Here is a 144,179-nt window from a genome sequence, read left to right as displayed (position 1 = left end):
CTATGAAATTTTGACACAAGGTTTATGACCACAAAAGAAAGGTTGGGACTGATTTTGGGAGTTTTGGTTTCAACAGTATAGGAATTAGGGGCCAAAAAAGGGCCCAAATAAGCATTATTCTTGGTTTTCGCACAATAACTTTAGTTTAAGTTAATAGAAATCAATGAAATTTATACACAATGTTTATGACCACAAAAGGAAGGTTGGTATTGATTTTGGGAGTTGAGGTCCCAACAGTTTAGGAATTAGGGGCCAAAAAGGGACCCAAATAAGCATTTTTCTTGGTTTTCGCACCATAACTTTATTATAAGTAAATAGAAATCTATGAAATTTAAACACAAGGTTTATGACCATAAAAGGAAGGTTGGTATTGATTTTGGGAGTTTTGGTCCTAACAGTTTAGGAAAAAGGGGCCGAAAGGGTCCAAAATTAAACTTTGTTTGATTTCATCAACAATTGAATAATTGGGGGTTCTTTGATATGCAGAATCTAACTGTGTATGTAGATTCTTAATTTTTGGTCCCATTTTCAAATTGGTCTACATTAAGGTCCAAAGGGTCCAAAATTAAACTTAGTTTGATTTTGACAAAAAATTAATCAGTTGGGTTCTTTGATATGCTGAATCTAAAAATGTATTTAGATTCTTGATTATTGGCCCAGTTTTCAAGTTGGTCCAAATCGGGGTCCAAAATTAAACTTTGTTTGATTTCATTAAAAATTGAATAAATGGGGTTCTTTGATATGCCAAATCTAACTGTGTATGTAGATTCTTCATTTTTTGGTCCTGTTTTCAAATTGGTCTACATTAAAGTCCAAAGGGTCCAAAATTAAACTAAGTTTGATTTTAACAAAAATTGAAATCTTGGGGTTCTTTGATATGCTGAATCCAAACATGTACTTAGATTTTTGATTATGGGCCCAGTTTTCAAGTTGGTCCAAATCAAGATCTAAAATATTATATAAAGTATTGTGCAATAGCAAGTCTTTTCAATTGCACAGTATTGCACAATGGCAAGAAATATCTAATTGCACAGTATTGTGAAATAGCAATATTTTTTTTAATTAGAGTTATCTTTCTTTGTCCAGAATAGTAAGCAAGAAATATCTAATTGCACGCACAATATTGTGAAATAGCAATATTTGTTTTTAATTGGAGTTATCTTTCTTTGTCCAGAATCAACTCAAATCTTTGTTATATACATTGTATATTCACTTTTTACTACCAACTGATAAATTAAAATAACCTTTACCATTCAGAGATAACAAGCAGTTTTTTTACAAATTTAATTGTGATTAATTTGGAATAAGGGAAAGGGGGATGTGATTAAAAAAATTGGGTTCAATTTTCTCATTTGAAATAAAATTTCATAAATAAAATGAAATTTCTTCAAACATTTTTTAGAGAGGATTACTGTTCAACAGCATAGTGAATTGCTCTAAGAGAAAACAGAAATTTTAAGTTCATTAGAACACATTCATTCTGTGTCAGAAACCTATGCTGTGTCAACTATTTAATCACAATCCAAATTTAGAGCTGAATCCAGCTTGAATGTTGTGTCCATACTTGCCCCAACCGTTCAGGGTTCAACCTCTGCGGTCGTATAAAGCTACGCCCTGCGGAGCATCTGGTTTCAATTGTGATTTGTCCAGTTTATCAGATCTGTGATAGTTTTTTAAGAGGAAGCAGATTTCAAATCAGAGTCGGATGATATTTAAAAGATAGAGAAACACTGCTCACACTATATATATAGCTATATTTTATCTTTAGTGAACGTTGAAACCAGAACCATTATTTAGCATTTGATTCAAAATTTTACATTATATAATAATGAATATGTGTGAGTTACATGTTAATTTTACAACAAGTTAACAGTTAACTACAAGAGATTGAAAATCAGTAAAAAAAATAAACATACATACAAATTAGAAAACATAAGTAGGCCCTTCACCTCCAGAAGGATACAGATGGGAAAACCTGAAAAGTGAATTGTAGAAAACAGAGACATTATATTTCAGTTTTCAGATCAATAAAGATTTTACATCTGTGAATATGATCATGTTTTTTTGGTGATTATTTTTCACAGTTTGGTCTTTGATTAAAAATGTGTGATGCTTTCATTGACTTTAAACATAATTAATTTTTCATTTGTTTATTCTTTTTAGTTTTTGTTATTGTTCATTGTGAAATATGTTATGTTTGATTTTATTTAGAGATTTTCATAATGTTTATATATTTAATTTCTGTTGCTTCAAAAGCATCTGTATAAATGTTTTTGTATTAAAAATGAACCGAAGTGTTTTGTATTTGTTTGAAGGTTAAGAATACTACAATGTTGTGTAACAAGAATAAGTAATCTGACTGGTTAACATACATAGCAGGAGGTACTACACATAGCAGGAGTACCTACACATAGCAGGAGTACCTACACATAGCAGGAGTACCTACACATAGCAGGAGTACCTACACATAGCAGGAGTACCTACATATAACAGGAGGTACTACATATGTTGCCATGAAGTGGAGGGGAAATCACATTTATCTTTATAACTCGAAAAATCAAAAAGCATATAAAAAAAGCTACAGAAAGGATCCTTATACATTTAATTGTATAGATATCTCATTTTCAGGACATTAACTTTAGTTTCAGTGAATGAAACTTTCACTGAAACTATGAAACTTTACAATCAGGTTCAATACTCAAAAGGAAGGTTGGGATTGATTTTGAGGGTAATATTGGGTTACATTACTATAGTTAACGGTTTAGGAATTATGGCCAAAAACAAGCATTTTTGTCGAGCCTGCGACTTAAGTTGCAGAAAGCTCAACATAGGGATAGTGATCCGGCGGCGGCGGTGTTAACTCACTTCTTAAAAGCATTATATTTTAGAAGGTAGAAGACCTAGATGCTTCATACTTTGTATATGGAGGCCTCATGTTACGAAGTTTCCGTCAGTCACATGTCCAATGTCCTTGACCTCATTTTTATGGTTCAGTGACTACTTGAAAAAAAAGTTAAAATTTTTTGTAATGTTAAGGTTCCTCTTATTATAAGTAGTAGGATAACTATATTTGGTATGTGAGTACCTTGCAAGGTTCTCATGCCCGTCAGACAGTTTTCACTTGACCTCGACCTCATTTCATGGATCAGTGAACAAGGTTAAGTTTTGGTGGTCAAGTCCATATCTCAGATACTATAAGCAATAGGTCTAGTATATTCGATGGACGTTAAGCAACCAACAATCAATCAATCAATCTAGTATATTCGGTGTATGGAAGGACTGTAAGGTGTACATGTCCAACTGGCAGGTGTCATCTGACCTTGACCTCATTTTCATGGTTCAGTGGTTATAGTTAAGTTTATGTGTTTTGGTCTGTTTTGCTCATCCTGTATGCAATTGGTCTACTATATTTGGTGTATGGAAGGATTGTAAGGTGTACATGTCTAGCAGGCAGATGTGATCTGACCTTGACCTCATTTTCATGGTTGAGTGGTCAAAGTTAAGTTTTTTTAAGTTTTGGTCTTTTTATCTAATATTATATGCCAAAGGTCAACTATATTTGGTGTATAGAAATATTTTATGATCTATATGTCAGTTGGGCAGATTTTATTTGACCTTGACCTCACACTCATAGTTCATTGCTCAGTGTTAAATTTTCGTGTTTTGGTCTGTTTCCTTAAACTATAAGCTATAGGTCAACTATATTTGTTGTATGGCAGAATTGTTAGCTGTACATGTCTGCTTGGCATGGTTTATCATGTTTATCTGACCTTGACATCATTTTCATGGTTCATTGATCAATGTTTGGTTTTCTTGGTTAATGTTAAGTTTATGTGACAGTTGTAATAAAGCTTTACATTTAGGACTATCAACATACAAATCAATGATAAGAAAAGAAGGCCAGACATTTCAGTGTGTGCACTCTTGTTGTAGTTTACTGACAATAATTTTTGTGTTAATGTATGAATCTTTCTTATATTGTACCACAAGGTTCCATATCACAAAGGGAAGACTGGGGTTGAGTTTGGGGGCAATTGCCTCAAATATGCTGGAAAAAGGGGTCAGAAACAAGCATTTTAGTTTCCATACAATAATAAAAATTATATTGATCTCTTTAAAAGTGTACAAGGTTCCAAACTACAATAGGAAAGCTAGGATTGAGTTCCGGGTAATGGTTCCAAAGGGGGAGGGGTAATTTGTTTCAAAAACAGTGGGGGGGGGGGGGGGTTCCAATATTTTTAAGGGTTTCATATATTTTTTTTCAAAATTTTTCAATATTTTCAAAGTTTCAAGAAGAAATCTTCAATTGCACTGTAATGTGCAATATATTTTTAAGATCTTTGACCACATTTATTTTGTGTCAGAAACCTACATTATGTCAAAAATTAGATCGCAATAGTATCAAGCTTGAATATTGTGTCTAAATTTGCCCCAACTATCAAGGGTTTGACCTCTGCAGTTGTAACAGATGGCACACTCAGCAAATCATTTTATTTGTTTTTATCTTGAATATAATACCACGGCAAAGAATTTTGCCGTTATAAATTGGTATCATTGTTTTTATACGACGGCAAATTTTGAAAAAATTTTCGTCGTATATTGCTATCACGTTGGCGTCGTCGTTGTCGTTGTCGTCGTCGTCGTTGTCGTTGTCGTCGTCGTCGTCGTCGTCGTTGTCCGAATACTTTTAGTTTTCGCACTCTAACTTTAGTAAAAGTGAATAGAAATCTATGAAATTTTAACACAAGGTTTATGACCATAAAAGGAAGGTTGGTATTGATTTTGGGAGTTTTGGTCCCAACATTTTAGGAATTAGGGGCCAAAAAGGGCCCAAATAAGCATTTTCTTGGTTTTCGCACTATAACTTTAGTTTAAGTTAATAGAAATCTATGAAATTTTGACACAAGGTTGATGACCACAAAAGAAAGGTTGGGATTGATTTTGGGAGTTTTTGTTTTAACAGTTTAGGAATTAGGGGCCAAAAAAGGGCCCAAATAAGCATTATTCTGGGTTTTCGCACAATAACTTTAGTTTAAGTAAATTGAAATCAATGAAATTTAAACATAATGTTTATGACCACAAAAGGAAGATTGGTATTGATTTTGGGAGTTTAGGTCCCAACAGTCAAGGAATTAGGTGCCAAAAAGAGACCCAAATAAGCATTTTTTTTTGGTTTTCGCACCATAACGTTAGTATAAGTAAATAGAAATCTATGAAATTTAAACACAAGGTTAATGACCATAAAAGGAAAGTTGGTATTGATTTTGGGAGTTTTGGTCCCAACAGTTTAGGAAAAAGGGGCCCAAAGGGTCCAAAATTAAAGTTTGTTTGATTTCATCAAAATTGAATAATTGGGGTTCTTTGATATGCCGAATCTAACTGTGTATGTAGATTCTTAACTTTTGGTCATGTTTTCTAATTGGTCTACATTAAGGCCCAAAGGGTCCAAAATTAAACTTAGTTTGATTTTGACAAAAAATGAATCGGTTGGGTTCTTTGATATGTTGAATCTAAAAATGTACTTAGATTCTTGATTATTGGCCCAGTTTTCAAGTTGGCCCAAATCTGGGTCCAAAATTAAACTTTTTTGATTTCATCAAAAATTGAATAAATGGGGTTCTTTGATATGCCAAATCTAACTGTGTATGTAGATTCTTCATTTTTGGTCCCATTTTCAAATTGGCCTACATTAAGGTCCAAAGAGTCCAAAATTAAACTAAGTTTGATTTTAACAAAAATTAAATTCTTGGGCCTCTTTGATATGCTGAATCTAAACATGTACTTAGATTTTTGATTATGGGCCCAGTTTTCAAGTTGGTCCAAATCAGGATCTAAAATTATTATATTAAGTATTGTGGAATAGCAAGTCTTTTCAATTGCACAGTATTGTGCAATGGCAAGAAATATCTAATTTCACAATATTGTGAAATAGCAATTTTTTTTTTAATTAGAGTTATCTTTCTTTGTCCAGAATAGTAAGCAAGAAATATCTTATTGCAAGATTTTTTTTAAATTGGAGTTATCTTTCTTTGTCCAGAATCAACTTAATTCTTTGTTATATACAATATACAATGTATATTCACTTTTTATTTTAATTGAGATTAGTTTTGGAATAAGGGAAAGGGGGATGTGATTAAAAAATTGGGTTCAATTTTTCTCATTTGAAATTTCATAAATAAAAAGAAAATTTCTTCAAACATTTTTTTGAGAGGATTAATATTCAACAGCATAGTGAATTGCTCTAAGAGAAAACAAAAAATTATAAGTTCATTAGAACACATTCGTTCTGTGTCAGAAACCTATGCTGTGTCAACTATTAAATCACAATCCAAATTAAGAGCTGAATCCAGCTTGAATGTTGTGTCCATACTTGCCCCAACCGTTCAGGGTTCAACCTCTGCGGTCGTATAAAGCTACGCCCTGCGGAGAATCTGGTTTTGGTTAATGTTAAGTTTATGTGAAAGTTGTAATAGGGGTATATATTTAGGACTTCCAACATAATATCAATGATAAGTAAAGTTTCAGCATATGGCGAAGCAATTAATGATAGATAAAGATAAACTGTAAATAGCAAAAATGTTCAGCTGAGTAAGATCTACAGATAAGTTTTGATATGACCAACAATGTTAACTGACCCCTGAAGAAGTTATTGCCCTACTGTAGCAGAGGGGGCAAAACTTTTTACCCTTGTTCGTCTGTATGTCCCATCATTGGTTTCCGTTCTCAAACTTGAGTTTGCCTCAACCAAATGCTATGAAACGAATAGCCAATGCTAATAACCACAGTACACAGATCAAGTTTGAATGTTGGTGGTGTCACGTTTCAGTTATAGAGTTTTGCCTCTTTTCAAATAGAATAAAATGCTCTACATGACGCAGCTTTATACAACCAGAGTTCAAACCCTGAACAGTTGGGGCAAGTATGGACACAACATTCAAGCTTGATACAGATCTGAATTTGGATTGTGCTTAAATATTTGACACAGCATAGGTTTCTGACACAGAATAAATGTGGGTTAAGAACTTTAAATTTTAAACTTGACATTTACCTATTATGGACCAATATCCAAAATCCAAATACATGGTTAGATTCAGCATATCAAAGAACCTTTAGAATTAAATTTTTGTTGAAATCACACAAAGTTTAATTTTGGATTCTTTGGACCTTATTGTAGACCAATTTGAAAAAGGGACCAAAAATTTTGTGGTCGTATACAAATTGCTGACTATTTGGATCCGTTCTTTAACTTAAGTAAGCCTCAACCAAATTTTATGAAACATAATCACAATGCTTATCACTGAAAAATACATATAAAATTTTAATTAAATTTTGGGGGTGTCACTTTTTATAATGGAAAAATTGCTGCTTTTTCGTTTCCTTTCTCCGTAATCAAATGTTACGAAACATGTGTTATAACTAAACTCAGATAAAGTACAAATTTTGGAAGCGTCACTTTTACCGTTTTTCAGTTATGCCCCTTTATAACTTTATATAATAGATAAGTTGGGAAACAGTTTAATTTATATTCATTTATTATACAGAAATGTATATATTATGATGGTAAATTCGTCAGGCCCAAACGGCCCCAAGTGAGTCCGTCGTCTGGTGTCGTTTGTTAACTTTAACAAAAATATTCTCTAAAACTACTAGGCCAAATTTAACTAAACTTGGCCATAATCATCATTAGGGTATCTAGTTCAAAAAATGTGTCCGATGAAACCTAGAGCAAATCTGACATGGGGTCATATTATTAGCTCAAACTGGCCCAAAGAGCCAAGTGAGCTTTTCCCATCACTTGGCGTCCGTCGTCGTCGTCGTCCGTTGTCGTCCGTCGTCGTTTGCTTTTACAAAAATCTTCTCCTCTGAAACTACTGGGCCAAATTAAACCAAACTTGGCCACAATCATCATTGGGGTATCTAGTTTAAAAATGTGTGGCGTGACCCGGTCAACCAACCAAAATGGCCGCCACGGCTAAAAATAGAACATAGGGGTAAAATGCAGTTTTTGGCTTATAACTCAAAAACCAAAGCATTTAGAGCAAATCTGACATGGGGTATAATTGTTAATCAGGTCAAGATCTATCTGCCCTGAAATTTTCAGATGAATCCGACAACCCGTTGTTGGGTTGCTGCCCCTGAATTGGTAATTTGAAGGAAATTTTGCTGTTTTTGGTTATTATCTTGAATATTATTATAGATAAAGATAAACTGTAAACTGCAATAATGTTGAGCAAAGTAAGATTTACAAATAAGTCAACATGACCGAAATGGTCAATTGACCCCCTAAGGAGTTAATGTCCTTTATAGTAAATTTTTAACAATTTTCATAAAATTTGTAAATTTTTATTAACATTTCCACTGATACTACTGGGCCAAGTTCATTATAGATAGAGATAATTGTAAGCAGCAAGACTGTTTAGTAAAGTAAGATTTAAAAACACATCACCATCAACAAAACACAATTTTGTCATGAATCCATCTGCTTCCTTTGTTTAATATTCACATATACCAAGGTGAGCGACACAGGCTCTTTAGAGCCTCTAGTTTATCAAGTCAAGATCTATCTGCTCTTAATTTTCAGATGAATCGGACAACCGGTTGATGGATATTTTAAGGAAATTTAGACGTTTTTGGTTATTATCTTGAATATTATTATAGATATAGATAAACTTTGAGCTGCAATAATGTTCAGCAAAGTAAGATCTACAAATAAAACAACGTGACCAAAATGGTCAGTTGACCCCTTAAGGAGTTATTGCCCTTGATAGTCAATTTTACCATTTTTTTCTTAAATTTTTGTAATGTTTTACAAAAATCTTCTCCTCTGAAACTACTTGCAAAATTTAACAAAACTCGGCGAACATCATCATTGGGATATCTAGTTTACAAAATGTGTCAACATGATGAACCGGCCAACCAACCAAGATGGCTGCCATAGATAAAAATAGAACATAGGTGTAAAATGTAGATTTTGGCTTATAACTCTGAAACCAAAGCATTTAGAGCAAATCTGACATGTGTTAAAGTGTTTATCAAGTCAAGATCTATCTGCCCTGAAATTATTTTCAGATGAATACGACAACCGGTTGTTGAGTTGCCGACCGTGAATTGGTAATTTTAAGGAAATTTTGCCGATTTTGGTTATACTTGAATATTATTATAGATACTGTTCAGCAAAGTAAGATCTACAAATAAGTCAACATGAGCAAAATGGTCAATTGACCCCTGAAGGAGTTTATTTTAGTCAATTTTAACAATTTTCATAATTTTGTAAATATTGTTTAAAAAATAACTACTGAGCAAAGTGCATTATAGATAGATATATTGTTAACAGCAAGAGTGTTCAGTAAAGTAATATCTACAAACACATCGCCATCATCAAAACACAATTTTGTCATGAATCCATCTGTGTTCTTTGTTTAATATGCACATAGACCAAGGTGAGCGACACCTGCTCTTTAGAACCTCTAGTTTTAATGTTACAGAAATATTTTGTGGTATTTTCACCATTAACTAAAGCCTAGTATAGATATTCGGAATCAGTTGAGTTTAGTTAATAATGCAGTGATTTTTTTTTATCAATATACAACTCGTCTAAACATCAACCCAACAATGTTAGATCTGTAAATTTGCTGAAAAAATATATATATAATAGTATATACTGCAACTTTATATATTTAAAAAATGACACCTTTGTTTTGTTTGTTAAACCAAGAATTTAATTACCTCAGTACATGTGTGGATACAGGTAAAAAGAATGTCATATTTTCTTAAACTCGTGTATTACTTATCAAGTGAATTCGAAAGGCCTTGTTATTTAAGTTAAACAAGATATTGAGATATTTAATAAATGTTGTTTAGAATTAATACCTCTGAACAGCTGTGATCTTATTAATGAGTTTATCCCGAATCCAAAGTAATAGTTTATACTTCACCAGTAATCAGAATAATAATAATATTATAATATCTTTAATTTTGATTCCTTTTTGATATAAATTATATATAATATTATATTCCCAATTATAATAACAGATATATTTCGAATGAAAGGTGAAATAATTTAGTGATTTTGTTATCTCATTAAAAAAGATAATTATATAAGTATTGTATTTAACCATGACACCTATTTATTTTTTATTTAGGTGTTTAGGAAAATTTAGTTTAAAAAAAACACATTCCAAACAAGGTTTAATTACCCTCAGTATAAGTATTGTTTCTAACTAAAAGAATATCAAAACTTTAAAAATACTAGAATCAAATTATTATATAAGATAATTTGATTTATTTATGAACTCCCCCAAAACTATCTCTATTGGATAAATCTGAGGAGAATGTTAACGGAAGTACAAATCTGTTTTTATGAATATCTTTATTTTATGGTGGCTGTTATCATGTCAGTTAAATAGAAGTTTATTTAAAAGTAAAATTAAAAAAAAAGGTAGAGGTTATTTGGTCAAGTATGGTGCAGACCTTTGGTTAAGTATGGTTAAGACTGAAAAAATAGGTCGAGTTCAGGTCGAGAATGGATTAAGACTGTTTCAGACTGGTCGAGTAATAGTTCAGACTATTTTTAATGGCAAAGATAAGGTTCAATTACGATTCAGTACAGTCGAATATTGTTCGGACTGGGGTCGAGTAATGTCAAGTTAATGTCAGACCAATTCAGACTGCTCGTATAAAAATCAGTATAGTCGAGTACAGATATAGGCCATTTCACACTTTTACTGGTTTGTAGTGTTAGTTAAAAGACGTGGTTAAGTAGCTTGTTACAACACTTTCGACAATTCGCTACATTTCATTCCATCTGCATTGCATTATAACCATAGATGGTAGTTTTAAAATTTCTTAAGCGAGCACAGAAATTGTACAAGTGGTATTCTCTTTCGGACAAGTTATATATCATGGTCACTTGCCCTTAACAAAAAAGTTAATGTTGATCAACTAGAAGATTTCCTGTGAGATTACTCTAGGGAATGACCATTTGACTTCAAATGAGGGTATGGGTTGTCTCAATAAATATTATAATATCATCAATTTGAAGAAAACAAATATTGTGGTCAATCAGATGAAAATATAATCTGAATCCAGATTTCCCCTATTACCTTTTATAGTGATAAATTTTGAAAAAAATAATTTGATTGATATCATCGAAAAACTATTAAAAAAACCATAAAAAAGCGTTCGCGCTTTACGCAGGATTTTTTGGACTCCGACAGAAAACCTTAACCACCCTTTGAAGTTAACTGGTATTCTGTTACAAAACTCCACTTTAGCCTCCGACAGGTATCGTCATGTGTAAAGACCTCCATCGTTAGGGAACAATTGATTTTTAGTCATTGATATTATTATAATCATTATGAATCATCACCATCTGCATCATTTCTGAATACTTATATACTGACCGACTTTAGAAACGCAACACTAGATTATTTTTGTGTTATTTTTTAATGAATGTGTCAACGTCAAAAGCGATGACTGCCAGTTACAAACGCCAAAATGATTGTCAGAAAGGTCAACAAATTCTGTCCGACATTTTTTGGGTTCTGTTTTACACCTTCTGATTTTGCATTTGTTCTACCCATAAATTGGTTTTGGCAATTATGCGGTTGGAACATGAGGGTTTTACCGGTTTTCCTTCAGTCAATTCTTTGGCAATGCAGTTCATGGGAAACATTTATGGCATGAATATGTACTGAATGGCACTCGGCAATTTGGTTAGCAGTTGACGTTGCGGCCGTAAACATGATTGGCAAATGACGTTGCATAATCAAATTCTGTTTATGTTTCATTGTCACTACACGTTGATCTGTTCATTGATGGCCAGCAACAAATCTTGTCTACTTGTATCGTTGTCGGAATGACAGTGGGACGAGTTTCTGAAGTCATACGGTATGGTTGCAGCACATTTATGTTTTCATGTTTGCAGTATTCTTAAGGCCTAATTCAGTTATTTGTTTTTTTATTTCTCAGACTTGGCAAAATGCAGATGCAACATTAAAAAAAGATAAGTAAGACAAAGGATTGAAAGAACTGTTTCACAAAGCAAAAAACTAAAACAATCTTTCATTGGACGAAAATTTCGCTTTAAGAAATTCGTGCGACTTTAAAAATTCGGTATGTTCAATAACCACAGGTAAGTCAGATTTTGATTTTTTGTAAGGAGAAAGAAGGATGATAAGCATGAAAAGTAGTTGTAAGAGAATCATAAAAGATTTGGTAAAAAAAATCAACAAAATGAGTGTTGCGTTTCTAAAGTCGTTCAGTATATTTTAATTTTGACTGTACAATTCGACAGAAATACTAGTATATATACTTTTATATATCTCTGTATACTAGTAGATAAAAACTAAGAATTTGACTTATTGACTGAGATCAATGGTACTTAACTAGGCATGCCTTCGGGTAGAGAAGTTTTTCAATATTTAAACAGTAATACTGCAGCTATTCATCTTTGTCATAATAAATAACCATCAAACATTTTCTACTCAGTTAACTAAGGTCTTAAACAAACAAGCAACGCAGAATTAACCCAACATCATTAAAACTACATTACCTTTGAGAATAAAAAGAGTTCAACGGGATGCCACCTTTTGTATGAAATATTTATAAAACTGCGCTTACTTACTGAATGAAGCAGAATCAGCTATTAATTGCTATATAATAAACCTGGCGGGCTTTTACTGTCGTCCGTTTATATTTTGTTTGTGAAATTCTGCGTTTTATTTATCAACAAATGGACCATTGAGAAACAATGACGTCTTAACGCTAAGCAATTCTAATCGGATAACATAAGTCACTTATATTCGTTTATCATAAGGACAACCATTTGAAATCTTATTTGCGTTATGTTAGAATATATAAGAATGGTATTTTCAATGATTTACGTGTGTTGTGTGCTTGTTTTTTCACAAAGTGCACAGCAATTTGTTCAAGAAGAAAAAATGGGTTCACCTATTATCAAAGTTTTTGATAAAATAGGGCCGTTGCAGTGTTTGAAAAAGTGTTTACACCATAAAAACTGCAAAGGAACAAACTACCACAAACAAACTTTACAGTGCGAGTTATATACAAAATCAAATCCGGCTAAATCGAAAGACAAATCAGGATTTATAGCTTTTTCGCCATTGTCAAAACCAAGCTTATTAGTAAGTTATCTATTTTATTAATCATTCTTTAGAAGGAATTTATTCTGATCATTGCATTTTATTTGTTTTTATAAGAAATATAGAATAACTATACATCTACTGAATATCCCTTTGAAATATTTCGCCTCTCTGTTTCCTCATCAACAACACAAAACAAATAAAAAGTTTAAAAGTCTGAAAATGATGCTTTGACGAGCATTAATTACTATCCGGTAACGAGCATTTAGTGTAAGTTATATTGAGACCAAGCATTATGTTATATTTAAACAACAACACTTGAAACTGTTCGGAAAAAGAATTTGGAACGGTCACGTAAACATATCTGTTTTAACGAATTCAATCAGAATTCACTGTTTTAAAATAAATCTGTGACTACCAAATCAACAAATTCATTATCACGAAATATATAATTTATCCCATGGACCCTCAATGCTCTTCAACTTTGAAACTTGTTTGTCTTTATAAATATTTTGATTCGAGCGTTACTGATGAGTCCTATGTAAACGAAACGCTCGTCTGGCGTACTAAATTATAATCATGGTACCTTTGACTATTATCAAAACTATTTTTAAAAACGTTATCACGAATTACAAAAACCAGTGAAAACGAATTTAACCAGTAATCATGTAATAACAAGTTACACACATCGTGATAACAAGTTAAATCCGTGACAAAATTTATACACTTTGTTTTGTTATAACGATTTTATTTTGGATCCCCAATGCTCTTCAACTTTGTACTTGTTTGGCTTTATAAGATTTTGATATGAGCGTCACTGATGAGTCTTATGTAGACGAAACGCGCGTCTGGCGTACTAAATTATAATCCTGGTACCTTTGATAACTAATTATAATAAACATTTTCAAATGGCATTTGCCGTTATATTCGTATTTTATCTGGAGCATTAACTGTTGTTTACAAAGTGAAAGCAGCATGTCAAATTAGAATTATCACTTATTTCTTTCCAGAAAAAAGACAATTGTTGGCCGAATCCTTGTCATGACAAACAGTACTGCATTAGTCTTCATGCTCATTCTCATTTATGTCTTTTGGTTGGTAAGTTTTTTTACGGGACTATCATAGTCAATCAAAATTACATAAAGAAAGTCTTCAACTGTCTTATTATCCCTTACTTATAGAATGGTGATTCTTTTCTCTCCGTCATTTTGTAATTTCATGAAATAATTTCATAGTATGATCTTTTTTTAGGTAAAAACTCATATTCTCTATTCTATAAGATTTGAATTGCGAATAATGGCTATTAGGACCAACATTTACTCTCCCTGATATTTTTATATGACACAATTTATTCATTTATTTCAAGTCATTTTATTCAAAGTCAAATTAAAAAAAAAGTTATATCTTAAATCTGTCTGATAGCCTGACTTTCATCTAGAAATTGACTATGAGGGTCGATGGAAAACAAAACTTCATGACAGAGATGATTTCTACTTCGACCCCTACCTTTTCAATGATGTAAATATAAGCAATATCAAACGAGAGGAAATTTTTGGTGTTACAGAGGCCTGCCCCCTAAAGGGGCACTAGGTACAAGATATATGAAAAAGCTAACATATTATTTTTTATGGCTCAATCAGTAATGGAATACAAATAGTGAAACAATAATTCCCTTTTAGTAGCCAATAAGATTCAATTTTGTCAAAATAAGCAAATCAACAATGATTATGAATTATTCACTTGCAAGTGAATGATTCGACCTCATCGAATTCGTAATCCAGTGAAATTTAATGTAACCCCTTAGCTTGAGATGGATAACACGTGAATTGTATGTGTCAAGTTATTTAAAGGAAGAGAATGTCAACATCGAAAGTGAAACAAAGGTAAATCATTTGATTGACTGATCCGATACACAAATACACATTCTAATAAGGTTAAAACGATGATAAACATTTATTTTTCATCTGTTATATAAAATTAAATAGACCTAGAATAATTAAACAGCTCGTGTTTGCTCAATCTTTTTATTTCTATATTTATGTTTACATTGCTTATATGGTCATCGGATGACTATAGAGGTCAACTCGATAAATAATTAGATGGCGTCTAGACTCAAATACACACGAAATGAAGTATTTTCATGCCTGTGCCTTGTTTATTGTTTCATTTAGACTTTTAATAGTTGAAATAAATGATTTACATTGATATAAATAAAAAAATGTGAATTTGATTGGAATCGGTGAACAAAAATTTGACAGCTTTAATAAACAAAAAACAAAACAAAAACTTTAATAAAAATTGATTTTGAATCTGCCTTTCAGATGCTCCTTGTACGTACAATCCATGTTCAAATGAAGGAAAATGTGACGTGACTGGTTTGAAAAGTTTCTCCTGCACTTGTTCCCTGGGATCTTCAGGGAAACATTGCCAAAGTAAGTATAGAACATAGTTCATGTTATTTGTGGAAAATTTCATTTTTGCCATTGAAAAAAAGTAAATCAGAAAAACACAGAACTCCAAGAAAAATTCAAAACGGAAAGTCTCATATCAAATTGAAAATTTCGAAAGCTCAATTTAACGAGTTTCTTGTAATTTTTATGTTAAGGAAATTATTAAACCAATGCATGCCTATATAATAAGCTAAATTAAGTCCTCTTGGCAGTATTTTTACATTTATTACGAACCCACAATGTACAATCGACAAAAACTTCTTCGTCTATCTCCAAGCTTGTTGTCGAAGTTTACTAGATTGTGATATTGATTAACAATCAAATCCTGGAGTACGTAAAACATAATTGAGTTGATTTTCATGTGTTTCCATTTGTTGACTAAAATATGCCATAACGATTTGATATACTGAATTGTTCTCTTTAAGAACCAAATTACACTAAAACCTTCCAGTGCAAGTTTGTTTGCATACGTGGAGCACGATGTTGGTACACATTTTATTTTTTACTATAAAATGTTATCATAAAAACGAATGCGTAGACTGGTTAGCCCAATAAAAATAAGAATTTTTGGTTGAATTTAGTTTAATAGACTTGACAATAATGCAAAACATTAACCGAATTTAAAATTCAAAACAAAATGTAACACTTGTATCCAACTTTTTTAGAAAACGTTACATTTTGTATGCTTCAAGTTAGATCAGAGTTTCGTGCCTTATGATTCGTACTTTTCTCCGATCATTGTAAACGTTTGTAAGCATATTGCTTTTGTTATATATTGGTTCTGTAAACCAGAAAATTACAAATATAAGAATGCATTAACTGATATTCTGATTTCAAGTTAATTCGATACAAATAAAGTTATACCAGGATTAAATTTTGCATTTACGCCAGACGCACGTTTCGTCTACAACAGACTCATAAGTGACGCTTGAATCCAAAATATTCCATAGTCTTCTATAACATCAAAGAAACAGATGACATGTTTAACAGCTTTTGTAAAAATAATTTGAAAACAACATTACGTGGCTACGAAAGTGATAATTTCTAATGCTTATCAATAAGACAAAAAAGTGCAAATAAAGCCATGTTTAATCATAGTAAAAATTCCACTCTTGGAGAGAAATACATAGTATAAGATGGGTTAAAAATTTCATGTCTCTGAGAAATTGCCTGAAAAAAATCCAAAAACGGAGGAATGAAAACTTGCATATCACCAAGTTGCTGCTCAAGCAAGAGGTAAAGTCGTTTTCCCGTTAGATACAATACATTAGTGTAAGTGGCATTACCATGCGAAATTGCACCGTTCCTCACAAAAATCTTTGAATAGTCCTATGTCAGTGGAGAAGTTCCTGAAGATGGGTGACAAACAAACATTACAGCCATCTACAAAAAGGGAGACAGAAGTCAAGCAGTAAACTACCGCCCTGTATTGTGACCCAAAATATGTTGTAAAAGTCATGGAACACATAATCTACAAGCACATCATGGAACATCTTGAAGAACATCAAATCCTATCTGACTTCCAACACGGATTCAGACGTAATATATCATGTGAAAACCAACTCATTTACACCATTGAAACAGTTGCAAGAGAACTTAACCATCGAGGACAAATAGACAGAGACACTAGAGAGTATATCTAGATGGAGAAGCCAGTGAGAACAAACCAGTATGCCCAGGAGTTTCCACAGGGTACAGTATAAGGACCACTTTGTTTCTTAATATACATCAACGATATGGGAGAAACAATCTCACCAAAATCAACCCTACGTCTATTTGCTGACGACTCGCTACTGTATCAATCCATCAAGGGTGATGAGGACAGCTTACAACTACAAGTTCTGATCTAACTGACTAAATGGACGGAGAGGTGGCAAATGACATTCCACCCAGCTAAATACTGCACACTGAGGGTAACAAGAAGGACAAATTCAACAATAGAGAGTATGAAATGATGGGACAACAACTTACCACAGTGCACCAATATCCATACCTCGGAATCGAAATATCTGAAGATTTCCGTTGAGATCCACACATTTAGAAAGTCATCACAAAATGTAACCGAGTAATATCTGGAAGTGTCCACAAAACATCCAAACGCAGGCTTATACATCACTTATGCGCCCACATCTTGAGTATGGGATCCGTATCGAAAACATCACATCAACTCCCTAGAAATGGCCAAAAGAAGAGCTGCCAGATTTGCAACATCAAAATACAGTCGTGAATCATGGACAGTTATAAACATCGGGAAAACCCTAGAATGGCGAAAGTTGGAATCTAAACGGAAATCCAGTATATTGAGCATGTTTTACAGAGCAACACATGGAAAGGCGGTTGTCAACATACCATCATACGTGAGAAAACCATCTACCTCAACAAGACAATGCTATCCACAAACAATAGGCTGTCAGAGCGACAGCAAGCTGGATTTATTAATATTTATTCATGTCCTGGCATTTTTCAATATCACAAGAACCATAACTGATGAACGGTGAAAGTGAAAATCATCAATATCAGACTCCATATTGACATCAGTAAACATATTACAATTTGAAAAGCTTTGGTTGAATGGTTTATGAGTAAATGCAGCTACATGACTGGTATCACACTTTTCAATCTTTTAAGAACCAGAACTCCTGAACAGAAAAAGTGAAACTTGAACTTGACCTCAATTTTGTCATCAGTAACAACATATTTGAATTTAAAAAGCTTTTGTTGAACGGTTCATGAGTAAATGCAAGGACAACATTTGGCTGCCGCCTGCCCGTCGTACATCCCCAAATCAATAACGGACATTTTTTTAACAAAACTCCGGTTAAAAATCACTTAGATTAGTACCTCCACAGATGACTACAAATACAGCTACGTACCACGCACCATCACCGACTGGAACAGCCTGCATCTCTGGAATGCTTCAAGGAGCAACTGCGGAGACTGCAGCTGTAAACTGAAACCACCTGTTTTTATCCAATTTTAATTGCACTTGTTAATACTGAGCACCCAGTTTGACGTTTGTACAGCAGTATTTGCGATATGGATTTCCACTGCAGATCAATAGTATAGAAGTAGATGTAGATGTGGCCAAGAAATGTTACCGTAGGGAACAATTTGAGATATAGCATTGTTTTTGTGGCATAACGGAGGTCTCATCTGTTAATAATGATAATATACGTACCTTTTGATTTGTCATGATTAATATGGTAATCAGATGCTGTAAATGAAATATAATTATCATATTGGTCCATTATTTTGCCATTTCCGAATTAATACATTCGGCTCTTTTGGTATTATATGCTAAAGACTACTCGATTCTACAGTATATATAGAAAAAAAATTCAGATACAACAGACATCTAGCATTGAGACTAACAATATTTAATTTCCTAATTTGCAGACACTCCATGCACGTCCACTCCGTGTAAGAATGATTCTACATGTGAACCATTTGTTGAAGATTACATTTGTAGATGTCATCAAGGCTTTTATGGCAAAAATTGTGAATGTAAGTAGAGTTAATCTGTTTGTCAATCTAAAATTTTCAAAGAATAGTTATAAGTATATTTTATCAATGCCCAAGACAAAAGACAAAACCGTTTCAGCTTCTTTTACATTCAATTATCGTGATCCTATTGTGTCTAACAGTTTGCCATGTGAGGAATTTAATCTTTACTGTCAATGAAATGTAAAAAGATGGCCAAACTTATCAACGTCGGTTTAAAAATTATGAAGTCGCTGATATGTTCAAAGTTATTAAGAGCTGAGCAGGTGATATAGACAGTGGGACGACCAATAAATATACTAACCATGTGCCTGTTAATAATTAGAAGCGACATCGATACTAGTTCAACTTTTTTTTAAATGCATTTGTGCTCAAGAAACATGCATAAAATGATGTTTTTATTTACATACCTGTATTTTAAAATGTTTTTGTGTTTGCTGGGCATGCACGTGTACACAATTTCCAATGAACACGTTCTATCATATAAAAATTAACAAATCACTAAATTCCAAACCTCAAGAAATAGGTAAATTCATAATGTCAAACATTTTTTTAATCAAAAAAGAGGGATGAAAGATACCAAAGGGACAGTTAAACTCATAAACCTAACATAAAATGACAACGCCATGGCTAGTAACATATGATCAAATTGTGGTCGCCAGTGTCTACAAAAGACTCAACAGTTACACCAATATATACTGTTTTAGTGTACAAGTTTCTGGTTAAATTCGAAAAAATAATAAAATACAAGTAGAAAAGCATTGATGACTCCAAATTATGTGATGGTTGTCGCATCTACATACTAGTATCCAATTGGTGGTATAAAATACCAGAAGACCTGAATACTGTAGAACAACAAGAATGTGTCCACAGTACACGGTCGCCCCACTCGCACTATCATTTTCTATGTTTAGTGGACCGTGAAATTGAACTAAATTCTCTAAATTAGAATGATCTTATCAAAGGGAACATGTATACTAAGTTTCAAGTTGATTGGACTTCAATTTTATCAACAACTACCTTGACCAAAAACTTTAACCTGAAGCGGGACAGACGGACGAACGGACGCACAGACCAGAAAACATAATCCCCCTCTACTATCGTAGGTGGGGCATAAAAATATCTTTTTAACCTGATAAAAATGACATGTCTTTTAAAATGATACTATACACCATTTCAACAGCTACTGCTTATATCGTTTGTTTGCCTTGCATTTACTTTTCTTTTCCTTTTTAGTTTCAAATTCATGTTCACCACCACGTCAGTGCATATATAATGAAACCTTCAACTGCCAGTGTGATAAAGACTGTAACGAGTATGAAGATTGCTGTTCTGACCACTTACAGTACTGTATTTCGCCATAAAACAGTTGCGACATGCAATTATATCAGAATGTAGATTGATGGACATACAAGTTCGAATATTTTAAGTGTTTATAAATCTGGTTGCTATGCAGTTTAAAAAGAACAAAATACATAATCTAATTCTCTTTAATAAAATGCAAATTTTTATGCAACAGGTGCACAATTAATGATTCTTCTCGAAATCAAATTATTTGACTATCAAAAAACATGTTGGAGCGCATCAAATCAAAGAGAATTGAAAATATAAAAGGGTCTTAATTTGACTAAATTTTAATCCTGGTACCTTTGATAACTATTTGATCGTTTACGTTTTCGAAAATTTGTTGCAGTCTTAAAATTGCAAGCACTCAATCACTAAACTAATCCATTACAATGTTATATACAACCGGTATATGCCAATAATACCTTACACACATACAATCTTTCAGCAGTTATCAAACCAAACAAACCCCCCTCAAATTTGAAGTGACTGTCATACAAGTGAGAGGTTCAGCAAGCTATATAAAACCAGGTTTCCTTCCCTTAATTCTACATATGAAAATGCCTGTACCAAGTCATGAATATGACAGTTTATTGTTATTAAACCATTTGATGTGTTTGAACTTTGATTTTGCCATTCAACAAGAACTTTCCGTTTTGAATTTTCCTGGGAGAAGTTAAGTAAATCCTATAATCTTGATTACAATTTTCAATGCATATGAGTACAGCAAAAATATGAGAAAATTATAATCTTTAATAACAAAAAAGATAACACAATCGTGTAAACATTCATGTTGATTGGTGTTGACATTCATGTCGATTCGTGTACACATTTATATCCTTTTGGCTCCATGTTCCTATCCTTTGATTCCTGGTTTGAAATGATTAAACAATTTAGTTCCTTTCAAACTCAAACTAAACTCCACCATAAAATTGTTCACATACGAATCTTTTTCCGACTTTTTGCTTTCAAATATTACTACCAGAGTCACTTTTGTGTCTACTTGTGACAGAAAATAAGTACTTTGTGCTTTCTGAAAATAAATTAATAAAAGAATTACATACATTTATTTTACTACATGTATGTTAAATATGGACTAACTAATAAAGAACTGACATCTGCTGGAGGAAATAAGGTGTTTGTGATTGGGGTTGCACTTTCCAATTCGTGAGGATGTGGTGGATGTAATATTCTCTGTGGCCGTATGGCGATAAAAAGAGACAGCGTGTTCATTTGTATTCCACACGAATAATGCTACACAAGTATATATATATTTTGTTTTTACAGTTTGTACCGTTTTCTCTGCCAACCCATTATACTGTAACTAAGGGTAATGGAGACTGGATGTAACATGTTTAAAATCCCATTTTTTGGCAAACTCACTAAACTCTTGGGATGAATAATGATGACCATTGTCAGAAACAACAGTCTCAGGGATACCAAGTCTAGAAAATGTACCCTTCAACTAATCAATAACAGGTGTACGTGTAGTACCATGTAAAAGTGGGACGAAAGTTACCAGAGGGACAGTCAAACTCATAAGTCATAATCATGTAATCTATGCCAGACTATGTATGGACTTCTAAATAGAGACTATCATAATCAACTATTATACAATGCAATCAGCATTATTCCAATAAAACAGATCAGTAGCTACAACTTGCCAATAATATTCAGGAATTTTGTGCAGTTCTAATGGTTCTTTAGCATTAGAGTGTCTGCTTTCCAAACAAACTGAACACCGTGTCCGAGATATACTATGACATTTTAGGCCAAAAGAGAGCATCACGAGCTCTGCAAATACGTTTTTCGACTCCCATGTACCCAGTGTGAATTTTGTATAACATGAGGGCACTCAAACTAGTTGGAATAAAAGTTTTGTGTCCCTTAAAACAATACCAGTATAAAGTTCATCCCTATAGGTGTAAAATTTAAAAATTTGTGTTGGGCATTCACTACGAGATTGTGGCCAACCTTCAAGAGTTACAGATTTGAATTTTCAAAATATCAAAATGGGGGTCTGACAACGTGGCCTTTTCGATTTCCACTAAGTTTCTGTCGCTATTTGGTAGACTAGAGAAAAAAAAATGAGAACTTGAGCCTCAAAACTATCAGAAAGACCAGGGTAAGTGTCCGATAGAAATTTGTGGGACAGGGTATCAGCCACGGGGATACATTTTTCGGGCAAATGTACAACATCGACATCGAGTTCATAACGTTGTAACCGTAAAATCATGCGTTGCAATCTTGCGGGGTTGTCTAACAAGGATTTCTTCATAATTGAAACTAGCGGTTTATGATCCAATTCGAACCCGATACTACGACCATACATGTTTTGGTGAAATCTGGTACACCTAAAAACAATTGCGTACATTTCTTTTTCTATCTGGGCGTAATTTATTGGCAGTGTCTGCGCGTACCCGCATGCGGGTAGGAATAGTCAAATTGCCGTTCTAGGCTGCGCGTACCCACATCCGGTTTTCTATTAAAAGGCCATCGAATCAGGAATGAAACGTGAAATCTATAATACTAAAATTACGAGGTCCAATTTGTCAGCCGTCATCACGTAAAAACGACGAATCAAAGAATTCAACTTTATATATAACTAATATAGTACAAAGGTGTAGATTAAAAATTACACCACTCCAGGCCCTTTTGTTTTCCACGTAATTAATATTGCCAATAATTAAGAAGTTCCGGGTCGAATCCGATACCGATACCAATAGTATATTCATCTGTTACCTATTACATTATCTTTACGTTCCGCATTTGACAGGCACACCACCAAACGGTGTATTCAGGATATGCTATATACACGGGTCATAATCACAGGGTTGACACTACTAAATAGTCAAATTGTTACCTATTGTAGTATTTTAATCAGTAAGACTTTATAAGATAACAATACGAATACTAAAAATAAGGCGTATAGGTACAGTTTTCAATTTGTTAGCGGGCATGACGTAAAACAGCGAATCAAAGAATTCAACTTTATTTATAACTAATATAGGACAATGCTGTTGATTAAAAAAAAATACTCCATCCCAGGACGTTTTGTTTTCCAAATAATTAATATTACCAATAATTGATCAGTTCCAGTTAGACGGGTCAAACAGAAAGATTTGAAAGCAGAGAAAACTGTGATAACTATCTTATAATTGGCATGACTTTATCAGATGACAATACTAATACAAAAATAAGTCTTGCGCATAGTAAGATACTTAAATTCAGTCACGGACCCGCGATATCACGGGTGTGTTCTAGTATGTAAGAAAATTATCGATAGTATAGGAATTTCGTGTAGAACTGAGACTACTATGTGTTATAGTAGTCTCAGTGTAGAACGAGTGAAGAATATGAAAAAATAATATTTTCAAATTGTATTTATTAATTAAAATTAAATGCACAATGATGGAAAATGAAACTGTACAGTCCCTGCAAAAAAAAAAGTAAAATAAAACTACTAAAATTAAAGCTGGAGTTTGTAAAAATTAAAGAAGCAAGTTATAGTATCAATTTAAACCAATTACAAAAGATTCATGTAACTAATTAAGATTTGGAACACATTGTACATATCAAATATGATTGTTTTGGCACGGATTTCAACCCGGCTGCACATTTCAAATATTGCCAGCCTCCGTTCACGTTTCATTAATCATTATTACTTGCTTCTTTGAATTTTAATTTTTATAAACTCATGCTTTAATTTTAGTAGCTTTATATATTTTAAAATTTTAGTTTCTGTTTTACATTTTACTTAAAGATTATTTTAAAATATCATATGGGTATATTTTTAATTTATAAAAAAAGTTATTCTTTAAATTTGCATTAAAATTTTATAATAGTATTAATTTCTATCATGTTTTTCTTTTACAGGGACTGTACAGGTTCATTTTCCATCATTGTGCATTTAATTTTGCAATGATTATTATGTATCATTATTTAATAAATACAATTTGAAAATATTATTTTTCATACTTTTCACTCGTTCTATACGATATCCCCATTTTATCGATAATTTCCGTAGATATTTCACGTTTTATACCCGATCCAATGGCATTTTATTAGAAAACCGGATGTGGGTACGCGCAGCCTAGAACGGCAATTTGACTATTCGTACCCGCATGTGGGTACGCGCAGACACTGCCTAATTTATTTCTGATGTTGTTAAGGATTTCGAATCGTAAGCTACGGGTTTGTCGTCTTGTAGTAAGAATGCGCCTAGACCGTATGTGGATGCATCAACTTGTAAAGTTAAGTCTTTGGGTGGGTCATAATAAGAAAGAACCTGAACGGATGACCTTGTCAAAACCTCCTTGACCTTTTTAAATGCCGCGATTTGAGATTCATCCCATGCACATTCTTCGTCTTTATTCAATATTGTTCACAAGCTGGGCGCAAATTTAATATAGTCTGCACTAAAGCTTTGCTAGAAGGGGGTGGCATATCCGAGATAGCCTAGAACTTGTGAGGATCTGCCCTCAGACCAGATGAGGTTATAACATGACCAAAATAAGTTAACTCAGTAACCCAACCTCTATTTTATCATTGTTAAGTTTTATGTCTTTTTCGCGAGAGAGATGCAATACTCGCTGCAGGTTTGAATCATGTTTTCCCAGGTTGATCCGTAAACCTGTATGTCGTTGACGATCTCGACCACACTGTCGAGTTGTGCGTAGCACTTGTCATTCTTCGATTGAAAAAGGTCTTGTGAGCAATTGAGACCAAATGGCAAACGCTTGAAACAATAACAATCGTAGGGTGTATTAAAGGTAGTAAAATATGAAGACAGCTCGTCAAGACTAATGGTCCAATAACCTGATCGGACATCAAGTTTAGTAAATTAATGCGCATTCAACAATTGAGGCAGAATATCCTCTAATTTTCACATCGGATAGTGCGTACGCTGAATCTCAGAGTTCAGATCTTTCTGGTCTAGGCATACCATTAGGTTGTTCGACAACAACGAAGGATTTACCCCAACCTAGACAGTAGAATTCTAATTTACTATTAACAGAACCATGTTCACAAGGGAGGGCATGGCACTACCATTGCTATAATAAGCAGTCAAGATAAGAGAGGACCTTTTGAGAGTGCCATTGAATATGAAAACTTTCAAATATACATTTAGGCATCACCTTTATACATTAATTGTAGCAAAAGCTTGATCTCTCTTAACATTATGCTTATCATTAATGAAGGCATTAGGCTCTTTTAAATAATCAATAAAAAAAAATCTTGGACCTGTCACTATGTTTGTCTAGCACTACTTCATCGACCCTTTTACGGATCTGCATATTTGCGCAAAATGATTCCACTTTTGACAACATTCTGCCTTTTTGGAGTGTCTTCTCCCACAAAATCCAAATCCTTGCTGTGAATAATAATGATGGGGTTCGACATTAACTCGATCTTGGTTGACTGGACCCGTCTTAGATCGGTCAGACGTCTGGTGGTTCTTCCTAGATGAGGCACTGTTATACTGTGAGTGCCTCGGAATTAAGATTTACTTTGTGTACAACTGTAGACAGTTGAATGTTTTTCATCTCCTTCAGTTGTCCTTGACTATCTCAAATGCCTGCGCAATCTGAATAGATTTTTCCAATGTTAATATGTGACCTTCATTTAAGAGTGTCTTCTTCACTTTGGACGAACTTGTCCCAAAAATAAGTCAGTGTCCTTAAAATCAACTATCTCACCTTAACGTGTACACAAATCATTTTACTATCTCACCTTGTCATGTACACAAATCATTTTACTATCTTACCTTGTCATTTACACAAATCATTTTACTATCTCACCTTTACGTATAAAAAAGAAGATGTGGTATGATTGCCAATGAGACAACTTTCCACAAAAGACCAAAATGACACAAACATTAACAATTATAGGTCACCGTAAGGCCTTGTGTACACAAATCATTTTATTATCTTACCTTGTCATGTTCACAAATCATTTTACTATCTTACCTTGTAATGTACACAAATCATTTTACTATCTCACCTTGTCATGTACACAAATCATTTTACTATCTTACCTTGTCATGTGTACACAAATTATTTTACTATCTCACCTTGTCATGTACACAAATCATTTTACTATCTTACCTTGTCATGTGTACACAAATCATTTTACTATCTCATCTTGTCATGTGTACACAAATCATTTTATTATCTTACCTTGTAATGTACACAAATCATTTTACTATCTCACCTTGTAATGTACACAAATCATTCTACTGTCTCACCTTGTAATGTACACAAAACATTCTACTGTCTTACCTTAACATGTACACAAATCATTTTACTATCTCACCTTGAAATGTACACAAATCATTTTACTATCTCACCTTGAAATGTACACAAATCATTTTACTATCTTACCTTTTCATGTACACAAATCATTTTACTATCTCACCTTGAAATGTACACAAATGATTTTATTATCTCACCTTGAAATATACACAAATCATTTTACTATCTCACCTTGAAATGTACACAAATCATTTTACTATCTTACCTTGTCATGTACACAAATCATTTTATTATCTTACCTTGTCATGTACACAAATCATTTTACTATCTCACCTTGAAATGTACACAAATCATTTTACTATCTTACCTTTTCATGTACACAAATCATTTTACTATCTCACCTTGAAATGTACACAAATGATTTTATTATCTTACCTTGTCATGTACACAAATTATTTTACTATCTTACCTTGTCATGTACACAAATCATTTTACTGTCTCACCTTGAAATGTACACACATTATTTTACTATCTCACCTTGAAATGTACACAAATCATTTTACTATCTCACCTTGAAATGTACACAAATCATTTTACTATCTTACCTTTTCATGTACACAAATCATTTTACTATCTCACCTTGAAATGTACACAAATTATTTTACTATCTTACCTTGTCATGTACACAAATCATTTTACTGTCTTGAGGGCGATTAGTAATCAGTGAAACCACATTTGGCCAATGTTGAGCTGGTCGTTCCTACAGTAAACACAATAAAAATATGAACAAATTAGTTAGAAGTTGTATAAATACAAATTACAATAATACTGGTATCTAATGTGTACAGCTTTTAAATTGATTATTTGATTGATGAAGAAAGTGCTATAGCTTTTTGTTATAGTCACTTATTCGATAAAACTTATTCAGGTTAATGAAATTGCAAACAATTTGATGATTTTTCTAAAAAAGAAGCTTAACTCTTTACCATTCGGCAAAACTTGCACTATTTTTGCCGCAGAGGAACGATCAAATTTCAATCATTCATAACTTTCTTGTTACTGTTAGTAGACTTATCAACAAAGACTTTTTATAGAAAACAGTTTTTCAGTATTATTAATGAAAGGTTTGTAATTTTTTTTTGTCATGTTTGATCACGTGATAATCAGTCCAATGTCACGTGACAACAACAAAAAAATCGGAAAATTGTAAAATTTCGATTCAAAATGTATTTTTTTGTAGTTTATTTATGGAAATAGTATCAACAGAGCATTCAAATACAATGTTAGGAATAACATCTCCACGAAAAAGAACCCTCAATGGTCTATTTATGTGAGAAACAGCAATTTTTATAGCCAAACATGCTATGTGGTGATTTGGGTCAAAATTGCTATTTACGAGCTTTTGGGGTAAAAAACGTAGCTCAACTGTGCAACTGAAGTGCATCCACACTTTTATCCCCACAATCATTTAAAGGGCAGAAAACCAAAAATCTGGCAGCCTCAGCATCCCTTAGTTACCGATTTGTAATAGATTATCTTAATATGTATGTCTCTATTATTCTATAAACGACTGTAGCTAAAAAAAAACAGACAATTTACTTTGTCACAAGGAAAAAAGCATTTTTAATTTGAAATTAGAATTAAATTAAAGTCAAGTCAAGATATTTAATATTTGTGTTGGTTTTTTTTAACCGTACATTCGCTTGATTACTAGCCTTAGATGCATCCCCTCAGCTACGGAGGCAGACAGTTAAATTTGATTAAATTCATACTTATTTTCAATGTTATTTATAATATTTATTTATAAGTTGACCATTAACATACAAATATTAGATTATAATAAGATACTAAGAAAGACGTCAAAACTGTATTTTTTTACATTTTTAAAACAACACACAATGTGGAATGGTGTGTGAACCCGGGGAGAATAGGGAAGAGGGTGGAAAAGGGGGGGGGGGGGGGGGGGGGGTACATATGATTTAATGTCAAAACCAAGTAACACAAGTAGTAAGAAATGCATTTTATTTATACTATTTGGCCTCTGGAACAACAATATGCACGTTTTAAGTGGTATTGGCAGAAATTCTAAGAAATAGTTGCTGAAAGTTACTGACATATTGACAATGTTAACTGTTTGTATCCGTTTTTCGTAGAAACTAATCATAAGAAAACTTATTGAACCTTCATTTTATAAAGCTCAAAACATAACTGAAAGAAAACAATCCATTAAGAACCGATTTTTGCAGTTTATAGAAACCAAATACAATGTTTCGATAATTCAAGATTTACACAATCCTAAAGTTTTTTCTACAAAATTTTAGCAGATTTTTTAAAAAACGACGATAGTTTAATTGCTTTATTTTACCATAAAGATCAACCCCAAAATACACAACTGGCGTTTTAATGTGTAGCTGAAACTCACAGGTTTCATTTAAGCCCTTGGTGAAATCTGTTGATAGTCAAATGACAGAGAACTTAAGGTTTTAATCTAAATTTTACGCAAAAAAGTGCTTATGACCCGAATTCGGGTCATAGGAACGGTAAAGAGTTAACCTTAAAACTTAGATCCCATATGATCACAATGACGCAGTTCAATATTTTCTAATCAATTAGAAACAATGACTGCATTAAGAACAATAAAAGCACTGTTTGTCACATAAGGTATTTAAGGTACCACTCTTTGCGACATAAGGTATTCAAGGTAGCACTCTTTGCGAAATAAGGTATTCAAGGTATTGAAATCAAACAGATGTTTAACAGGTACAAAAAACATAAGGGTCATTTTTTAAATATTTATATAAGAAAGTAAAAGACCATACATACTATGACCTGTATTTGTTATTATCAGGATGGGAACAACCCTTCCACAGACAAGAGGTCATTTAACTGTTGTGGAAAATAAAATAAAAATACCAAGGATTTGTATAAGTGTGCAGACTTAGAGTTTTTTACTTAAAAAGAAGAGAAATACATCATATTTTTATAGACAATTTTTCTGAAAGAGGGGTCCACTTACTTTGAATAATATAAAAGTAAATGTGTTAACAAGGTTAAAGTCCAGGAATATTACTAATTTTTTGGACATGTTTTGACCATTTAATACCCGATAAATAGAATTTTGGGTAAATATGTGCCCTTTTGTACTAAAAACTGTTCTTTACAAAAATATATAATATAACTTATATTGACCCCCCATAAAAGGGATATTTAACATAATGAGGGGTTGTGTCCAACCTGATAATAACTTGGATGGAGAATTGTCTCATCGGCACACATACACATATCACATCTAATTATTCAATTATTTCTTGGTGAACAGGGAAAAAACACTGTATAAATTAAAGAAATGTAAGAGTACAAGTGCTAGATCCAGTTTTAATATTGTCAAAACCTAATATTTCATGTTTGCAAAAAAAAGTTACAATCGCTCGCTTTTACTTTTCATGCTTTGCCTCAAAAATTTGCAAATTAGATATTTTTTTTATAAAAAATTTCAAATCACATGCATGTCCCAATTTTTTGAACCAACAAGAATGTGTCCTCAGTACACAAATGCCCCACTCACACTATCATTTTCTATGTTGTGTCATCCGTGAAATTGGCGTTAAAACTCTAATTTGGCATTAAAATTAGAAAGATCACATCATAGGGAACATGTGTACTAAGTTTGAAGTTGATTGGACTTCCAACTTAAAAAAAAACTACCTTGACCAAAAACTTTAACCTGAAGGGGGACAGACGGACGTACAGACCAATGGACGAACGGACGCACAGACCAGGAAACATAATGCCCCTCTACTATCGTAGGTGGGGCATAAAAATCTGTAGAACAAGAAATTAAATTGGTGTGGCCTTAACATATTTGTATAAGATGTCTTCAAAATATCTTCATGGGTAAGGCAAGTATCTAAAAAAAAATTTGTTAGCAGTCTAACATTAAAGTAATTTTAGGAACCCTAAATTAGATATGAACCACAATATTAAAAATAAAAAATACTGATAGCCAACAGACTAATGTCTGCAGAAAATAAAAGCATATATTTAAAAGATACATGCTTTTTGATTTTTTAATTCAATTTAAAATTGGTAAAATCAATCATACCTTTGTCCTTAAGAGCATTGCTTTTAATACTCATCTTTATATATGAAAACAAACACAAATGTTGTGAATCCACAATATATACTTACAGAATGCGGATATGAATCCACAGTATATGAGTAGTAAACTTACAGAATGAGGATATGAATCCACAGTATATAAGGAATGAAGATATGAGAAGTATACTTACAGAATGAGGATATGAGTAGTATTCTTACAGAATGAGGATATGAGAAGTATACTTACAGAATGAAGATATGAGTAGTATACTTACAGAATGAGGATATGAGAAGTATACTTACAGAATGAATATATGAGAAGTATACTTAGGTAATGAGGATATGAGAAGTATACTAACAGAATGAGGATATGAGAAGTATACTTACAGAATGAAGATATGAGTAGTATACTTACAGAATGAGGATATAAGAAGTATACTTACAGAATGAATATATGAGAAGTATACTTACGTAAAGTGGATATGAGAAGTATACTTACAGAATGAGGATATGAGAAGTATACCTACAGAATGAATATATGAGAAGTATACTTACGTAATGAGGATATGAGAAGTATACTTACAGAATGAGGATATGAGAAGTATACTTACAGCATGAGGATATGAGAAGTATACTTACAGCATGAGGATATGAGAAGTATACTTACAGAATGAAGATATGAGTAGTATACTTACAGAATGAGGATATGAGAAGTATACTTACGTAATGAGGATATATGAAGTATACTTACAGCATGAGGATATGAGAAGTATAATTACAGAATGAGGATATGAGAAGTATACTTACAGAATGAATATATGAGAAGTATACTTACGTAATGAGGATATGTGAAGTATACTTACAGAATGAGGATATGAGAAGTATACTTACAGAATGAAGATATGAGTAGTATACTTACAGAATGAGGATATGAGAAGTATACTTACAGAATGAATATATGAGAAGTATACTTACGTAATGAGGATATGAGAAGTATACTTACAGAATGAGGATATGAGAAGTATACTTACAGAATGAATATATGAGAAGTATACTTACGTAATGAGGATATGAGAAGTATACTTACAGAATGAGGATATGAGAAGTATACTTACAGCATAAGGATATGAGAAGTATACTTACAGCATGAGGATATGAGAAGTATACTTACAGCATGAGGATATGAGAAGTATACTTACAGAATGAGGATATGAGAAGTATACTTACAGAATGAATATATGAGAAGTATACTTACGTAATGAGGATATGAGAAGTATACTTACAGAATGAGGATATGAGAAGTATACTTACAGAATGAATATATGAGAAGTATACTTACGTAATAAGAAGTATACTTACAGCATGAGGATATGAGAAGTATACTTACAGAATGAATATATGAGAAGTATACTTACAGCATGAGGATATGAGAAGTATACTTACAGCATGAGGATATGAGAAGTATACTTACAGAATGAATATATGAGAAGTATACTTACGTAATGAGGATATGAGAAGTATACTTACAGAATGAGGATATGAGAAGTATACTTACAGAATGAATATATGAGAAGTATACTTACGTAATGAGGATATGAGAAGTATACTTACAGAATGAGGATATGAGAAGTATACTTACAGCATGAGGATATGAGAAGTATACTTACAGAATGAGGATATGAGAAGTATACTTACAGCATGAGGATATGAGAAGTTTACTTACAGAATGAGGATATGAGAAGTATACTTACAGAATGAATATATGAGAAGTATACTTACGTAATGAGGATATGAGAAGTATACTTACAGAATGAGGATATGAGAAGTATACTTACAGAATGAATATATGAGAAGTATACTTACGTAATGAGGATATGAGAAGTATACTTACAGAATGAGGATATGAGAAGTATACTTACAGCATAAGGATATGAGAAGTATACTTACAGCATGAGGATATGAGAAGTATACTTACAGCATGAGGATATGAGAAGTTTACTTACAGAATGAGGATATGAGAAGTATACTTACAGAATGAATATATGAGAAGTATACTTACGTAATGAGGATATGAGAAGTATACTTACAGAATGAGGATATGAGAAGTATACTTACAGAATGAATATATGAGAAGTATACTTACGTAATGAGAAGTATACTTACAGAATGAGGATATGAGTAGTATACTTACAGCATGAGGATATGAGAAGTATACTTACAGCATGAGGATATGAGAAGTATACTTACAGCATGAGGATATGAGAAGTATACTTACAGAATGAATATATGAGAAGTATACTTACGTAATGAGGATATGAGAAGTATACTTACAGAATGAGGATATGAGAAGTATACTTACAGAATGAATATATGAGAAGTATACTTACGTAATGAGGATATGAGAAGTATACTTACAGAATGAGGATATGAGTAGTATACTTACAGCATGAGGATATGAGAAGTATACTTACAGCATGAGGATATGAGAAGTATACTTACAGAATGAAGATATGAGTAGTATACTTACAGAATGATGATATGAGAAGTATACTTACAGAATGAATATATGAGAAGTATACTTACGTAATGAGGATATGAGAAGTATACTTACAGAATGAGGATATGAGAAGTATACTTACAGAATGAAGATATGAGTAGTATACTTACAGAATGAGGATATGAGAAGTATACTTACAGAATGAGGATATGAGAAGTATACTTACAGCATAAGGATATGAGAAGTATACTTACAGCATGAGGATATGAGAAGTATACTTACAGCATGAGGATATGAGAAGTATACTTACAGAATGAGGATATGAGAAGTATACTTACAGAATGAATATATGAGAAGTATACTTACGTAATGAGGATATGAGAAGTATACTTACAGAATGAGGATATGAGAAGTATACTTACAGAATGAATATATGAGAAGTATACTTACGTAATGAGAAGTATACTTACGTAATGAGAAGTATACTTACAGAATGAGGATATGAGAAGTATACTTACAGAATGAATATATGAGAAGTATACTTACGTAATGAGAAGTATACTTACGTAATGAGGATATGAGAAGTATACTTACAGAATGAGGATATGAGAAGTATACTTACGGAATGAGGATATGAGAAGTATACTTACAGAATGAGGATATGAGAAGTATACTTACAGAATGAGAATATGAAAAGTATACTTACAGAATCAGGATATGAGAAGTATACTTACAGAATGAGGATATGAGAAGTTTAATTACAGAATGAGGATATGAGAAGTATACTTACAGAATGAGGATATGAATTATTAGTAAATGAGTAGTAAACTTACGGAATGAGGATATGAGAATATAGATGGAAAGCTGTCTAATCCCTGAGGTGTTGTGTGGTGTTTTTCAGGGTGATTATAACCTGGACCAATGTAAGAACTTCCAAGACTTTGAACATCAAGCACTAATGAAACATAATGAGCATCACTTCTTCTTTGAAAAGTCATCAACCTAAATAAAACACATTATTGGTACATTCATCAACCAGAGTATATACTAAGGCACATATACGAAAGGTTCTGAAGAGCCTGTGTCACTCATCTGCATCTTCAACAATAGCCATTTTTTAGGGTAAAAATCATCATGAAAAAAGCAATAACTCTACAAATATCCGTAATTTTTTCTGTCTTTTTAGTTCCATTATTTATATACTATCAAACTTAAATGTATGAAATGTCAAGAGAGAAGTACGTCCTGCCAACTTTTTGATGGCTTATATCTCAAAAACTAGCACACAGAACATCAATTTTGTTCTGCCTTTTTAGATTTATTATCTATATACTATCGTTTTATAAGTCTTAAAAAAAGCTTGTAATTCAAAAACAGATCATGTAGCAAATACACCAATGTTGCAGGTCAGGGAGAGGGTTGTGATCCTGCTAACATGTTTAACCCACCACATTCTGTATGTATGTGCCTGTCTAAAGTCAGGAGCCTGTGATTCAGTGGTTTACATTTGGTTATGTGTTACATATTTGTTTTTCATTTATTTTTTGGTACATGAATTAGGCCATTAGTTTTCATGTTTGAATTGTTTAACATTGTCATTTCCAGGCCTTTTCAAGACAACTATGTGGTATGGGCTTTGCTCATTATTGAAGGCCGTATGGTGACCTATAGTTGTTTATTTCTGTGTCATTTGGTTTCCTGTGGAGAGTTGTCTCATTGGCAATAATACCACATCTTCTATTTTATATGATAATTTTTTGGGATATGTTGATCATTTTGGCTTTGAAAGTTTCTATCAATCGACTACAGTTTTTGAGATACAGTGAAAAAAAATTGGAAGACAGTGTTATTAAAGGCCATGCAAATTGAATTACTTGTATGACGACCCTGTCTGCACTTTAAGTCATCCTCAGATAGCGAGACTTTTAAACTGTTTTGAGCATTAAGACAGATTTCTCATCAAAAGACAAGGACTGTTGCTGATTTTCCTTTTTAGAATTAAGAATGCAGAAGGAGGAGAAGTGTTGCCTTCAACTGCAATATTGTTTGTTGGTGGAACAAAACTATCCGTACCTGCTGCATGCATCTGTCCTAAATTAAGACCCCCTTGATCAGTAGTTGTTGTTGGTTTGTGTGGTTCATACATTGTAGCGTTTTCTTGTTTTGTGTATAGATTATACTGCTAGTTTTCCTGCTTGAATCATTTTACACCAGTCATTTCCAGGCAAATTGATAAAAAACTCAATGCAAAGACTGTAACTGCTTGAAAAAATGAGTTGATATAAGAATCCTACAAAACAGAGCCGTACTTATCTTTATTTTGTATTTGAGTGTTCCAAAATCATTCAACGTCTTATAACTGATGTAAACATGCACTTACATAATGTCAATTTCTATTTGACACTACTCATTTTACAGGTTAGCAATGTTATAATTTCCCCTGAAAAATCAAAAGACAAATATGACAGACAGCAATCAGTGTAAACACTGCAGTACAGACTCCAGACTAAGAACAGGCATATGCAAACCCATTTCTAATCATGTTTTTCTCCATTGCATTAGTAAACAGTTTCTTCTGATAAAAATGTAACACAAACCTAGCCACAAAGTCTTCTGTTGCCTTAGTTATTAATCCTTTCATTTCATTATTAGTTGTATGTTTCTGTAGCACATCATAGAAATACAAGCTGAACTGTAAAATAAAAACCAATTTGATTGTTATTGATGAACTTCAGTCTATACTAACATTGAACAAGGTTTACATGCCAAAAAAATCTATAAAGTAAACAAGATTTTCCTATGTTCTAACAATAAGTTTTTAATCCTGAGTAAAATAAGAATGCTTACTATTACTGTACATGAATCTTGACATGTTTGGTAGCTTGGTTGTCTAGTGACAAGTTTCATGCAATTTCAGGTTAAAGGTGTTTTGCCACATAAAAAATGTAGTTACAAAGATGTTTTCAAAGTTGTTAAAAAACCATTTTCAAAATACCAATTTTTGGTTAAATACATTTGAACCTTGGTATATGAAATTATAGGTTGCAATCTGATCACCACTATCAATATGTTTTCTATAATTTCAAAATAGCCCTTTTATTGTCAAAGCCAAAGACATGTTTCAATTTCCAAACTTTCTGCGTAGATATTACATGTAGTATTTACAAATAGGTATTTTAAGATAAGATTATAAATAGGAGACAGAAGTAACACCATCTGATTTGATGTTACAATGATAAATCAGTATTATTTAGGAAGAAGTTGCTATCAAAACAAATTGTTATAGATGCATAAGTTCATCTATCTCTTTATTCCAAGGTCGAGTCTCCATCTTCTTTAAATAGATCAAATCAGATTGATCTTTATTAATTTTTCTCAGCATGAGCCTTTCATTCATATGCTTATAATCTAAGAAAACACTGTAACAAAAATATTTTTCAAGAAACCAATAACGTACATATAGCACAGTAGCTCTTAGCATGCCTCCTATGAATAAACCATTATAGAGTTGCCAGTATGACTTATCTTATATAGAGTTGCCAGTATGAATTAACTTATATAGACTTGCCAGTATGACTTTATCTTATATAGAGTTGCCAGTATGACTTATCTTATAAAGAGTTGCCAATATGACTTACCTTAGACAACAGAAAACCTTTGTACTTTGTTAACCATAAATACAATGCAGGCCATCCAGAATGTTTACTGCTACTTCCAAACGTAGATTTCTTTGTCTGAAAGTGAAAGTATAGATATATTGCTGGCCATCAAGAATGTTTACTGCTACTTCCAAACGTAGATTTCTTTGTCTGAAAGTTAAAGTATAGATATATTGCTGGCCATCAAGAATGTTTACTGCTACTTCCAAACGTAGATTTCTTTGTCTGAAAGTTAAAGTATAGATATATTGCTGGCCATCAAGAATGTTTACTGCTACTTCCAAACGTAGATTTCTTTGTCTGAAAGTTAAAGTATAGATATATTGCTGGCCATCAAGAATGTTTACTGCTACTTCCAAACGTAGATTTCTTTGTCTGAAAGTTAAAGTATAGATATATTGCTCAGGCCATCAAGAATGTTTACTGCTACTTCCAAACATAGATTTCTTTGTCAGAAAATTTAAAATGGCCTTACTTGTGTTCAGTCTGAATAATTAAATATATGTTGTATTGAATGATAATACATATCATATCTATAAAAGTTGAGAATAAACCTGAATGCATCCACTTCAAAATAGGTGTAGAATTACTAATTACTACATTTCTATTATTACAATATATTTGCGGTCTACTTTCTTATTAACATTAAATTCTAGTGCCAAAATCTTTGCTCAGCTGCTCCTTAAAGAAGGAGGGGTTTTTAATTAACAAAATGGAAATAAATTATCTATTCAGGCTAGGATGAATAAAAAAATACCTACACATTGCTTTGTAACATATTAAATGAAACATAACAAATTATGAGCTTTAAAAAAGTAGGAGGGGTCTACTTCCCATATGTTAAGTCTCATTTTCACGCAAAGTATTGGTTTTAATCTTTTTGCCAGGTAACTATATGTTTTTTGCTAAGTCAGGAATCTGTTGTTCAGTTGTTGTCGATTGATGATGTGGTGCATAATTGTGTCTCTTCATTTATCTCAGTTTTCTCGTTTGAATAGTTTTACACTAGTAATTTTTTTTTGGGTCCTTTATGGCTTGCTGTTCGGTTTGAGACAAAGCTCTGTGTTAAAGACCATACTTTAACCTATAATGGTTTACTTTTATAAATTATGACTTGGATGGAAAGTTGTCTCATTTGCACTTATACCATATCTTCTTATATCTCTATACATTTTGGTATAAGTTGAGAAACAAGAAATTCCAAATTATTTGTGGTCATCTTGTTCCTCAAGTCTTTATCGTTAGGACTGGTCCATTTGATATATTAGGGTTAAACATCTTTCCATAAATGTATAGAGCTGTTAACAAATTAAAGCTTTCATTCTGAAAATTATTTGCAAAAATCTGATTGAATTAATATGTAAATATTGAGTTTTTTTAGAACACAAATACAATAGATAGAGTGTTATCATTTCTGTTTATGTTTAAAACTGATTAAATAATGCACCTTAATTTTTTGTTTATATTTCAAGGAGAGATACCTTAAAGTGGTCCAATCCACCAAAATGTATCTACTGCAATTCTTCAGCAATATATTAATTGATCCATTGAATCTCATTTAACATTTCTGTGTATAAGTCTTCTCCTTTACATCAGCCAATAGTATCTTTACACCAGCATCAGAAAACCAATTAGCACTAACTTTTGATACATAATAATTTCAAGATGACATGTATATTGTATGAAACAAATAGCTTCACATCATAATAAAAGCATTAAGTTTTTACTAATATAAATACCTCTTTAAGTTGTGCTGTGGCTCCCCATGTAGTCAGTTTTGTATGTGCCTCATATAATTGCATCAAAGATGCTAAAAATTTCCAATCAGACATCAATATTTGTGCTTGTAGCAAATGGAGTATAGCATCACATTCCAATCTGTAATTCAAATTGACTTAATATAAAAAAGATGCACTGAAATTTATCAAAATTAGGTGCACTCCCAAAGATGCATCCATACAAAATAAAGTTTTACCAGACTTAAGTGCTTTATTTGGACATCAAAGTTAATGTAAGTAATAAAGCTTTTACTGAAACAATCCATCAAAATACAAAAACAAGAAGAAAATCATGCAAAATCATGCAATAATTTCAATATTAAATGTACATCATTTATAACTCTCTTACATTTAAGTATGAGTTTAAAAGGTAGTAATCATACAATATACAAGAAGATGTGGTAATGACACAACTCTCCATCCATAAGTCACAATTTGTAAAAGTAAACCATTATAAGTCAAACGACAGCCTTCAGCACAGAGCCTTGGCTCACACCAATGTATTTATAAGTTCTATAAATTTATTAACTTACCCAAAAGTTGCCTTCAGGGGGCTCAGCAAAGGATGATGAAAACTTTTACTACAACTTTGTACTATATCTGTTATTACAATCACCAAGTCAGAATAATTGATTACTTTCATGGTGCCCATTGCACTGATTTGTTCATAGCTGAGAACAGTTAAGTATTTTAACAACATTGTGCGTATTGTTATGCGTTTGGTTTTCTACATTGGCAAGAGGTATAGGGGGAGGGTTGAGATCTCACAAACATTTTTGCGCCTGTCCCAAGTCAGGAGCCTCTGTTAGTCTTGTATTATTTTAATTTTTGGTTTCTTGGTGTACAATTTGGAAATTAGTATGGCGTTCATTATCACTGAACTAGTATATATTTGTTTAGGGGCCAGCTGAAAGACGTCTTTGGGTGCGGGAATTTCTTGCTACATGGAAGACCTGTTGGTGACCTTCTGCTGTTGTTTTTTCTTTGGTCGGGTTGTTGTCTCTTTGACACATTCCCCATTTCCATTCTCAATTTTATTTCCTTCAAAACCTCTCATACATAATGGGCCTTTCCAGCTAATATCTGCTAAAGGGTGATGGATGGTTCATTCTGAAGGGTGTAAAATTTATACATCTTAGGGGTGAAATTTTGTTTTTTTTCTGAATTTCATCTGACACGTAAACTTAAACACAAAAAACTTCTGAGGGTCTTGCAGCAATAAATTGATTAAAAATTATTACATCCTAGGGGTTACAAAAATGCCTATGTCAGATCTTAGCAGTGCTTTTAACAGTTTCGTATCATGCATTATCTGATATTGTATTTAAAATTCTGATGGGTATAATATTCTTGCAGTAAAAAATTCTGATAGGTCATATTTTCCAATGAAATCACAGAGTTTTTTTTTTAATTAATAAGGCCGTTAGTTTTCTCGTCTGAATTGTTTTACATTTTCATTTCAGAGCCTTTTATAGCTGACTATGCAGTATGGGCTTCATTATTGAAGGCCGTATGGGACATATAGTTGTTAATGTCTGTGTCATTTTGGTCTTTTGTGGATAGTTGTCTCATTGGCAATCATACCACATCTTCTTTTTTATATTACAGTACTTAAAATATCTAACAAACCCTGTTGATCAAAGAATTTCAATAATACCTAAGAAAATTGTGACAGAAATATTCCCTGGACAAATATACAGATGAATACAATATACATAGAATGAGATAATAGGCAAAAAGATGAAAATATTCATTTAACATGTTTAAACTTTAACAGCAATTACTCACTTTAAATTAATACCTGATAATTTTGGTACAACATTCAGAGCAAGTTTGACTGATTTTCTAATATTGTTTTTAACAGGTATTGTACTTTTATGTTCTATTTTTAGTTGTGGCCATCATTTGTTGACTAACTGAAATAAAAAATAAATAAAACTAAATTATTACGTAAGCAAGAAACAACTTTGATGACAATTTACAAACAAGATAACTCGGGTGCAGGAATTTCTCGTTACATTGAAGACCTGTTTGGTGACCTTCCGCTGTTGTTTTTTCTATGGTTGGGTTGTTGTCTCTTTGATACATTCCCCATTTCCATTCTCAATTTTACAAAACTATTGTTAGTCCCATAACTCATAAAACTTCATGAAACATATGATCTTGGGCCTTCTTGGCATCAAACATGTTGAACACTCACAGATATATATTTGTTTAGTTAATAATAATAATAATAAGTTCTTGCTATTATCTGTATTTTTCCTTTGATGTTTTTTTGTGATAATTTTCATATCACTCGTGTAGAGTGAGAATGAAAATTATCGCTAGTTTCCAAGGTCCTTAGCAACAGCGTATTAACCTAATTCATGCACTAGAGTGTTGGCCAATCAGAAAAGATAAGCCAGAACTATACAAAAAAATGTTATCTGATGACTGTGCTGAAATGTGATTTCTCGTTTTAATATTTTGCCGTGAATTTCGCCGTTAAATAATTTATTGGAAGTTAATAAAAGTAATCAAATCAGGTTTTAACAAATGAAAAATGTACTTTTACACATAAGTCTACTTCAAATCATCGTAGGTCTGTCTGCATGTACATTTCTTCATACATGTATATTTCATCGTCTGCTTAGAAAATACATTAAATATTCAACCGTTTACTTCATTTTGATACGTAGAAACACCAAATTACAGCTTATCAACAGTGAAAATGGTCTTCGTCATATTTGAAAATGCCGGATGGTCAGATGAGACATCTTTTTTCAAATGAATGAACTACCTGAGCGACTACATATTTATATCAAATAAGCCTACGCCAAAAAAAAATATAGTACCACAATTTTTTTTTTACTGAAATTTAAATAAAATGATATTCGAAATACTAATAATAGCGATAAATAGATTATTCATGTTTTTTTAAACTCGATGCATTTTCAATCCTCCCTTCGATGAGATGAGAATGAGAAAAAGCATCTCCTTTAAAAAAACATAAATAATCTATAATTACCACATACGTAAATGTTGATTAACTTTCTAAAACCATTTCTAATATATATATACAATTAAAAGATACAACTCCATTGTTTTGAGTTAGGTGTGAGATAATGACAAAGGATACAACTCCATTGTTTTGAGTTTAGCTGTGAGATAATGACAAAAGATACAACTCCATTGTTTTGAGTTAGGTGTGAGATAATGACAAAGGATACAACTCCATTGTTTTGAGTTTAGCTGTGAGATAATGACAAAAGATACAACTCCATTGTTTTGAGTTAGGTGTGAGATAATGACAAAGGATACAACTCCATTGTTTTGAGTTTAGCTGTGAGATAATGACAAAGGATACAACTCCATTGTTTTGAGTTAGGTGTGAGATAATGACAAAGGATACAACTCCATTGTTTTGAGTTTAGCTGTGAGATAATGACAAAGGATACAACTCCATTGTTTTGAGTTAGGTGTGAGATAATGACAAAGGATACAACTCCATTGTTTTGAGTTTAGCTGTGAGATAATGACAAAGGATACAACTCCATTGTTTTGAGTTTAGCTGTGAGATAATGACAAAGGATACAACTCCATTGTTTTGAGTTTAACTGTGAGATAATGACAAAGGATACAACTCCATTGTTTTGAGTTTAGCTGTAAGATAATGACAAAGATGTCCTGACAAATGAGCCAGCAACTGTTCAAATTCTCCTTGTCTTGACTGGTCAGAACTGTCTTCAACTTTCTTTATTTCAGTAATCAAATTTTGGTATAATGATTTCAGCTGAAAAAATAATGTTAAAATCAATGAATTGAAAGGGCATTTTTTTTAGAGGATATTTTTTCTGTAAAATGTGTGTGCCTTTACCCAGTGCTTGTCTAAATAGACGGTAAAGGCTGTTAGAAATGTTTGAACGGTTGATAATTCCTCTTTACTCCATATCCATGGTTATTCTCACATGTAAAGAAATATGCAGGTGTTTTTACACACTTGTTGGCTGTTATGTAAGATTTTATGGCAATCATGCACAGTCTTAATGTAAATATTTGTGAGAAAAATCATATAGAAATGATCTCTCAAGCTTATTCATGTAATTACAAACATTTGTTTTTATAATATACCAGGATAATGGTTGTATCATACATTGGGGCAAAAATGTGTCCCCGATTGTACAAGAACAATTTGCGTTCATTTTTAGAATAATTCACCAATGTTTTGAAGATCATTCCTGTATCAAAATTGTTTTCAAATAGTTAAATTTCTGAAACCTACATAAAAAGTTCAAAATATTAGAATGTAAGTCGGGTGTAAGTGGAAACAAACAAATTATGCTGTGAATATGGGTCACTCACTCTACCCAATTACAGATTTTTCAGATTGATGAGTAGAAACCTTTGAAAACTGTCCTCCTTTGATTCAAGGGCAATATCTGGTGTATTGACCTTTTTACAGATTTTGTGTTGTTACCCTCTAACATGATTATGCCAGTTGTCAATCATGCTGTTATTGTTTAAGTACTCTTATTTAAAATGAAAATGACCAAATGAGTAATAAAGAAAATTGATAAAATCAATGACATACTTCAAAAACCTACTCCAATCCACAGGAATTGGAAGTTCTATCAATAAAATTCTGTAAATAATAAAGTCGACTATCAATAGAGCTTCTCGTAGAGTCATTATTTGTGACTTTTTGTCCTACCAAATTTGTGACTTTATGCCCTGTGACTTTCTGTCCGTTTACCTATTTGTCCATTTGTTATGATGAACCTCAATCAGTCTGTTTGTTTTCTAATTTGAATTGGGTTTTAATTCTTCAAATTTGTCATGTTATTATATACCTTTTCATTTAAATTACTATACAGTCTGGGTCTTTTCATATAAATTACTATACAGTCTGGGTTAAGCTCATAGTTGAAGGATGTATAGAGATCAAAAGCTGCTTACATCTACATATTTTTTTTTTGGGATGGAAGCTTGTCACAAATTAGTCATACCACATCTTCCTACTTTTATATATGTAGTAGGACAAAGTTATTTTTTGTTAATGCTATTGACTGTGACATATAAGGACACAGTCAATATCATATAACTGATCATATGACCCTACTTTTCTACTTTGAAATTCTTTATAGACTAGATGGTAGCCATAATACCCTGAAAAGAATACCATATGGTGACTTTCCTATACATCTTTTATATATATATATATATATATAAACGAGTCTAAATTGAAAACTACGTTCAAACCTATGACTGCGTTGGATAAAAACCGCAGTTTTTATACGTGTGCATGTCAAACAAATTTCGTTGTAGAAGGGTCTAAAAACAGCACAAACAACATTTTCCAAAAGACCAAAAGAGTGAAAAAGTATATTTAAACAAAACGCATTTGACTAACAGGTCGAACAACTGATGTTCTTTAACCCTGCTGACTGCCATTGACGATTGCCAAATAAAATTGATCACAAGATGTAACAAAATGGATCCTAATATAAATTTAATACGTCACAGAAAAAAAAAATTGTTAACTTGTGGACAGGATGTTGTGCCACAAACATTCGGTGTCAATATTTCTTTAGTACACCATATCCGGATTTCGACAATAAATGTCTCTTCAGTGATGTTAGGGATCGAAACGGTATTTGGAAGGCCATATAAAAAGTACCCTCATTTTTAGAGAAAGTACCCTCATGTTTTTATTAACTCTTGAATTTTAAGAGTCAATATATAGGATGAACGGATCATATAAACCGGAGGGAAAATATGATACATGCCCAAACAAAAAATATAAACGAGTCTAAATTGAAAACTACGTTCAAACCTATGACTGCGTTGGATAAAAACCGCAGTTTTTATACGTGTGCATGTCAAACAAATTTCGTTGTAGAAGGGTCTAAAAACAGCACAAACAACATTTTCCAAAAGACCAAAAGAGTGAAAAAGTATATTTAAACAAAACGCATTTGACTAACAGGTCGAACAACTGATGTTCTTTAACCCTGCTGACTGCCATTGACGATTGCCAAATAAAATTGATCACAAGATGTAACAAAATGGATCCTAATATAAATTTAATACGTCACAGAAAAAAAAAATTGTTAACTTGTGGACAGGATGTTGTGCCACAAACATTCGGTGTCAATATTTCTTTAGTACACCATATCCGGATTTCGACAATAAATGTCTCTTCAGTGATGTTAGGGATTGAAACGGTATTTGGAAGGCCATATAAAAAGTACCCTCATTTTTAGAGAAAGTACCCTCATGTTTTTATTAACTCTTGAATTTTAAGAGTCAATATATAGGATGAACGGATCATATAAACCGGAGGGAATATAATATATATACCTACATCTTTAGACCTGTGAAAAAATCCTTTCTGTTCCAGAAAACTAAGTGACATATATGCCTTCTCTGCTGTGACAAACTGTGCAAGACAGTGGACCAAAAGTCCCCATGTTGATCCAAACAAACTAGATGATGATCCAAAAACACTAGAAGATGATCCAAATACTGCACCAGCAGGTTTAACTGTCTCTTTTTCCTTTTCCTAAAATATCATAAGGATTTTTAAAGAAAAGGGCTCATATTTGTCAGTCAAATGGTATGAAATGATGCTATATTATCAGGTTTTCTGCTAATTATTTTAATAAAAATTTCACCTATGACTCATTATGATCCATTATGTGAATCTGTTTAGCAATTGCTGCCCTCATTTGCCAAAATCTATTCACAATATTCTCCAGCGGCTTCTAATGTATGATATACACAGGAAACAAAATTTTTGTAAGTCTGTCCAGTTTTGGAAGAATTTTGGAAGACTAGTTTTTAAGATAATTGCCAAAATAAATCAGAGAAAATTGTATTTAAAGGGTATTAACTTTAATATGGAGTCAACTGAAGTTTGACTACGTTGATTTATTTAAAGATTCTACCTGTAAAAGTTAATAAAAACAATAGACAAGGGATGCCCAGTGATGAAACTAGAGGCTCTAAAGAGCCTGTGTGTGTGTCGCTCACCTTGGTCTATAAGAATATTAAACAAAGGAAGCAGATGGATTCATGACAAAATTGCGTTTTGGTGATGGTGATGTGTTTGTACATCTTACTTTATTGAACATTCTTGCTGCTTACAATTATCTCTATCTATAATGAACTTGGCCCAGAAGTTTCAGTGGACAATGTTAGTAAAAATTTACAAATTTTATGAAAATTGTTAAAAATTGACTTAAAAGGACAATAACTCCTTAGGGGTCGGGTCAGTTGACCATTTCGGTCATGTTGATTCATTTGTAGATCTTACTTTGCTGAACATTATTGCTGTTTACAGTTTATCTCTATCTCTAATAATATTCAAGATAAGAACCAAAAACAGCAAAATTTCCTTAAAATTACCAATTCAGGGGCAGCAACCCAACAACGGGTTTTCCGATTCATCTGAAAATTTCAGGGCAGATAGATCTTCACCTGATAAACAATTTTACCCCATGTCAGATTTGCTTTAAATGCTTTAGTTTTTGAGTTATAAGCCAAAAACTGCGTTTTACCCCCTATGTTTTATTTTTAGCCATGGCGGCCATCTTAGTTGGTTTGGCGGGTCATGCCACACATTTTTTAAACTAGATACCCCAATGATGATTGTGGCCAAGTTTGGTTTAATTTGGCCCAGTAGTTTCAGAGGAGAAGATTTTTGTAAAAGTTAACGACAACAGACGACGACAACGATGGACGACGAAGGCCAAGTGATGAGAAAAGCTCACTTGGCCCTTTGGGCCAGGTGAGCTAAAAAGTTCATTTGTCCTTTTGTCCAAGTGAGCTAAAAAACTTACTGTTAAGTCTTTGGCTTTATCAAAAGCAAACTGACTTATCAATGGAAAAAAGGTTTCCAAGAACTTTTCTTCACGGCTACCAGATGATGCCATAACTAATATAACTCTGTAAAATAAAAGGAATAGATCAAAAGTTTATTGGAAGAAGTTGTTTTTTAAATTGTTTGTATTATCTATACATGTATGTACATTAGATTCAAAGATGTTGAGAAGACTGGAGGATCTCAAATTACCTTTGTTAACAAGATCAAACACCGTCATGACCGTCACATTGGCAATGTCACTCAAGCTTTAGTTATAGTACTGTAAATTCAGCAATTATTTTGAGCATTTATTATTACAATTTTCCAAGAATGAACAACTACATGCTCTAAAAAGCCTGTGTCACTCACCTTGGTCTATGTGCATATTATACAAAGGACACAGATGGATTCATGACAAAATTGTGTTTTTGTGATGGTGATGCGTTTCCAGATCTAACTAAACATTCTTGCTGCTTACAATTATCTCTATCTTCAATGAACTTGGCACAGAAGTTACAGTGGAAAATATTTCATAAAAAATTACAGTTTATCTTTAGCTATGATAATATTGAAGATAATAACCAAAAACTGCAAAACTTCCTTAAAATTACCAATTCAGGGGCAGCAACCCAACAATGGGTTGTCTGATTCATCTGAAAATTTCAGGGCAGATAGATCTTGAACTGATAAACAATTTAACCCCATGTCAGATTTGCTTTAAATGCTTTAGTGTCAGAGATATAAGACTCTACATTTAACCTTTAACCACTATGTTTTAGCCATGGCAGCCATCTTTACTATTTTGTATCATATATTTATAAATCTTTGAAATTTTGTACCACTGTGCATATGCTGTGAAAGTACTTTTATTTGTCACAATGTTGGTAACAATTTTCATGGTTTTCATTGTTTATAGCAAAAATTATGTGTTTTTGGGTTTACGTGTTTTAGTGTTTTGTAAAAAAATCAAGTGAAGATGAGTATGAACATGATGTAGCCATCAGCAAGGTTAATGCTTGAAAAATAATCATATTGGTTTTTTTATGAGTTTTGGGACACTGCAAAATATTAGTGTTCATTTTCACTGACATGTTTGCCTTTCTTATTTGACAGCATTCATCATATTTTTAGTGAAATAATTGCTTTCAAAATAAGCTGATTCACCTTTGCTTACAAATTGTCTCCAATGAAGGAAATTGTCAAGTAAAACATTCTAAAGGGGCACTAGCCATGAGATATATATAAAAAATCAAAAGTACGAAATTTTTTGTGTTAAATCTTTAATGTGGGTCTCATGGGGATAGGCGTGACGTGGGATTGCCGTTTTTTTGTAAGCGTGACATGTGAAAGTCATTGTGCTGTGAAAACAGCAAATGAAGTCTAGCGGGACACGAGAAATTACAAAAAAATGAAAATTGCTTACGAACAAAGTGTAAGCAGAGGCGTATTTAGGGGGGCCCTGGTCCCCCTTTTTTGGAAAAAAATTGGTTGTTTATATAGGGAATCACTGAAGCGTGACTGGAGCAGGCCCCCTCTTATGCAGTCAGTAGGCCCCAACTTATGAAAATTTCTAGATCCGCCAGTGGTAAGTGGGATACAGGAATCTGAAAAAACAGTAAGCCAAATCTGGGATCAGAATTCCCCAATGAGACCCCCTTTAATGAAAGTGTAAGTATGTGAAATAATAGCTTTAAAAGACAATATGGTTCTTGACCAATCATATCAACATATTCACATATATATGCACAATTTCCCATGCAGAGTTCTCGGTCCTTGCTCTCTCTCGAGAGAGCAAGGACCGAGAACTCTGCATGGGAGATTGATATATATATGTATGCAAACAGGGGCGGATCGCACCATTTTAAAAAGAGGGAGGTTTAATAGTCTGACAGTCTGAAAATATACAACCAGATATGATATATAGACTTATCACAAGCACAAGACGTTCTACGTACCTGGCTTTAGAGACGAGACAGATCTAACTTTTCCAAAACTGAATCCTTGTTATTATGAAATTCAATACAGTTGCAGACAAGTTAGCCATGATTATCCTACACAGGAAGTGTAATATCAATTTTGTTTTAAAATTGACATCTTTGTGTAAGTTGAAAGTTCCCATGAAAAGATGGTATATAAACAATCTCATTAAAATCCGATGTTCTGATACCCTAGCCTCCATGCAGTATCAGAGCATAGGATTTTAATGAGATTGGTATATAAAGGACTCTGCTGCCCTTTTATTGTGTTTATAATATCTGGGGTTATTTCGGTGTTTCCCTTCGGTATCATGTATGTTTCAGCTGACATTCCGAGTTGAAGGTGCAATTGTCTTTTTTGGTATTCCGGTCCGAGTTGTCTTCGGGCCGAGATGTCTTGTACCCGTCAGTTTTGTCTTCGCCTTCATACCTTTTTAGTTTTGGTATCTTTCGCATATATTTCACACCAAATATGTAATATGAACAGTTTCGTTGTAGTATTCTATGCAATTTTATGTTTAATATGTGATATTTCCTACCAAAAAGGTCTAGTGAGATCAACTGACCATTCTGTGCCATCAGCAAATGTTGCATCTTTACACCAGAGTTGTCGTTCTTACTGCAAACAATAATGAATCAAAACACTGACGTACTGTTAACTGGGATGACTGAAGATCTGAGCATGTTTTAATTTTTTGAAAGTATCATATAATTAAAATGAAGATATGTCCTAACATAATTTATGGACACAATCCCGTGTGTTAATTTTGAAAGAGTAATTGTTTTAGTATTCAAAAGGATAAAAAAAACCCCGGATACCTTCATAAATAAGGCCGCGGGTTAGTTTTCGCGTTTGAATTGTTTTACATTGTCATTTCGAGGTCTTTTATAGCTGACTATGCGGAAAGGGCTTTGTTCATTGTTGTAGATCGTACGGCGACATAAAGTTGTTAATTTCTGTGTCAATTTGGTCTCTAATGGAGACTGAGTTGTGTCATAAATTGGCAATTCCAGTCATACCACATCTTCTTTTTTACATATATTATTCAACGGCAAAACTATGAAGTTTATATTTCAAGATCTTTCAACAATCCCATCTGTGAATGGATGTGAAATACATGAACCATAAGATGTCTGCATGTTTAATTATTGACTGCTCGAACTTTTCATTTATTACTGATCGAGTCAACTCAACATGAACACATCGAGAAAGTTAGTGCTGGACTGCTTTATCTTGCCAAAAACGTGCATCAATCATTATGATACTGAAGTGAAATAACTATGATACGGACAAGAAATATATGACATATATGTGAATTGACATTTAAGTTACAGTTAGTCAGAAATGACAACTGTAACTTTGTAGATATATTGTTGGTGGTCATATGTACAGTGTAGAGTAGTGGTTCAATATTTTTTATCTAATTTATTTTATTAGTGCACCGTTATTATCACGGTACCCCTGATGTTACCGAGGATATTTATAAAATGACAGTTTATATGATTCAACAAGTTTAATCTACACTGACAATAGCTGACAACAGTGCCAGTGGTTCATCTGACAGGGGCGGATGCAGGAATTTTCGAAAGGGGGGGGTGCTAACCCAGGGCAAAGGGGGGGGTGCAAAACATATGTCCCGATACAAATGCATTGATCGGCAAAAATAAAGGGGGGGTGCGCACCCCCGGAACCCCCCTTCTGGATCCGCCACTGTCTGACAATAGCTGACAACAGTGCCAGTGGTTCATCTGACAGAGGTTAATCTACACTGACAATAGCTGACAACAGTGCCAGTGGTTCACTGACAGAGGTTAATCTACACTGACAATAGCTGACAACAGTGCCAGTGGTTCATCTGACAGAGGTTAATCTACACTGACAATAGCTGACAACAGTGCCAGTGGTTCATCTGACAGAGGTTAATCTACACTGACAATAGCTGACAACAGTGCCAGTGGTTCATCTGACAGAGGTTAATCTACACTGACAATAGCTGACAACAGTGCCAGTGGTTCATCTGACAGAGGTGGTAAATACGCAGGATAGGTTGAAAAAAAGTTGATTACTGTATGACGAATGATAATGATATCCTAGTACCGGTGATAAAATTTAGTAAATGATTTGACTAACAGGTCGAACAACGGATGTTCTTAATCACTGCATGCTGACTGCCGTTGTCGATTGCAAACCGTAAACAGATCACCAGATGTAACTTAATTAATAATTTAATATCAAATATAAAACAAAAAACTTGTGACAAAAATGGTATACAGCAAACAAAAGCTGCAAAAAAATAGTACACCTTAGATTTCGACAATTAATGTCTTTTCAGTGATGTTAGGTATTGGAAGGTCATAAAATTTAACGCAATGAAGGATAGACTCTTGAATTTTGAAGAATTGAGATAAGACGAACGGATCATATAAACCCAAAGGAAAATATATAAATTGAAAACAACGTTTAAACCTATGATTACGTTATTAAAATTTGCGCAAGCAAGTTTACAGATCTAACATTGTTGGACTGATGTTTAAACAAATTATATGTTACAAAATGTATTGTCAGCCTTGTATCACCATCACTCCTGGTGATCTGATGTATGAAATCTGTTGAAGAGTCATCACGTCTTGTTCAGACGTACTTTAATATAACTATTTATGTGACTGCATCTTGCATTAATTTGTGGGATCCTTGACAATAGACAATTCAGGTGATCTGTAACAATTCCATCTTGAAAGTTCATGCCTAATATATCATGTACTGTATTAAGACGCTAGATTAAAACTGATGAGGACACGTAACACCCGGCCACCGAAAGATATATTTTTGTAGCGCCTAGGTGGTCCAGTGGTGTATCGAGTTGGGTATAGTGCAAGGCTATTTGGTGCCACGATATCTCAGTAGCAGTTCGAATCCCGGCGAGGGAAGAACACTGGCAAGAAATTTGCCAATTTTTTTTACAGATGTTACATTGTTAGGCTAATGTTTAGACGAATTACATAGATATACTTTTTCACTTTTTTGGTCTTTTGGAAAATGTTGTTTGTGCTGTATTTGGACCCCTCTACAACGAAATTTGTTTTTATATGCACACATATAAAAATTGCGGTTTTTATCCAACGCAATCATAGGTTTGAACATTGTTTTCAATGTTTTCAATTTAGACTTGTTTCTATTTATTTCGTATGCACAACCTCCGGTTTATATAATCCGTTCATCTTATTTGGTCTTTTTCAAATTCAAGGGTCTATCCTAAATTGAGGTAAATTATATGGCCTTCCTAATACTTTTTGATCCCTAACATCACTGAAGAGACATTAATTATATAAAGATTTTAGCACCTTATGTTTGTGGTTTACCACTTTTGCCAATCATTCTTCTTACTTCATTTTAACCGATTATTATATCAAAATCCTTACATTAATGTATTTGTACAATCAATAGAGTTTAAGGAAATACAACTGTTACATCTGATAATATTGGATTTATTAAAATATATAACGTCGTTATTTAGTCAGTTATTTGCTATATCAATGATGAATTTATCAAGCGAATTAGTCTTCTTTTTTCTAGGATGTATTTTAACTCCAGTATTGCACGGAGAAGTGTTTTCATCTATATACAAGTTAAAATTATTAGCAAAGAAAGAAGAAAATCTTCTTAGAATATTAAAACAATATACAGATTCTTTGGTGAGAGGGACAACAAATAATACACAAGTATCAGATATGCGGTAAGTAACATACATGTATTAAGATAATCAATTTTAGCTTAGCTTTAGCTCGTTCCATATGTCACGTAAGCTTGTGTCATTACTTCTGTCCGTCGTATCCATCCGTTGTTTGTCATACAAGTATTAGATTTTTAAAACGTTTACAACTAATTAACCAAATTAACTTAAACTAGGCCTGGTGTATCCTTAGGGTGTATAACGGTTGTATTTCATTGATCCACAACTGGGCAAAGTAAAAAAAAAATTGTCCAATTTTTTTTTGGCTTAAATATCAACAATGTTTTAGTGCATTTTCTTTTGCTGTGTCTTGATACATATACATTTAATTTAATGAATCCAAAAGGATATAAAAAAAGTATAAAGAAACAAAAAAATACTAAATCTTTATTGACATAAACCAATAAAACAAATTTAATCAAGTATACCTTTTGGGAATATGAATTCTGACAAACACTATCAAATATTAATTTTTTCACCCCAATTGATTGCAGAAATCCAAATATTACTTTTAATGTCAAAATTTAAACATGATTGAAAAAGTTTTGACAAAAAAAAAAAAATCATCAACTAATTGATAAAAAACCTATCAAATAGAAAATACATCCAATTTCCCCTGTTTTTGTTTCACTCCTGGCATATTATACACAAAACTAAAGTACAAACGCTAGAACAATATATTCATGATTTTTTTTAATTTTTTTAGTCATTGCTGGTTTATAAAGACCTAAATCTGTCATTTGAATGTTATTTCTATTTAAAACTTATGCAGCTTATACATTCAGATCAAAATTTAAATTGATTTTTACACATTATTATAAAAATTAGGTAAAGTTACCAAACTATGAACTAAATTCTATTAAATATTCATCAGTTGTTGTTTGACAACATAACAAGAGATCTGCAATCTTCAGTTTTTCTGAAGTCTTATTAATTGAAAATTATAACCTACATAAGGTACTTTATTTCCCCATTCTTGTTGCACTCCTGACATTCAATAATTATCATATTAAAAAACGACGGATGCCACATGTGGAACAGGATCTGCTTATCATTCCGTAGCACCTGAGATCACCCCTAGTTTTTGGTGGGGTTCGTGTTGTTTATTCTTTAGTTTTCTATGTTGTGTCATGTGTACTATTGTTTGTCTGTTTCTCTTTTTCATTTTTAGCCATTGCGTTGTCAGTTTGTTTTAGATTTATGAGTTTGATTGTCCCTTTGGTATCTTTCGTCCCTCTTTTATAAATCATAAAAAATACCATGATTTGTAGATGAAGTGTGTATATACATATATGCCTTTCAGATTTGACATTTTAATATTATTTAAACAATATCTTTTTAGCTATATCATACTTATTGCATACATAAGTTCACGTCTCATCACATTTTGCTACTATTTTTTTTTAAATGGCAGTCGTTGCAATGTTAAAATGGGCAAAATTTGGTGGCCTGATTTGTAGAATAATCATACAAAGTATCAAGTATTTGAAAAATAACATTAAAAAAGATGCCAAAATTGTCAGGAGTGCAACACTTTTCTGAACATTTAAAAAAAAAGTTTTTTTGAAATACACAGCAACTTGCTATATGATGATATGTGCCATATATTCTTATGTATATCACGACAAGTATCATGTCTTAGTGATGATTTCAGCTCAGTTTTTGCGCATCGGTATAAGACATTTTAAAGTTACATGAACAAGAATGACCAAAGTAGATACACGTATCTTGTCTTAGAGAGGGATAAATCCTACTTTGTAAAGAATCGCTCCGATTCATTTTATTTTAAATCTGAAACTGACAAAATCAAGATGCTTGATTCCTTGATTGTCAACATATTTGTTACTTTTGGAGGACGTGTTTTCCAACAGAGTGTCGACATTCCAATGGGATTCAATTATGCCCCTCTTCGTACTGACATTTTTCTTTGTTATTATGAGGATGCCTTCATACACAAGTTAGCAATATCTTTTAACTTTACTTTCCGCTATAAAGATAATGATGTCTCACTAAATAGTACAAAACTTGATGACTATGTTTAACGCATCTATCCCTCGAACTAGAGATAAAGGATAAGATAGATACAGCTAGGTCTGCTTCAAGAAGCACTTCACAGTTAGGTGTGTACTTTTGCATTTTGGCCCCTGTGGATTTTTAATAAAAGAGAACTAGTGTGCAATACAAATTCATTTTTGGATAGCTGAATATTAAAATAGCCTTTGTATTGGGTTTATATGAACATCAAGGTTATGTAATGTATGTAATATAGGTTGTTTTCTGTATGACAGTCCGCATTTGCATTTCCCTACCATACATTGGTCCGACAATTATTGTAATGTTTTTTCTAACTTTTTATCGCACGAACTTTGTGATTGGAATTTACGGAAAAATGAGGCGAAAGACAGTTTCTAAAAAGAAATCACTCAAAGGCATTGAAATTCTAGTTTGATCAAAATTTTGGGGGGATATGTTTCCCCTCTTTGCAATATTTTATGGTAAATTAATGCTGAATGTTGCCATGGATACACATAAAAGGAATTATTTTTCACCCTGGCCTTTTAACTTTTGAAAATCAAATCTATGAAAAATACTGATTACATACATATGCACATGTACAACACAAACAGTTAGGTTAATGTATTAGAAATCAAGGAATAGGAGATGATAAAACATTTTGTGGCTCAATTTTTAATTTTATTTTCTAACTGTGGAGTGCTACTTCATATCTTGACTTATATTTAGAAACTGATAATTAGGGTCGGTTGAAAACAAAACTTTACGACAAAAGAAATGATATCCGCCTCCCAACTGTGAACTTTCCATTTTTTGTAGCAACATTCCAGCAGCGCCTGCATACGGAGTATTTATCACCCAATTGCTACGGTATTCCGTGACTTGTATTTCCTATAATGATTTCCTTGGTACTGGAGGTTTGCTGCTCACAAGGAAGCTGTTGAACCAAGAGTTTCAAATGGTAATTGTTTTACGGACGCCATCACGAGTTGGCTGACCTTTATGGAATAATTAGTTATCCAATGTACCAGAATTTTGATTTAATACGCCAGACGCGCGTTTCGTCTACACAAGACTCATCAGTGACGATCAGATCAAAATATTTGATAGCCAACAAGTACAAAGTTGAAGAGCATTGAGGACCAAACATTCCAAAACATTGTGCCAATCAAGGCGAAGGTAATCTATTCCTGGAATAAGAAAATCTTTAGTATTACGAATAACCCGTTTCACAGATGATATCGGAATTGTTTCTTATTTGCACATTTTTGACCTACCGAATAAGACTATTTACCGGGTTTGTAACAACATGAGAAACACAACGGGTGCCACACGTGTAGCAGAATCTGCCCATCCTTCCGGAGCTCCTGAGATCACTCCCAGTTTTTAGTGCGGTTCGTGTTGTTTCTTTTGTACTACTAATTTTTTAAGCCATGGCGTTCATTTCTGATTTATGAGTTTGACTGTCTCTCTGGTATTTTTTGCCCCTCTTTAATTCGTTTGATGTGTTTGAGCTTTTGAATTTGCCATTTGATTAGGGTCTTTCCGTTTTGATTTTCAGTATTTTTGTGATTTTACTTTCCCTTTCAGGAGTTTTTATAGAGTTAATGTCGTAGAAGTAAACATTGTTTGCTGTGTGCACTAGAGAAAAACATTGAGACATATGCCAGCTGCGAGGTTCACAAAAGTTTTTAAGCATTAATACATGAGCATGCTTTCCTCGACAGTGTGGGCAATTTTTTTTAAAAATATCTCCTGTAGCATGCATTTTTGCTATGCTATTGATGATACCTGGAGGGTGGGATTCGACACTAAAAGGATCAGTTATGGTTTGATTCAAAAGGTTTACAATGACAATAACATGTTTTACATCTCTTTTCATTGCTGTTGATATTTTTTCCTTGAGTGAATAGCACGTACTGTTTTCTGTGTAATTTTGGTCTCTTGTACCGGTAAGTTAACGGATAGATAAACATGAACGATGAGCCAAAAGGTGAGATTGTATATTGAAATTGTATAAAGATAATTGAATAAAACATTAAAGATACTGTGGGAAAAAAATCTGATATAAAAAGTTCTCTTCATGATTACAAACAACTATGTTCTTAATGTGTTTCAGGATATTTTATAACAACTATGTTCCTACTCTGTTTAAGGTTATTTTATAATAACTTTGTTCTTACATCTGTTTCGGGATATTTTATAATAACTATTTTCTTACTCTGTTTCAGGTTATTTGCCAATTTAGAGTTTAGTGTAAATATTAGCTGTAGAGATGAGTCTTATCCTGAAAATCCTCTAAATGTACTGCACTTATTGAATAGATATATACACATATGGCCATCAATACCAGATATTGTTTTATGTAACAGTTGTGCAATTTTCGACCGGGAAAGAGGTACATCTATAAAATTTATTTAGTTGTAGAGGTTTTAGTTAATATTTTAGCAACAGCGCCTTGCGTTAAAACGTTTGTGATTGTTGCAATATATACACATATAAATATAGCAGATGAGTAGATGGGTTTTCATGTACACTTTAAATACAGTATTTGTCAATTAAGATAACACCTTCATACAAGAAGATGATAAGAGGGCTAGGCAATGAAACTTATTAATTTTAGGTTTTATCCATTTTTAGAATTTTAAATCTAATCAGTGTTTTAATCTTATGACGGTATGATATGTATATTGTAAATACAAGTTTTTACCTTTTATTCTTATTATTTTTGTTTAACTAAAGTTACATATTTAAACCTAACAAATTTTCAATATTCTATAAATAACTACGCATTTTTAAAATTATCTAAAACTAGGATATTGTTAACACTAGATTTTTTTAAAATCTGGAATAATTTAGAATCAGCCTGATTTTTAGACAAAATGACAAACTACCAACTTCCCCCACCTTCGTAGCAATATGCCAACTTAACCTGCAAATGGGATATGCATTTCCCAACTTATTCGATATTCAAGATTTAGCATTTCATGCCCATACTTGGTAAAACATCATCAGCGTCTGACCAGAAAGTAAATGAACAAGTAGTGCGTTAAAGACCGTATCAGAAAGTACCAACATCTTGTTGATGAATATTCTGTATCAACTTCACAAATAATACATGAGAGTCTTGGAGAATAGTTTATTGGTATTGACGTTGTTTATCGTCTTAATAACGTATTATATTTTTGTTTTATTTGTCTTAATGAATATTACTTTTATATTGTTGTTGATGGTAGGTTATGGGGCCAACAGTTTAGGAATTAAGGGCATAAAAGGGGCCAAAAACAAGCAATCCTGTAGTTTCTGGACAATCACTTGTGTGTAAGAGTATGGATCTATTTGACATTGTACCACACGGTTCCATATCACAAAAGGATGACTGGGATTGAGTTTGGGTGTAATTGCCCAATTCATGCAGCAATAATGGGATAAAAAAGGGTCAAAAACAAGGATTTTTCTAGTTTCCAGGCAATAAAAGAGGGACGAAAGATACTTAAGGGACAGTCAAACTCATCAATCGAAGATAAACTGACAACGCCATGGCTAAAAATGAAAAAGACAAACAGACAATAGTACATATGACACAATGTAGAAAACAAAAGAATAAACCACACGAACCTTACTTAAAATAGGGTGATCTAAGGTTGCATGGAAGGGTGAGCAGATCCTGCTCCACATGTGGCACCCGTCGTGTTGCTCATGTTATAGCTAATCCGGTAAATAGTCTTATTCGGTAGATCAAATTTATGAAAGTGAAGGGGATTGTTGTCACAACGTAAGGAACATATCCGATATCATTTGTGAAACGGTTATTCCATAACGGTCAACCAAGTCGTGAAGGCGTCTGTGAAATTTACGAAGGGATGATTTCAACTTCACCATTTGGAGCTATTTTAAAATATTTTAAAATAGCTTCCTTGTGGGCAGGAACCCTCACAAAAAATCATGATAGGAAATGCAAGCACGGGAATATCGTATCAATCGGGAGATATATACCCCGTATGCAGGAACTGCTGTTAACCTTATGTTTAAAAATATGGATTTCTGAAATTGTGCCTTTTTGTGCTTCTTTGTTTCATGTTTTTATAGTGATTAAGATTTTAACACTTGTTGAACCCCTTTTCTTGACATGTTAACCGATTATGTCCGTTTGATTTGTTACACACCGTTGTCAATATCATAGAACTTGGCAAGACTGTATAACAAGTGGGAGGATTAGCCAGCTATAATACCATGTTGAATCCATCATTTACTACACATGAATATGCCTGTACCAAGTCAGGAATAGGACAATTGTTTCCAATATGTTTGATGTGTTTGAGCTTTTGAATTTGTCAATTGATTAGTAACTTGCCGTTTTGAATTTTCCTGGGAGTTCGGTACATTTGTGATTTTTCTTTTGTTTATAAACATATTTCAACGCATACGATATTGTGGAGCTTGTAGCTGCTACTCAGAATATAAATTAGTGTCTGAGCCCCCCCCCCCCAAAAAAAAAAAAAATCCAGGGTTTTGTGAAACAACAATGTCTCGACCTGCTTATAAAAATGTTTTTCGAAACTACTGAGATGTAATAGAAAAATATGTTTCCCTATTATTTTTTTGAAAACAGTGTTTCACCCCAAATTTTTTACCAAGTATAAAACTACTAAGAAATGGCCACCAAATTAAGTGGAAATTAGATAACACAATTATAACTTTTTTACGACAAAAAAGTATGAAGGACTAATAAACAGACGCATATTATATTAGAAACTAGTCGGTGTGGTATTATTAAATAATCGGAACCAATAGCATTGAACTACCATTGTAAAATAAGGATAATTATATGGTATGATTGCCAATGTGACAACTATCCACCAAAGTTCAAATGAAGTGAATGTAAGCAATTATAGGCAAACGTACGGCCTTCAATAATAAGAACAATCTATACCGCATAGTAGTCTATATAAGAACCCGACATGTCAAATATGAAAAACATTAACTGAGAAACATAATCACCTAATTTATATGAAAAACAAATATTTACGAAAAATCAAACATGACGGATATGACCGAATAAAAACCATTAAGCTACAAGCTACGGACTTGAAATATACACACAAAGAATGTGTCAAGGTTAAATCCTCTACCTCACAGCTAGGACAGTTTTGAAAAAGTACAACACAAGAACAAACTTATAAAATCAGTAGAAAACAGCTATCCCCATCTGATCGATAAAATGCAGAAAATATTAAGCAAAAAAAAAAAAAACAAACAAACCCCAACAACACAAAAAGACCAAAAAAACCGGGTGAAGTGTCAGGTTTTTTATTTATCCCAAAAAACACAAAAGACACAAACTACAGGTAAGAGAGTATTCACAGTTACTAGCAGAAAATGGAAAGCCAATAAATAGTAATACAAAGATCCTGTATTAAAATTTTACAATTTATTGCAATTTTTCAAAAGATTAACTAAAACTTTTGAAAAATTGCAATAAATTAAAAGCTATTTCAGAGAAATGCTGATTCATTCAAAATAGGAAAATAATCATGTTTCTTTCCCGTTTTTTCAATTCTTTCGCGATAATTGTTCTCGATATACAGTATGACAGCAGTGTAATAGCCCTAACACACTTCAAGCAACAATAGTTCGCCGATTCAAAATTATATCAAACTATTATTTCAATTATTGAAGGGGTTGTAGCAAATCCTATCATTGTATTTCAGATTTAAAAAATGTATACAATAAGTAGTACCAGTGAAAGCACACGACAGCACTAGAGTAAATGATGTTTGGCGTCAATAGCTAGGCATAATGTCCAAAAGACTTTGATGAAATGTAACAAAATAGTGATAAGGTCTAAATAAAAATGAATAAATCTGCAAGTCATCCAAGTTATTATAAATTTAATAGTAAACATACATACTTAGCTACAGGCTTTAATAATGTTCTCAAAATATATTTCAGATTTCAACCAATCGTACCACGATTTAAAAAAAGAAATTACTGACTGGCCAAAACAGCACGAACTACAAGCAGCAGTGCGATCGTTTTTACGTTTGCGTACTACATATTATTTGAATATAAGCAAAGTCATTCAGGGCAACATAAATGAGGAAAACACAGAACCTTTGAGCTTGTCACTTATTCAGTTAATAATAAAAGAAGCTGAATATATAAAAATGTGGGACGAAGCTTTACTGTGGAGTGATGCTCTTTTGGACCTATTACCAGAAATCATATCTACAAATATTTCTACCACAGCAATGTTCATCGATCAAATCAAGGCAAGGATTCTTCATAAAGTAAGTATTGTCTGAAACACTATTTTGTATACCTCAGTATTGATTGCGATATTTGTCAAACATTTTATTGTTTCAGATAGCTCAATGCAAAGCACAGATCATCCGTCCGGCCATCCTGCTGGTTTTGTCAGCGCTCTCACCTGAAATGCTTTGCCAGATTTTTATAAACTTATATCGTAGGTTAATTTAAGCAGTGAGTTTGAAAATCAATACCGAACCTTTATTTTTAAAAGAGCTATGCGACTTGGAAATTTAATTTTATGGAAAATTGCATATTTGCACTGTCAATGTTTTCCATCCCTGTCAGATTTTTATGAAACTTATACCCTAGTTTAAATTAGCAATGACTTTGACTAGTCCGAAAAACATTAACCATCAATAATTGATTAAAGAGTTTATACCTTGAAAATATCAATTTTATGGAAAGTTGCATTATTGGCGCTCTTATATATACAATTCTTGTCAGATGTTTATGAACTTTATTTTATATATTTAAATCGGACGATTCCAATTCAAAATCAATTATTTTTAAAGAGATAGGCCGCTTTGAAATATCGATCATATGGCAAATTACATTGTCAGCGTTCTCATGTGTACAATTATTGCCAGAGTATTATAAAACGTATAATATAGGTGTATATCAGCAATACCTTTGAAAGTTTTCGAATATAAGTGATGACCTAATAGTTACCAAAGGTACCAGGATTATAATTTAGAACGCCAGACGCGCGTTTCGTCTACATCACTGACGCTCAGATCAAAATAGTTGTAAAACCTAACCAGTACAAATTTGAAGAGCATTGAGGACCCCAAATTCCAAAAAGTTGTACCAAATACGTCCAAGATAATCTATTCCTGGGATAAGAAAATACTTAGTTTTTCGAAAAATTCTAAAATTTCTATTATTGTTTACGACTTATATATGCCCCTTGAAAATATAAGTATTATGAAAAACATTTTGAATTTGCTCTGAAGCCTTCATTTAGATATTAATAAAAAGTATTTTATAGGGGGAACACAATGTGTTTTTTTAGTTATTGCTCTTGTACCTTGGATAGATAAGATAACTTCTAGACGGAGGACATTGGTGTATGCTATCGTTTAGTGACGTTCTAACATTATGTTGCTATACGTAAATCAGAAGTGTTTATCTTTTAAGATGTGCACAGATTGTATTTGCTGTACTTGTATTTACAGTAGTTCTGTTTAAAGCTGGACGAAAGATGAATATTCCGTACATTTAATTCTTCAAATTTAAGGTTAATGAATTAGTTTTGAGGAAGTGTCCGATATTTAAATCTCATAAATGCAATTAGGAGATACAAAGCATGGTATAACAATCCGGGGATCACATGTACCTCCGATGTGTGATAGACCGGAAAAATTAATTTATGTCCATTGCGATTTCCTTTGATGTTGCAAAAACGACTGAGTTTCGAACAGCGGTACTACTGTTGCCTTTAGTTACAATTTCAATTGTGACGTCAATCATGTGCTGCCTTATGCATATTTTATGAGAACAAAAATTCCTTTGTTTCGAAAGCCAAAGAAGAACGAAGAAGATTAGAATACTAGTACATGTAGCTGCTTTATCTCAATAATTTTAAAAACCTAAAAATTCCAAGGTTTCATTATATGACTTTAATTGTACTATGTATAGACAATCTTTATTTTAAACAATCATCTGTTGTACATCTCATAATATTAATAACAAATGTAGATTAAAACTTAAAAAAAGACACCAACGCCGTTACAATAGAATAGTATCAATGGATCAATGGCGGACAATTCAAAACTACTACCCACTTTGTCGAAGAAATTAATTTGACGGTTGCACATTAACTCATCAAAGATACCTAGATTAAATTTTGAATATACACCAGTCGCGCGTTTCGTCTTTAAAAGACTCATCAGTGACGCTCGAATCCCAAAAAGGCCAAATAAAGTACGGAGTTGTAGAGCATAATTTCCGTTTGACTGTCTCCACTATGCGTCGCCATTTTAAAAAGACTGTCATTTGCAAGAGCAATAATTTTTTTACACTTCTTTCCTCACAGATAACAAAAAAGGTTTATCGTAAATATACCTCAACATGCAGACATCTTATAAGATCAGGAATCTCACATCCAATCTGTTATGGTAATATTCTTTACAAAGCATACAAATGTCAGTATTTACCTCAAAAGCTTACAAAACCTTTAAACAGACTGATTAAGAAGGGATATAGATACGATACTGTTGCCAGGTCATTAAATATTGCATATTTTGGCCTTATTATTGATTCACTTATAGGGTCTTTGCATCTGAACTTAACACATTTATTCTAAAACAGTTGTTGGCATGATACGGGTTATGTTCGTCTTATATAGTTTATGATAGTTTGATACTAAACCCCCAACTGGAGGGATTGTGCTTAACATTCATATGAGGAAGAAATAAGCTATCAATCAGTTTAATTGAGGGTTGGAGCTGGCATGTCAGTTGACTGCTAGTAGTATGTTGTTATTTATGTTAAATCGTCTGACATCGGAGTCGGACTTCTCTTGGACTGAATTTTAATGTGCGTATTGTTATGCGTTTACTTTTCTACATTGGCTAGAGGTGTAGGGGGAGGGTTGAAATCTATTAAACATGTTAAACCCCGCCGATATTTTGCACCTGTCCCAAGTCAGGAGCCTCTGGCTTTTGTTAGTCTTCTATGATTTTAAATTTTAGTTCATTGTGTATAATTGGGAGTTTAGTATGACGTCCATTATCACTGAACTAGTATACATATTTTTTATGGGGCCAGTTTAAGGACGCCTACAGGTGCGGAAGTTTCGCTACATTGAAGACCCATTGGTGGCCTTCGGCTGTTGTCTGCTCTATGGTCGTGTTGTTGTCGCTTTGACACATTCCCAATTTCCTTTACCAATTTTATTGTAATACTTAAATATTAGTTCTCAATAAATAACATGACTCAACTGTTCATTCACATATTTAAAACCTTTGCAGGCATCGTTTACAGCAGATGCAGCCGATTTATTAAAAATACATTCAAAAAAGGGTATGTATTCCCATTACATTATAACTTTTTACAAATTGTCCATCGGAACTCTTGTAACGAAACTAAATTCTTAACTATCATGTCTGACTGTTTAGGCTACTTATCAAGTTTTGTCAATATAACGGAACCATAAAAAAACTGTCATAAACATGGACTGGCTAAAAAAATCACAATTTTCTTCGGAAAAAGTCTGTGCGAAGTCAGTAATTTGGCATTTGATTTTCATTGGTTCCGTGGTTAATATCGCTTGCTTTAATTAGTTAATACGTTTTTCTTTATAGATTTTCCGTTTTTGATATTGTTTTAATGTTAAATACTTTTGTTAATACTCATTTATTAAGTTTCATAAATGAAAAAAAAAAGAAAAAAAAGCGTGAAGCTTTTAATTCATATTCACCATCGGTAATGAGTAACATCTTAAATGCCTTCTTACATTCAAAATTAAAACTGTTCTAATCATATAACTAACCCATAACTAAACTTATAAAACATATTTGAGTACTTAAATATTCATTTTTCAACATGTGTTTTAGATTTTTTTCACAAAACATAACGAACAAAAAGGTCAAATAAAGAATAACGTTGAGAATTTAGGCATAATTGGTGTCCTAAACATTGTCAACAACAGCCCCTTCACTAAAAAAACCTTTATGTACAGGAAGCAAAAATACAGAACACCTTAAATAAAGGTTAAAATCTGTACCAAACAATACCAACGAGAAAAAAATCAGTTGATATAAGTATCTATAAATATTTTTGATAACAAATATCCTTCATCACTTTGATCATGCTATATTTACCGTTCCTGTAATTTAACACATTACCAATATTGACGTATTAGACGAAGAAACCCAATTAAGTGACATACCTATCTATAATACTAAAATTACGAGGTCCAATTTGTCAGCCGTCATCACGTAAAAACGATTAATCAAAGAATTCAACTTTATATATAACTCATATAGTACAATGGTGTTGATTATAAATTACACCACTCCAGGCCCCTTTGTTCTCCACGTAATTAATATTGCCAATAATTAAAAAGTTCCGGATCGAGTCCGACACCGATACCAGTAGTATATTTACCTGTTACCTATTACCTTATCTGTACGTTCCACATCTGACACGCGCACCACCAAACGGTGTATTTAGAATTTTGCTGTATACTGTTTAGTAAAAAATAATCCATTCTAGGCCCTTTTGTTTTCCAAATTATTAATATTACTAATAATTGATAGGTTCCAGGTCGACGGGTTCAAACAGAAAGATTTTGAAAGCAGAGAAAAAACTGTGCGTCTTTTATTATCGGCATGACTTTATCAGATGACAATACTAATGCTAAAATAAGGCATACGCTTAGTTATATACATAAATTCAGCCACGGACCCGCGATATCACGGGTGTGTTCTAGTACAATTTACAATAGAGTCATGGTGAAAACGTGCTCATTCAGTCGTCGATATGCTATCACAATAAACAGACTACGAAATAGTGAGCTTTTCTCTTCGACTATATTCATTATTACGAATTGGGTTGCGATTATAGTTTTTATTTCTAATAATTTCATTAAACATTATATGTATATTTCATAATGATCCATACTTTTCATTGGATGAAAACCGAGGCTTTCCAATATCAAATTGTATTATTCAATGGAATGCAACATTCATCAGAACACATGCTTTACAACAATATACTTAGTATAGGAAAAGTAACGAAACGTTTGTTATAACTCGTATGTTCTTGGTAGCATAACAATGTAAGTATACAAATTATACGCTTCTTTTTGTTTTGAAGTATTGACTTCTTAAAAATCTTGACATAGTCAAATAAGGAAAACATAAAGAAACGATGATAATATTTTGTTTAATTTTTAACACATTTTAAGTCGTACAGTAGTTATGAAAGGTACCAGGATTATAATTTAGTTCGCCAGACGCGCGTTTCGTCTACATAAGACTCATCAGTGACGCTCATATCAAAATAGTTATAAACCAAACAAATACAAAGTTGAAGATATACTACGGTCAGCGCTTTCATAAAATAAAAAAAAAATGAAGAATTCAATTCATCAATGAAAAAATTGCATACATGGTGTTAATGTACGCACGATATAATACACACAGCAAATATTGAATGTCTGTCTTACAAACTTGTAGGAGTTTTGTCAATACAAGAGGATTACATAAAGTACAAAAATGCATTAAAAGAATACCCCAAAAAGGATGTTCCAAAAATGTGGCCATTTAATGAACAAGAGCTTGATAGTATACAAAAACAACTCTGTAGAGGAGTAATCAGAAAGGTAGGTCATCAAATCTTCTGGTTTTGTTTTGTTATTTGCATTAAAAAATATAAAAAGTAAAAAATATCTGAATTTGATAATATCGAATATAAAATGCATGAATATTATACGACAAAATTAAGTCTAGATATACGTGTACATTTTCTATTATTCTTGCTAAAATAAAAACGGATACTATTATATTATATAGAATAATAGGTAGTTTCGTTTTTGATACTGACTATATCATGTGGAATATCTAGACGAGCCCGTTAGGTAATCGGTAATTATGAAGTAACGCAATGTATTGCCTAATATTTTCAGTGATACAGCCAGTACGTTGATACTCGAAAATATTAGGCAGTAACATTAAAGGGAAAATGTACGAATTACCGATAAAAGTCGGTATTCCAGTAAATTACTAATATGCGAATGTTACAAAAAAGCGTGATCTTTTTGCAGCTAGTCTCTGTATAAAATTTGTTTTTGCCTAAGTGTTCACAATTAAGCCAAGTCAGGTTTTATACTATCATATCATAGTAATTTAGTACGCAGGACGCACGTTTCGTCTACATTAGACTCATCAGTGACTCTCATATCAAAATATTCATAAAGCCAAACAAGTACAAAGTTGAAAAGCATTATTAGCTCTTCGATGATATTTAGCTCGTCATAGATAGATTCCATTTTTTAATTATTCTACTTTTATTTGGTTTCATGGGTCTCTATGTATTATTTTAAAACATGCAAAACCGTAACTGACTACCGCACCACATTGAAATCAATTAATGAATGTGACCTACCGAATTAGACTATTTGCCGGATTTGTAATCACATTAGCAACACGACGGGTGCCACATGTGGAGCAGGATCAGCTTACCATTCCGGAGCACCTGAGATCACCCCTGGTTTTTGGTGGGGTGTGTGTTGTTTATTCTTTGGTTTGCTATGTTGTGTCATGTGTACTGTTGTTTTTCTGTTTGTCTTTTTCATTTTTGGCCATGGCGTTGTCAGTTTGTTTTAGATTCATTAGTTTGACTGTCCCTTTGGTATATATTGTCCCTCTTTGAAAGATTTGTCCAACAGCGTCTCCTATCTGAATTTGATAATATCGAATGAAGTGTGGGGAGGGAAATTTTTTATAGATAAATAACATGTGTGTTAGACCCTCAAAGGAATCTGTTGGGTGTAAACCAATGCTTCGTGTTGAAGACCGTATTTTGACCTATAATGATCTTTCTTTTACAAATTATGACTTGGATAAAATCTTGTCTCATTGGCACTCAATGCCATATCTTCATCGATCTATGTTAAGGGGATAAAGTAAAGCGATTAATACGATTATTTTGAAAAATCTTATTGGTTAGTTGCCATGTGTTGAAAGGTTGGTTTTGCTTCAGGTAGTATGAACACCGGCGTAAACTGCCATACATTCTTAATAGCACAAAGTTAACTAATAGTTTTTAAAAAAATGCTAATTTGATACACCTTTAAATATGATAACTTACGAAAAACGATTAAAACTTTTTTTATTAATGAGATTTCAACGTTCTACGCAATTATAATAGAATGTTATGTATGTTTCATAAAAAGAAATTAAGACATGTATGTAGCTGTCCCTCTGGTATTTTTCGTCCCTCTTTCCTAAATTTTGAAATTATTAAGAAACTAAGGCTTCAACTCCCTCAGGCAAAGTTGGCTTTATATGAATTTGACTATTTATTTTAGGTAATTTTGACTTATAGCTCTTCAACGGATTCGGTACTTATACATCTTAGGACTTCAAATGTTTGACTTTGAGCGTTCCTGGTGAAGGTAAATCCAGAAAAGCGCTTCGGACGCAAGAAATTATTAAACGTCTTGTTTTCATTATTTTATAACCTAATCATGACATCGAACTAAACATTTATAGGACTAATACGGTTTTCTATTTTTTTTAGAGAGTTAACATGTTTTATACAAAACTTGCAACCAATTCAATATCACTAAATATTTTTTAAAAAGTGTTTCGGCCTCAATTATTTTTATAGTGTCTTGTTTTAGTCACGAGTTTCCTCGCGAAGATTATCATTGAAAACAGTTAATAATCAATGGTTCACTCTAACAAACAACCAATGAATAATTATTATGTTTTATTTTTAGTCAAGCAAAGAATTATCAAGTTTAAGTTGTTATATGGTTGAGACTAATATACCATACTTCAAATCAAAGGCAGAGGAGGTGAATAAGGATCCAAAAATTTTGATATTTCATGAAGTTATTTCTGAAAATGAAATAGCGTATTTTAAAGAAGAAAGTTATAAAGTGGTAAGAATTAAAATAATAATTTTACTAATTGTCATTAAACATTAACAGTGTTTGTGGCAATACAAATTTAAACAAAAAATAAACAACAAAATGAAATGGTAGTTTTCAAGACACGTTTTCTATGTCTTCAGAAGAAGAGAGAAATACATAAGAGAGAGAGAGAGAGAGAGAGAGAGAGAGAGAGAGAGAGAGAGAGAGAGAGAGAGAGATTACGCATTTTTCTTTCTGTTGTGCTGCAAATTTCTAGTATAAACAAGTGTTAATTACTTAAAAGTGTTCTCTTAGCAGTGTTATGTATGCAAAACGCGCGTTACGTCTTCAAAGACTGTCAGAGACGCTCGAATTAAGTACAAAGAGCATTGAGAACCCAAAGTTACGAAAAGATTTGCCAAAAACAGCTAGGGTATCCGATTCTAATTTTTTTTTTAAATCTTTGAGAAATCGATTAACTGAAAGTTGTAGTTGTATGTTGATTGCAGTTAAGTCTAACTTGAAATTTACAAAAAAATAAAGAAAAGTAGAAGTTATCCAATTGCATGACAAGCAGTTACATCCTTCGATGTTGAAAGTTTACGTAATCATAATCCTTTTTCTGAATTGCTTATTAATATTAAGTCAATATCTTTACATGTACATGATTTAGGTAATACGTCAACTTAATAACCCAATTGGCATTTTATTTGCATTTTCGAAATTCATATTTTCATTTGATATTCCCACGAAATGGGTTTTGTTTTTAACCGCCGTCAAACATGTATACAGAAAACGTGCTTTTTGTCAATGCACAAAAATGCTTAAGAAGACCGGTATGTCAAAACGCATTGTGTATAATCAAAAGAGTTATCAAAGGTACGAGGTTTATAATTTGATACGCTATACGCGTGTCCCGTCTATATAGAACTCATCAGTGATGCTCAGTTCAAACAAGTATAAAGTTAAAGAGCATTGAATACTCAAAAATCTAAATAGTTGTGCAAAATATGTCTAAGATAATTTAGACCTGGGACTAGAAAATCCTTAGTATTTCGAAGACACAGGTATCATTTACGTTTGAAAAACCAATAATGTTTGGAGCGCAATGTTTAACATATGTGGGTAATACTTGACACAATTAATAAAGCGTAACCTTCAACTCTGGTGACTTGGCTATTATAATTACTTGTTATGAAAGACATCTTAATCATATTGAAACGAAACCGTATTGAAACCAGTGATTATTGAGTAAGGTGAAATTGTAAATATCTGTCATTGAAAACTTATTCAGTCTGTTCTAAATTTTAATGTATTAAATCGATGATTTGACACATCAATACATATGAATGTATTTTTAAATTGGGAAATTTTAAAATATATATATTGAATACACAAAAGCAAGTATATGCCACATGTAGAGCAGGATCTGCTTACCATTCCGGAGCACCTGAGATCACCCCTAGTTTTTGATGGGGTTCGAGTTGTTTATTCTTTAGTTTTCTTTATTGTGTTATTTGTACTATTATTTGTCTTTTTCATTTTTAGCCATAGCTTTGTCAGTTTATTTTCGATTAATGAGTTTGACTGTCCCTTTGGTCTCTAGCTTTCGTCCCTTTTTTATATACAATTCGAGATGTAGTCATCATAAATGTTATATACATGTATCCCAAACCATGTTTCGTCTTAGAGACTATGCTGCATGCAGTTAACTTTTCATTATTTTGATTTGATAAGTATGACACTCTTACATACTATTACTCGAATTTTATACCGTTGATTAGTTTGGATTGATCGTGGAGTGTACTCTTTTTATAATCAAGTTGTCTCAAGGTATATGGTGTAAGATATATCTTTGGATTAAACAAGCAAGTGACAACAACGAGAAAAATGTCACAGCTCCTCTTTATAATTCACTTCCATCGTATTGTGCCATGGTAAAAATTTGTTCATATATCTGTTTGAATATATACTCGAGGGTACCAAAATTGCACCTATTTTGATAGATTTTTATTTATGATTCAAACAAGGGTTTTCATTATGTATGTTTAGAAAGGTGTGGTGTGAGTGCCAATGAGACAACTCTCCATCCGAATAACAATCTATAAAAGAAAACCTTTATAGGTCAATGTACGGCCTTCAACACGGAGCCCTGGCTCACACGGAACAACAAGCTATAAAGGGCCCCAAAATTACTAGTGTAAAACCATTCAAAAGGGATCGATATAAAAAACGAGAAACGAGAAACAAGTATAAATTACTTAAATGAACGACACCTACTGTACATCAGATGTTTTTATTTTGTAGATGTATCATTGTTTACTATATATTTTCTTCAAATTGATTTTGAATCCATATAGAATCATAGAAAGATTCCAATATCTAAAATTATTTTACAAGATGCTTGATTTCTTGATTGACAACGTATTTGTTACGTTCGGAAGACGTGTTTTTCAACAGGCTGTCGGCATTCCAATGGGAACAAATTGTGCCCCTCTTCTTGCCGACTTGTTACTTTATTATTATGATTTCATTCAGGAACTTCTTAGGAAGAAAGATAAGAAGTTAGCGATATCCTTTAACTCTACTTTCCGCTATATAGATGATGTTCTGTCATTAAATAATTCAAAATTCTTGACTATGGGGAACGCATCTATCCCATCAAACTAGAGATACAGGATACTACAGATACAGTTAAGTCAGCCTCATATCTTGACTTACATCTAAATTTGACAATGAGGGTCGGTTGAAAACAAAACTTTACGACAAAAGAGACGATTTCATCTTTCCAATTGTGAACTTTCCATTTCTATGTAACAATATTCCAGCAGCACCTGCATACGGGGTATATATCTCCCAATTGATACGATATTCCCGTGCTTATATTTCCTATCATGATTTTCACGATAGAGAGTTGCTGTTCACAAGGAAGCTATTAAACCCAGAGTTCCAAATGGTGAAGTTGAAATCATCCCTTCGTAAATTGATTTTGAATCCATATAGAATCATAGAAAATTTGGTCTGAACTGACGTCAAAACCATCAATGATTCTGTAATGAGGAGTACCCAAATTGCATCCATTCTTAAATTCGCATCGTCTTAAGCGGAATAACAGAGCTTTTGTTTCATTTCTTCAAATATTTTTAACAAATGGATATTAGTCCATGCTTACTCTTAATTTTTTAGGAAATGGATACGTGTAACACATTGTATTTGTTAATTTTAAAAAGTTGACGTTTTGATGACGTTTCACGGCGACGTTTCCGGACTTTTGCTTTTTCAGTAAACACTTCATCTGTTGATAAATACTGTGAACGTTTTGTGTATATTTAAATACTTTTGCCTATGTTGAAAAATAGTTATAGTATCAAATCATAAAAATACAATTTATTTAGTCCCTAGGAAATCTTGTAAGATTTCCGCTGCTATTTTTGCTAAATAGGTGCAGTTTGGGTCCTCGGTGCAATTTGGGTATCGTTACGTTAGTGAATATCACAATGATTGCTGCTGTTCCCATATTTTTGACAATTTTACCTTTTATGTCTGTTTGTTTTGTTTAAACATCGTTTTCAATATGATGAATTTTAATACAACTATCATAAAAGTGAGAGGTTGAGCTAGATATACAATAGGTTTAAAGCTTAAGGTTGAGATAATTATTTTCTTTACTTGAAAAGATTCATGTGAATTGATATCGGTGTTATATTCTGAGCTTTGTTAAAAAGAAAATAAATTAATGGGTTTATCTAATTAAATTGTAATACCAATATTATTTACACGTGAGTTTTAAATTACTCGTCCATAACTTCGGTTTATGTAATCGGTTTAAAGTAAATATGTCTTGACAAATGTTTCTTGGTAGAACAAAAACTGTAGAAAAAGTCTCCTTTTTTTCTCATTCTATGTACAATTACTGACATTTATGGCACAAAGTTTGACCATTTTATCATTTTTATTTATATTTTACTGATGAGTTCTTTTACAAGGTTTTCACATTTTAAATTATGGTAGTTATGATGAGTTTATTTTCAAGCGATTATATGTCTCAAAGTTTTCAACTCCCTCAGACATTGATTTGGCTATTTTGAGGTATTTTTTCGTTGATTGCTTTACGACGTTTTAGATCCACATGCATCCTTGGATTTCAAATATTCAGAATTGAGGAACAACCAGAAAAGTTCTTCAGACGAATGAAATTGATAGAGTGTTGTTTTTAAAAATATAATGCAATTGCTTTTTTCAAGTTTATTCGGTCTGGACTGCAAAATTACGGCAGAAAAGAAGACGCTAACGAAGACATCCGCCTGAGCTACACGTACGTAAAATAATCTAGCTGCAAAATCCAGATATATATTCTAACAAGTTATAAAACATGATAGACATTATAAGCTTACAATTGAAAATTGAAGCCAACGATACAACGGAACAAACAAGTCGAAGAAAAAAACCCAACACTATCACAAGCAACACATTGACGACGAAAAAACAAAAATGTATACAAAAAACTGGATAAAACAGTAAGCTGAGCAACAAATGATTGAATAGATGTTATATTATTCTTGACAAGTGACCTTTATCTAATTAACACCAACATACTTCGATGTTTTAGAAAGAAAACAAAACTTATACCTTACACGTCAAAGACAGATAACTAGATTCCAATATCTAAAACTATTTTACAAGATGCTTGATTTCTTGATTGACAACATATTTGTTACGTTCGGAGGATGTGTTTTTCAACAGGCTGTCGGCATTCCAATGGGAACAAATTGTGCCCCTCTTCTTGCCGACTTGTTACTTTATTTCTATGATTTCATGCAGGAACTTCTTAGGAAGAAAGATAAGAAGTTAGCGACATCCTTTAACTCTACTTTCCGCTATATAGATGATGTTCTTTCACTAAATAATTCAAAATTTGGTGACTATGTGGAACGCATCTATCCCATCGAACTAGAGATACAGGATACTACAGATACAGTTAAGTAAGCCTCATATCTTGACTTACATCTAAAAATTGACAATGAGGGTCGGTTGAAAACAAAACTTCACGACAAAAGAGACGATTTCATCTTTCCAATTGTGAACTTTCCATTTCTATGTAACAATATTCCAGCAGCACCTGCATACGGGGTATATATCTCCCAATTGATACGATATTCCCGTGCTTATATTTCCTATCATGATTTTCACGATAGAGTGTTGCTGCTCACAAGGAAGCTATTAAACCCAGAGTTCCAAATGGTGAAGTTGAAATCATCCCTTCGTAAATTTTACGGAAGCCATCACGAGTTAGTTGCCCGTTGTCGTGAATATAGGCCAAGATAACCGTTATGGAATAACTGTTTCACAAATGATATCGGATATGTTCCTTACGTCGTAACTACAATCCCCTTTTCTTTCATGAATGGTACCTATTTACTGGATTTGTTATCACATAAGCAACACGGCGGGTGCCATATGTGGAGCAGGATCTGCTTACCATTCCGGAGCACCTGAGATCACCCCTAGTTTTTGATTGGGTTCGTGTTGTTTATTCTTGAGTTTTTTATGTTGTGTCATGTGTACTATTGTTTGTCTGTTTGTCTTTTTCATTTTTAGCCATGGCGTTGTCAGTTTATTTTCGATTTATGAGTTTGACTGTCCCTTTGGTATCTATTGTCCCTCTTTGAAAGATTTGTCCAACAGCGTCTCCTATCTGAATTTGATAATATCGAATGAAGTGTGGAGAGGGAAATCTTTTATAGATGAATATAATGTGTGTTAGACCCTCAAAGGAGTAGGTTTACGAAGGCTTAAATTGGCCGTGAATTTTTTATGTTTGTTAAATCGGGCCAAAATATTACATATTTCACATAGAAATACTTGTGAAAATACTATTAAGACAAAAATATTTTTTCTAGCACTTTCCTTTACAATTTATAGTGCTAAATATGACCCCTTAAAAAAACATAATTTGTATTTAAAGGTCAATTTTGGTACTTTTTTCCATGATTTTTAATTGCTTTTGTCATAATTAACCTTGGCCGCCATCTACGATCCAAAAAGTTTTTATATTGAAGGAAATTTAAAAAAAAATGGGCTTACTTTGGAGAATATCATGGTCTTTTAAGAAAAGAACTGATATATTGAGCATTTAGACTTTTGAAATAGACTTATTTACGAACCAAATTGAGACCTTTGTGGTGTTTTATGACAAAGTTCACATTTTATGCCATTTTGTGCCATAAATGAACCTTGTCGAAAAAAATCGAACGTTTTGTTAAATGTTGAATTATTTTACCTCGAGTTTGACATAAGCTGTACTCTCAAACCTTGTCATTGACAGCAAAATAACAACTTTGCCTGTATGTGGGATAAACATTTCCAAACGCATTCTGTATTCAAGAGCGTCCACTGATACTTAGACCTTTAAAAATTCACCAGTGTCTGAGCAGAACGTTGACGCACCAGGGTTATGTCAATAACGTCTCGTGATTTTTTAAAAGTTTATCGGAAGATATCAATATCTTGCTGATAAATAATCGGTATCAACTTCACAAATACTATATGATGGTCTTGAAGAATATATTCTTGGTCGTTGCTTATTATCTTAATTACGTGTAATTGTGTTCTTTTTATTTGTTTTTGTATGTTTTCAACCTTTACTGTTTAATTTTGATATTATCCCTTTGATTTGGCTCGGTATTCGTACCGCCCGCCGTTGTTATTGTGCTTTGGTAATTTTTTGTATTCTTGTCTTTCATTTTTGCTTATGTGCTTTGTTTATAAAGCCTACATTCCATTTTGTTTTTCTTTGTTTGACAAAGATGTTTAGTTTTATAATGATTAAGATTACAACACAATGCTGACTACTGAAGCCCTATGTTTGACATTTTTACCTATTACATCTGTTTGTTTAGTTTTATAATGATTAAGATTACAGCACAATGCTGACTACTGAAGCCCTATGTTTGACATTTTTACCTATTACATCTGTTTGTTTAGTTTTATAATGATTAAGATTACAACACAATGCTGACTACTGAAGCCTTATGTTTGACATTTTTACCTATTACATCTGTTTGTTTAGTTTTATAATGATTAAGATTACAACACAATGTTGACTACTGAAGCCCTATGTTTGACATTTTTAACTATTACATCTGTTTGTTTAGTTTCATAATGATTAAGATTACAACACAATGCTGACTACTGAAGCCCTATGTTTGACATTTTTACATCTGTTTGTTTTGCTCACACATTATTTTCAATATAATGGAATTAAATGCATCTATTATACAACTGATAAGTTTATCTAGCTATAAATTAAAACCAGGATTCAACTTCCATTTTCTACATGTATATAAAGTAAAACATGTACCTAGTCAGGAATATGACAGTTGTTTTCCATTCATTTGATGTGTTTGAGTTTTTTATTTGGCTATTTAATAAGAACTTTCCGCTTTGAATATTTCTTGAGATTAAACGTAGTTGTTATTTTTTTTTCTTTCTGAAAATACGTCATCCATCATATTATCAATTACAGTTAATTACCAAACACAAGTTTTACATACATATAAGAATATGTTACTTTATATTTATAAATCCATATTCTCGAAACCCACTGAGATAAGGCTAAATTCAACTGGATGATATTATTTGATGTTTTAAGATTCAAATTACTAAAAACGTCCTAGTATAGAACGTTAAAACAGGTATTGAATAAATCCCTTGTAATTCTGCGAATTTGTTTATTTGCATAACACAGTATCTTTAGCATTTTGCTCATCTGAACGTCGTATTCTTGTTCATTTTTATCTCATTAAGACAAACAGTGTTATTGTGTCTAATTTTAAATTTGGACATGACATAAGACGTCATACTGGCCAGGGCAACATAAAAGATCAACGAGTCCATTTTTTGTAGTACAAAGAGGATGTTTTTCATTAAAAAGGATAGCGGTAACTGCTCCTTGTTTAATGCATACCATGTTTTCGAATTAAGGATGCGGGTTGCTTTTTTTGTATACCCTTTTCCATTGGCGTAATATTCTATTGATAATCAATAGCACCAGATAACTATTTAAAAAATAGTAGGAACAGTCGAGTCTTAGACTCCAACATTACAATATTGTCAGTTCAAACGAATATAATTCTTTTTTTTTTTTTTATGAATTAATGAAATAAAATAGGTTTTGAGAAAATGGTTTACAGTACTTAGTGCCAGGCAATGTTCATCGTAAGACTCTGCAGTTTTAATTATAAAAATAGAATTTTAAAATATTGTATACTAGGATAAATGTGTTTTTTTTGTTTTTATTGAGTCAGAACTTAAACATAAAACTCATAAATAAAAAGTTCTTGTCTTAAAAATCAAATTTAGATTTTAAAGATTAACCGCAGCAATAAGATCTTAAAAATTAAAACTTTCTATGTTTCCATACATTTCTTTTTATTCCTTTCATCGTGTCTTTGTTGCCTTTATTTTCTACACATACACGAATGTTTATCTAATGATGTTACACTAAATCTTAATCATTTATATTTTAAATTTCAGAGGTTGGATTTTCGAAAAAGATGCAATTTCAAGACGGATTTCTAAAAGGATTGAGTTGATCACTAAGTTGGATACTACGGAAAGAAAAGTTTTGAGTAGTTCTGAATCCTACCAGGTTTGCATTTTTGTATTTTCTCAAAATGTGAATGCTTATTTTTATCAAACTTTTAAATAATATAATAACGATTTTCATAGTTTTAATTGGGATTCTTATCATGTAGACGAAGGTGTAGGGTAGTTCACAACATGACAGCAAACTAGCTACATAAGATTACAAGTCAATTTATGGTCTATAGACAATTCTAAAACCAGAAGATAAGTCAAGACCACTCTTCAATGCATGCTAATCTCGAACTTTTCCTTAAATTGCTTAAAAAAAGTTTAATCGAATTGAAAAATACTTTATAAATATAATTGTTCTTTACCAACTGTCCTAAATATTCATTTTCTGAGACTATCTACTTAACATAAGAGTGATTTGTTTTCTAGTATTCTCGTAGATTTTAACATCACTTTGAGGAAGCATGAGTTGCAACATTGACAGAAGAGCAGTGAATGAAATGGGGTCGTAGTGGATCATAACACATTTAAGTGATATCCTAAAATACTACTTTCGCTCTTTTAGAAGGTCACGATAAGATATCCGATTTGGCTGATAATTTCAAAGCATTAAGACCCTGACCTAATAAATAATTTAATCTCTTTTCTTATTAACTGTTATTATTTAGTTTTTGAAAAATAAATGAAAAACTGCATTTACCCTATGTTCTTTTTAAGCAATGGCTACCACATTTTCAGAGAAAACGAAAAAAAAAGCACACTCTGTATTTAAAGTGATGGTACCTAATTAAACAGTTTTTATTACCTACGGTTTATTAATGCTTTAGACAAAAGTGTTTTATGTCCTTATTTTGTGGATGTATCATTATTTACTATATAGTTACACCAATTTAATTTTGAATCCATATGGAATCATAGAAACAGTGGTCTGAACTGACCTCCAAACCATTAATGATTCTGTAATGAGGAGTTCTGTAATTGCAAACATGCTTGAATTCGTATCGTCAAAAGTCAAATAACAGACCTTTTTTCATTTTTTTGTTCAATATTTTGATCAATTGTATATTATTCCATGCTTACTCTTCATTTTTTAAGAAATGGATCGTAACATATATTGTATTTGCTAATTTAAAAAAAAACAGATGACGTTTTGATGACGTCATTCAGCTTTTTCAGTTAACACTTCATCTGTTGATAAATATTATGAACGTTTTGTGTATATCTAAATAGTTTTACCTATGTTGAAAGACGTGCATAGTATAAAATCATTACAATTGTTTTAGTCTCTAGGAAATTTCCACTGCTATTTTTGCTAAATAGGTGCAATTTGGGTACCGTGACGTTAGATAACATAAGAGCTTTCAGATTAGGTTTTGTTTAATTTGGTTCAGTAGTTTCAGAGGTGAAGATTTTCTAAAGTCAAAAACATAATAAGCAGATTGTGAAAAACAGTTTATAAAATGCATTATTTTTTTTAGGGGTTAGTTCTCAATTTTGTTCATATAAAACTTATTGTAGATCTGACTTTGCTGAACATTTTTGCTGTTTATAGTTTATCTGAACATAGTCTTTTTGTGAATATGAAAATATTAAAGCCAATCCGTGCTGATTAAGAAATTAAAGATAACTTTTTTTGTATACAATTTTTTTACACAATTTTAAGAAATTATCGTCTCAATACATGTATCTGCTATCTTCTAGATATATTCACAGTCAATGTTTACCACGAGATAAGGTTCGTTTTAATTGACTTGGTAACTTATTATTCGATTTCTTGTGAATGTTCCCTGTTTTTCTCTGATCTAGCTACTAGTATATTGATATTAAGACGAATTATACAAAAAATATTTTGCACCTTTTGTTTGCAGTTACCTTCTTTTCTGCAAGTTTATAATTTTCTGTTGGGTATTAAATTATTAATTAAGTTCCATCTTGTAACATCTGTGACCCGTTTATTTGGCAATCGCCTATGACAGCCAGCAGGGTTTAAGAACATTTGTTGTTCGACCTGTTATTCAAATGTGTATTGTTAAAATATACTTTTTAACGTGTTTGGTCTTTTGAAAAATGTTGTTTGTGTTGAATTTAGAGTCCTCTGTTAAGAAATTTGTTTGCAAGCGTACGTATAAAAATTGCTGTTTTTATCCAACGCAATCATATGTTTAAACGTTGTTTTCAAATTAGACCTGTTAATATTTTTTCGTTTGGGCTTGCATTATATATATATTTTCATTCAGGTTTATATGATCCGTTCATCCTATTTTGACTCCTCAATACTCAAGAGTCATAAGTTAAGGTAAATTACTTGACCTTTCTTATACCTTTTTGATTCCTGACATCACTGAAGAGACATTAATTGATAAAATCCGGATATGGTGTACAAAAATCTGTGCACCTTTTTTTTGACAGTGAATCATTTATTTTTCGCAAGTTTATTGTTTTCTGCTTGGTATTTTATTAATAATGTTCTACCAATTTTTTTTTCAATGCGCGCGTATAAAAATTGCAGGTTATCCAACGCAATCATATGTTTGAACGTTGTTTTCTAAAATGTGACAAATATTGAGAAGATGTAGTTTTTCTGTGTAGGTAATATTATGTTATTAGTTTTCCAACAGTGTCGAGATGACTAGAATAAAATAAGGGTAAAATAAAAGTAAGATATCTTGAAACCATTTTAGAAAAAGACATGTCACGAAATAATTTAACAATGAAACAGTTATGTAAAAGTTACCAAATAGGAGAAAATTTGTTATGTATTGATACACTTTAAGAGAGACTAAGATGCACAAGAAAGCTATGTGGCGATAGCGATTTTGTCCCTCCTATGCTGCATCATACATAACCAACCGTTTTGTACTTGGTAAATCACATGTGCCAGACATTCGTTCGTTGTCCCGAATACTGTAAATTTACTAGTAGATTTTCAGCGGTCGTATCTGAGTTTGCAGTTGAATATTGCATGAATCAGTTCGCAAAACAAACAAGGAACTGTGTAATTTATTCACATGTAGACTGTATACATGAAGATAATAAGAAAATGGTATCGACTTTTTTCTATTGAACAGTAATTTTATCTCAATTCCAGGAGAGATAACTGTAACAGTAGCAAGTACGCTTTCACAGAATAGTAAACATAATTTAGACAGTAGGATCCGTCACTTATACACCGCCTAAGATATATGAGAAAAAAAAAGAAAAAAAGTTGCCAAGCAAATAGCGTATGTCGTTAATATTGATTTGTGGCATTTCGCATTGGAACATTTAAAAATAAATGTGATCGTTACAACTCCATTCGATAAAGTTACACCCAGATTTAACAAAAGGCAAAGCTTTCTTGTTGGTAAAATTGTTTTGTGGTGTTGAATAAAAGGAAGAGAAATCATATGGAGTCAAATTACTATCAGTGAGCATGAAACATTATTTAGTACGTAATATCGTAAAACGAGTTCTTTAATGGTTGTAACAGTAAAAATCAGATTCAGATGAACCCAAGTATATGTAGTTGAATATTTACATGATCTCCAGTTGTTGTGAACACATTTTATGTTTTCTTTTTCTCTGAATTAGGTAGGTGTAAATTGCCGGTATCTATCTGTATACGTAGCTTTCACTAAACATATATTTCAGGTGGCAAACTATGGAATCGGTGGATACTTTAAACCCCATCTCGACAATTTGGTAAGTTATATTCTCCCTCACTACGTTCGTCCGAATATAAAGTAATTATATTATATTGCCTTAACAAAGAACAAACGACATAATGTAGGTGTGCCACTCGCAATAACCTTCAATTCTATATATTACTTGTATGCATCAAATACAAACAGAACACTAATATAATAATTACAATTACAAATTCACATTAAATTATCCGTCAATACACGTGTCTCTTCTCTATGCTATAGCGAGAGTCGATGATCAGAAAGATGCCCGCACTGGTTTTAAGTGCAAACAAATGGTTACACTTCATGAATATTCATGAACGTACAACGAACTAAATTGTATTTCATATTGTGGTTTATTCATCTTTAGTGTGCCATCAAGTGAAATATATTTCAGTAACTCATCGAGTGAAAAAAATCACTTATACTCACTAGTGTGTACATCGACACTTTTCACACGTTAATTGGATATTTTGACGCGCGTTTCAGTATATTATGTTGTTTATAAATACATGAATATGCCGTTGTATCACATTATCTATTGTTCCAAAGTTTTTCATTTGAAGATATATCGCCATTGTTCTTTTGCTATTCAAGCCAACTGCAAGAAAATATACCCACTGTTCAACTGCCCGAACTATCACATATCTCTTTGTTGTGTCTCCGGTTGTAGGATTTTCTCGCTGTGTTGAAGACCAATTGGTGGCTTTTGGTTGTTTTCTGCTTTTTGGTAGGGTTGTTGGATGGCACATTCCCAATATCTATTCCTTATTTCAATCTTCATTTAAAAAAAACTAAATATTGCAATCTAATCCTTTATGTCTTTGACTGAATTTATTTTAATACTGTGGGATAATATTGTGAAGCAAAGGTTAATTGTTATACTTTAAATGATAATTTAATTTTAGATATAACGCGTCTTCTGATTGGCTGACAGTGTTTTGTTTTTCATCTCAAAGACATAATTTGGTCATTGACCTTACTTCATTAACGTTTTTTTATGATTAAGTCCGATTTAAAATGGAATTTAGAATTATAAGGAATGACTGTAATATTGTTTGTGTCTATTCGAATTAACATAAAAAATGTGGTGCACACTTAAAAAAAAACCACACAACGCGGGATTCAGTGTTCTCCACATTTTTTATGTAATTTCTTCATAGACAGACAAAATATTAAAATCATTCCTTAAAAAAAAAAGATTGTCATTATCCTCATTATTGATTTCAGCATAATCCTATATGGCGGCAGCCAGTACAGTCTGATGCTAAATTCGTTAAAGGATCTGGGGATAGAATCGCTACATGGATGTTCTATGTAAAGTATATATATGTATTATCCATTTGCCAAATAACTTCTTATTTTAGCTAAAGTTGTTGACTTCTTCTGCGGGCTCAGTAATATTGTATTGTGAATTTCATTGGCTATAAAATTAACAATCTGCTCAAACATAAGAAAAATACCCAAACAAAACAGAACATACAAACTGCAGTATATTGAAGGGAAAAGAGCATTTACTATTATAATTAAGGTGGTACCTAACACTACAGGGAGATAACTCTGTAAAATCAGCTAAACGTTTTAATTACATTGTGTTGTAAAGGGAATAATAAGCTTCTCAATGATCAAAATAAGTGATTGTCAAAATGCTATATAACCAGTGTAATTATTTTGATAAAACTGTTGGTTCAAATTTTTTAAAGTTTTTATATTTTTGTCAAAGGGTCAAAGTAAATACTTTGTCAAAATTTCAAGAAAATTAAACGAGCCAAATTAATTTTAGTTAAAGTGTTGGGTACCACCTTAAATTTTCCAGTTAGGAAAAATTATCTCATGCATAAACATTCATGATAAATTGATAATGGTTTAAGTCCGAGGCAGTCGAACCGTTATTTCCACAATATAGAATCCCAGCGAAGGCACTTGGAAATAAGAAATTTTATCAAGGAATTTATTTCCTTATCACCAAATAACGTCACACATGTTCCCATAAAATTTTGATGTCATAATTTTACGGGAAAAAGTAATGGCGGACAAATAGCGATAAGATGAATTTACATCAACTTCTGAAGCAAGTTTGTCGGCTCTCCGGGCATTCCCGAAGTACGGCGTTTAACATTGGTTAGGGTATTTAAACAGTGGCTATAGTAAGTAAATAGGTAAATCTACTAACGATTTTAGCCTGCATATGTAATATCTATACGGTAAGTTTTGCATTATCGCTGGAAAAATGGAAACGGTATGTTGACAGGGGCACTTTTCTCAGATTAAAAATATTTCTACGATTCCTTGGTATGAATACTAATATTTAGGTGAAATTGTTCTGAGAAAAGTGCCTGTATTTGTTGACAAGAAATAGTGGTATTCAATCGTAGGTCCGAAACTGACAGTGTCCATATCGTGACGTCACAGTACAAAAAAGCAAGACCGCATAAACGATCAGTGACGCAGAAAATACAAAATACCGGTGACGGCAAGGATTGATTGCCGAGTTTATTAGCTTCGGTTCTTGCTTGGAAGTTAGTATTTTCACCAGTGCAAATGTATTCTTACGTCAAGTCTAGTCATGTGTCACCTACATAAATAGGTCTGTAAAAAGGATTAAATATAAAGTTGTCGTTAAATACATAACTATACTTATAATTACTCTAAATTATTCAATTTAATATCTTTCTAGTTGAATGACGTAAGGGCTGGAGGAGCAACGATTTTCCCTAGAATCAATACAAGAATACCGGTAACAAAGGTACGTCGGAACTTTTTTTTTTATATATAATTACTTTATTCATAACGGTTTTGCAGTTTTTAAATCAACATGTTCTGTGTTCAGATTATTTTACATATTTTGCGCACTTGTCTACGAACACAATACTGATCAATGACGTTTTGTATACTTACACAATAAAGAAGTCTATATAGAATCAGTATCTTCCGTATTTGTATTATTGAAAAGACTAAAGAATATATGTTTGCTTCCTCTGTTTAGCATTGAGTTTATATTGAAAAACAAACTCTTTTAATGGATAGCCCAAAGTAGTTATTTTAACAACTGATAGTATTTCCACTCATATTTGTCACTAATGATTGAAATCAAAATGTACCTGAACAAATTTCAGAAATCAAGCTTTTAAAAAACAAAATTGAAGAAATACTTTTAATCGGCAGTCAAGTGATTAGTCAATGAAGCAGAACAAGAATGGCTTAACCTACAACATTAAAAAAAACCAACATAGGACCTAAATATGGAGCAAAAACACGAAAACAATAATGGTTTAACAATATAATTGAATTTAATGCAACTGTCATGCAAGTGTTAAGCTAGCTGCAAAACATGGTTTAATACACCATTTTCTATATATTGAAATGCCTGTACCAATATTATATATTTGATTCCATTCGTTGGATGTGTTTGAGCTTTCAATTTTGACATTTAGTAAGGAACTGTCCGTTTTGAATTTTCCTTGGGAGTTCTGTATTTTTGTTAATTTACGTTTCAACATTTCGGTTTTGACATGAATATCAATAATGTGGTCTTTTTTTATATAAATTTCCTGATTACAAATCTTTGAATTTTTCGAAAAACTTAGGATTTTCTTATCCCAGCCATAAATTAACTTAGCTCTATTTGGCACAACCTTTTGGTATTTTGGATCTTCAATGCTCCTCAATTTTGTACTTGTTTGGATTTATAAATATTTTGATATGAGCGTCACTGATGAATTTATGTACACGAAACACGCGTCTGGCGTAATAAATCATAATCCTGGTACCTTTGATTCATGTCAACACCAAAGTGACTACTGGGCTAGTGATACCATCGGGGACGAAATGTCCACCAGCAGTGCCATCGACCCAGTGAAAGGCAGTTCCTGCTGTACTACTTATACCTACGTGTCGCTAATGGCTATCACAATATCACTTGAGGTCTCATTCGGTGATGTCACAATCGAAAAATGAGTACAGGCTGTAAAAACTTGAAAACGTCCTTGGTTATCTGTAGCATAAATAGTCCATAAAGGTCATGTTAAGTATAGTGAAGTTTGGAAAACGAAGTCTTTAGACGTCAACTACCAATAATACAAAAATATTTGAAAATAGTAAGCTTAGCTCTAATTTCACTTCCGTTAATTCTTAGTTATTTAGAAAGTTAGTATGTACAAGGGGGACACATAAATTTGTAATACACAATACTAGCATTTTTTTTAATTCATTTTTTAGGGATCTGCTGCTTTTTGGTATAATATTCTTCCAAATGGAGAAGTAGATGAACGTGTCCTTCATGGAGGCTGTCCTGTGTTATTAGGATCAAAATGGAGTAAGCTTATATTTTCGTATATTCGTAAAAGGGTTATATCACAGATACTTCATTACTTCTAATACAGCTATCACAAACTATCTGTTTATCAAACTTAACAAACATAAAAGAAAAGATAATGATAAATGAAAATATAGAAAAATATGAAATACATCGGTATCAAAATTTATTACAGGGTATTTATCTGAACCAGCAATTTCTGATGCATGTGTTTGATGTTGTTTTTATTTAAAAGACCACTGCTACATTTAGTAGAAAAAGAAAGGACCAGGGGTATCCATACATGACAATAACACTCAGTAAATGCACAGAAAAAGATACACATAAAAGGCAGCGCTTTTCTGCTGTTCCTCGTCCAAATGTCACAATGAGGTCTAACTTATGAAGTAAACACTCATTTCACCGATTTGTGCATACTGCCGCTCACGCCATGACTGTGAATTTTATAACAAAGCAATGGAGTTTTATTAAAAAAATCGATATATATTTACGTACAAATGCAATACAAACCACGGAGCACATCGTGATATATATTAGACTTGGCAGTAAATAAAGTATGTATGTAAAGGGTAAATATTCGGGAAGATTTGCACCACCCGGTCAAAAAATATATTGCAAAGTAGTACACGCCCAAAACAAAACGCTCCCTTGCATGGAGGTAAATATAGAACTAAAGAGAATATACAGGGTTAATTCATATATCAATTAAAAGGTGGATGACTGGTGACCCTTGAATAATCCTTTTTGACTAATAAATTTATATAATAAAACAATTTTATGAAAAGTGAAATATAAAAAAGTTGGCATATATTACATTTGAAGTAGCTAGTTTAATCAAAATTCCAATAACCAGAAAACAACAGCCCCATATAAGATCATATAAATGCCAGAAATAAAACACAATTAACATATGAAGATATTGAGGCTACAATTAGTGGTGTGTGTCTTATTATATTAAAATTTCTTATAATAATCAGCATTGAGATAAACCTTTTAAAACATTGACGAAGCTGCTGATTAAAACACGTTCGTTGTATCTATACTTTTTACATATAGATATAGGAAGATGTGGTGTGAGTACATACATATAATACTAAATGATTAAACAAAATATTTTCATATACATTCTTATAAAACTAAATGACAACACAAAATATTTTCACATAAATACATTCAAAACTAAATGATAGCACAAAATATTCCCATATACACACTTATAAATAAAACTAAATGATAACACAAAATATTCTCATATGCACACTTATAAAACTAAATGCTAACACAAAATATTCTCATATACATACACATAAAACTAAATAACAACACAAAATATTCGGTAAACTTAATACATATGAAAGTTATGATACATTTCGAACTACATATTATATAAGACAAAGTTGAATTTTATTTTCAAAACGTTTCCAAAGTTAGGTCAAAATACTTTTTGGTTACTTAGTTTAATTTTGTTTATGCAATTCTATTTTCAGTTTGTTCCAAGTGGATTCGTGAAGAAGGGCAAATGTTTAGACGTCCATGCAAACTTCATTTCAATGCAACAGTACATTAGAAGACTTATTTTTAAACTTTCATTTAACGACTTTTCATCAAAATTAGTTTTTACAATCTATGGTTATAAAAAATATAGAATAAATAAATACAAATCATGTTTTAAAAAAATACCAATATCACATTAAAAGGCCAAAATTAACTAACAATGCAATGACAAAACAAACCCAGAAAAACAACCTAAAGACAAACATAATAAGATTTAAAACTAAAGACTGCAACGTAAAACCCATAAAAACCGGGTTTTATTATGGAAGGGTAGGCAGATCCTTCTCCATACAAGGATGCCGTTGTGTTCTAGATGTAAGTCAAGATATGAGACAGAAGTATATGTTGAACTCTTTATGTCAAGTTTAATAGGATAGACGCATTCAATATAGTCAACAAAAATGTTAGAATTATTTAGTAAGAGAATGTCGTTTACATAGCGGGAAAACGTGAATACTGTTAAATTCCTTTTTTTTGTCGCTTCAACTTTAAGAAAAGTTCGTATTTGAAGTCAGCTCCATATAAATAAATAAACAAAATTGGAAGATGGGAATCACAGTTGGTTTCCTTTGGAATGCCGATTGTTTATCGCAATTCACACATTCTTTAAACATAACCCATATTTTGTTAATCAATTAATCAGAACCAGAGAAATATTTTAAAAAGGCAAAATCACAAAAACACCGAACTCAAAACGGAAAGTCCCTTAACAAAAGGCAAAATAAAAGCTTAAACACATCAAAAAAATGGATAACTGTCATATTCCTGACTTGGTACAGGCATTGTCTTGTATTTCTTTCAACATTTGCCATTCTTTTTTGATAATCAACACTGGAATAACTCTATCACGTAGCAGCTGAAAAACCTAGCAATATAACGTTGTTTGTTAGCAAACTTATATAGTCTAGGTATATAATACATTTCATCTTAGGTTGAAATTCCAAAGAAACGTAGGTTTACATACTTCATCATAGTTCTTCTATTTGTGATATTGTGTTTTTACCAATTGATTTAAACTGTGTAGAAAGAAACAAATGGTGTGTTTTGTATATTTTCAGAAATTTTGTCAACCGATTTTGAAAACGATTGTATGTATTTCGAGTATCATTTATTGTTTTTTGTTTGGTAAAAACACAATATCACAAATAAAAGAACTATGATCACGTTTGAAATCCTGCGCAGAAACCAAAGGCTATTGTTTCATATAATTTACGCCTTTAAAAATCACTGAGCAAGGATACATATTTCAATTACACTTCTATGCGAAATGTGTTATCCAATGCCCGACTTATTATGAGCCTTAATCCATCAATAGGAAAAGCAACTTTAAAATGCTAATGGATTCAGTCGATAATATTTACGCTATGAAGATAATGAAGATAATCCGGATGGATTAACTTAATATTGTGAGGTCGTTGATACATACCATAATTAACATTTTGTGAATGTCATTGATACATCAATTTTTCAAAAGCTTAATATGCAACCACCAGGTCCGAGTACACAGATATTGTCCCTTGATTTCGTTGTCCACGAATATAGTCCCTAATGTGGACAGTGTGTTACTTGTCATTTTTTTTTATACCCCTTCCATTTTTTTTTTATGTTTTATGCCTCAAGTAGTAAGAAGGGGGATAAAATTACATTTTGATATAATTTGTCCCAAAAGGAGTACAACACACTGTAAACATATCATTGAGAAAGCGCAGGTTGGGATTTTTTTATTTCCATTTATTGTCTAAAAGAAATGCACTAAGAAATAACTGTGTACTCGGACCACCTGACCTACTTCTATGACACATATGTTGTTGTTCCTGCGGATAAAGCATAAAACAACATCGTTTTGGTGTGTAAATCCCATTACTCAAATTGCTTGACAAATAGATAAGGTAATGACAATTATCTTTAACTCTCAGCATATACATCAACGACACTTATCAAAGAGGAAATCCTTGATATTCATAGATCTTCTCTATTTTCCTAACATGAAAAACTTGATCTTCATTTACCGTATTGTATACCTAAACTATATAACAAACATCGTTACATTTGCTACATGAAACAACTTTCTTAATTATTAACATTTATTTAACAGCAGTTTTTTGAAACTACCTATTCTAGAGGCCAGCAGATGTGTATATTAAAGATAACTTGTAGAGTATACAAGTATATACAATTAAATGTAAGTTGGTTGCTGCTTTATATAGATTCTCAGAAATGATCCACGAAATGAGTTCAAAGTTGTATGTTCTCTGTCAAAAGGACAGATAGACATTGCAAGAACCCCATATACAGTAACTGTTATCATAATACTCATCATAACAGGTATTCACATGGTTTAAAATAATTATGCTATAATAGATCCAGGACAATCAGGTCTAGAACAATGAGCAATAACTGACGAAAAATTTAAGACGACATAGTATAAAGCTTCCTTCTGAAATATGAACTTTTTATGAATAGTTAATTTAAATTCTTGCTTGAGTAGCCTCCATATGTCTTGGCAGCCTGGACAAGCATAACGTGTTGAGAGAATTAGAGTTTCAATCATGGCTGTAAAAGGGTCATACTGAGGAAATGTCAAAATCAGCAGACTGTAGTTGTTGGTCTGATGATGTCATGCAGAAAATGATAGGATGGATGGTAACAATTTCATCAGCTCACTGTATCAATCCAAATGTGCTAACATGTTTTAATGAAATTAACAAATTTGAAACAAAAATGGAAGGCACTCGAAGGATATTTTCTTTTATCGTATTTGAACATTTATGCGATAATCGTTAGAGAAGCAGGTTCTAACATACATTTCTGTAGTAACTTGGTCGTTAAATTATCAATTTGAAAGTCCGCGCCGAAGCTCTGAATTAAAAATTCGATAATTTAACAATCTCAATTATGTCAATCCAATAATCCACCGGTACCAACATGAACATCTTTATTTTTTCAATTCTTTCGCAGTTTTTTCCTTTTTTAAATTGAACATAAAATCATTTGTGGATGTTCACGATATCAGTGTGACCTTCATCATAGATCAGGTCTCGGTATGAATTGACATGAACTGTGTACTAGCAGGTGTTAGAGAAATTAACAACGTTATTAAAAAAAACAAATTTATTTCGCGTAAATAGTTCAAGACCTTTTGAAATAGTTTTTTTTACTAATATATACATAAATATGTATTATTTTTTCATTAAACATTTAATGTTGGTTTTTTTTATTTATTAAAAAGAAGCCTTTTATTACATTTAATCCAAATATGCATAAATAAATTTTTAAAGTATTTTGCATCAACTTAGTAACTACGTGAATGGCATAGAAATGTAAGAGGTAAGGTGAAGGACTGGCATAGGATTAGCGTTCACCAAAAGAGAAACAGGTTCTTACATAGATACTCGTGGAAAGTCGGATTAATCCAATTTTCATAGTTAAATTGTCGGTTTTTAGTATTTTAATTAAATAAATCCGATTACCCACTGATATATGTTATAATACGAATCTACAATATATATTTACGATTTAAAAAATGTATTCTAATATGACTTCCTTATAACGCTTTGTAAACAAAGCCGTTTTCTAATGAGCATAAAAAATATGTTTGACACATGCGCACGAACTTACTGTGTATATTAACGTTATTTCCATCGCTATCCTTTAAAATGTATACATTTAAGCAGCTAGCATAAATTTTTATTATATAATTTTATAAAACAACATATATTTACCCTGCTCATAGTTTTTAAACTTATCAAATATGAAATGTAATGCACAAACTCCTCGGGGAGGAAACGGGAAAAGCCAAACATTTTTACGGTATTTTCGTACGCTTCGACCTATACAATTACTGTATTTGTCCTATTAGAATCGAAATAATTCCTTCGTGTCATGCTCTATGCTCATTTTCACATGAGTGGGCATTATATTTGACCACATTTTACACCTCGCTAACACTCAGTGTAAAATATCGACAAATATAATGCCTACCCATGTTAAAATGAGCATATATAGCATGACACGAAGGAATTATTTCTTAAATATTGTAAAATTTGACACACCATGAACACACAGTTGGTACACTACAAACTCCAAACAGACATAGTTTTTATCCACAGACGAGCCAATGTTTTAGTTATTTATTACAAAAGAATGCAAGCATTTTTATTTTGCTTCAAAGCTTAAAGTAATAGTGGTAAATGTCATATTCATGAATGTAATGTTGCTTTAATGTACAATCTTTAACATATTATTAAGGTGATTTTAATACATTCTAGTATTTTATGTTATAATGATCAATAAAAATGTAAATCAGCAGATGTTGTACATACAACAGTGTGATACGAGTTGTATTAGTTTTACCCGTTCATCAAACATGATTCCATTAAATGGATTACTGGTACTTTCCTTCCAAATTCTCAGTTTACAGCATGTTAACAGTGATGTATTTTTATCAGTCTATAAACTCAAACTATTAGCAACAAAAGAAGGTCGGTTACTTGAAATTTTCAAAGAATACAAAGAAAGTATCTGCTCAGGAAATAATATAATGTCAGCACCCCTAAATAGGTAAGTGTAATGTGGAACAAAAAATTAGTAAGGCCTATTTCCTTTGGACTCATTTTACCAATTGCAAACAAAAGACATTTGAATCTCGAGGAATTTACAAATGAAGAATTTTTAATTGATACTATAAGTCGAAAAAGTATTATTTAAGGAACAAAATAAGCTAAAATTATTGAGGTAAGGTAACGGAGCTATTTTTCGAAATACTAGAGTTTTCTAAAATGGTGAGGAAAAGCTTAATCAAAGAGCCAAAGTTGTATGGCAAATGTAACAGATCATTCACAAAGGAAGGTAGCTACGGCAGATGTGGAATAAGTGCTAATTAGACAACTCGTCAAAATTTATAAAAGAAAACCATTATAGCTCAAGGTAAGGCCTTCAACACGGTTACTTGGTTCACACCGAACAGCAAGGTATAATGGAATGGGCCCCAAAAAAATACTAGTGTTAAACCATTCAAACGGGAAAACCAACGGTCTAATATATACAAAAAAGTCTACGCCTAGGTCATACACAATTAGACACAAACTTGAATAGCAAAAATGACGAGTAATCAGCATTACATAACTCGTCAATGGACTTTATATTGGAGTTATTGGCCCCTTAATGAAGTTTATTATTTTTTCTCGTTTTTGACTTTATTCTTGAAAACTATAAATCTAATATAGATTGAAACTTTAAAGGCAAAAATTATCGACAAGATCTACAAATAAGTCAATATGCCGAAATCGTTAATCAAGTCCTTACAGGATTTAGTGAGCTTAAATAACGATTGTCTCGTTAAAGTTTTAAATGCTTTCTAAAATTTCCTATAGACACGTTTTCGTGTTTAGCTGTTTTTAGCATTTGTAATACACATTTTCTTAATATTTCAAAAGTAGAAGGCCAGACGAGTTTCAGTTGTTTTGATTGTTTTTAAGATTCTAAATAAAAAAAATCTGATTTCAATAAAAAATAATCCAAACGAATGAATAGCAAAAAAAAAAATGGACAACACAGTGTTTTTGGCTTAAAGAATAATTCATAATTTCATATATATCCGCGTATATGAGTATCTAGTTTTCATTGGGAAGGTGTATGAAAATACTTAACAGACAATATATAATAATGCCCATATAGTAAACACTTCTGAAGCTATATATTTAAAAAGTTATTGAAACATTACCTTTATGAAAATGAAAATGTTCCTTATTTTCTAATTTAAAAAAAACCCCACATTTTTTAACTTTAAAAAAGATTTAAATCTCAAAATATGCATACAGAGTGTGTATATTTTCATCAAATACATTTAACTACAAAAAATCACTTTAACTTCAGTTTTTAATGGGTTTTTTTTTAATGACCAATTTGATTACGAATAATCTCAAACTATTTGTGTTGACCGAAATAAATATAAACCCCAGTGTAACTACGAATCACATATGTAAAAAAAAACATGTATCTGCCGCGTGAAACCGTAGATTTATTTCAAAATTGAAAATATACTTATATATTATAAATAAAGTGTAAACATACTCTAAATGGAAAGATGTAGTGCGTTTCGTTGTGTGTGTTCCTTAGTACATGCTAGCAAAAACAACGAACAGCAGAAGTATTCATAAAAGAAATATTTTGCCTTGTGCATGTTTAAAAGAGCTTTCATTGTATACGACTTGATAGCGTTTATTTTCATGGCTAAACACAGGTAATAATAGCAGACCTAAAACCGTTTCCCACATTTTCAATTTTAAATTATAATCCTGGGAACTATTTACACCATTGGGTCGATGCCACTGCTGTTGGACATTTCGTCCCAGAGGGAATCATCAGCCAAGTAGTCAGCACTTCGGTGTTGACATGAATATCAATTATATGGTCATTTTTATAAATTTCCTGTTACAAACTTTGAATTTTGTTTGAAAAACTAACGATTTTCTTATTTTAGTTTAAACATATTTATTTATAGTGGATTGGGAAACAAGTTTTGCAACTTATATTAATCCCTTTTCACTTTGCGGGTGCGAGTGCTGCCTTGTAGCGGCATTAGCCTGCTCTTTTTCGAAATCTACAAGGGTGTCTTTAACGTGCAAGAGATATGACTCTCTCTTAACACGGGTCAGCCATTTATCGTCCCCGTCCGACGGACTATCATCGTTTCCTCAAGACCATACTCGCAAATGGTGTCAAGGGAGAGCCGAAAATTAAGTTCCTGAAATTTTCATCCCAGACGGGAATCGAACCAGGAACCTTTGTGTTAGTAGTCCGATGCACTAACCACTACACCACGGCTCTCTTTCTTATCCAAAGAATAGATCACCTTAGCCGAATTTGGCACAACTTTTTGGAATTTTCGGTCCTCAATGCTCTTTAACTTTGTACTTGTTTATAATCCTGGTACCTTTGATAACTATTGGCTTACATTTATTTTGATCTGAGCGTCACTGAGAAGTCTTATGTATATGAAACGCGCGTCTGGCGTACTAAATTATAATCCTGGTACCTTTGATAACTATTAACACCACTGGGTCGATGCAACTACTGGTGAACGTTTCGTCCCCGAGGGTATCACCAGCCCAGTAGTTAGCAATTTGGTGTTGACATGAATATCAATTATATGGTAATTTCTTTTTAAATTTCCTGGTACAAAACTTTGAATTTTACGAAAAACTAAGGATTTTTTTATCCCAGGAAAAGATCCTTAGCCGTATTTGGCGATTTTTTTGTTAAAATTTTGGGTCCTCAATGCTCTGTAACTTTGTACTTGTACTTATTTGCTTTACATTTATTTTGATCTGAGCGTCACTGATGAGTCTTGTGTAGATGAAACGCGCGTCTGGCATACTAAATTATAATCCTGGTACCTTTGATTTATAGTTATAACTCAAACTTACATAATATTAGATCGGTTTGTCATGAAATAGCTGTATATATATATATTGTCTAAGGGTACATGTACTTGGTTCAATGTCAGAACTATTTTAGACGTTACATATAATAAGCCAGCTTTTGAAAGCATTAATTTGACTGTCCATATATATTTGTCTTCTGAAAATTATATGCACGGTAAGTTGCGCTAGATGGAATTTCGAAATACATTCATGAGCGTTTATATAATGAACACAGGTTACTGACAAACGAGTAGGTTCAGTAAGACCCCTTTTTGGCCCCAAAATATTGCAGTTTTACAAAATTGTGAACACGTATTGTTTTAGCTATAAAGTGGAAAGTAGAATGCTTCTGCTACATAAATATGGACGGTTTTTTGACAATATAATGCACATACATCGGGTATTAGCATCATTAATTCATGCTAAAATACTGAAATCTTTACAATTGAAGCATTTTAGCTAAATTTTAGACGGTTTCCGTCTTAAATGAAAGTGGCCGCATTTGTGTTCATTCATAATAATGAAATATAAATAAATTTTGTGTATTTACTGTCTTCTGATTGGTTAAAAGAATTAGCTTTATTTTCAATGTTATCAATTTTTATGGAGACACGCCCACTCTTACGTTGTGTATTCATACGCAAACATCTGTGTACGTTGTTTTTCGTATTAATACATATCTTTGAGCCTTATTTTTGATAGAAATTTATTTATAATGAATGACAATAATTTATTTTGAATTTATTGAACCATAAAATTAATTTTTGACTCTTCACATTTAACATAATCCGCTTCGCGGATTATTCAATGTGAAGAGTCAAAAATTAATTTTATGGTTCAATAAATTCAAAATAAATAACAGCCATTCATTAGGTAAGTTGTACTGATGATAATACATAACAACTATAAAGATTGAGGATGAACACGGATGCGGCCACTTTCATTTTTGACAAAAAAAACATCTGAAAAGTGACGTTTTATTGGCATATTTGATAGGTTTTCATATTTCAGCTTGAATCGGAGCGTTTTTAATGACTTATTGGGTAACAATCTTTCACATAAACTAATTGAATCAATTGAAATAGACACTTAAATGTTTAAAAAGTGTCCAAAATCTTTCGTTAGATGAACCTGAAATTTGAGGCCAAATTCGGCCTTTACCGGACCTACTCCTTTGTAATGTGACACAATGGGTCAGGACCGACAAAGTGTACTCGGAGGATCCACTTCCTATATACAAGGTGATAGGACGTATTGCTGCAATAGGTCACCTTTTCAAGCTGGAAAATATGTGAATAGGTTGGCAAAACATTCAAAAATATATGATAACGTAAATTAGTTACCATAACTTCTTTTCGTCTGTCATCTTTGTTGATGTTTCTCAATCTGACTGTGTTCAGTTTATCAAAAAATGTTCTCTCTTTTAACAAATTCGTATTCCACTTAAAACACGAAATCCAAACAATATGGGAAAAAGTAACATTTTTATCTAAGCAATATATGAAAAGGTATACATTTTCAACATGTTTTTATTCAATATCTGCATAAAAAATGGGTGGGTTAACGGAACAAATCGGCATCCCTATCAATACAATATTAAAGTCCACCCGAGCAATTTATAAGCACGGAAAGCAAGTGCATTATAATTTACACTAACATATGTATTCTAACTGCGAAACTTTTGGTTCAAGAGATGCAGGTAAAATTATATTGGTATTAATTTGTCCGTTTGGTAAGTAAATGATGCCACAGTGACCACAGCTGTCAAACATGTTATATACAGCTAAGGTCTCTTCGAAATGTGACAGAAAATCTAGATTTTTTTCTTTTTAACCATGCACAACGAACAAATTTGTACGATGGACAATCGCTTTTCTTTCAGATTATACGAACAACTTGAGCATACTGTGAATGCCAGCAGCCGAGATGAATCTTATCAAGAAAATCCATTAAATATCCTGCATCTTTTACACAGATATCTTCATAAGTGGCCTCTAGTGTTAGAAAATGTATTTTGTGACTGTTGTTTGACAACTGATCCGGAACGAGGTAAGTTTTGCATTTGGACATTTTTACCATGTTTTCTATATTTGGTTTTGAATTGCGGTAGTAAAACGAAGTCGTTATCCTGATCTTACTTCTATTGAACCACTAAACTCCTTAAAGGAATTTGAAAATTGATAGAGAATGGAATGAAACGATAATCAACATCAACAGGTTTAAATAATTTATTTATAATAAACCGTTGTCATTAACAACACTTTAAGGTGTTGTTAATGACAACGGTGCCTGGACCAGCCACTGACTTTTGGATTTAATGCATGCATCTGAGAGTGTTTCCTATGGCTTACCATACAATCAGACATATACGGATTAGCTTTCATCTGATTATTTATTTGCTGTAATTGAAAATAATTTATAAGAGGTAGTCGAAATCGACGTTAGTTTTGAGTTGATTATCGTTTGAGAATCCACTATTGCTTTCAACTCTCTAGCTGAACTCATTTCTGGTATAACAACTATATGTTTTACGTTATGACAATGAGTCAACGGAATGTCAATGCGATTATCTCATATTTATCTTTTTCATTCTTTAACAGTTGGAATTTTTTTTTATATATTCACGGTTTACGTCTTTAGTTAGGCATTCAACAAATTAACAAAAGTTATATATGACGTAATTTTTTAAACATCTGTTGCAGGTTGATTATGCAATTGTTCAGAGAGTAAACTTTAATCCTAGCTGTTAAACATTTCATATAACCAAAATTAAGGCAATTATATTACTTTAATACAACCAAAATTAACTTTTTGCACGTGACGGACAAGTTATATGTTGTGTCATGTGTACTATTGTTTTTCTGTTTGTCTATTTCATTTTTAGCCATGGTGTTGTCAGTTTGTTTTAGATTTATGAGTTTGACTGTCCCTTTGGTATCTTTCGTCCCTCCTTTATACTTTAAGTTGAATGTTTAACTATGTTAACTGTTTAACTTTTTAAATCAATGTGATCATAGCCGTGATCGTTTCCTAAAGCTGGAAACAGCGTTGTTATTGTTGTTCTATCTTTCACAATTAAGAGGTAATCCTACAATTTGAAATACAAACATGATAAAAAATCCACTCAAAAGCAAATACATGTTAGCTTGGAGTCAGAATATTGTGCTCGGATAGGATGATTCGTATTTGACACAACTTATTGGGATTTCGAGTCCACAATTCTCTTAAACTTTGTACTTGTTTGGCTTTATAATATTTTTGCTATGAGCGTCACTGATGAGTATTAGGAATGTCTATCATGTTTGTTTTTTAATTTGAAGGATTTACTTTTAACTGTGAAATATAGAACAACAATAACACCGTTGTTTCCTTGCTTTAGGTTTATGTCAGGAACTCATACTTCATATCATATCCCTTCTTATTAGTTTTCGTATTTATAAAAGCATTAAGAAATTGAAGTCAAATATATTTTTCAGATTTCTCTTCTGCTTATAACAAGTTTAAAGAAGAATGTCATGATTGGCCAATAGAATATGATTTACAGGGAGCTGTTCGATCTTTGTTGCGTCTTCGAACGACTTACGTATTGGATATTGATAAACTTATCACTGGCGAAATACACGAAGAAAAAACAGAAGCGTTGCCCTGGGATTTGCTGGAATTAATTCTTATCGAGACTGAAGCATTAGAAATGTTGGATGAGACAATACAATGGTGCGACTCAATATTGAATTATTTTCAAAATACTTTGACGGAGGATAGCAACAGATTTCGTATATCCATCATCCAAATCAAAGCCAGAATATACCATAAGGTAATCACATTTATATTAAAAACTTTCATAAATCATTGGATGAATACATGCATATATATAATATGACGTGGTCAACTAAAACTGAAAATCGTAGTAGTTTACGCAACACCGTAACCGAACGCCAGCAAACGGAAAAAAACATACACGTCTTATAAAATTGTGAATGGATATGTAGAATATGGCAAAGAGACAACAACCAGACCAAAGAGCGGATAACAATGTGTACTATAAAAAGAAGATGTGGCATGGTTGCAAATGAGACAGCTCTCCACAAGAGACCAAATGACAGAGAAATTAGCAACTACGGGTCATCATACGGCTTTCAACAATGAGCAAATCCAGTACCGCATAGTAGCTATAAAAGCCCCCAAAATGATAATGTAAAACAATTCAAACGAGAAAACTAACGGCCAAATTAACAAGTTTTAGTTCAGTGATAATTGACGTCATACTAATCTTCGAAATATATATAATGAACTTAAATTAAAAATCATACAAGATTAGAGGCTCATGACTAAGGACAAGCGCAAAAATGCGGCGTGATCAAACATATTTTGTGAAACCTCAACCCTAACCCTATAAATCTAGCCAATGTAAAAAAAACAACAGCAATAATCACAGAACAACTCAGTTTAAAGGAAGTCCGAGTCAGATGTCAGAATAGGTATACAGAATAGGTAAAAAAAAAAACCCTTAACAAAATGACAACGATACATAAGTTAACAAAGGACTACTATCAGTTACTGACATGCCATCTCCAGACCTCAATTAAACAAATCATATGCATATCAAGCAAAATCCCTCACTTAAGGGGTTAAGTATCATACCATCATGAAATTTATGAGAAGAACATAATCATTTCGCAGAAAAACTAAAATTTGAGCAAAACAAATATCATCCGAAATGGAAAATGAAATGTTCCAAATGTTCCATAAAGGTAAACAGATGCTATTAACTTGTTGGATACTATTTGAATGAATGATACATTCCGTTAGTCGAATAATGCCATTCCTTGTTAGTGTTTGTCACATAGTACATGATGTATAGTGGCAAGTACATTGTACATGGTATACCATGAAGGTCAGTTGTTGTTGTTTTTATCCGTCGCCAAGAATCATAATTTTTATGTATTATTTCAATGTATTGATTTAATTAATCTATTTAATAATTAAAAAAAAAAATTCTTTAATTCAGTTTATTTATGTATTTAAATTTTTTTTCCTCACTTTTACTAATGTAACTAATGTTATGTATTTTTCTTATTTGTTTTCGTTTATTTTAGTTATTTGTTTGTTATTATTTTCTTGCATTCCTTCTTTTTATATGTATATATTTATCCTATGACAACTCTTCCATGTTAGTCCTGAATAAACTCATCATAGATATCAGTATTAAAAGTTTGTACTCCAGACGCGTATTGTGTCTGAAAAAGACTTACCAGTAACTTTCGAATTGAAAATGCTAAAAAGGCAAAATTTTAGTACGAAACCGAATAGCATTGAGGACATAAAAAACAAATTTATTTTTCAAATACATATTTTTCTATCTATTCTCTTGAAAAACCGTAATTTCAGTTGATAATTGATCTGAAAAATATAAATTTCAGGGAAAATCCAGCTAACAACCCTTGTTCCTAATCAAGACCAGATTGCTGGTATTATCATATCATTACGGTTCTACTATACAACAGATTTTGACAGTTCTATCATTGGACTGGTGTTTTTCTTTGGAACATATTTTTTTAGCATTCTACCCTTTTCATGATAGTTGTACCTTTTCATACTTCAAGGGTGTAAAAATTATGTAACATATTACAGCTCTGACAAATTAGAACCTTACCCAACTGCATTAAAATCACATAAAGAGTTCAGAAAAAAATCAAGTTTTAGTTGTGGCTATTCCTTTAAATTAAATCCACCATTCTCTACATTTGAAAATGCCTGTACCAAGTCAGGAATATGACAGTTTTTGTCTATTCGTTTTTGATGCGTTTTGTTATTTGATTTTGCCATGTGATTATGGACTTTCCGTATTGATTTTCCTCTGAGTTCAGTATTTTTGTGATTTTACTTTTTAAATCAAAAGGGCTGCCGGTCTCTAACTTGAATTGTTATGTTTGAGAAATATATGATACATTATCTTGTATCTAATATTTATTCAAAATGCGTGTTTTATCATAAAAACATAGCCAGTGGGTGTGGTTTATTTTCAATATGCATGCAGTTACGTTCCGATACAAATAATGTTGTTCCCAAATTGATCTACATTGTGAACATGCATAATTGAAATGTGTAAGTGTTTTTAGACATAAACATAAATTACAGTCGCCGACTTTCTTACTTGCAATAAAAGAAAGTTATTGTTAATGCTCTATATAAATAAGCATTTCAAGATTTTCAATTTCTTCTTAATTCCTCATATAAAGTACATTCATCAGTGTTTTATTTGGGGATCAGTAAATTGCATATGAGACTCGAGTTTCGCTCACTTTCGACCCTATATGAAAGTGACTTTCCCATAATATATAAATATCGTTTAGGTCGCTTCAAAACTGTGTAACATATTATGGTAATGAAAATTTCGATTTTTGCAGTCTGAAAAAATGACGACGCTGCATTTATTTTTACTACTGACACATTTTCATTGAATACAAAGAGATTTTAAGATTATTATTTTTTTATTACAAAAACAATGTATCCTTCAAATGATTACAGTACCAGAATAACTTTACAACATCTGTGTATCTGATTTCTGGAATGTTTAAGTGTGATTCGTAATAGTCAATTTATCATATCCACTTAACATGTTTATCTTTTATTACACTCACATCTTCCAATTTGGTTTTCTATCCTGAGGTAAAACAACCTTACATGTATAAAAGAAGTGCAAACTTTGTTACAATTACTGCACAACACTGACCAAGCAGTATTTTTTCTCCAATTAAGACAAATTTGCCCTTAACTGAATTAGGTCACCATTGTAAGCTCAGATAAAAGGCGTTTAGGGCATGAGAATGTCTGTAGTTAAGACATTTTAAATTTATTTCTTTGATTGCAATAACCTACATACATGGAAAGCAATTATCAATATATAATTTAAGATACCATAGATTTCCAAGTTTGTCAAAGTTTGTTCAGAGTGCCACTTCCATACATTTTTATGAATAACATTACCGAAACATCCCTTTTATAACGATAGTATATTTGTATATAAAAATAATGCTGTAATTCGAAGTTCACGGACCTAAGTTTACATTTTTTTTAATATTCCTGATATATTAAATGATTGCATTACTTTTTTTACTGATTTTAGTTTATAAAACAATATCAAGGAAAATATCCGTATTTCCTCAAGTTTGATGTTTCAATTTGACTGTGGAATTATTAGAAAGACGAGAACGATAGTAGATTAGTTGTTGTTGACATCAAGTCATTGTGCATTCATAGCAGAACGGAAACACGTTACTATGACATGGACGATAAATGTGCCTTGATAAAGATAAAACAAAAATGAATGACGGTTATAATAGGCTATAACCTAATATAGCACTCCTCTTCATTTCTATCAAAATCCGCCTTCAGAACAAATATCAAACTTCCGAAAACTTCTATGTTTCAATATCTTGCAATTTGTGGTTACTGAAAATGTCTTCAAAATTACGTACAGACATATTTTTACATCCCAGCTCCTTTGTTCTAACATGAATGATCTGAGCTGGATCACCCATACCAGATCACCCCAGTTTGAGTTTCTTTGTTGTGAATGCTTTCCTTTATTCTGTACCATTTTGGCGGGAATGTCAAATCCACTATAAAACTTAATTAATTATACGGGGAAGACTACTAGTATCTATCAAAATTCACGTAGGAACAATCCAGTGAATATGCTGGGATTCGAACCCAAGACCTTTAACATATCAAACCACGAAACATACCACTACACCAGGACGACTGGATAAGAACTCACAGTTATTTAACATACTTAAAGGAAGCAAGATATTTTTATAAGTGGGGCGAGTTGGCAGACCTTTATTCAGTGGGGTTAAAAACTTTTTCGTTAATAAGTGAGTTGTCAGACTAATTGTTCAATTTGATTTTACACTTTTTTCAAAGGAAGGGCGAGTCGGTAAACAAGAGTGGGACGATTTTTTTGTAAGGTGGCGATATAGTATGGGCCGATTGGCAAGTAGGGCGAGTTGACATTGTTTGATATCTACTCATCGTGTTTGAGGTTCATAAAGGGTGTACATCATATAGTTAAAAGTAACAATTATGTTCTAATTCGTAACCTCAACCGAACATAAAACATTTATCTATCAATATAATACAAAAATCTCACATGGGAGTAGCCACTTGCAAAAGTCAAGTGCATTTTATTCAGGTAATAAGTACACGTAATTCATTTTATATCAATGAAAATTATGAAAATTGTCTGTCTCTAACTAGCACTGCAACATCAATATTTGCGACTCTTCTTGGACTATCAACCTGTAAATAAATAATTTTCATAATTATTTATTTGGAAAAAAGCATCTAGAGCACTTGACTGCAATGACTCGAATGACTTTAACTACTTTCAAACCACCCGTGCATAAAATTTTTCCCGCATACTTTATATATCCAATCAAACAGACCTTTCTATAAATAGCATAAACACATGTTCCTTACTAAACAAAACAAACTGTATCGATATATGTACAACTTTGATAAATATAATTACTTTCCCAATTTAGATTATCAATCACAATTTATCTGGCTAATGTCCAATGCAGATAGTCACATTTTTAATCAAGTAAGCAATTTAATTAAAAGTTTAAATGTTTTTCAAAAACAACTATTAGAAACTTAGTGAGTTTATATATTTTACTTTAAAAAGACAGAGGCATAATTTAATGGAAGCCCTGGAGTGCCATGCAAAAAAAAAAAATTCAACTTGTGCGCACAAGTTACCAACTTGCGCGCACAAGTTACTATCTTGTGCGCACGAGTTACAAAACTTGTGCGCACGAGTTAATAACTTGTGCGCACAAGTTACACGTGATCTTGTAGACATGCGCTGTTTTGATGAAGAGACTGCTTTATGGAACGCCGTAGCTGCCGATTACAAACATATGTTTATATACATGAATCCATATACATTTCAATATCTTCACATGTTTTTTTCTATGTATACACATACTTTTCATATATATGAACATAGTTTACTTTATATGCACTTACTTTTTATATAAATATGCACCTACTTTTCTTACATATGCACATCGTTTACCTTATATGCACACACTTTTCTATATATGCACATATATGCGCATTTTTTTATATATCTATTTGCATATAGTTAACCTCATATGCATATACTTTTCATATATATGAACATAGTTTACTTTATATGCACTTACTTTTTATATAAATATGCACCTACTTTTCTTACATATGCACATCGTTTACCTTATATGCACAAACTTTTCTATATATGCACATATATGCGCATTTTTTTATATATCTTTTTGCATATAGTTAACCTCATATGGATATACTTTTTATTATATATGCACATACTTATGAATGTACAAATGTAGTTCTGCATGTGAATACTTATCTCAGTATATATGAACATAGTTTTTCAACGTGAGAATTACAATTCATATTAATCTTACCTGGGTTTTTTTTTCAAACTGAACTAAGCCTAAGGGTTCCAATATCATAAAAGGAATGTTTATTAAGAATTTCTTAATGATGTATGTTGTTCAATTAAGCAACTGTTGAAATCATTTTTATATGAATGCAATATTATTTTGGTATGTAAGATGGTATGACGCTGTTGTCTTTATCTATAGTCACTTGGTTTTTATGTCAAAACGTTGAAGGAGTCGACTTGTTTGTATTAAATTTTAACACATGGATTATTACTACTAACGGGTCAAAAGTTGAAAAATGCATTCTTATAAAACTTAATTTAGATTGCCATTTTCTTTACCAAGTTTAATGTGTTTTCAAAGTATTCAGTATAGTCTAAGATATCAAAATATTAATATTTATGAATTGTAAATGGTTTTTTTCGTCTAATCTGAAACAGATGGGATGTAAAAAAGTTATTCCACTCGGACTAAGTGTGTCAGTGTTGCATCATCCTCTGGCGTCCGGCCATCGGGGTGATCTTACACTGACACCTCACGTCCTTGTGGGATAACTATTAAAGAAAGGCTAGTGAAAACTTATCCGTGTCGCCTTTTTGTGTGCAGGGTTAAAAAGAAAAAGTATTCCAAAAGTAAATATCACATAAACAATTATAATAATTTTTCCTATATGGAATAATATCCATTTACATCTGTTCACCTCATATTCACATGATGGCTGTGATTTTATGCATTTCTGTTGAAATGAAAATTAATTAATTAGTGGTGAAAATTTGACACCTTTTGAATATATCACTTCAGGCATCTTTTACCAGAAATGCAGCAAAGATACTTGAGGAATTCAAGGAAGAAGGTAATATTCAGACTATTTTAAAATTAAACAGAAGTATTGTGATTAACTTTAGATGACTAATGCTTACTAAAAAATGTTAAGATCATTTGTTAAGATCATTTGACACTAGTTTGCTGTAGAGTAAAAAAAAAATATCTCAAAATATCCATGATACATGTATCATTTCATAGAGATCTTCCATCCATATGTCTGATATTTTCTGTGTAGAAATTATAAATGAGAAAAACATATAATCAACTTATATAGAAATGTCTTGCCCTCTCTAGTTTTAAACACGTTAAATGTATTTAAACTGATTGCGATAACTGTGATCGTAAGGTTTACCATGACGTCCACGCACACAATCAGTTTAACATTTTCAATTAGAACTTAAGTTCACAGTGTGGGAACGTAACTATACGGATGTTAAAACTTTATGTCATTTGGATGACTGTCTCTAACATTTGATACAAAATGCAGCATCGGGGAAAGTATCATTGTTTTTACTATTAGCTATATAAATTAATATATTGATATATGCAAAAATAATGCATCAAGTTATCAAACAGGATTATTTGAAATACGATAAGAAGTTTTGACTCAAATAATGCAAATGATTATATTCATTCAGCTTTAACTATGATTTTAAAGTGTTTTTTTTTCAAAAATGTTAAAGTAATAATCAATATATAGTTCTAGTCCTAAAATTTCACTTCAATGTGTATACTGTAAACCAACTTATTTTCGCGGATACTTTATTTCGCGTTTTAACCTTTCTTGACCACTTCGCGGCTATTTAATTTCGCGATTATCTGATTGACTTGATGATGTTGAAAGATCAAAGATTGACATATTCGCGACGATTTATATTCGCGTTATTTTTCTACTCGCTCTCGAAAATAAGTTGGTTTACAGTATCATTATTATAACAAATTGTGCTAATTCTTTACAAACACATAATACTGAATGTTTCTTTTTTTACTTTACGGTCGCTTGTCGGAAAACAATTTTCGAACGTTTAATCGCTTTGGGCAATTTTGATTGGTACTTGCGAGCAGAGTCATAATTTTGGCTAGAATAATCATATGAAAATATTCGATGAGAACTTAATTTCACAGTGTGGAAATATAACTATACGTTTTTTTTTTAATTATTGTCATTCGGGTGACTGTCGAGCAAAGTACTTTTTTACAATTTAACTTTTTTTACTATTTTACTTTTTACCATTCTACTATTTTTACTATTTTACTGGTTTTTTTCTAAATTAAATAAAGGCAACAATAGTATACCGCTGTTCAAAACTCAAAAATCTAAGGACAAAAAACAAAATCGGGGTAACAAACTAAAACCGAGGGAAACGCATTAAATATAAGAGGAGAACAACGGCCCAACACCGTAACGCAACACACACAGAAACGGACCAAGCATCAGACAAAATCCCACGAGAATAACAAACATAACATCAAAACCAAATACATGAATATGGAATAAACAAGTACTGTGCCACGTATTATCTTAATATCTCAAAAATAAGTGAAAACAAACGACACAACACTAAAATGCAACACACACAGAAATGAACAATAATATAACAATGGCCATCTTCCTGACTTGGTACAGGACATTTTTAAGGGGAAATAAAAATGGTGGGTTGAACCTGGTTTTGTGGCATGCCAAACCTCGCACTTTAATGGCAAAGTTAAATATAACATTGAAATGACAACATAATATTACAGGACTGCAATACAAATAAATAGAAGAACATATAAATCTTCATTAGAATTCTAAATTAAAATATTACAAAGCCAACACAGATGTTTTTCGATCTTGTAAATTGTGCAACAATCTACTACACAGAGTCTTTCTTACATTCATTGAAAAATTAGGTAACCTGATCATAATCACTCATAAAAGTGTACTGGAACACCCATGTTAGATTAAAATTGTTGTAAATAAAGAAGATTACAAATACAAGTACATTGCTAGACAATTTTTTTCCTCTAAAACCTTATATTGAAATGTGCATCAAAACTTTGTTTTGAACTGTACAATCGTTGCTCTGTTTGCTCGACTTGCTATTAGATTTTTATGCTTTTGAAGACCGATGTTATTAAAAAATCTTACAAAGTATACAATCACCTATACAATCACCTATACAATTTGATTTCAATTTCTACATTAGAATATACAAGTCATCGAAGGAGAATAAATAGATAACAACAAGATCCTTCTTTAAACTTTTGAAAAATAACACATTTTTGTTAGAATGAAGAACGCCATGGTCAGTAAGTTTTTATAACAGTTATTGTTCTTTGTACAGGTTCTTGCATTTTATGTTCTGGATATTGTTTTGTAAATAGAATTAAGAATAAGAATAGAAATATGACGATAAACGTTTGGTTATTTTTCATGTGCCAAGACAACTGTGAGAAAGCTTCCCTTACTTTTTTTTATTTTTATTTTATTTTTATTATTTTCGCTTAATTTTCATTATAACAAAATTTCAGAATTTATTCTACACGGGTTTACCTTTCATTCGATAGGTATAGGCATTTCCCATCAGTTACTCCTCACAAATCATTGAAGGGACTAACACTTTTAATGTTTCCCTTTCATGTAAATCAGTTGAGAAAATCCACTTCACCATCAACAAAGAGCTTTTACCATAAAACATGGGAATCATCGATATCAATTTCTTGTTTATGGATTAAAGTAATTCTTATTTTGTGAAGAACCACTCATTTAATATGAAAATACAGTGAAGATGATATTATCAGAATGTTTGACTTTTTATAGACAATATATTTATACCAATGGGTACTAATCGTGCACCCTTCTGGTCGACTTGATTTGTACTCGTATTCAAAAGTTCTAAAAGATAAAAAGCAAACGTACCTTGCAAAATTCGTTTATCTCACTCTCAGATATATATTAATGATATCATATCAACAAATAACCTTATTTCAGTCTGTACATGCATCTCATATATCCAAGTGCACTTGAAATTAAGGATACTACTGATACAAGAACGACTGCTTCATACCTTAATCTTTTCCTCAATATCGACACAGACTTCACACTGAATTCTATGAAAAACGGGATGATACAAACTTCCCAATTACCAATTTCCCATTTCTCTGCCGTAACATACCATATGATCCTTCGTATGTTTTTACCATTTCTCAATTTATACGTTTTGCTCGTGTTTGTTCACACTATACTGACTTCATATACAGGAGTGTGCTCCAATAGAGTTCTGATGAGGAAAGATTAAAATGACACTCCGCAAATTTTAGTGACATCATGACGAATTGGCGGATCTATACAATGAGTCGATGTCTAAACTAACTAATGACATTTTTATCACGTCTTAAATTATTTGTCGTCTGTCTGCTAAGTACAGAACGTTACATATTCTCGAATATGACTGTTAAACCGAGTGTCTCGTTATTTTGTACATCCAACATTCATATACAGTAGTTGTCGTTTGTTTATGTAATTTATACGTGTTTCTCGTTCCTTGTTTTTTTTTATATAGATTAGACCGTTGGTTTTCCCCTTTGGATGGTTTTTCACAAGTAATTTTGGGGCCCTTTATAGCTTGTTGTTCGGTGTGAGCCAAGGCTCCGTGTTGAAGGCTGTACATTGATCCATAATGGTTTACTTTTTTAAATTGTTATTTGGATGGAGAGTTGTCTCATTGGCACTCACACCACATCTTCCTATATCTATATATTTTTGCGATGTTTCTATTATTGTTTTGGTTGGATAGGTTGTATATAAAAAGAAGATGTGGTAAGATTGCCAATGAGACAACTATCCACAAAAGACCAAAATGACACAAATATTATCAACTATAGGTCACCGTACGGCCTTTAACAATGAGCAAAGCCGATACCGCATAGTCAGCTATAAAAGGCCCCGATAAGACAATGTAAAACAATTTAAACGAGAAAACTAACGGCCTTCTTTATGTAAAAAAATAAACGAAAAAACAAATATGTAACACATAAACAAACGACAACCACTGAATTACAGGCTTCCGACTTGAGATAGGTACATACATAAATCATGTGGCGGGGTTAAACATTCAAGCGGGATCCCAACCCTCCTCCAAACCTGGGACAGTGGTATGACAGTACAACATAAGACGAACTATAAAAATCAGTTGAAAAAGGCTAAACTCATCAGATGGACAAACAAAACAAGTGGACGTGGCCGGGTACTTCTACATCCCGACACAAAAAGACACAATAAACAGATCTGAGAGTACTCGTAGTTATCTAACAGCTAGTTCAAAGCCACTAACAACTAATAAAAAGTCATGCCTCTAAGACTAAACAATCAATCCGTACACATCCAACATACAATGTATTTAGTGTAAAGACGTCATAAACAGCCAGAGAAAAACATGACCATGTCTTGTCGTTTATTCCAAATAATTTTTAAATTGCCTTTCCGTAACATCATTGCCATAATATTATTCGGACTAGTTTTGTGAAAATAATTGTATAATGTTCGAGATTGCATACTAGTTTCTTAAGCGCGTCACTGTCTTGGTTATCATGTGGTGTTTTCGTTGATGTAATATGTTCGTTGTTCTGGAATTTGCATGTTGGGTCAACTACTAGTATTATAGTATGTGTGATATATTTGTTTACATTGTCATAAAACGGGAGATTTGACTAGCCATTAAATCAGATTCAACCCACCATGTTTTACTTAAAATGTCCTGTTCCAATTTAGGAATATAACAGTTGTAATCTGATAGTTCGTTACTGTGTATGTTGGTGTTTTTTGTTGCAATTCAGTGTTCCTATTGTTCCTTTGTTTTCCTCGGTTTTAGTTTGTATCCGGATTTGTTTTCTCTCTACTAATTTATGACGTTTGAACACCGGTATACTACTGTTGCCTTTATGTTTATTTTAGGACCGTTATCTGTTAAGGAGGATTACCAACTGTACGTAAAAGAGTCCACAGATAACGTAGAAAATTCAGATGAGGTTGTATCTGTTAATGATTGGCCGCTCCACAAACGCGAAATAGATAATCATGAAAAACAGTTATGTAGAGGGAAACAGAAGAAGGTAATTTTTACAAGGGCTATCATGTCTAATAGTCTAATATAATTATGGACATTGATCGCGACGTCTATAAAAACAAATGCAATTAGGATGCACTGTTTTTAATTCTGTATAATTTTGAAAGCTTTGGTTTGTTAATACTAACATATAAGACAGACACATACGAATGCTAAATTAACACAGAACTGGTTTTGACATTTTAAACAATTTCCAAACTAATTCGGATTCTTAATATCTGTCCTGTGGGCAGGCATACACAGTTTTTTTTGTATAAGATGAACAGAAGCTTATTTTTGTAAAACATTTTAAGTATCTTCTTTACATAAAATTGGTCGAAATTTTTGTGGCAATTTTTTCAAATTCCTGTTTTATTGAATTTTCATGTTTTTGTAAAAAAAACATGTCAATGTTGCTGTATATTTATCTTTTCTGATTTTTTTTTTATCAGTTAAGTTTTTTTTAATGTATGTTGTCGTGGACAAAAATGAAGAGTAAGCCATTAGAAAGATTAAATCCAAATTCTGCAATAGAAGATGTCATCCAAATTTGCATTGCAGTTTGTAAAAAATAAAAATAAAACTAGAAGCGGCTATGTCGCTCACCAGTGTGTACTGTGGTTATGAAAATCATGTTTATTAATGCGTATTTCACACAGTGCCGATTATTGCTCCCGTTTGAGATCAGAACGTGCTAAGACACGAAAAGTAAAATAGTACTCAATGATCTGAAATGTTCTTTTATTGCCTGAATGGTGTAGTATACATTCGTAACAGATTCCTTCGGATCAAAGATGCTGGAAAAGCACTCCCGACAGGTAGGTGTTTCCCGTAACATTCGGGAAAACTCATCCGATTTTGTCTAGTCTGATTTCAATCATGATTATATCGTGACAGATTCTGCTTTATCGGATCAAAATCGTAACAATTTTCTGTGTCTTCTGGACGGTGTCCTGGTGAACGGGAATGATCTGGAGGGATTTGTCATAGCTGATGTGTTGCCGATTGAGTCAAGACTGCATCTTGATTGTGAACCGTCTTTGACGAAACCGTTCTGGAATAGTCCCGTTATTTATCCGAAATACGCAAACATTTTGTAAAAAATCGTCATCAAATGGCCATTACTAATAAGGAGTTGACGGACGATTTCAACCATTAGACTGTTTTTTTGCAACATGTCTAGATGGTCATTTTGTATTTTAAAGTTTTTCACTATCTTTTATAGTTTTCAAGATAAGAAAAACCCCGATATTCTTACATGTGAAATAAATCTGATAATTTCACTACTCTAACGTTAAACAACGATGGATTATATCACGACACTGACGATGACGTTGCTTTAAGAGAATTGGAATGCGCATAATTCCATTATATTATTTACATTATTTCCATTTGAAAGTTAATGTTATAAAAAAGTAATGACTGATACAAGATTTGAAATACAGAAAAAATAAACGATGAGTAATCGAACAATAAACTGTAATTTCACGGTTAAACAATCTAGAAAAATAGTCCGTTCTACTATGAAGGATGTAAGGAATAACAATACTGTAACGGATATTTACGGATAAGTCCACTAAACCCAATTGACGGCGGCAACTCTTCAACTATTGTATTGTTATTCCGAGTCTAGTGCATAACACATAAGAAATAATAGCTACGGAAAGTTTTATGTATATCCTTTCTTTGCAGTCTCATCAAGAATCTTCGCAGTTGCATTGTTATTATAGTAAAACAAGGATACCTTATTTCAAAGCCAAAGCAGAAGAAATGAATAAGGATCCTAAAATATTTGTTTTCCATGACGTTATTTATGAACACGAAATGGCTATGCTAAAGAGGGAAGCCTCTAAAACGGTAAGACGTGTCTCATTGGCAGTCATACTTCATCTTTCTTTCTTTTTTATATAAATCAATTTCGTTATTACGACATTCATTATTTTTTTCAAATGACCCTTATCGGCTCTGTAATTTGGGAAATACATATATACTATTCTATTCAATACAAATTGTCCTCTTTAACAAATACATAGAACTCGGTTTGATAAAACAAGTTCACTATACTATACTATACACATATAATTTTAGTTTGAACGTTCTGGATTACAAATATATGGGAAAGGTATAGATAATTCAGACGACATTCGTCTGAGCTACACGTAAGTATTCCTAAGTGGTATACATGTCTACAAGATTAAATAAATTAACAATTGTTTATTAGTTTTGCAATTCAAGGAATATGATACACTAGCAAGAGAGAGAACAAATGCACCCAAATGTAACATTTATCAACTTATTTATTTGTCTTATTATCATGTGTAAGCATCTTTACCCTAAATGGTGAGGTTGAAAAAATCTCTTTGTAAATATTAAGAACGCAATCACTAGTTAGTTGACCTTTATAGAATAACCGTTTTACAGATGATATCGGATATGTTCTTTATGCCGCAACTACAATCCACGTCCCTTTTTTTGCGAATGTAACCTACCAAATTATACCGCTAACCGGGCATGTGACAACATGAGCACGACGTGTACCACATGTATCTGCTTACCATTCCGGAGCACCTGAAATCACAACCAGTTTTGGTGCAGTTTGTATTGCTTAGTCTTTAATTTTCTATGTTGTGTTTTGTGTTAATTATAAAAAAGAAAGATGTGGTATGATTGTCAATGTAACAACTATCCATAAAAGACCAAAATGACACAAACATTAACAACTATAGGTCACCGTACGGCCTTCAACAATGAGCAAAGCCGATACCGCATAGTCAGCTATAAAAGGCCCCGATATGACAATGTAAAACAATTCAAACGAAAAAACTATCGGCCTTATATATGTAAAAAAAATGAATAGTCTGTTTGTCTTTTTATTTGTTAGCCAGTTTATTTTCAATCTATGAGTTTGACTGTCCCTCTGTTATATCTCGCCCCTCTTTTAATTCGTGAAAAATTACCTTTTGTCAACAAATCATTTAAAAAAAATTCAAAACAGATCTGGTGGTGCATTAAAACTTCATCGTATTGTGAATGGGGGTCAAACAGGCAAAATGTGATCAGATAAAAAAAAAAGCATAAGGAACAATATGATTTATCATCTTTGTACTCATAACATTATTCTAAGATTTTAAACTTAAAATGTGTAAATAAACTCATATCATAGATACGAGTACTAAATTTAGTATATACGTCAGACGCGCGTTTCGTCAACAAAGACTCATCAGTGATGCTCGAATCCAAAACAGTTAAAAAGGCCAAATAAAGAACGAAGTTGAAGAGCATTGAGGACCAAAATTTCTAAAAATTTGACAAATACAGTAAAGGTAATATATGCATGAGGTAGAAAAATCTTAATATTTAAAAAATTTAAAAAATTTGTAAACAGTAATTTTATAAATATAACCATATCAATGACAATTCATATCAGCACAAAAAGTGCTGACTACTGGGCTGGTGATACCCTCGGGGTAGTAGCATCGATCCAGTGGTTGTAAATAAACTCATCATAGATACCAGGACTAAATACATTATGCAAATAAAACAATGGTTTTTAGGTAAATGTTCAGATATTCTTTTGTTCTTGTTTATTGACGTATTTTTTGTGATTCATGTAAATCGGATGAGTCAAGTGATTTCCAAATTATGGTTACACCACTGTCCAAGACAAGGAAGGCGGTTGAGCTATCGAAACATGTTTAGCTCCGTAACATTCTATATTATCAGCCTATACTTTAGATGGCCTTTTATAGCTGACTATACCGTATGGGTTATGCCCATTGTTGTTGACTGTACGGTTGTCCATATTTATTCAATCTGCTTCTTTTTTGACTTCTTTCTAAATTATGTTAGAAGGAGCACATTTATTTTGATAACTCCCACATATTTAAAATTCTCAAAACAAACTGTAGAAGTTGTGATACTGTGAGATTAAAAAAAGGATAGAAAGAGGTTTCATAAATGCAATTGGTATGATGTATAGTTAGTTATCAAAGGTGGTAGGCTCATAATTTTATACACAAGGCGAGCGTTTCGTCTACATAAGACTTATCAGCGACGCTCAGTTCACAACAGTTATAACTTATAGCGTTTTTTACATATAGGACATTTAGTTACTTGTATTCCCTAGAAGCCTCGTCGGCACCAAATTTGAACTTAAACTATTTTGTTTATCTGTCTGTAAAGATCACATAATAGATCGTTATAAAAATAAAGAACAATACAATATACTTTTATCAAGATTAACAGCTTTTTGTTTCAATTTCGTTGTTCGTACTTTTAATTTGCTTAATACATCTATTGATACAGCTACAAACAGCTTCATCATATTAATTACATTTAATGCACGAGAAAAAAGTGTATAAAATGAAAGTTATGCTCAAGTTCTTCTACTTACCAAAAATATTTAATTTAACACTGCGCACTTGATTACGAATTATTAGTGGATGGGTTTGGTCGACAGATTCAACTTCAAGAAGACTGGATCACCGCATTCAACTTCTTACAGGGTTAGACACAACAGATAGATCTTTATTAAGCAGTTCAGAACCATATCAGGTGAGTTTTAATCAAATAGGACAGATAATAATGTTGCATTTTAGAAATCATCACCACATATTGATACGAAACATCAGCACTCGAAATACGTAGGTCGTAGGAAATTAAAGTCGTCATAATTGTCACACCTAACATCCATTCACAAATTTGAGGTTGTCGGTCCCCTTGACTTGCATTCTTTACGAAATAAACACGGAAATTGTAATAGTAAATAATGGACAACAGTTGAAACCTTTAAATGATTACAGAAATTTAAATATTTGTTTCAATGCATTTGTTTTTAAATCCATTTTCTTGTAACGTTTTATACGTATGTAAACTTTGATGTTCAACATCTACTGGTATATGAGGAAAAAAATCTTTGATATCACGAATGTCTCATAATGATGATTAATCGTTCGTCGTTTAAAAAGCTTGTAAATATAGCTTTCTACATTTATTTTCATTTCTAGACAGCAATTTATTTTATTCCTTCACTTCCGAACGTAATGCATGTTTTTTGTTTGGTAAAAGAGGTACTAGAAAATATGCAGTTAAAGATGAGTGTCAAAACAAACAATAATTTGTCCGTAAAATCAAGATGATAATAAAGTGTGGATTAAGAGAATCATATCTCTATAAGTAACCTAAAGTAACTTTTGATATGTAGGTGCTAGTATGTACCATGATGTTAATGAAACAAAACGCATTTTTAAGTGTTTGAATGTTCATAGAAATATGAATACGAATACAATTATATTTGATAAAAATATATAATTTAGATATTCAGAAATATTTATCTAAACAAATTCGTGGTTCGTGTATGTGTGCAAATGTTTGGATGAATGAAAGTTGAATGCTAGTAAATGAATAAATATTATCAAAATACTTTACTGCTCTTTTTCAACAACACGTTTTATGATGCACAATGTACCAAGTTTATCCCGAATCAACACTATATAATAATAGCACAAGATAATTTGGAAAAAAAACAACATTCGACTTATTTCGCATTTTTCGTGATTGTTCATCGTTGAATTCATAATTTCTTGGTTTGCTTTGACCAATCCTCAAAGTTTGTTATATCACGAATAACAATGAGTTTACAGATGTCACGAACCAAAATTTAATGATGAATGTTAAATGGTCTACATCAAACGGAATTTTTGTTTTGGTGAAAAAAATCTATTTTCTTGGGGTTAAAAACACTAAAAGAAATCAAAATCAAGGTTAAAATGTCGTTTAAAGATAAGTTGTCTGTGTAGATTAAGCCTGCATCTTGATACAAGCTTGTACATTTGACTTTTATACTGTGAATGTAAGTTAAGATCCAAAGACTCTTGGTTATAGCATTCAAGTTCAGTGAAAATCGACCCTCCCTCTGTACTTGCATATACTTCTAAATATATAATACAGTTTGGTGTCATCTCGATATGTACTGTTGATTACTGTGATTATTCCACATGAAACTATTATCTATCTCAGGTTGTCAACTATGGAATAGGTGGATTCTTCAATGTACACATAGACAATTTGGTGAGTTATTCGAAAAAGCATAAAATCACTGTTCTAATGTAACTTTTACGACTGAGGGTGTCGTTCGCGTCTTACTAGTATTTGTATAACAATTAAATTTGTTTATGACAATGATATTTACCCCTTGAGGCAATATAAACTATTTTCAGTATTTTTGTGATTTTACTTTTTTCTAAGTCTGGTGCATTTATTAAGTATGGTCATTGGAACGCACCATATCTGGATTAATGAATACAAAATTAAAAGAATAACTGAGAATTGATTGTCAACGTGTATATAGTAAAGCGATTAATGTATAATTTAAGTATGCAAATTCGTAAACGTTTCAGTACAATCCCATATGGGGTCCACCGCAGGACGAAGATCATGAAAGTGTTCGAGGATCCGGAGATAGAATTGCAACATGGATACTTTATGTAAGTAGCACATAGCATTTATCAACTCTCTGTTAATTCAGGATTTCACAGAAAAAACTGTGATTACACTTTCAAAAATCATTTGGCATTTCCTAAACATGAGCTTTTCTCAGATTGGCTTTGTCGTCTTTAGATTAAATTCGTTAAAGGTGCACGTGATAATATTTAGTCTTAGAGAACATTGTTCAATTATCTCATCCACAATGTTAACGAATGCATGCAATTAAAAGAGAGCGACATACACTACAATATTAAGAAAACAATAAGTGGTGAGGATATTTGCTGCTGGACAGTAAAATCGAACAAATCAATTATTTAGTAGATTGATGGGTTGTACAAATTTACTTTTTATGGTTCGGGCCAGGTGAGCTTTTCTCATCACTTGGCGTCCGTCGTCCGTCGTCCGTCGTTAACTTTTACAAAAATCTTCTCCTCTGAAACTACTTGGCCAAATTTATCCAAACTTGGCCACAATCATCATTGGGGTATCTAGTTTAAAACACGTGCTTGGTGACCCGGCCAACTATCCAAGATGGCCGCCATGGCTGAAAATAGAACATAGGGGTAAAATGCAGTTTTTGGCTTATAACTCAAAAACCAAAGCATTTAGAGCAATTCTGACATGGAGTAAAATTGTTAAACAAGTTCAGATCTATCTGCCCTGAAATTTTCAGATGAATTGGACAACCTGTTGTTGGGTTGCTGCCCCTGAATTGGTAATTTTAAGGAAATTTTACGGTTTTTGGTTATTATCTTGAATATTATTATAGATAGAGAAAAACTGTAAACAGCACTAATGTTCAGCAAAGTAAGATTTACAAATAAGTCAACATGACCGAAATGGTCAGTTGACCCCTTTAGGAGTTATTGCCCTTTATAGTAAATTTTTTACTAATTTTTCGTAAATCTTAGTTATCTTTTACAAAACTCTTCTTCTCTGAAACTACTTGGCCAAATTAATCCAAACTTGGCCAAAATCATCTAATGGGTATGTAGTTAAAAATGAGTCTGGTGACCCGGCCATCCAACTAAGATGGCCGCCATGACTAAAAATAGAACATAGGGGTAAAATGCAGTTTTTGGCTTCTAACTAAAAAAACACAACATTTAGAGCAAATCTGTCATGGTATAATTGTTGATCAGGTTAACATTTATCTGCTCTGAAATTTTCAGATGAACAGGACAACCCGTTGTTAGGTTGCTGACCCTGCATTGTTAGTTTTAAGGAAATTTTGCTGTTCTTGGTAATTATCTTGAATATAATTATAGATAGAGATAAACTTGAAACAGCAATAATGTTCAGTAAAGTAAGATTTACAAACACATCACCATCACCAAAACACAATTTTGTTATGAATCCATCTGCTTCCTTTAATATTCACATAGACTAAGGTGAGCGACACAGGCCCTTTAGAGCCTCTAGTTTAAAGTTTTAAGTACAACTTTATCCATTTGTGTTGGTTTTATCAAGTTTTTGTATTGACTGCATGCACTGAAATATTAACCTATCATATCTTTTTGGTTTGCTCATCTTATTTTGTCAATATAATGAAACTATAACAAACTGTCATATGTTTAGATACCAATAAAACCAAGTTGTATCCTCCTTTACAAATTATTTCTATCCAGTTTCAATCTCTGTACAAATACAATTTATATTTTGAGACTGTATCTATATAAATGGTTCATACAATTGTTTCAAATGATATAATATGGGTTTTTAAATAATAAGCAGACGTACAGCGTAAAAATTCCGTGTATCTTTATTCTAGAAAGCGTCAGGAATAAAAACTTATATACGGAAGTACATCATCAATGTAACAAACAAGGAAATATACGATATCATCTGTGAAATGGTTATTCAATAACAGTCAACCAACTCGTGATGGCGTCCGTAAAATTTACGATGGCATGCTTTTTACTTCACCATTTGGGACTCTTGGTTTAATAGTTTCCTTGTAAGTATCAATCCTCTTTAGAGGAAATCATGATAGGAATTTCTAGCCCGGGAATATCGTATTAATTGGGAGATATATACTCCGTATGCAGGTGCTGTTGGAATGTTGCTACACAGAAATGGAAAGTTTACAATTGTGAAGCTGAAATCTTCCCTTTTGTCGTTAAGTTTTATTTTTAACCGACCCTCATTGTCATTTTTTTTTATGTAGTTCAAGATATGAAGCAGACTTAACTGTATCTGTTATATAATTTATCTCTAGTTCTATGGGATATATGCATTCAACATATCTACCTAATTTTGAATTATTAAGTGAGAGAACATCATCTATATAGCGTATAGTAAAGTTAAAGGATATTTCGCACTTCCTTCCTAAGAAGTATTATATAGTCAGCTTCATAATGATAAAGAAACAAGTCAGAAAAAGAGGGGTATAACTGGTTCCCATTAAAATGCCGACAGTCTGTCGAAAAACATGTCCTCCACACATACCAATATGTTGTCAATCAAGAATCAAGCATCTTGATAATGTCAGTTTCAGAAAATGTTTTGTTTGCATTGAATCAGAGGGATTCTTAACAAGGTAGGATTTATTCCTCTCATTTTTTTGAAGACCCATCAATATACCGTTGTGTGTAAGGATGTATGTAGTTTACGTATCCAATACAGAGATTGAAGATCCAGTTCTTCATCTTTGGTTGAAATTCTAAAGAATATTGAAAAGATCTATGATTATCCAGCAAACATTTTTTTTTCTTAACAGCAACTATGAACCATAGCAATTCCCAAATCGGCTTATTTTCAAAAAAATCATTTCAGTGGGGCCTTCTTCTAGTTATACCCTTTCATTTGAGCCATGTCCAGTAGCGAACTTTGCCGTACAAAGGTGGCGAGTCCTTACCTAAATATTGTAGGTTGTATACGTTTTTTGTTTTCACAAAAGCAACTATACCCCACAGCAATGCCCAAATCGTCTTACCTCCCAAAAAATCATTTCAGTTGGGCCTTTCCTCAGTTATACCCTTTCATTTGAGCCGTGTCCAGTGACGAACTTTGCCGTACCATGCTGGCGAGTCTTACCGAAATAATGTAGGTTGTATACGTATTTTTATTTCTTAACAACAACTGTGACTCACAGATGTTCCCACATGGGCCTTACTCCAAAAAGAAAAGAAATTTCATTGATTCCTTCCCCTAGTTATACTCTTTTATTTGAGCCGTGTCCGGTGGCATATTTTGCCGTACGGAGCTGGCGAGTCTATCCGAAGTTGTAGCTTGTATACGTATATTTTTCTTTCTAAACAGCAACTATGAACCACAGCAATTTCTAAATGGGCCTAACTCCCAAAAAATCATTTCAGTGGGACCTTCCCCCAGTTATACTCTTTCGTTTAAGCCATGACCAGTGGCTAGCTTTGCCGTACGGAGCTGGCGAGTCTTACCGAAATAATGTAGGTTGTAAACGTCTTTTTTTTTCTTAACAGCAACTATGAACCCACGTAATTTCCAAATGAGTCAAACTCCAAAAACATCATTTCAGTGGGGCCTTCCCCTAGTTATACCCTTTCAGTTGTGCCATGTCCGGTGGCGAACTTTGCTGTACAGAGCTGGCGAGTCTTACCGAAATAATAAAGGTTGTATACTTAATTTTGTTTCTTAACAGCAACTATGAACCACATGTAGTGGCGAACTTTGCCGTACCGAGATTGCGAGTCTTACCGAAATAATGTACGTTGAATACGTATTTGTTTTTGTCTAAACAGCAACTATGAACCACAGCAATTATAAATGGGCCTTACTCCCAAAAAATCATTTCAGTAGGGCCTTTCCCCAGTTACACCCTTTCATTTTAGCCATGTCTAGAGCCGAACTTTGCCATAATTAGCTGGCGATTCTTTCCGAAGTAGTTTAGGTTGTATACGTATTTTTTTTTTCTTAACAGCAACTATGAACCTCAGCAATTCCCAGATGGCCCTTACTTCCAAAAGATCATTTCAGTGGGGCCTGTCCCCAGATATACCCTTTCATTTGAGCCATGTCCAGTGGCGAACTTTGCAGTATGAAAGTGGCAAGTCTTACCTAAGTGGTGTAGCTTGTATACGTGTTTTTTGTCTTTCTTAACAGCAACTTTGAACCACCAAAATTCTTAAATGGGCCTATCTCCCAAAAGATCATTTCAATTGTACCTTCCCCCGAAAATCTATGATAAACGGGACGATTTCAACTTCCCAATTATCAATTTCTCATTTCTCAGCAGTAACATAACCTCTGCCCTTCGTCTGGTGTTTACATATCACAATTGATACGTTGTTCACGTGCTTGTTCACACTATACGGACTTCATAAACAGGAGTGTGCTCCTTATGCAGAAACTGCTCCAACAAAGTTATGAGGACAGATTAACATTGACACTCCGTAAATTTTTTGGACACCATCACGAATTGGTGAATTAATACGATGTATCTTTAACCAAACTAGCTAAGGACATTTTTACCACATGATAGATTGTGGTTTGTCATTATGTCGTCTAATCTTTTAAATACCAAACGTGACTTATTCCCGATTGTGACTGTTTTGCTGAATGTGAATTCGGATTACTATAAGACGTGTTACGGTACTTGTCTATCCCAAATTCATGTATTTAGTTCAAATGTTTAATGTTATATTTTGTTATTCTCATCGGATTTTGTCAAATGTGTTGACGTCTTTTTTTCTACATTTATGTTTTATGGAAAGAAAAATTAATCACCGCTTCATTTATTAAATTTAATTTTGTTCAACGATCTTCAACGTAATCTGTACGATAATTTTCGTTTGAAGTTGGATTCATAACAAACTGGACATACATATATGATAGTTAATTGCTATTAATAAGTATTGCAATATGCATTGTGTAAAAATGTAATATCAGTATTTAGTTCTAATATAATCTTAAATATATCCTAATTCCATCTTACTTTTGAATTTTAGTTTTTCATCTGTGACGTCATTTTTGCACTGTTTCAGAAATTTCATATATTTAAATGTGACGTATTTGTTGTGCCTTTTCGCCATCGTATGTGACGTCATTTTTATGATATTGCGTTGAGGCCTGGACTGTGTCGGGTGTGTCTATTCTGTGTTGGTCTTAGCATTATGTATTCGGGTTTAGTTTTCTGTAATTAGTTAATTCTTCAGTTTCATTATGTATATCTGTTTTATATTCATTTGATAAAAACTGTTTGCAATAGCTTTAATTGTTCTACATAATAAGGATGTTCTTATCCCATGCATAAAAACATAGCCGTATTTGACACAACCTTTTTCAACTTTTGATCTTTGTACTTTTTTGCACTTTCGATATTTTATATCTGGGCGTTTTGTGTCGTCTTGTCTTGTGTGGACGAGGCTCGTTTTTGGCGTATTAAATTTTAAACCTGATGCTTTTTGTTGTCTATTAACCATGTGTTTCTTTGTCTTATATGTTCTCCTTTTTATTTGTATTGTAGTCCTGTTATATTATATTGTCATTTCAATGTTATATTTGACATTGCCATTAAAGTGCGAGGTTTGGCATGCCATAAAACCAGGTTCAACCCACCATTTTGTCCTGTACCAAGTCAGGAAGATGGTCATTGTTATATTATTGTTCGTTTCTGTGTGTGTTACATTTTAACGTTGCCGCGTTTGTTTCTCTTATATTTTTAGTGTAAATTCAAATTGCGATAAGACGTGTCACGGTACTTGTCTATCCCAAATTCATGAATTTGGTTTTGATGTTATATTTGTTATTCTCGTGGGATTTTGTCTGATGCTTGGTCCGTTTCTGTGTGTGTTACATTTCAGTGTTGTGTCGTTGTTCTCCTCTTATATTTAATGTTTCCCTCGGTTTTAGTTTGTTACCCCGATTTTTTTTCCCATGGATATATGAGTTTTGAACAGCGGAATACTACTGTTGCCTTTATGTACCTTCCCCCAGTTATACATTTCATTTGAGCCATGTCAGGTGGCGAACTTTGTCGTATAGAGCTAGCGAGTCTTATCGAAATAATGTAGGGTTGATACGTATTTCTATTTCTTAACAGCGATCCACAGCAATTTCAAAATGGACCTAACTTCGAAAAAAAATCATTTGAGTGGGGCCATCTCCTAGTTATATCCTTTTGTTTGAGCCTTGTTAAGAGGCGATTCTTACCGAAATATTGAAGTTTGTATACGCTTTTTTTTATTTTTTAACAGCAACTATAAACCACAGCAATTGCCAAATGGACCTTACCCAAAAAAATCATTTCAGTAGGGCCATCTCTCAGTTATACCCTTTCATTTGAGTCATGCCCAGTTGCACAGTTTGCTGTACGGCGCTTGCGAGTTTTAACGAAATAAAAAAAAGTTGTATACGTATTTTTATTTCTTAACAGCAACTATGAACCACAGCAATTCCCAAATGGGACTTACTCCCAGAAAATAATTTTAGTGGGGCTTTCTCCTAGTTATACCTTTTCATGTGAGCAATGTCCGGTAGCGAACTTTTGAGTACGGAGCTGGCGAGTCTATCCGAAATATTGTAGGTTGCATACGTATTTTTTTTTTCTTAACAGCAACTATGAACCACAGCAATTACTAAATAGGACTAACTCCCAAAAAATCACTTAACTGGGGCCTTTCCACAGTTATACTCCCTCAGGCAAAGTTGGCTTTAGATGAATTTGGCTATTTATTTTAGGTATTTTTTGACATACAGCTCTTCAACGGTTTCGGTACTTATACATCTTCGGATTTCAAATGTTTGGCTTTGAGCGTTCCTGATGAAGGTAAATCCAGAAAGGCGCTTCGGACGCAAGAAATTAATAGCGTGTTGTATTCAATATATTATACCCTTTCATTTGAACCATGTACGCTGGCGAACTTTGTCGTACGGAGCTGGCGACTCTATCCGAAATATTGTAGGTTGTATACGTAACTTTTTTCTTCTTAACAGCAACTATAAACCACTGCAATTCCCAAATGGGTCTAATTCCAAAAACATCATTTCAGTTGGGCCATCCCATAGTTATACCCTTTCATTTGAGCACTGTACTTTGGCAAATTTGTCGTATGGAGCTGGTGAGTCTTATCGGTTTAATGTAGGTTGTATACGTATTTTTATTTTACAGCAACTATGAACCACAGCAATTCCAAAACGATCATTTCAGTTGGGTCTTCTCCCAGTTATATCTTTCATTTGAGCCATGTCTAGTGGCGATCTTTGCCGTACGGAGCTGGCGAGTCTATCCGAAATATTTTGGGTTGTATACGTATTATTCTTTTCTGAACAGCAACTATGAACCACAGCAATTCCCAAATGGGCCTAACTCCAAACAAATCATTTCAGTGGGACCTTCATACAGTTATACCCTTTCATTTGATCCATGTCTGGTGGCGAGATTCGCCGTACGGAGCTGAAGATTCTATCAGAAATATTGTAGGTTGTATACGTATTATTTTTCTTAATAACAACTACGAACCACAGCAATTCCCAAATGGGCCTAACTCCCAAAAAATCATTTCAGTAGGACTTTCGCCCAGTTATACCCTTTCATTTAAGCAATGATCAGTTACGAACTTTGCTGTACGGAGCTTGCAAGTCTGAACGAAATAATGTAGGTTGTAAAAATATTTTTTTCTTAACACTAACTATGAACGTTAGCAATTCCCAAATGGACCTATATCCAAAAAAATCATTTCAGTTGGGACTTCCCCTAGTTATACCTTTTATTTGAGCCATGTCCGGTGGCGAACTTTGCCTAAGGAGCTGGCGAGTCTCTCCGAAATATTGTATGTTGTATACGTATTTTTGTTTCTTAACACCAACTTTGAAATACAGCAATTCCCAAATCGGTGTAACTCCAAACAAATCATTTCAGTGGGGTTTTCATCCAGTTATACCCTTTCATTTGAGCCATGTCCGATGGCGAACTTTGCCCTACTGAGCTGGCGAGTCTATCCGAAATATTGTAGGTTATATACGTACTTCTTTTCTTACCAGCAACTATGAACCACAGCAAATGGGTCTAACTCCCAAAAAATAGTTTCAGTGGGAAATTAACCTCAGTTATACCCTTTCATTCAAGCAATGTCAGATCAGTTACGAACTTTGCCGTACAGATATAGCGAGTTTTTCTTAACAACAACTATGCAGCACAGAATTTCTCAAACGGGTCTAACTCAAAACAAAGCATTTCAGTGGGGCCTCATCCCAGTTATTCCTTTTCATTTGAGCCATGTCCGTTGGTTAATTTTGCCGTACGAAGCTGGCGAGTCTATCCGAAATATTTTAGGTTGTATACGTATTTTTGTGTCTTAACAGCAACTTTGAACCACAGCAATTCCCAAATGGGCCTAACAAAAAAAAATCATTTTATTGGGGCCTGCACCCAGTTACATGTATACCCTTTTATTTAAGCCATGACCAGTTGCTAACTTCACCGTACGGAGCTGGGGAGTCTCAACGAAACAATGTAGGTTGTATACCTATCTTTTTTTCTTAACAGCAAATATGAAGCACAGAAAGTTCCAAATGGGTCTAACTCCAAAAAAATCATTTCAGTGGGGCTTTCACCCAGTTATACCCTTTCATTTGTGGCATGTACAGTGGTGAATTTTGCCGTGCGAAGCTGGAGAGTGTATTCGAATTATTGTAGATTGCGTACGTAATTTTTTTTCTTAACAGCAACTATGAACCACAGAAAGTCCCAAATGGGTCTAACTCCAAAAAAATCCTTTCAGTGGGGCCTTTATCCAGCTATATCCTTTGAGTCGTGTCTGGTGGCGAGCTTTGCCGTACGGAACTGAAGAGTGTATCCAAAATATTGAAGGTTGTATATTTATTTTTTTCTGAATAGCCACTATGAACCACAGCAATTCCCAAATGGGCCTCAATTAAAAAAAAACATTTTTAGTTTGGTCTTCTCCCAGTTATTCCTTTCATTTGAGCCATGTCTGCTGCCGTTCTTTGCCGTACGGAGCTGGCGAGTCTATCAGAAATATTGTGGTTTGTATACGTATTATTTTTTTCTTAAAAGCCACTATGAACCACAGCAATTCCCAAATGGGCCTAAATCCCAAAAAAATATTTTAGGGTGACCTTCGCCCATTTATAAATTTTCGTTAAAGCCATGATCAGTTGCTAACTTTGCCGTACGGAGCTGGCGAGTTTTAACGAAATAATGTAGGTTGTATACGTATATACAGCAACTATGGACCACAGCAATTCCAAAATAGGCATAACTCCCAAAACATTACCTCACTGGGGCCTTCTCACAGTTCAATCCTTTTTATTTGAACCATGTACGATGGCGAACTTTGCCGTACGGAGCTTGCGAGTTTGTCCGAAATATTGGAGGTTGTATACGGGTTTTTTTCTTTCTAAACAGCATCTATGAACCACATTAACTTCTAAATGGCCCTAACCCCCCAAAAATCATTTACTTGGGACCTTCCCCCAGTTATACCCTTTCATTTAAGCCATGACCACAAACAACCTTTGCCGTACGGAGTTGGTGAGCCTCATCGAAATAATGTAGGTTGTAAACGTAACTTTTTTCTTCTTAACAGCAACTATGAACCACAGCAATTCCCGAATGGGTCTTACACCAAAATATCATTAGATTTCAGTGGGGCCTTCCCCCAGTTATACCCTTTTATTTGAGCCATGTGGGGTGGCAAATTTTGCCGTACGGAGCTGACGAGTCTATACGAAATATTTTAGGTTGTATACGCATCTTTTTTTCTACGCTAGCGAACTTTGTTGTACGCAGCTTGCGAGTTTTACCGAAATATTTTAGGTTGTAAAAAATCATTTCAGTTGGTCCTCCTCCAGTTTTAACTTTCATTTATGCCATATACGCTTGCAAACTTTGCTGTACGCACCTTGCGAGTTTTACCGAAATATTGTAGGTTGTAGACGTATTTTTTTCTTCTTAACAGCAACTATGAACCACAGCAATTCCCATATTGGCCTCACGACCAAAAAATCATTTCAGTGGGACCTTCCCTCAGTTATATCTTTTCATTGGAGTCATTTCCAATGGCGATCTTTGCCGTAAGAACCTGGCGAGTCTGACCGAACAACTGTAGGTTCTATATGCATTTTTCTTAACAGCAACTATGAACCACAGCAATTCTTAAATGGACCTAACTCCCAAAAAATTATTTCAGTGGGACCATCCCCCAGCTATAACCTTTCATTTAAACCAAGACCAGAGGCGAACTTTGCCGTACAGAGCTGGCAAGTATTAACGAGAGAATGTAGGTGGTAAATCATTTTTTTTCTTAAGAGCAACAATGAACCATGGGTCAAAGTTTGAAAAATCATTTCAGTGGGACCATCCCACAGCTATACCCTTACATTTGAGCCATATCCGGTGGCGAACTTTGCCGTACGAGGCTAGCGAGTTTTACCTAAATATTGTAGGTTACATACGGGTTTTTTCTTACTTGAACAATAAACCACATCAATACCCAAATGTGTCTCATTCCAAACAAATCATTTCAGTGGGGTCTTTCCCCAATTATACCCTTTCGTTTGAGCCATGTCCGGTGGCGAACTTTGCCATACGGAGCTGGCGAGTTATACCGAGATAATGTAGGTTGTATACGGGTTTTTTTCATTCTTAACAGCAACAATGAACAACAGCAAATCCCAAATGGGTCTCACTCCAAACAAATAATTTCAATTGGGCCTTCCCCAAGTTATATACTTTCATTTGAACCATGCCGTACGGAGCATGCGAGTTTTACCGAAATATTTTAGGATGTATACGGGTTTTTTTCTTTATTATCAGCAACCTTGAACCACAGCAATTCCCAAATGAGTCACACTCCAAAAACATCATTTCAGTGGGGCCTTTCCCCAATTATACCTTTCATTTGAGCGATATTCGGTGGCAAACTTTGCCGTACAGAGCTAGCGAGTTTTACCGAAATATTGTAGGTTCTGTTCGGTTTTTTTCTAACTGAACAGCAACTATGAACTACAGCAATTCACAAATGGGTGTAACTCCAAACAAATCATTTTGTTCGTCCATTTATACCTTTTCATTTCAGCCATATACGGTGGCGAACTTTGCCGTATGGACCTGGGGAATCTTAACAAAAGAATGTATGTTGTTAACGTTTTTTTCTTAACAGGAACTGTGAACCACAGCAATTCCCAAATGGGTCATCCTCTAAAAACATCATTTTAGTTGGGCCTTTGCCCAGTTATACCTTTCATTTGAGCCATGTCCGGTGGCGAACTTTGATGTACAGAGCAAGCAAGTCTTACCTATATACTGTAGGTTGTATACGTATTTTTTTCTTAACAGCAACAATGAACCACATCAATTCACAAATGGGCCTAACTCCCAAAAATTCAATTCAGTGGGACCTTCCCCTAGTTATACCTATCATTTGAGCCATACCCGGTGGCGAACTTTGCCGTACGGAGTTTGCGAGTCTAACAAAAATAATGTAGGTTGTATGCGTATTTCTAATTCTTAACAGCAACTATGAACCACAGCGATTCCAAAATGGGCCTAACTCCCAAAAAAATAATTCAGTTGGACCTTCCCCAGTTATACCTTTTCATCTAAGCCATGACCAGTGGCGAACTTTGCCGTACGTAGCAGGCGAGATTGAACGAAAGAATGTAGGTTGCATACGTACTTTTGTTTTTCTTAACAGCAACTATGCACCACAGCAATTCCCAAGTGGGTCTTACTCCAAAAACATCATTTCAGTGGGGCCTTCCTCAAGTTATACCCTTTCATTTGAGCCATCTCCAGTGTCGAACTTTGCCGTACGGAACTGGCGATTCTTACCGAATGTTAGTAGGTTGTATATGTTTTTTTTGTTAACAACAACTTTGAACCACAGCAATTATCAAATCGGCATCGGCCTAACTCCCAAAAAATCATTTCAGTGGGGCTTTTTCCTAGTTATGCCCTTTCATTTGAGCCATGTCCGGTGGCAAACTTTGCCGTACGGAGCTGGCGAGCCTTGCCGAATGAATGTAGGTTGTATGCGTATTGTTTTTCTTAACAGCAACTACGAACCATAGCAATTTCCATATAGGTCTAACTCCCAAAAATTCATTTCAGTGGGGTTTTATCCTAGTTATGTAAACCATTGTTACAAACCCTCATTCAAACCAATACAAACGCATAGCTATCATTTCGAATATTACAAGTCACAAACCTAATTTTGAATAGAGAATGAAGTTTTGAAAGGGGTAAGGAATAAAATTTCGTGCGAATGTAATGAATACCTAACGGTTTTTGTATAAATGACAGCAAGTCATTAATAGCGACATCATGCAGAGAAGGTGATATATAATGACGATAACCATGACTGCGTCTACGTCGAGGAATAGAATTGAAAATATTCATTAAACGATGGAGGATACTCTTGAACAATTCGCTAGCTCATTGAAAAGATATACCCTAAAACAATTGGCTGACTCTTTAAAGAGTCATACACGTAAATTGGTTGACACTTTAAGAAGTTGTCCCCTGAAACAATTGGACCACTCCTTAATGCGTTAAACAATTAAACGTCTATTTGCAACTTATTTTGGTGTCCCTTGTATCTTTTTCAAATATCTAGTGTACGAAGCAACAATAATAAATGATGAACAGTTTTACCTGTAACGATTGTCAACTTGACCTAAACGGGTTTTTTTTATCTTTCAGATGAATGACGTAAGAGAAGGAGGAGCTACCATTTTCCCCGAACTCAACACAAGAATCCCTGTTGAAAAAGTACCATTTCATACCTTATATATTGTATAAAAAAAATGTTTCGCGCAACCAGAACTACACAAAGAATGCTTTTGAAACAGACACAGTAAATTATATGTTTGAATTGAAACATTGACGCAAACTGAATATATACCACATTCGGTCTAGATCTATATGATTGAGAGAAAAACTTTTAAGCATGTAAAATATTCCAATATTTTCTCTTGTACGAAGTATATAAAAAGCAACGCATTTCATAGATATAAGAAAATGGGGTATGAGTGTCAATGAGACAACTCTCCATCCAGGTCACAATTCGTAAAAGAAAAAGCGTTTTAGGTCAAAGTACGGTCTCAATATGGAGATTTGGCTCACACCGAACAGTAATTAAGCTATAAATGACCTAATGTGTGTCAAGATTTAACGTTTCAGCAAGGTGATTAGGGGTTTAGGTAAGCAATGATTGCTGGTATATGGTTTATAGATGAGTGGATTACAGGAAAGTTAAAAAATGCAATTTAAAAAAAAAAATCCCACATCGTTTTGAATTACGAGTTAATCAGTAGCAGAACGTTATGTGTTTGTTTAGAATACTAGAACTAAGTATATTGTACAATCGAAAGGCCAGGAATAACCTTTAAGTTAATCATATCAAATGAATAAGTATTCTTAATTTCGAGTGATATCACATGAATAAGTATTATCATTTTCGAGTGATATCACATGAATAGGTATTATCATTTTCGAGTGATATCACATGAATAGGTATTCTCATTTTCGAGTGATATCACATGAATAGGTATTCTCATTTTCGAGTGATATCACATGAATAGGTATTCTCATTTTATTTCAAAGTTGTTTAGGTCGAATCTTAAAACGCGAAAAAAAATGCATAATAGAGTATCAGTCATTGCATCACAAGTGAAAAATGATTTTAATAATGTGATAAATATTTGCTTCTGGTAAAAGCGTCATATAAGCCAAATCTCTATAAAAATTTAACAATCGCAGTGCAAAGGGGACATCGTTATGAAGTGGAGAGTTAGCAAACTTGTAAGAAAGAAAATATTTACCTATAATGAGAATTTTTTCAATGTACTAGTATTTGGAAAAAAACTGTTTTGAAATGGATAAATTTACAAAAAAACCTCTATATCATCTCACTAATTTTACACGACTTCGCCTTATCATCAACGAGAGTGTGTTGATTATTTTTTCTATCAACCATTGGTTAACTTCGGCACGAAAGCAATAAAGTTGCCAAAAATTTATAATCAACAATCACTGAATACATTTTATTGGTCGTTTATACTAAAGGGTTTGTGTAAAAAAGAGGGTGCTTAAAAGACTTCACAGACCTATTCCAAGTTTCTGTCAGAAGTGCCGTATTTTTTTTTTATTTAAATCTTTACAAAGAGTGAATCAAATTGGTGGTAAAAAAAAATAGGGGTCCCGAAACCGTTTGGGCTCAAAATATTACTTTTAAACATTTTAGTTAAACGGTTATTTAAATTGTCCATACAAATGATACGTTTCGTTAAGATTGCAAATTTTAATTTTTAAAGTTTAAAAAATTCAGATGAAGGTTGAAATATGATATCAAAATATTGGCATATATTAAATCGAATATGCTTGCATTTAATTTGGTCCAAATATTTGTTTAACATTATGATCACTAGAAACTCGTAACGGTTTCATACGACTAATCTTACAAAACATATATCAGATCTACTCTAGAACTGTAAACTGTATGTGACAGAATTATTAAATTTTGATATGTAACTGTATTACTTCTAATTTTTTATTAAATTATATACCCTGAAAAGATTTTTAAAAAAGAAGGTATATTTTTGTGCTTTATTGTGTTTTAATCAAGGGAGCTGCTGCATTTTGGTATAATCTTCTTCCAAATGGAGAAATAGACCCACGACTAGAACACGGAGGATGCCCAGTATTACTTGGATCTAAATGGAGTATGTATGATAGAAGGCATTTTTAATCTATAAATATAGTTCACGACTAGTATAGTGTAACATTCAATAATTAATGCACGGGTTCGTTTCCTAGCACACATACTTCCCACTGTTCGCTCTAGTGTACAATAACTACACTCTCTTCGCTGAACGTGTCGTGCATTTCGCTACGCTCTGTTCGCTTCCGTATATGATAACGTCAAGTGTGTTCGCTACGACGTTGCGCACGATATTGGTGTCACTTTCGAAATACGGGTTTGAAGGCGGGTTATTCAAATTCAAGCACTTATCCTATACAATAAATATCCATGTTATGCATATCATTCGAAGGGAAATAAACCATAGAAATCAATAACATAGATTATTTGTGATTTGTCTATTTTTTAATGAAAAACTTTGCTCATTTCGATGCCTATAACGTCATTTCAAGGGTGTCCCGCTGTTACAATTTTGTTTTATGCGCGTCTTTGAAATCCCAGTGCAGATTCAGAAGTAAGAAGAATGGTTTAAAATTTTACAACTGTATTGTATACATTTAAAGTTAAACGAAGTAGCAGACGTTTTTAACTGTAAGGGTAGGAAGATCGTCAGAAGTGTTTAAATAAAAAAGAGAAAAAAATGTCCCAATTAGCTGCTCAACCCGCAAAAAAAATTTCTGCCTTAATTTTCATAGGATATAACGGACGAAAATAGATTTTAATGATATCAGATAAAATATACATGTTCTGAAGAAGCTTTCTGCAGTCACCATTATCTAACTGCGGTCTGATTTTAAAAACATCGTCATTTTTCCCGTGTCCAATAAAATGTCCCGATGTACAAAATAACACAAAGAATAATTCAGAGGCTTTTTATCAAACGAAATTCTACTGTATCGCAAGTTTGTAACACATGTAAACTGATATGAACGGAAAATACATTTAATTTTCTTTAAATTGATATGATATATACTTTTGTTTGAATTGCAAGTAGAAAATCCGAAACGATCTAAGATGTCCAATGACATGTCCCCGTATTACGGTTTAACCGTAATTTGACGTTCGCGTTATAATAACGTTAAACTGATACGACTTTTCTTGCATATTTGGCATAACATTATTCATGAAATGGTCTGATATATATATAAAATAAAGTTCTCGTTTAATACGCATTAAAATAAAGATCTGCATTGTTTCAAGGATACGAGATGTCGAAATATTTAACTCGGATACTTCATAAAGGCAAGACCCCGGAGCTATAACAAAGAGACAACTTACTTATGACCACATTCCCACTTTATAAAAGATGCATTGAAAAAGAAAATGCGATCAAAAGTGAGATCTCAATTTTCCTCCTTAGGCAGATAGTATTTGCAAAGTCATAGCGATGCTATTAAAAGATTCGAAGCTATACAAATGAATGAATATTCTCAGAAAATCTTATGAGAAAAAGTACTCCTTGGTCGTGAACCTTTCAGTAAAAAACGTGCAATCATTTAAAAAAAAGTTTTATCAGAGAAATACTCGTATGTCATAAGCGTGTCAGTATAGGTAACAATCATTTTTTTTAACAACTGTGAGTAGAACAATTCCTAGTCATCCACCTAGCAATGTGTGAATGAAAAATAAGGTTATTACATTTAGAAGTAGTGTAGCAGAATGAAGTTTATTTTCTCGAATCTCCAACAGAATTGCCTGGTACATAGGCATGTGATGAAACTAGTTTTAAAATTGAAATAGAAACATTTTTTTATCATAATTTGAGAAAGAACAAACGAGAGGGAGAGGGAGAGAAGTTGTCCGACACATATGATGAATGGCACATAAACATGCGGCAACAAGCTCCAAGGTATTAATTTACAGATACTATCAACTCTTTCGAGAAAAAAATATAACTAATCAATCTGCTGGGTGCAGATTATTTTATTTTTTGTGTGTAAAGCAGACCTCTTTCATCTTCGCAGAGCGCCACAAAACATAGCTGAAATAATGATTTTTACATCGCGATGACCGTGTAAAGAGTTTTCCATACTTTGCCAAATTCTATAATTTCAAACATTATAAAAAAGATTTGATTGCCGACCCTTTTTCGAAGCTTGAGTTTGTGAAAAAATATCAGATGAAAAGATAGCTCGTAAAATATGTTTCCTGTTGTCTACTCTGTGGTCGAATTGTTGTCGCTTTGACACATTCCCCATGTCCTTTCTCAATTATATTCCGATAGCAAACACAAAACAATACCATACCACTGTTCTCATTTTCATAATAAAGTAGAATATGCGGCCGTAAAAGACCAATTAATAATTTCTATATGCAATCAACAATGAGCAAAACCCTTACCAGCTATAAAAGGCCCGGCGAGAAAACCAACTGTATAAAATGTGTAAATTCCTACATAACATGAATTTTCTAAATTATTTGCTGGTAAAACAATCCTGATTTTAAAATTTTAATCAATGAAATCATTTTCTTTTTGAAAAGACTTCAACCAACTTTAAATCATTGAAAGCTGGTAACGGCAGCATAAGAGCACGTATTTCTTTTTCAAACTTGATGCACAATTTATTAAAAAATTTGTTAGAGATTTTTGAAAATATACTATTTTTAACATTTTCCATAAAATCGGGCTTGATGTTAATATTGTGGACTTCATAAATAACATGAATTATATAGTAGGTACAAAATGTATAAGTCACTGTTTAAGGAAAAAAGATAAAATTAAATTCTTGAACTATTATATCATCGGTAGTATAATCACGGTGGGTATGGTTGTCCTGCGAGAGAACGTACTGTGCTGGTGATTCGGTCCTGACGGGTGCTGGTGGGTCCTGATTCTGTGCTGGTGGGTTTGTTTACATTGTATCAGAACGGCAATAAAACGACTGTTTTGTTGCTTGATTTTTCTCTGATGCGTCATAAGTACCATGCAAAGTATATTACAACAATATTATATTGCAAAAGTCGTGCAAGTTCGTTAAACGGAATTGTCCTGACGATGTGCTGGTGATAAGAAAAACGGTCCTGGTTCTGTGCTCCTATGTCCTGGTTCTGTGCCTTTATATTTTAGTTAAAAGTGGCATAAACCCCTATTTTTGACATTTTCACTCTTTGAGTATGTTTGTTTTGTTCATACATCGTTGACAATGTAATGGAATTTGATGCGACTGTCATACAAGTGAGATGTTTAGCTAGCTATAAAACAAGGTTCAATCCACCATTTTCTACATTAGAAAATGCCTGTACCAAGTCAGGAATATGACAGTTGTTATCCATTCGTTTGATGTGTTTGAACTTTTGATTTTACCTTTTGATTTTTTGATTTTCCTTTTTGGATTTTCCTCGGAGTTCAGTATTTTTGTGTTTTTACTTTTTATATATTCAAGATCATTGATGCTGTACTGTTATTGACTAATTAACTGTTGTCTGCTTTCTTGAAATTGACATTGTTATGAATCTGTTTACTGTTATTATGAGAGAAAAAATACCCCTATTTTTTTATTCTTTTTAAAATTAACTGTAATTTTATTTAATGGCCTGTTAATGGAACCCTTCTTGCCCCCTTTGAAGATAAGAAAATATGTTGACGATTTTCGGGATTACGATCATTTTGCAAGATCACCAAAATACGTTGTAATTTAAACAATACTTATATAAAGTAGATGATGTGGTTTGTTTGTTGTCAATGGACAAATTTCCACAAGAAACCAAAGGAAGTATGTGTTAACAACCATACGTCATTGTACGACCTTCAACAATAAACCATAAAATAAAAATGTAAAAGGTTTTGCATAAAAATGGAGAGCAAAAATATAGAACAAAGGAATTTCTGAGCGTTTGAATCATATGTCTTTAGCAGCTTAAAACACATTTGTTTGTGAACAATTGAGTGCTGACTATAAGAATGACATTTGCGGGTTTGTTTGTGGTTTTTTTTTTTTGGGGGGGGGGGGGGTAAGTTAGAGCGAGGTTACAGTGAACGTGTTAAGCTGGGAATAGTTTCCCGTAAGATTTAAAAGTTGTATTTTAAAAGAAAAAGGTATCTTACAGCTATTAAGAATCACTTGCTGTATCTGTAAGATGTTTTCAACATAACTTTTTTGTCTGAACGGTTATCAGGTGTTTTTTTTTTCGAAAGTTCGATAGAACACTTAAAAAAAATCACTATTTTATGAAAGGGCAGACTAGAATATGTCAAAGAATGAAGACGAGATAACCTAAAGAACACTAACAAAACTAAGATTTCTTAGCTTTTCATTTCAAAATTCCAAAATAAATAAATATTTTTGATAAAGAATTACAGGGGAGGAAGTGAACAATGTGTCCTACTTTTCTATATTTAAATACTTTTATGAATAAAAATCAAATCTGCCTTAATTATAATTGAAAATGAGTAAATGGAAAAAATACCCAACTAAAATACACTTTTATTTTAATATTGGTTATATCACCAAGCTTTTAAGTTTTGTGTGTCAAACACACCATCTCTGTAGTAATGACTCCTTACTAAGATATTTCACTTCTCAATTTTTTTTCTGCATTTTTTTATATTGTGAATTCTTAGTATTATTATATTAAAATGTAGCCTTAATTTATATTTAAAAAAACTGAATCTAAAGCCAAATAAATCAAACATTTTTGTTTTCATCTATCCGTTTTCAGGACTTTAACAATCAACGTAAACACGCCTGGAAAGTAAAATACGTACTCGACTGTCTGTAATCGACCATTTTTAGACACCCTCCTAAAAAACAAGCCGGGTTGGGGTTCAGAGATGCAAATTAAGTACTTACTAAGATCAATATTTCATATTTTCGTGTATGGTTTATCACTCCCTCCTGTGGCCTGTCAATTACGAAAATGTGCAAACTGCAATAGTATCAAAACAGCACAGACAATGAATAATAGAGATATAATTTTGTACATATATATGTATCAAGGGGAAACTTCTTGCAAAGCATTATTATTTATAGTTCATTATTGTATTTAGTAGAAAAAGAGAATTTGGTGAAAATAAAATTACTATTTTTGTAGAAAATTCACAGACCATTGTACAGAGATTTTTGTTTTGTTTAGCATGGGATCAACACAAGGGTACATTATCTTTAAAAATCTATTTAAAAGTATTTGAAACTAACGTTTGCTTTGTTAATTGTGACTTCAATTGAGTATAAAACAAGTATAATGTACTTTAACCTATAATGGTTTACTTTTTAAATTGTTATTTGGATGGAGAGTTGTCTCATTGGCACTCACACCACATCTTCCTATATCTATATAAGTTTAAAAAAGAAATTCGTAGATTAAACACCTAGATTTAACTTTAAAAAGTCATAACAGTTTACAACAATACAAATCTACACACACAAACAACTGGCTTGATTTCAACTGATTATCAACCCGAATCGCTATAAGATCATATATAAGCTCACCTGTGTTGAGGGGTCGAGTGAGGTTCATGTATTGTCTTGGCGTCCGTATTACAATTTACTTGACTAAATGTTACCATATGATTTTTGAAGAGTGAATCTAGGAAAAACAATATTCATCAACAAACATGACCACTGTCTGATAAAATGTATTCGAGTTTTTAGTTACAGCCGATTCCATTGAGTATGTAGGCAAAGCTAATATCTTTGGTTAGCTTGTTAGCTAAACCGTGAAGTCATTGTTAGGTAAGGTATATTACCCTCCTTTCGAAGTAGTCTGGTCCTACAGAGAGAAAGATGTGTCGCTTTTCGGACTAGTCTACTCTTAAAGTAGGGTAGTTTACATAACCTAACAATGACTTTTCTGTTCAGCAAACAAGATAACCAATGAAAGATATTCCCTTTGTCTACACACTCATTGAAATCGGCTTTAATATTGCAAATGTTCAAGCAATTAGGGCAAAACTAGAGTAAAAAAAATCAAAATGTCTATTTACCTTGCACATTTCAGAAAATTCAGATCAGATAACGAAACTGGGTCCAGTAACATTTAGAAGCAATTTAAAATTTTGACCCTCACAGTTTCCATTCACCACAAATATTCTCGTTACAACGAATCATTTTAAATACAAAAATACTATTGCAGCCTTTTGTTTATCTATTAATACATGTATACGGATAAAGTTATGAAAGGCAGCAGGGTCACCAGGGTGAGGAGTCCATGTCATCTGAAATAAATGCTAAGCATAGATCTAGAAAGCGGCAGATAGTCATGACATTAAAAAAACTCTCTTTTTTCGACTTTTTTCGAACAAATTGACACATAAAATGAATTTTATAGTATTGTGGAATTTTTAACTTGTGTTCAATTAATTGGTTACACCTTTTACTAGGATAACAATCCTGTCAAGTATGAAGTGGGTAAAATATTTCAGAAAAAAGATGGAAATGTGAAAGTTTCCGAGCATAAGAACAGCTAACATACCTCGTCAGCGTGGAAGCTAAAAAGTCCACGATTGGGATTTTTGTATATGAGAACATGGTTTATCTATTAGTTGAAATGCGGCTTTGAACTAGATTTCAGTACCTGCAAGCATTCGTTATTCAAAAATGTGTGTCTTTGTGTTATTATTGTATGTAATAAATTGTTGTGTTGGTACACCACTGTAACAGGGAAGGAGGAAATGAGTTGGATGAAAGTGGGGAGGGGTATGCGGAGCGCTAACAAACATGTCTATGCGGCATGGGCTTTGATCATTGTTGAAGCATCAATGTAAGGGGCATTTAATATCTTAATAAAACTATTCTTATTTTAGATACTATATATTGTTATCTGATATTGGACGAAAGATGTTGTCCTTTTATGTAATTATTTAATACAAGTTACGATCATTTGAAAACACATATTAAACAGCCAAATGGATGCACAAGAGCTAAAATAGGAGTCATAGATCCTATTGACAACAATTATCTGCCCAATTTTATTGATTTTGTAACATTTGTTTCAAATATGACCAACTTATTATCCAAAATCACCAGCACCGTATCAGGACCCACCAGCACAATGACAGGACCCACCAGCACAGTATCAGGACATGAATAAATTGAAAAAATGCTAAACTTTAATAAATTGCAAAGTTTTTTCACAAAATAGTTTGTCGTGTGGATTGCGGTATAGAAAGCGAACTCTATGAGCATTTCTGTTTTATTTTTTCAGTTCGAGATTTTCTGAAATTGAGCATTTTTGTGTTACGCTTACTGAAACAGTTTAGAGGGTCAACTTTTTAATGGTTTACATATGAACCCATAAGAAACAAAATTGAAAAATCTTAACTGTTTTCTTCCATTTTTTACGAGTGAAAACGTCAACAATCATCATTTTCGTCTTTGTTTACATTTTTTCATTGATCACCAGCACCCGTCAGGACCGAATCACCAGCACAGTACGTTCTCTCGCAGGACAACCATACCCACCGTGATAATAGTCCCAGGATTAAAGTGTTGATAAAATAAGATTATGAAAAGAAAAATAGCTGGCGATATACTACCTACACCTTTCACATAGTCAGAGACAAATCAAGAAGCATTTGATCATTAACGTACATGGAGGGAGCGTAACTACCAAATTACAACAGACATATGTAAACGTGTAATTGGAGAAAAGAGACAGAAACAAGAAACGAAATATTTACAATCTTACCAGCAAATATAGGAGACGTACTCTGGCAGATAGAACATTGCTTAGTTATAAGAAATAGAAGAAACTGTTAATACACAAATATCAAAAAGAAAAGAAAATAAGACATCAAAGGTTATAAGCAAAGACAGCTAATGTGATATGGCGTATGCACGCTCGTCCTAAGAGTAAAAAGGTTAGACTCAGATTTGTCCTGTATTTGTTTCACTCAAAGTATCAAACTAAATTTTAAAGATTTAAAACATTCTGAAGATAAAATAACGCCAAAAAATATACAAAACAGACTTTTCAGTTAAATTTTTAACATAAATTAGGCAGTTAGTTTTCTCGTCTGAATTGTTTTACATTGTCATTTCGGGGCTTTTTATATCAGACTATGCGATATGGGCTTAACTCATTGTTGAAGGCCGTACAATGACCTATAGTTGTTAATTTCAGTGTCATTTTGGTCTCTTGTGGGAAGTTGTGTCATTGGCAAACATACCACATCTTCTTTTTATATATTTAAATCAGTTTACAAGATATCAAAATTGCTATTGTGTTATTGTTGCAGACAATTCTTTGTATAAATTAAGAATTGTTCATGTATCTAAAATTTTGTTTTAATTCCATGGAATTTTGCATTTGCACCGGTTTGAAAAAATAAATCCATATAAAGAAGCAAGTTCGAAAATATCTGTACTTTAAGTGGCATTTTTACATGAGTAGAATATAAGGTCAACGTTTGAAACTTACCGTGGAACAACGTCAAAATCGTTGTTTTATTTTGAACGTCGTGTAACGATAAGTGGCACCAATACCGTGCGTAACGTCTACCCGTGTACAAGTACTATACTGTGTTTGCTCCCGTGTACATGTTTTTCCTCACTGTGTTTGCTCCCGTGTACAAGTTTTTCTTCGCTGTGTTTGCTCTCGTGTATAAATTTTTCTTTACTGTGTTTGCTCCCGTGTACATGTTTTTCTTCACTGTGTTTGCTCCGTCTACATGTTCTTCACTGTGTTCCCATTTATGTACATGTTTTCTTCACTGTGTTTGCTCCTATGTAAATGTTTTTCTTCACTGTGTTTGCTCCGTGTACATGTTTTTCTTCACTGTGTTTGCTCCTGTGTACATGTTTTTTCTCACTGTGTTTGCTCCCGTGTACATGTTTTTCTTCACTGTGTTTGCTTCTGTGTACAAGTTTTTCTTCACTGTGTTTGCTCCCGTGTATAATTTTACAATACTGTGTTTGCTCCCGTGTACATGTTTTTCTTCACTGTGTTTGCTCCTGTGTACAAGTTTTTCTTCACTGTGTTTGCTCCCGTGTATAATTTTACAATACTGTGTTTGCTCCCGTGTACATGTTTTTCTTCATTGTGTTTACTCCCGTGTATAAGTACTATACTGTGTTTGCTCCCGTGTACATGTTTTTCTTCACTGTTTTTGCTCCCATGTACATATTAATTTTTTTTTCACTGTGTTTGCTCCCGTGTACATGTTTTTCCTCACTGTGTTTGCTCCTGTGTACATGTTTTTCTTCACTGTGTTTGCTCCCGTGTACAACTTTTTCTTCACTGTGTAGGCTCTTGTATACATGTTTTTCTTCACTGTGTTTGCTCCCTTGTAATGTTTTTCTTCACTGTGTTTTCTCTTGTGTACATATTTTTCCTCACTGTGTTTGCTACCGTGTATTTGTTTTACTTCACTGTGTTTGCTCCTGTGTACATGTTTTTTCTTCACTGTGTTTTCTCCCGTGTTCAAGTTTTTCTTCGCTGTGTTTGCTCCCGTGTACATGTTTTTCTTCGCTGTGTTTGCTCCCGTGTATAATTTTTTCTTCTGTGTTTGCTCCCGTGTACATGTTTTTATTCACTGAGTTTGCTCCGTGTATATGTACTTCACTGTGTTTTCTCCCGTGTACATATTTTTCCTCAGTGTGTTTAATACCGTGTATATGTTATTCTTCACTGTGTTTGCTCCTGTGTACAACTTTTTCTTCGCTGTGTTTGCTCCCGTGTATAAGATTTTATTCACTGTGTTTGCTCCGTGTACATGTACTTCACTGTTTTCTCATCTATGTACATGTTTTCTTCACTGTGTTTGCTCCTGTGTACATGTTTTTTCTCACTGTGTTTGCTCCCTTGTACATGTTTTTCTTAACTGTGTTTGCTCCTGTGAACATGTATTTCTTCACTGTGTTTGCTCCCGTGTATATGTTTTTCTTCACTGTGTTTGCTCCCCAGTACATGTTTTTCTTCACTGTGTAGGCTCTTGTATACATGTTTTTCTTCACTGTGTTTGCTCCCTTGTAATGTTTTTCTTCACTGTGTTTGCTACCGTGTACAAATGTTTTTTGTTCGCTGTGTTTGCTCCCATGTATAAGTTTTTCTTCACTGTGTTTGCTCCCGTGTACCTGTTTTTTTTCACTGAGTTTGCTCCGTGGACATGTACTTCACTGTGTTTTTATCTATGTACATGTTTTCTTCACTGTGTTTGCTCCTGTGTACATGTTTTTTTCTCACTGTGTTTGCCCCCGTGTACATGTTTTTCTTCACTGTGTTTTCTCCCGTGTACATATTTTTCCTCACTGTGTTTGCAACCGAGTATATGTTTTTCTTCACTGTGTTTGCAACCGTGTATATGTTTTTCTTCACTGTGTTTGCTCCTGTGTACATGTTTTTCTTCACTGTGTTTGCTCCCGTGTACAACTTTTTCTTCGCTGTGTTTGCTCCTGTGTACATATTTTTTCTCACTGTGTTTGTTCCCGTGTACATGTTTTATTTCACTGTGTTTGCTCCCGTGTACATGTTTTTCTTCGTTGTATATGTTACCGTGCACAAGTTTTTCTTCACTGTGTTTGCTCCCGTGTACATGTTTTTCTTCACTGTGTCTGCTCCGTGTACATGTACTTCACTGTGTTTTCATTTATGAACATGTTTTCTTCACTGTGTTTGCTCCCCTGTAAGTGTTTTTCTATACTGTGTTTGCTCCCGTGTTCAAGTTTTCTTTTATGTGTTTGCTCCCATGTACAAGTCTTTCTTCGCTGTGTTTGCCCCAGTGTACATGTTTTTTCTCGCTGTGTTTGTTCCCATGTACATGTTTTTCTTCACTGTGTTTGCTCCCGTGTACATGTTTTTCTTCACTGTGTTTGCTCCCTTGTACATGTTTTCTTCACTGTGTTTGCTCCTGTGTACATGTTTTTTCTCACTGTGTTTGCTCCCGTGTACATGTTTTTCTTCACTGTGTTTGCTCCCGTGCATAAATTTTTCTTCACTGTGTTTGCTACCGTGTACATGTTTTTCTTCACTGTGTTTGCTCCCGTGTACATGTTTTTCTTCACTTTGTTTGCTCCCGTGTACATGTTTTTATTTACTGTGTTTGCTCCCGTGTACATGTTTTTCCTCACTGTGTTTCCTCCCGCGTACACGTACTTCACTATGTTCTCTCCTGTGTAAATGTACTTATAATAACTGGATTCTCTACTGTGATTATGTTTCCACTGCGTTTTCTCTTGTGTACATGTACTTTTAATAACTGTATTCTCTCCCGTGAACATGGGTCCATTGTGTTTTCTCCCGTGTTAATGTGTGACAAAAATGCAGTTTAGGCATAAGACAGCATTTGTAATTTATCGTTTAATTCTATTCTATAATTAATTACCCGTTTGAACAATGCGTTAGCGAAGAATACATATAAAATCATTCCTTTATTCTCGTTGTTATGAGACGCGTTAATAGTTGCTAGGGTGCTCTCTTCGAGGTCCGCGTTCAGGGTATATAAAGACACCGATTCTTTGTGCAAGTTCGCTCATTTGTTATTAGGCCGTTGAAGAAGAAAATACCAGCAAATAAAGAAGTTAGAATTGAGAAGTTTGTAAACCTAGTTGAGTTGAAAGCGTCGTGGTTTTGAAGCAAGCGGTTTTTGAAGTCTTTACGATTGTTGCAAGCTACCGGGTTGTTCCGATACTGTAATTTCCCTCGGGAATGGTCGCAGTCCCTCGGAACAGGTGGTTTGTAATAGTCTGGTTACTTTGGTGCTTCGGAGACTAAGTATTACAATTATTAGAAGCTACCGGGTTGTTCCGACAATGTAATTTCTCTCGGGAATGGTCGCAGTCCCTCGAACAGGTAGTTAGTCTGTAATAGTCTGGTGACTTCAGTGTTCCGGAGGCTAGGTATTTCAAAACTAGTTGTCTCAGGAACTAGGTGCTTCAGAGACTAGTCGTTTCAGGACTAGGTGTCTCAGAGACTGGGTGTCTCAGAACTAGGTGTTTCAGGAACCTAGGATTTTTGAAGGTGGTTCTTAAGTTTAATATCATTGTTTGTCAAATCAGTTGGGACCTCGGAGTCAGTGAAAGGATCAAGGATAAATTGAGGTTCTAGTTTTCAGACCACTTTTTGATACAAAGTTATTTGTGTAAATAGTGTTATTTCTTTATTAAGTTTCAAAGTTGGTCTTGTAGTTTTAAGTAAAGCCTCCGAGTTGTAGTTAGGTTTTAAGTTAATTAAAAGATTGATATTGGAGTTTATCGGTCGTCCCACTGTCTATATCACTCTGTTCAGCCCTTAATATTATTCCGTATCATTTCTTTGTGACGTCACATACGTTGACCCGGCCTTAATAACTTTGACCCGGACATATCAGCGACGTCATAATGTCTGAACCGACGTTAATAACTTTGACCCGAACTTATCAAGGCATCTTTTGTATGCTGGTGAAACAAAGAAAACACTTCTGAAACACGCAAATATAGCCCGATAAATCGATTATCAGATTATCTGCATATTGGTATTGTAAAATATCAGCTACGCTCACTCGACAAAAAGCTTCATATTATGTCTCGCAGCTGATATTTTACGATATCAACATGCAGATAACCTGATAATCGGTACATCTCAGATTCTGTGAAAACGGATACGAACGTATATTTTATAATCCAAACACGCTTACGTTACAAATGTATCTATAATAATTGTAGTCTCTCCTGTGTACATGTACTTTACTGTGTACTCTCTCTTGTACATGTACTTATAATAACTGTATTCTCTCCCGTGTACATGTAAATCACTGTTTTTCTACCTTGTCCATGTTTTTTACTGTGTTTGCTCCCTTATGTTATGTAATTAGATACATATGTTTTATATATGTGTAATTTATGTTTTACGAAATTATACGTATATAGACGAGGCCACAACGTTACACTTATATATGTACATCACTTTATTCTCTCCCATGTTCATGTAATTCACTATTTTCGCTCATTTGACCAGGTTCCTCAAGTGCTGTATTTGCTACCGTGTATATGTACTTTGCTGTTTTCGCTCCCGTGTACATGTACTTCACTGTGTTCTCTCTGGTATACATTTAATTCACTGTATGTGCTCTTCTGTTTGAAATTTTTTAACTCAAGAACTTTATTTTTAATTTCAGTTAGTAATAAATGGATTCGTGAGGAAGGCCAGATGTTCAGACGTCCTTGCAGGTTACAATACAATGCGACTATATAACTGTTCAAGTATGAAATAGTCATAATGATTATTACTTTTATTTGAATCTGTTTTGGGTTTTTAATTTTACTAACAAATAAAATTAGCTATTTGACTATAAGTTTTGAAGCTTATTTTTAGTCCCTCCGGATGAATTTTGTATTGAATGATATAAAAAAAAACGCATACTGTCAAATTTATCCAATACAAGTTTGCATTTTATTGTTCTAAGGTTCCACAGGGGCAGGATAAACATAATATAAATAGAACTAATTTGCTTAATAACCATTATGTTGATAGTAAAAAAAAGCTTAATTTAAAAAAGAGGATGTGGTATGATTGCCAATGAAACAACTATCCACAAAAGACCAAAATGACACAGACATTAAAATCTTTAGGTCACCGTAAGGCCTTCAACAATGAGAAAATCCCATACCGCATAGTCAGCTATAAAAGCCCCCGATGAGACAATGCAAAACAATTCAAACGAGAAAACTAACGGCCTTATTTATGTAAAAAAATAAACGGAAAACAAATATGTAACACATAAACAAACGACAACCACTGAATTACAGGCTCCTGACTTGGGACAGGCACACACATAAATAATGTGGCGGGGTTAAACATGTTAGCGGGATCCTAACCCTCCCCCTAACCTGGGACAATGGTATAACCGTACAACATAAGAAACATATTAAAGATTTAAGCATGACACTTAAAATTTAGGCGTACATGATGATGGTATATCAAGTAAAGCGCTTCGGTTTCACAAGATCTATAAAGTGTTATAATTGTTATTGTTGCCGTTCGGATTATGGGGGGAAATGACAATGAGAAAATGTACAACGGTTTTCAGGAACTGCGATTGGATAGTGAACGATCTGGCATACGATCCAATAACTGAAAA

General features: G+C 32.9%; 3 protein-coding genes and 1 long non-coding RNA gene across 6 annotated transcripts; 3 read left to right on the top strand and 1 right to left on the bottom strand.

The window, feature by feature from the left end:
• Window positions 1-21,133: 21,133 nt before the first annotated feature.
• Window positions 21,134-49,145, bottom strand: LOC134691218 (KICSTOR subunit 2-like). 3 transcript variants are annotated; one of them, XM_063551568.1, is made up of 11 exons: window positions 49,043-49,145; window positions 46,505-46,610; window positions 45,028-45,225; window positions 42,305-42,456; window positions 39,218-39,355; window positions 38,646-38,784; window positions 36,886-36,981; window positions 35,845-35,939; window positions 34,081-34,249; window positions 27,326-27,412; window positions 21,134-21,431 (listed from the first exon to the last, which is right to left on the bottom strand). In XM_063551568.1, the coding sequence occupies exons 2-11, from the start codon at window positions 46,595-46,597 to the stop codon at window positions 21,255-21,257; spliced, it is 1,344 nt and encodes a 447-aa protein (XP_063407638.1). In that variant the 5' UTR covers window positions 46,598-46,610; window positions 49,043-49,145; the 3' UTR covers window positions 21,134-21,254. The 3 variants fall into 3 exon arrangements, with proteins under 3 accessions (XP_063407638.1, XP_063407639.1, XP_063407640.1); XM_063551569.1 differs by having other exon boundaries at window positions 49,070-49,123; XM_063551570.1 differs by lacking the exon at window positions 49,043-49,145 and adding an exon at window positions 48,483-48,618.
• Window positions 49,146-63,533: 14,388 nt separating this feature from the next.
• LOC134690649 (uncharacterized) lies at window positions 63,534-68,168 on the top strand. Its single transcript, XR_010101986.1, has 3 exons — window positions 63,534-63,583; window positions 65,743-65,888; window positions 68,010-68,168. It is a non-coding gene; the product is annotated as an uncharacterized LOC134690649 (long non-coding RNA).
• Window positions 68,169-73,897: 5,729 nt separating this feature from the next.
• On the top strand, window positions 73,898-86,314 carry LOC134690100 (prolyl 4-hydroxylase subunit alpha-1-like). The gene is made up of 7 exons (XM_063550072.1): window positions 73,898-73,920; window positions 76,680-76,794; window positions 80,370-80,420; window positions 81,635-81,721; window positions 83,082-83,150; window positions 84,623-84,719; window positions 86,207-86,314. Exons 1-7 carry the CDS (start codon window positions 73,898-73,900, stop codon window positions 86,284-86,286), a joined length of 522 nt encoding a protein of 173 aa, XP_063406142.1. The 3' UTR covers window positions 86,287-86,314.
• A 9,242-nt stretch (window positions 86,315-95,556) lies between these two features.
• Window positions 95,557-143,293, top strand: LOC134690099 (prolyl 4-hydroxylase subunit alpha-1-like). Its single transcript, XM_063550071.1, has 12 exons — window positions 95,557-95,746; window positions 97,174-97,511; window positions 103,948-103,999; window positions 108,908-109,065; window positions 110,751-110,915; window positions 111,147-111,217; window positions 113,498-113,612; window positions 115,077-115,127; window positions 115,457-115,543; window positions 128,188-128,256; window positions 130,112-130,208; window positions 143,217-143,293. The coding sequence occupies exons 1-12, from the start codon at window positions 95,557-95,559 to the stop codon at window positions 143,291-143,293; spliced, it is 1,470 nt and encodes a 489-aa protein (XP_063406141.1).
• The last annotated feature ends 886 nt before the right edge of the window (window positions 143,294-144,179 follow it).

This window comes from Mytilus trossulus, chromosome 11 (genome assembly GCF_036588685.1).
Source record: "Mytilus trossulus isolate FHL-02 chromosome 11, PNRI_Mtr1.1.1.hap1, whole genome shotgun sequence".
Taxonomy (NCBI): domain Eukaryota; kingdom Metazoa; phylum Mollusca; class Bivalvia; order Mytilida; family Mytilidae; genus Mytilus; species Mytilus trossulus.
Note: the sequence above shows the minus strand (reverse complement) of the source record. Positions and strands in the feature narration are given on the sequence as shown.

What these genes read in the sequence shown, in the direction of transcription:
- LOC134691218 (XM_063551568.1), bottom strand. Translation starts at nt 46,597, where the DNA reads ATGGCATCATCTGGTAGCCGTGAAGAAAAGTTCTTGGAAACCTTTTTT. An exon ending in ATAAAGCCAAAGACTTAACA is followed by an intron (nt 45,226 to 46,504) that starts GTAAGTTTTTTA and finishes ATGATATTTTAG; the next exon opens with GAAAAGGAAAAAGAGACAGT. An exon ending in AAACTCAAAACAATGGAGTT is followed by an intron (nt 39,356 to 42,304) that starts GTATCCTTTGTC and finishes AACTGTTCTCAG; the next exon opens with CTATGAACAAATCAGTGCAA.
- LOC134690100 (XM_063550072.1), top strand. Translation starts at nt 73,898, where the DNA reads ATGTGTGTTAGACCCTCAAAGGA. An exon ending in GTAGTTCTGAATCCTACCAG is followed by an intron (nt 76,795 to 80,369) that starts GTTTGCATTTTT and finishes CATATATTTCAG; the next exon opens with GTGGCAAACTATGGAATCGG. An exon ending in CAAGAATACCGGTAACAAAG is followed by an intron (nt 83,151 to 84,622) that starts GTACGTCGGAAC and finishes TTCATTTTTTAG; the next exon opens with GGATCTGCTGCTTTTTGGTA.
- LOC134690099 (XM_063550071.1), top strand. Translation starts at nt 95,557, where the DNA reads ATGGACAATCGCTTTTCTTTCAGATTATACGAACAACTTGAGCATACT. An exon ending in TGAGGAATTCAAGGAAGAAG is followed by an intron (nt 104,000 to 108,907) that starts GTAATATTCAGA and finishes TGTTTATTTTAG; the next exon opens with GACCGTTATCTGTTAAGGAG. An exon ending in GACATTCGTCTGAGCTACAC is followed by an intron (nt 111,218 to 113,497) that starts GTAAGTATTCCT and finishes ACGAATTATTAG; the next exon opens with TGGATGGGTTTGGTCGACAG.